Here is a 144179-nt window from a genome sequence, read left to right as displayed (position 1 = left end):
TTTAAAGATTGATTATAAAATAAAACAATCACACAAATGAAACACTAAACCACAAGAGCAGTATTAGAAATAAAGCACAATGAAGATAGAACCAAATGCACAAAGTAAAGATAAAGAGTTGTAGATTATTATTGCTTTACTGTGCAATTCTATACATAATATTTAATAGATATTCATGAAAAATATTATTCAGTATCTTCTAGAAACATATAAACATAAACAAAAAGCAACATTCTTTGTAACCAATTTAATATTGAAAAAACAAAAGATGGAAAAGAAAAAGAAATAAAACCTCCACAATCTAGCCATGGGATCAATCTTAACAATCAACCATTGCCTCTTGCACGAGGGCGTGTACGTGTAATCCAGACCGTTGATCATGTAGACCGGCATTAGTTGGCCCACATGGGTCTAGCCTAATTTAGAATGGACATCCCATCAATAAGGTCAACACAAATCAATGCTTTATCTTTCTGGCGAAACCTAAACAAAGGCTTAAGGGATCAATAGGTTATATATTATCATCCGATCAAGGTGGGATCAACGGCAATGGGCTAGAACTATGCTCGTATAGAAGATCAATGGATCCAACCACGTCCATTTCAAACATGTGGAGCCTAAAAATGATTGGTAGGAAAAAGCAACACATTTTTTTTCAGAGAGCTACGCTAGAAAGTCACATTATATTGAGGCAGTTATTGTTGGGTTTTTTGCCGAAGAAAATCCACTTAATTACGAAGCAAATAAATATGTGGATAAAAAGAAACCAAACCAACAAGAGAGCAATCACACAAAAGAACACAAAGATTTTCATGAAAAACCCTCCAATGAAGAGGGAAAAACCACGGGGCGAATCCGACAAAATATACACTAATCAAATAAGTAATAAAACGTCTCTTTCTCAAGTTTTTCACCAAAAACTTTAGACCATACAAAAAATAAGAGAGATAAAGGGTTACCTCGTTGCGAACAACAAAACCCACTTTCTCACCAAAAATTACCTACTTCGATCTTCAAGTCAAAGAAACCTAAATCCTCGTGAAGTCTACGTGCAACGAGAGGATTCAACGGCACGGTAAAAATCTCCAAGAAGAAACGCCCAAAATCATAGGTTTTGATCCCATACAAAACCTCCCAAAAAAGCAGCAAAAGAAACCCTAGTTTCTTTCTTGCTTTTCTTCTTCTTCTTCTTCTTCTTCTTCTTCTCTTTTCTCTCTATTTCTTTTTTTTTTCTTATTCTTTTTTTTTCTTTTTCTTTTTTTTTTCTTCTCCACCGTCAACACCCACCCACTCATGACCCTTTTATTTGTTTCAATAGGAAACAAGCCCTCGACTTTCCTTTTGCAAATAGGAAAACTCACTTTCCTATTCATGATGGGAATCGGTGTGTGTGGGTGTGGGGCCTACATGGGAATGGACCCCACAACACTTATCAAACAATACATTAGTAGCCATTTTTTATAACAAAAGTACTCCTAAATAAATTCCTATTTGGGGACACATGGGAATATAAGGAGTTGATAATGAATTAGTTGTAGAGGTGCAACTAGGGCCCGGCTCAACCTGAACTCGGTGGGTTCAACCTGATTTCGGCTGGAGTTGAGTTGCCATTTTTTTAGGTTGGGTTAGGGTTAGGAAAATCTGGCCTTATTAATTTTGGGTTTGGCTACGGTTGAGAATTTGGGCAACCCAACCCGACCCAAACCCTATTGGGACCTGGGTTGAACTCACCCTTAAAGCTAGCCATTAAGGGTGGGTGCCCAAGCCTTTATAAGCCCATCCTCATCCAAACACTTTTCCGATGAGGGATCTTTGCTTTTGAGTGCAACCCCAACAATCTTCCCCTCCACGCAGAAGCAACGTGGTCAATCTCGCCCCTCTACGCAGTGGCAACGTGGGAACTACGAAATCTTTTCACCGTCCTCGAAGGTACATCGGGTTTATGGGATATTTTCCGAGGAAATTTCACTTTCCTCGAGGGGTACACCAGGGTTACCACACCCCGTCTCTGATACCACTGGTTGGGACCCAGGTAGAAGTCACCCTTAAAAGCTAGCCATTAAGGGAAGGGTGCCCGAGCGCTTATAAGCCCCTCCACATCCAAACACTTTTCCGATGTGGGATCTTTGGACCCCAACAAACCCAACCCTGTCTCCCTAATTTCTTTTTTGCCTTAGACCAACGCGAACCTCGATTCGAACCCGACCCAACCCAGAATGATTTGGAAAATTGGTTTGGGTTTTGGTTGAGAGATTTAAAGGTGGGTTGGGTTTGGGTCGACCCTCGCGGACCCGAGGGTCCATAGAGGTTTGGGGTCATAGGGTTGGGCCAAACCCGATCCAACCCAGCCCTTGCACCCTTAATTAGTTGTGTACAAAATGGGATGAGAATGTTCAAGTCATCATTGTCATTGTAGAAAATTTCACAAAAAGTGGGTTGCAACTCGGGTCGGGTTCAAACCAAACCCGTCAGGGTCAACCCGAAAGAAACATGGGTCAGGTTGTGTTTGAGTCGGGTCAGGTTTGGGTTGGCGAAGTTGAACCCAACTCGTGTCGGGTTGACCCGACCCACACCAAAACCTGACATTTTAAAAAAAAAATTACCATTTTCTATTTTGCTTTTTTAGAACATAAAAGTCCAAAGTGGAAAGATATCACCATAACCGGGTGAATCCGTCTCAGCATGACCCAAATTGGGAAATCGGGTCTGGTACGGGTTGAGATATTAATTTTTCGGATCAGGACAGGACGGATAACATTCATCGGGTTGAAGGTCGGGAGTTTGGGGTTGGGTTTGGGTTTGGGTTGGCTTCAACCCGACCGGACCTACCGCTAACAAAAAGGGATGCGAATGTTCAACTCATTATTTTCATGTAGAAAATTGGTTGAAGAAGATAGTAGTCATTTCACATTGGATCGAAGTAGGCGTAGATTTTGAAATTAAATAGAAAGCTTGAGGACATTTTGGACAGTTATGACGAAGGAGAAAGAAAGAGAAATGACGTATTGTAGAAGACAAAGACAAATCGCGGTGGTGTTTGGTAACTGACAAAGGGACTTTAAAGTCTTTGACCCTCTCTCTTCTAAGTTCTAAATGCAATCCGTGTGAACAGATTTACGTTTCATTGACTTTGGGCTTTTTGGTTGGGAGGGTTTAGTAGAGTTAGGGAGGAGTTAGACAGGAATTACATCATACACGAGACGCCATCTCCTTTCTACTTTTTTGGTTTTATTAATCAAATCTAACTCTGAAGGGCAGCTATGACTTTGCTTCTTTTAGTTCATCATCCCAAATACTGGTAAAGGTGCAAATGTGCAAGAAATCTTCCGAGAAAGAGAGAGAACATACACCTAATTTCCAACGTAAGCCAGCCTCGTAAGATCTGATGTGGGTAATCATTGATCTAAGATCGACGGTCTCGATTGAAGAATGAGATAAAGAGTGAAATTATTAGAATTATCCATTGACCCTAGTGATCAGTGAAGGGTATAACGGTACTCATTGGATCTCATCCTCACAGGACATTTATGATTAATATAGCCCTAGATTTTCGTAGATCTATTAGATCTAAGGTTTAACAAGCCTTTAACAAGCCTTTGTTCTGACCATCATTACAAGTGCAACTAGGGTTGGGCTCAACCCAAACCAGATAGGTTCAAGCCGATTTTGACTCGGATTACGTAGGCATTTCCTCAGGTTGGGTTGCATTAGGGTTGGGAATAACAAAGCTATTTTGTCCTCTAATTTTATTGTGATTTTCAGAAAGTTTGAGTTTATTTTTTTTGTAACTTTTTTTTATTTTTGCCCTAGGCTAATCTAAACCCAACCTGACTCCACCAGACTCGAATTGGAAAAAACATGTTGGACAGGTAAAGTTAGGGTAGAAAGATTTAAAGGCGGGTTGGGTTAGGGTTGACCATCTTCAAACCCAGGCTCGCTTTGGGTCAGGTTAGGGTTGAGGGAATGCCATCTTAGGCTAGACTAGGGTTGGACTCAACCTGACCCAACCCAGACCAACTTGAACCCATAACCATCATAAATATGTTTAGGATTACAATAAGAATACATACTTGTTTTAGGATTGTTCCGAATGGCTGTCCTAATTTTGCCTTGTATATCCAAAAAGAGGTAATGCCAGTTATCTACTAATGTGATGTTGTACTGGTGGCACAATATGACGTGCTGTTGCCGTACTCTAAAGCACATGTGAGTCTTTGTAGCAGTTCTCAGTTGATCAAGAAGAGAGCTGCTCGGACTTCACATTAACAACTAGTTTGAGCACTGCTAGTAAAATGCGATTTGGTTTTGGGAAAAAAAAACGGGCAACAACCTTTGGAGCCATGTCCACTAAAAGACAAAGGAAGTGAGCACAAATCCCGATAAAGCAATAAATACACTTTGCAATAAATATCTCATGCATGGTTTTAAATTTTGACCCAGATCTGAAATTAAATTTTGGGTTTCGGTGGAGATCGAAACCGAAATAATAAATAATCGAAACTGCAATTTCTTTCAACAAAAATTTCGTTTATCCCGAAATTTCGGCTGAAATTTTAGGGATTTCATCAAAATATCTAGAAGTTAGTTGATTATTTAATATTTTCGTATAGAATTTCGGCCGAAATTCTATACGAGATAAAATATTATTTTATTGAATTTCGTCTGAAATTTTGAAATTTCGGCTAAAATTTCGGTGAGTACTGAAACGCATTCCGAAACCAAAATTTGAAACCATGATCGCATGTGCTCTGAAGAGTGATAAGCACATATACGGAACCATTATATATAAGCTTTCTAAAGACTCTTTCATATGTTTTAATTGGTTTTACATCATTATCAGGTCTATCGTGGAAGTTAAAATGGGAATAAATATCCTTGGTTAAACTGTTCCAGGGATTACCCTCCATGACCTGTGTGTGTATTTGTATATGTACGTGTGTCTGTTTTCATACGGTCTCCTCCTATAGGTGACCCAATTTTTAAAAAGGGATTTGCTAGGGACTATCGCAGAAGGCATTTCGTGGACTGGCTGTTGCATGAGGAAGCAACCACATAGGCTTTGATTTTGTCCATTTCACAGTGTTTAAAAACGCCAATGTGATGCGGAATGCGGCCAAGAAAAATCTTTGTCGACTCAGCGCGAACGGGGCCAAGAACGCTCTTGACGTGGTTGACACGGTCATAACTTGGGAGAGTCAAAGGAGTTTTTATTGACTTTGCAGGGCAAAACGTGGAATGCGGATACTGTGCAATGTGGAACATGGCCAAGGTAAAAGGGAGTCGACTCAGGCGAGTTCTGAGTCGAGTCAACGAGTTTTTAAACACTGCCTTTTCATTTAATTTTTCTGAGGTGGCTGCTCTCCCATGCAACAGCCGGCCTGCAAAATGCCTTCTATGGTAGTCCCTAGCAAATCCCTTTTTAGAAAAACACAATGGGCCCACTTGTTTGAAGATGTAAAGGGAAGTGATATATTCACTCTTTTCTTTTCCTTTCGGAAAGCCGTCTACTGTATTTACGACTACAAGATTACACTAGAGGGGCCTGTTCCAAGTAAAACAATGGTGAATATATCATTTCCCGGTATAAATCATTCTCTCCTAAAATTAAAACCCACCTCCATAAGATGATACTAACCATATGATCAGTAGAGGTTTCTATATGGTACTGTCTCTCTACAAATTAATGAATGATTTGGACCTTCAGGCAGGGTCGGTCCTATATATATATATATATATGAGGAAAGTGTTGGTGAGCTAAAGCTCTTAAGCTCACCTGATGAGCTTAAGCTCACCAAACTTATGGTGCGCTTAAGCGCCCAATCACATGAGTCCCACATTTTCTATGGTGATCCAAACCATTCATTTGCAAGGCCCTATCATAGATAGGGTGTGTACCAAAAATCAGCTCCATAGGATCATCCTAACCCTCTATTTGTGGAGGACAAAAATGGGCAGATTTGTGGACTAACAATGTCTGTCCATTTTGACCTGCACAAATGGATGGGTTATGATGATCCTATGGAGCTGATTTTTGGTACACACCCCATCTATGTAGGGGCCTTTTTAATGAATGCTTTGGATCATCCTAACAAAGTGGGCCCCCATGTGATTGGGTGCTTAAGCGCACCATAAGTTTGGTGACCTTAAGCTCACCAACACTTTCCTCTCTCTCTCTCTCTCTCTCTCTCTCTCTCTCTCTCTCTATATATATATATATATATATATATATATATATATATATATATATATATATATATATATATATATATGAGAGAAGGGAATCTAAGAGTTTGCATAGGCAGCTTACCTATGCAAGCTGCTTACCTCCGGCAACCGGAAAAGTTTTCAAGCGCATGTCTGATATCGTTTTGTTCCTCTCCGACCGACGAATCACCCCCTAAAGTTTCAAGTCGATCCGACGGCCGGATCGAGAGAACGAAGCTTCTAAAGTGAGTGGCAGTTTCTGTAAATTTTAAATTTGTGGTAGTTCAAAAAATTTACACAAACTGCCACTCATTTTGAAAGCTTCGTTCTCCCGATCCGGTTGTCGGATCGACTTGAAAGTTTAGGGTATTATTCTATATTCGGAGAATGGCTGTTTTATGAGAGTGCAGCCACATAGGCACAGATTTTTTTTCTTACTCATTAAATGCATCTGAGGTGGCTGCACTCTCATGCAAATGTTGTCCCACAAAACACCTTCTACGATGGTCCTTAGCAGATCCCTATATGTATGTATATACTCGAAAATTCGTTCTTACATGCTCTCTTCTTTAGACAATGATGCTTCTCACTTAATTAATCATGTTTTTTTAAACTATTAATAGCCTTTTGGAAAGGAAAATGATAAGAGGAATCATAATTAAGGTCAATGAGGGCACGACTAATCCTTTTGCAGCATGTTTGGGTAGATTGCTAACATGGACTTGGTAGGTAGGAAGGGGTCATCCTGGCTGGTGTCCCCTCAACATCCTCTAGCATTCTTCTTTTGAATTGTGGTAGAAAAGCATAAATTGAAGAGAATAGTGCCCTTAGTAAAGCAAGGGGCTGTGGACACACACGCAAACATACATATATAGGGGATGTCATATATTGGCCCCTTTTTAAGTTGGGACAGCCCCTCCAGTGTATTTATGACTACTCCTTCACACTAGAGGGAGCTGTCCCAAGAGTGTGTGTGTGTTGGGGGGAGTGGGCATTTTCCGCACACACGTACACACATAGAAAGATTTGATAGGGACCATCATATAAGGCATTTCGCGGACCGGCTGTTGCATGATTAATCTGTAAAAGATCGGTAAAGAAGTATTGACCAGTTATAAGTGCAATGCTAAAACACTGGAAATTAGCATATTCATGATTGTGCTCTAATAGGATTTGCAAATTTATCATTTCCCATTCACACGCACACAAATAGATAGATTTGATAGGGACCATCACATAAGGCATTTCGCGGACAGGCTGTTGCATGATTAATCTGCAAAAGATCGGTAAAGAAGTATTGACCAGTTATACTTGCAATGCTAAAACACTGGAAATTAGCATATTCATAATTGCACTCTAATAGGATTTGCAAATATATCATTTAGATAGATTTGATAGGGACCATCACACAAGGCATTTCGCAGACCGGCTGTTTCATGATTAATCTGCAAAAATCGGTAAAGAAGTATTGACCAGTTATAAGTGCAATGTGAAAACACTGGAAATTAGCATATTCATGATTGTGCTCTAATAGGATTTGCAAATTTATCATTTCCCACACACACAAATAGATAGATTTGATAGTGTTGAGGAAATCTGTCAGGCAATCCAATCCGATCGTGCACAAATTTAACGGAAAAGAAAAATAACAAACAAGCCACAAGATGAACACAGATATTTTACGTGGTTCGGCCAAGTCTACTCCACGGGCGAGAAACACGATCTTCCACTATGAGAAAAACAATATACAAGGATTACAATGGATTAATAGCAAACTCACAAACCCGCAACCCTTTCCTTGCTTCTCAAACCCAAGACCGTATACAAGAGATAACGCGAGAGATAAACCCGAAAAAGAACCCAAGAGAAAACCCCGAGATGAAAAAACCTCTTCTCCCTTTCTCTCTCTTTTTCTTCTCTCTCCTTTGGCAGCCGACACACCAAAGACGTCTTGCTTCGCCGCAACCCAAGAGAACAACACTTCTCTTTTTATAGTTTAGTTTTCCCCAAAAGCTAAAAATAGACATCTCTATTTTTGCCTTTGCCTTCCCACCCAAGCAACCACCGTGGGTGGGAAATAAGACAACTTTCCCAACAGATAGGGACCATCACATAAGGCATTTCGCGGACCGGCTGTTGAATGATTAATCTGTAAAACATCGGTAAAGAAGTATTGACCAGTTATAAGTGCAATGCTAAAACACCGGAATTTAGCATATTCATAATTGCGCTCTAATAGGATTTGCAAATATATCATTTAGATAGATTTGATAGGGACCATCACACAAGGCATTTCGCGGACCGGCTGTTGCAGGATTAATCTGCAAAAGATCGGTAAAGAAGTATTGACCAGTTATAATTGCAATGCTAGGATTTGTAAAGTCATCCAGAAGAATCAGTTCTTCCAAATTCATATTAATTTGTAGGTTTTAATTTCATAATACAAAGTGAAATTTACTTTTAATTTCATTTGTGTTCAATCCTACATACTAATAACACACATTTCTTAATTCCAATCTACTTTTTTCTTTCTATTCTCCAATTAGTTAATAAGCTAGAAGAGGAATATTAGCAGAGTGAAATGCGATCATAGAGATCAACAGGTATGATTCTCACTGATTAGAGGTCTGGTTTGGGATAGTAAATGTATTAAAAACAATCCTTCAATTTGATTATTAAAACTTATGATTAAGGTTCACGGCCTGTTATTTGGAGCTACTTCATAATAGATGGATGAAAACTCTGTAATCTATAGTATTGAATCCAACAATGATATGGATCTCTTTGGGGTTGATGGCACTGGCCTAAAATATGGATATTCTGAAAATGTGCCCATACTATTACCCCAGTTCAATCTATGCCTCAATATGTTTCTGTTCTTATCACATAGAGTGGCAGCCATATGGAAGCTATCTTTACTTTTGTATATTCAAGGTCTTCAATTTTGGAGTGAGGCAGTTATGGGAGTATTTTGGTGAATGCAGTGTTAATATGTCAGAAAAAATTGGTTAGTGGGTTATCATTGGAAAAGTAAATGGTTTGTGGGTGGCGACATCAACCTTATTCGTATGACGAATGAAAAGTTAGGAGGAAGAGCCCCCATCATCTGTACCTAAAAGGTAAATTGAACTTCCACAGTTCAAGTTTTATTTATAGCGCCCTTCAATTTGTAATGATATCCCTAAAAATAAGTCATAACCAAATCATTTTCCTCTAAATAGATGAAACAAGAAAAAATCCAAACAAATTTGCCCCATGAAATGGTTTTCTTGGTATCCCAATCGTGACTTAGTGATTTTTTATTTATCTTTTTCATATATGGAAGATGAGTAATTCAAGAACGAGATTTTATATGATAAGTGGGCGTGCATGCAATGTCATATTTGGTCCAACAGCAGCTCACCTTTCCACTTTTGAAGAGAATACTTAGATCAAATATCAGAGGCTGCAGCCCCTTAAAGTTTCATTGCTGCCCACTCATCATATAATCTCTCTTCAAAAACATATAGCACTCTTTCGTTTCACTTTTTGGTTTGTTTTCGATCTAAATTAACATTCAACCCATGCATCACTCGGATGGTCCCACTAGTAGATAGATGAGAGAGAGAGAGAGAGAGAGAGAGAGAGAGAGAGCTCAATTTCGTCCAAATTCATTTCGCGTCCCTCTTTTTCAAGAGAGAAGAGCCACCTCATAGCTAAATTTGTCTTATTTATTTAATTCTCAAAAGTGGCGGAGAGAAACTATGCTCCACCTAACGGGTAGCTGTTATTGTTAGAGTTAGTGCCCTAAAAGACAGCACATTTCGTATATTTTGTCATGTTAATGTTAATAAAGGAAATATTTCATAACATCTAGTGGGTATTATCAAATTGAATGTGTGTGATGTGCTCGTTATTGGACACATATTCGTCATTGGGTAGCAAAGTAGGCATATCATGCTCAAGGATTCATAGATCCAAGGGAGCAGGGAGATATGGTATCCTGGTTCTTTGAAGACCTTAAAGGTTTCTGGTTGGGTCGAGACTAAACATCTCCTCCCGTACACAGGCAGCACCGGTCTTGAAAATAGACTAGGCAACCTAAGAGGGGGATGAATTAGGTATTATAAAAATGAGTTGCTTTGAAAACCTTGTTTTAGAAGATCTTACCAATTACTTTGGAGGTTATCTAGCATGCACTTGTAAAGTAAAGAGGTTAGGATATTACCAAGGAAATCAAAAGATGAAGGAGAGTAAAAAGCACACCACAAGAACACAAAAATTTATAGTGGTTCGGTCTTCTCAAAAGACCTACTCCACTCTTCCAAGTTTGTCGTCCTTAGGCTTCTCCACTATCCGGACACCACACCAAGGCCGGGTCCAAGGCTTCTTCACAAATGCCGAGTCTTTAAACTCTTCAAGAGTCACCACCCTTCTTTTACAATGGTTGAAAGAATTAAAAGCTCACAAGCCTCTTCTTTAGGCACATACAAAAATGATAGCTCAAATAATGACTCTTGTCTCACTCAAAGAATATACCCTAATAAATCTCTCTTGAAAGAATGAATGTAATGGCACCAAGAAGAGATTAATGGAAGTTATTCTCATATTTAATGGCAAGAAAATAGTAGGTGAGAGTTAGGGCTTTGAAAATGGTGGCTAGGGTTTCTTAAAAGTACAAGAGAGTCATTTTAGGGTTCTCAAAGTGTTGCTTTTATAGCAAGAGAACAAAACCCTAATTTTTTGCTTTTAAGAGTGTCGCGAACGAAGTCCAGACGACCGACAAAAGTAGCCGTTTGAAATTCAAAGCGCGCACCAAGGTCTGTTCACAGACGTCCGCAATATCCCGGACGACCGTCATATTCTCAGTTATTTTTGTCCAAACCCTCAGGTTTCTTAAAGACGTCCGGAAATTTCCGGACGACCGCAATTTTCTCAGTTATTTCTTTTAGACTCTCGGGTTTCAGACGGACGTCCACAAATGTCCCCGACATTCATAATTTCCTCAGTTATCCAGTTTTAATTCTTCGAGTTACAGACGGATGTCCGCCAGATCCCCGGACAACCGTAATTCTTCTGGATACTTAAAATCATATTTCTTGAGAAAATTTACTACGGACTTTGGGTCTATTATAGGGAGTGTGATTCTTAGATAAGTCTAAGTTCATTTTAAACCTCCCTAAGTACCAAATACACTCAAACAACCAAGAGAGACTCTACAATCTAAACTTTATGTACAACATCTTCTCTTCTGGGTTTCCTGAGTCTTCAATCTTCTTGTTGGCTTCAATCGACCTTCAAATTGTATGCGTCAAGGTTCCATAAGTCGCTTGTAGTGTCCACGTCGTCTTGCTTGCCTTCAATGTATTGAACCTGTTCATCTCATAAGCAATCGACATCGGCATGATCAATCAATATGGGTTTGTTACAATCAAAACATTGATGATCGATAGCCTTCAGGCTTGCAATCTCCCCCTTTTTGATTGACGGCAAAACCCAGATTGATTGCGAGGTAGGAGATATTAATAATAATGAAATAAAATGCTTGCTCCCCTTCAATAGAAGCTCCCCCTTAATTGTAGCCACAGTTAGTTTGGGAGATTTCTATTACCAAATGCCAAATAGTTGATTTCAAGAGGATAGAAGTACAAGTAAGTGCAAGCAATCAACTAAAGCAATCAACAAGCCAACTAGATATCTTCTCCCCCTTTGACATAAGCAAAAAGGGAACAGTTAAAGCAATCATGACGTAGTGATAAATAAGCATTGAATTACAAGAATAGGCATTCAAATAGAGAACGATTCATAACAACCAAACGTGCCATACAAGCAAAAGAGTTCATACCAGCCATCAAGTACACAATATATAGGCATTCAAACAATCTAAATGCCATGGTCAAACCATGTACACACCATGGTCAAACTAACCAAACAATAAGCATCAAATACAAATATATCAACCATAAAACCGATGAAAATGTTCATACCATCCAATCAACATCCAAACCATACCATAACATAACAACCATGTCTAAACTATGGCATTCAACCATCCAAGCCATAGCAAGCAAAAGAAGGAGCTAGAAAGACCCTGATAGAGTATCAAATATGGTGTAGAGAAAGTAAAGAGTAGTCTGAGAAACCTGAATAATACATGCCAGCAGAATAAAAATATGAAACTAAAGCTCGGGAATGCAAAAAAAGATGTAGTAGGACCCCAGGTCCTAATTCTCTGGTGGTGGTGGTGGTGGTGGCGGAGCAGCAAAGTAGCATTCCTAGAACGCCGTGAAATCCTCATGAAGATGCGTGACATCAATCAAAAAGTCCTCGAAGGATCCTGAGAGGCAATCATACTGGGCCTTGTTCTCCAATTGAACTTGCTCCACGGAATGCTGGAGCCTATCATAATGATGCACAAAGGAGCCATGGAGGCCGCGAAAGAGGATGTCGAAGTCACGAGCAATGCCGGTGAAGGTAGGTGGAGGAGAACCTCTAGTATACGAAGACTGCTGTGGAGGTACTGGATCAATAGAAGAAGCAATAGGATCGTCCTCGCTAGCACTATCCTCAGGGACATTGGAGTCCACATGCGCAGGAGGGTTTTCAATCACTTGAAAAATACGCATGCGACGAAGAGTGGTCCAATCAATGTCAATGGAAGCAGCTGAGGATTTTTCATTCTCAAGATTGATTTCGAGAAATTAAAAGAGACGATTGAGGAGAAGACCATACGGAAGATGAGTATGGGATTTAGTTGGAACTTTTGCCATGTGACGAAAGATAACATAGGCAAGACTGACAGGAGTGTTAGTGACGAGAGCAAATGTGAGAAACACCTCAAGAGGGCGTACTTCATCTTTACACCCGGCCTTAGGGGTGATGTTACTGTAGATGATCAAATGGTAAATTCAGACAGCTTCAGAAATATAGTGAGTTTTGACAGGAATAGAGGGATCATAGGCTTTGCAAATGCCATAATAGATGGTGGAAGAGGGAATGCCCATGGAGGCAATGTCATCATTTGGCCAAAATTAGACTTCCGCCCTGTCATTTGAAAGATCAAACACATTTGTAGATTCGTCAAGGGTAAATTTAACTTTTCTATGACTAATTTTGGTGGTTAAGGTTTTGTTTTTAAGGGAAACTCTAAGATTCATATAAAATTCGTAAACAAGCGAAGGGTAAACGCACCATGGACTATCGTAGGTGAGGATCCCTTCCCATCCAAGGGTAGTGAAGTCAATGGCAAGAGGAAAACGTGAGTATGGGATCGTGTCGACTCGGCGTCCTCTTAAAATCTTCCGCATAGGGATTTATTGAATCATGAGCTCCGAATATGTCGTAGGAGGTCGTGGAGGAGGTGAAGGTGACCGATCTTGGTCACGAACGCGCTTGCCCTTGTTCCTTATGCGAGAGGAGCCTTCGCCATGAGCGGTGCGAGATTGAAGCATCATGGAATGAGAAATAGAAGAAGAGGAAACGAAAAATGAGGAGAAAGGGAAGAAAATACACAGCGGATGAAGCGATTTCGCCGGAGGATCGACTTCTCCGGAGGAATAGCTTGCCGGAGGAAGGGAGTCGCCAGATGAAGTAAAAGGAGGAGGAGAGAAGAAATTAAAATGAAAAGTGAAATGTAAAGAAGGGTTTTTAACCCATTCGTTCGCTGGAGCGCCTTTTTCCAGGACGTTCGGGATATGGCGGACGTCCGCCCTCCCAGAAATTTCAAATTTGGATATTTTTCATTCATTTGATCACTTTGGCTCTATCAATTGCACATTTGGGGTAGCTCAAGGAATCTAGTGGTGTAAGAAATGAGTATTACATAGATATAAGCACATACACACTAGTCAATCACAAGCAATAACCAAAGAGACTTTCCCACACACACTACATTTCATACATTCATGGTAAGGATGTCAACCCAATGGGTCAAAATTCTTAGTATTTTGATTTAAAGGTGATAGTGTCGTTCCCACAAGTGGGCATGAGCACCAATTGATTGAATTTTAATTAGTGATTTATGCATCTTTAGCATGAAAAATATTTTAACGATGACTAGCAAATTCCAACACCTGAGACATGCTCCAAATGTTCAAACCACTACGGATATTACAAAAACGATCTTCATTTAGGGGCTTTGTGAAAATATCCGCAAGTTGATCATTTGTGTGAATGTATTCAATTGATATGTCTCCCTTTTGAGAGTGATCTCTCAGAAAATGATGTCTAACCTCAATGTGTTTAGTTCTTAAATGTTGAATTAGATTTTTGGCGAGATTGATAACACTAGTGTTATCACAGGAATAGTTACACCTTTGATGTTCAAACCATAATCCAAGAGTGTATTTTTCATCCAAAGAACTCGGGCACAACATGCTCCAGCCGCAATATATTCTGTCTCAGTAGTAGATAGGGCAATATAATTTTGCTTCTTCCTGAACCAGGAGACTAGTGATCTCCCAAGAAACTGACATGTTCCACTTGTGCTTTTCCTATCTACTCGACAACCGGCAAAGTCGGCATCTGAGTAGCCTTCTAAGTCAAATGAATCAGATTTTTCATACCATAGACTAAATGAGGGGGTTCCTCTCAAATATTTGAAAATTCTTTTGACTTCAAACAAATGGGACTCTCATGGGTCTGATTGAAATCGTGCAAACAAGCAGACACCAAACATAATGTTAGGTCTACTAGCAGTCAAGTACAAGAGGCTACCTATCATGCCTCTAAATTTGCTTTTGATCTATCTATGAACCAATATCTTCTTTAGATAGTTTTGAAGAGGTGCTCATGGGAGTAGGTTTCACAAAAGAGGTATCCATGCCAAACTTTTCAAAAGTCCAAGTGTGTATTTTTCGTGGTTAATCAAAATTTCATTATTCAATTGATGTATTTGAAGACCAAAAAAGACTTTAAGTTCACCCATCATGTTCATTTCAAATTCATTTTTCATGCATTGGGAAAATTCATCACACATGCTTTCATTTGTAGCGCCAAAGATGGTGTCATCAACATAAATTTGCACAATCAAAATATCATCCTTTTTTATTTTAATAAAAAGAGTTTTATCAACTTTTACAGTTTCAAAACCTTTGTTTATAAAAAAGGATGTCAATCTTTCATACCAAGCTCTAGGAGCTTGCTTCAAATCATACAATGTTTTATCCAATTTGTAAACATGGTCAGGATATTTAAAGTTCTCAAACCCAGGGGGTTGTTCAACATACACTTTCTCCATTGTATAACAATTCAAAAATGCACTTTTAACATCCATTTTATAAAGTTTAAATCCTTTATGACATGCAAAGGCAATGATCATTCTTATAACTTCTAGTCTAGCAACCGGGGCAAATGTTTCATCATAATCTATGCCCTCTTCTTGGTTGTAGCCTTGAGCAACAAGCCTTGCTTTGTTCCTTTGAATGTTTCTATGTTCATCTAGTTTATTTTTATACACCCACCTAGTGCCAATAACGAATTGATTGTTAGGCCTAGGAACCAACTTTCAAACTTTGTTTCTTTCGAATTGGTTGAGTTCCTCTTGCATAGCAATCATCCAAAATTCATGTTGTTCGGCTTTATTGATAGTTTTGGGTTCAATATGTGATATAAATGACAATTCTCCACATATAGTTCTATAATGAGATCTTGTTTTAATTCCATGAGAAAAATCACCTAGTATTTGTGTTTTAGGGTGATTTGTCATGATCCTTTTTCCCTTGTTGTTTAAAGTTTATTCTTCTTCTTCGTTGATTTCTTCACCCTCAAGACTTGCTTCCTCTACTTTCATTGTTAAATCATTAGTTTCAATGTTTTCTAGAGATTTTTGAGAATTTTCTTCTTCTTCATCATTAATTGTTGATTTAGGGTCTTGAGATTCATCAAATTTTACATGAATTGCTTCTTCAACAATTAAGGTTCTCTTGTTATATACTCTATATACTTTGCTCTGGTTAGAGTAACCAAGAAGGATTCCCTCATCCGACTTTGGATCAAATTTGTGAAGATTATCTTTGATTTTTAGAATATAGCATTTACAACCAAAGACTTTAAAGTGACTTATATTAGGTTTTCTTCCTTTCCAAAGTTCATATGGAGTCTTAAAGGTTTTTGGTCTTATAAGGACTCTGTTAATGACATAGCATGCCGTATTGACAGCTTCAGCTCAAAAATGTCTAGGAGTGCTATAGTCATTCAACATAGTTCTTGGCATCTCTTGAAGCACTTTATTTTTCCTCTCCACTACACTATTTTGTTGAGGAGTTCTAGGTGTAGAGAAATTATGATCAATTCCACGTTTTGAGCAAAAGTTTTCAAAATCAATATTTTCAAATTCGGTTCCATAATCACTTCTCATAGATGTGATAGAGATTCTTTTTTCATTTTGGACTTTATTACACAATTTGAAAAATATTTGAAAAGTCTCATCTTTACTACTAAAAAACATAACCCATGTATATCTAGAAAAATCATCAACAACAACATATACATATTTCTTCCCACCAATGCTACAAGTTTTCATAGGACCAAAAAGATCCATATGAAGAAGTTGTAGAGGTCTAGTGGTAGACATAATGCTTTTGGGTTTAAAAGAGTCTTTGGTTTGTTTTCATTTTTTATAAGCTCTACAAACATGATCATTTGAGTATTTGAGCTTAGGCAAACCAGAGTATTTGAGCTTAGGCAAACCATTGACAATTTATTTATTGCAAAGTTTAGACAACAATTCCATATGTGCATATCCTAATCTTCTATGCCAAGTCCATGAGTTATTATCAACAGAAGAAAGGCATTTGACATTTAAGTTTTGAGTTCTTCTAGTGCAAGAGTGTAAATATTATCATTTCTAGTGGCAGTGAAACTAACTGTGTTACTGTGTGTGCCTTTGACAAGGCATTTATCATTCCTAAAGGTGACCTCATTACCAACATCACAAAATTGACTAATACTAAGCAAATTCATAGCCAAACCATCAACAAGCAAAACATTCGATATAATAATGTCTTTAAAGGTAATTGTACCTTCACCAATGATATTTCCTTTCTTGTCGTCGCCAAAAGTAACCTTACCTTGATTCCCCATGGTGATCGACGAGAACTTGGAGGGGTTTCCGGTCATGTGTCTCGAGCACTCGCTATACAAGTACCATTTGTCAGTGTTGATATTCCCTTTCAAACAAATCTACAAGGCAAAGTTCGTGTTCTAGACTTAGGTATCCAAGTTTTCTTGGGTTCTTCAATGTTAGTATCATACAATTCATCTTTTCTAACCCAAATGAACTTCACATTTGTTTGTTTTCTCATTTTACAAGCATAGTTGTAGTGTTATACTTTTCCACAGTAATGACAAGTAGGAACAAAAGAGTTAGATTTTGCGTATGACTTGGGTGTCTTCTTTTGTCTATGCGGTTGTATAAACTTGTTCTTGTGAGACTTTTTCTCTTGAAATTTTTGTTATCCCAAATCGGCCATTCCATTAGAAAGTTTCTCTCAAGTATTTCATCAATTTCTTGTTTTCAAGATAGAGTTTTTCAATATCTCCATATATCTTTTCATTTTTTTCTTTCAATTATTTATTTTTCAAGACAAGATTATCAATTATTTGATTCAAAGAGTTGTTTTCATAAGCGAGAAGATCTCGTTCCCTTGTTACAATTCCAAACTCTTTAGTAATTTTCTCAAGTGAACTCTTTAGGTTCTTGGTCCTTGAAACTTCACGAAGAAGACCTTCTTGAAACCTTTCGCAAGCATCAAAGAGTTCATCATATGTAAAGGGTTTGTCACTATTATTTTCACTTTCAATTAATTCACTTTCGAAATTAAGGGGTTCGAAATGTACCTCTTCTTTATGGGATTCAAATGCCATGAAGCACACATTGGGATCTTCTTCTTCGCTTGACTCACTTGCGGGTGAACAACTAAAGCCGTCCCAAGTTGCACCGAAACTCTTGTTCTTTTCCTTCTTCTTCCTTCTTGAGTTGCCCTCTTGTTTGTTTAGAGGGCAATTAGGTCGGATGTGTTCGACTTTGTTGCATCTATAGCATTTTAGATGATCATCTTCTTTTCTGTCTTTCTCTCTTCAAGATGGCTTGCCCTTCTTCAAGCCTCCTTCCTTTCTTCTTGAGAAGTGGCAGAACTTTTTTGTGGGAAGTGCAACACCTTCTCCTAAGTTTTGGAAGTTCTCTCCTTCACTTTCGCTTTCACTCTCCGCTTGGCCTTGAAGGCGACACCCTTCTTCTTTATGTCGTCCTTTTGACCTTGTTGATCTGCTCTCTTTTCCATCTTCATCTCGTGACTGATGAGAGACCCAACAAGTTCTTCTAATAGGATTGTGTCAAGGTTCTTTGCTTCTTCAATAGCGGTGATCTTCGGATCCCAAGAAGTAGGAAGTCATCAAAGTAGCTTGTTCACGATCTCTTCATTTGTATAGACTTTACCTAATCCTTCCAACTCATTGACAATGTTAGTGAAGCGGGTATACATTTCAGAAATTGATTCATCATTTTTCATTTTGAAAGCTTCAAAATCACTAACAAGAAGATTTATTTTGGTTGTTTTAACTTGAGTGGTTCCCTCGTGAGTAGTTTCGAGGGTGGTGCAAATTTCTTTGGCCGTTTTGCAAGTAGAGACTCGATTGAACTCCTCGAGAGATAACGCACCAAAAATTGTGTTTACTTCTTTGGCGTTTAAGGCGGCTCTCTTCTTTTGAGCAGCCGACCACTCACTTCTATCTGTTGTGAGATGAATATATCCATCTTCAATTAATTCCCACATCTCATAGTCATGTGATTGAAGAAAAAAGGTCATTCTAGTTTTCTAATATCCATAGTTTGAGCCATTAAAATAAGGTGGTCTAGATATAGATTGTCCTTCGACATTTCCTTAAGGGATTGCCATGATCTTTTACTCTTGTAAGATTTTAATAAATCAAAATCCTATGTTAAGAGTCCAACCTGGCTCTGATACCAAGTGAAAATAGACTATGCAACCTAAGAGGGGGGTGAATTAGGTATTATAAAAATTAGTTGCTTTGAAAACCTTGTTTTAGAAGATCTTACCAATTACTTTGGAGTTTATCTAACATGCACTTGTAAAGTAAAGATGTTAGGATATTACCAAGGAAATCAAAAGATGAAGAAGAGCAAAAAGCACACCACATGAACACGAAGATTTATAGTGGTTCGGTCTTCTCAAAATACCTACTCTACTCTTTCAAGTTTGTCGTCCTTGGGCTTCTCCACTATCAGGACACCACACCAAGGTTGGGTCAACGGCCTCTTTACAAATGCCGAGTCTTTAAACTCTCCAAGGGTCACCACCCTTCTTTTACAATGGTTGAAAGAAATTAAAAGCTCACAAGCCTCTTCTTTAGGCAAATACAAAGATGATAGCTCAAATAATGACTCTTGTCTCACTCAAAGAATATACCCTAATAAATCTCTCTTGAAAGAATGAATGCAATGGCACCAAGAAGAGATTAATGGAAGTTATTCTCACATTTAATGGCAAGAAAATAGTAGGTGAGAGTTAGGGCTTTGAAAATGGTGGCTAGGGTTTCTTAAAAGTACAAGAGAGTCATTTTAGGGTTCTCAAAGTGTTGCAAGAGAACAAAACCCTAATTTTTGGCTTTTAAGAGCGTCGCGGACGAAGTTCGGATGACCGGCAAAAATAGTCGTTTGAAATTCAAAGCGCCCGCCAAGGTCCGTTCATGGACGTCGCAATATCCCGGACGACCGCCATATTCTCAGTTATTTTTGTCCAAACCCTCAGGTTTCAGATGGACGTCCGCAAATTTATGGACAACCGCAATTTTCTCAGTTATTTCTTTTAGACTCTCAGGTTTCAGACGGACGTCCGCAAATGTCTCGGACGTCTGTAATTTCCTCAGTTATCCAGTTTTAATTCTTCGAGTTGCAGATGAACGTCTGCCAGAACCTCGGACGACCGTAATTCTTCTGGATACTTAAAATCATATTTCTTGAGAAAATTTACTACGGACTTTGGATCTTTTATGGGAGTGTGATTCCTAGATAAGTCTAAGTTCATTTTAAACCTCCCTAAGTGCCAAATACATTCAAACAACCAAGAGAGACTCTACAATCTAAACTTTATGTACAACATCTTCTCTTCTGCATTTCTTGAGTCTTCAATCTTCTTGTTGGCTTCAATTGACCTTCGAATTGTGTGCGTCAAGGTTCCATAGGTCACTTGTAGTGTCCACGTCATCTTGCTTGCCTTCAATGTATTGAACATGTTCATCTCATAAGCAATTGACATTTGTATGATCAATCAATATGGGTTTGTTACAATTAAAACATTGGTGATCGATAGCCTTCCGGCTTACAGGTCTTGCATAAATGCCTGTGTCGTGCAGTGGCTTATCTCAGTCACTTGGATAGTGGACCCTAAGCAAGAAGAGTGGGTGTGACAATGGAATCACCACCGAATAGTATCACACTACAATAGCATGTGGACATGAGTTAGTAAGGTTATTCTACCAGACAGTACTCTTTACATGTCCATAGACCTTAGGGGTCATATTGTTCTATGGGCTTAGCCTAGATTCTTGGTCTATCTAACCATGATCCTTCTATGGGTCATCAGAGAGTAGTACTGGAGTCTTGGACAAACTGATGAGGCTGATAGGGATGCCCGACATGGAATTCTCCACCCCAATAACAGGGATATCATCTATAGTTTTGGTCAGAGCAGTAGGCCTATAAAATAGCTTGGCTAAGCAGATTTGATAAATGGTTTAACAAATGTTTTATTAAAATACTTGCATGTTTTTAAAATGATTTTGCAAATGCATTTGCGGGTCCTAACTGCTTGACAGGAAGGCATACCACAAGTGGGCCCAAAGGGTAGTATCTGTCCACCCCTCGAAGGACCCAACTCAGTAGATGTGGAATGGAGAAAGGACTTGCACATATTAGATATGATTAGGGGTATGATGATTTGAAGGTCATCTTCAGGGTTACATCTCGATGGAGGCCACTGATCCAATGCGATTGTAATTGTTAACTATGGAGCAAGATCGCAGTGGGGCCCTTACAGGATCGACCGTCGGATCTCTGCAACGATCCCACTCATAACTCGAATGACCCATTTATATCTTTTGGATAAGTATCCCACATTTACTAGATTGCACGGACAGACTTGTTTCATTGCATTTGATGCGAGGAGAAATATTTACATAGTTCTTTTAGTGTATACACATCATAAGATGCATTTAGAATACCCAAATAGTTAATTGTTAACTAAGGGCTAATTTTTGAATTATGAAAAATATGAATGAAGCTTTTATCCCATTAGATGGGTGGATTTAAGTTTATTTAATTAGAAAAATTAAATAACATGTGTTTATTTAATTACAAAAGTCAAAGAGCTAACAGACACAATATACTAAAACATCTATTACTCACTAACCACTTGGCCAAATTGAGTGTGTTGATACTCGTTGGAAATAACTTTCAAAGGAATACAACTTCCTATGTTATGACTTTTTCAGATTCTTCCGTTTAATAGTCCAAAAACGGGCTTAAAAATCGGTCAATGACTTTGTAGCGGGAATGCACCTGCATCAGAGTGGGCCTCAACTCGCCTTGTACATTTGCATGCCATGTACTACCAAGGAGTTGTTACCATTCTCAAGAGCGTACCTGCAAAATTTTAAGTGGTAGAAAAGACAAGCTGAGTTTGTACCGTTATCAAAATTGGGTTTGGGCCAACATCAGTTCCTAAATGAAAGATAAAGGAGAGTGGATTTGGAAAACATGGGTGTGTAGATATCAACAACCTTTTCATTTGAAAAGACACGCTAGGTTTGTGCAATAATTAATATGGGAAATGAGTTGGTGCAACAATCAAAATATGGTTGTGCTATTATCACTTTGAAAGGAAGTGCATATCTCCCCCTATTTCTTACCCGAGCCACCCCTATGGTGTTAAAAAGAGTAGTCATAGATGCACTACGGGTGGCTGTCCAGAGTAGAAAAGGGGGCGAAATATGTCATTTCCCATTAAAGAAGAGAGACCGAATTAGGGCATTGAGGGAGGGGGCTATTTCATTTCTAAAGGAGAGGCTGCAGAGAGAGAGAGAGAGAGAGAGAGAGAGAGAGAGAGAGAGAGGGAGAGGGAGAGAGAGAGAGAGAGAGAGGGAGGGAGGGAGAGTAATTACAGAGGGGAGCTCGAGCTCCACCCCTGATCTGCGGCCTCCCCATCGCCGCCGGTTAGCACCACCACCTCAGCCATCATCGTCCAACCCCATCTTCAACCTCTACTCCACAGCCACCATCATCTCCACTATCCTATTCTTCTATCTCCATCTTCACATCAGCCATCATCGTCACCGAGCTTGGATCCATGGCCCCTTACATCTTCTTCCACTCCCCACCTCCTTGATCTCTACCACTACCTCAGCCACTATCTCTACCCCAAACTCATTTGATTTACCTTCTTAGCCACCATTAAAACCCACCTCTACCCGGACTTTGGCCCCATCTCTATCACCTCATCTCCCCATCACCACCACCATATAACACCAAACCTTGTTTTCTTCAACCTAAAGCCCATCTTCAATCTATTTCAGCAAAATCCATTTCAAGACACCATTACATCCGACCACCTTGTCTTCTCCCCATTTCCATTTTCGCCCAAATACCAATAGCCACCTCCTTCCATGAGCCCTTTTTCATCAAAAGGATTTGCAGAGAGAGTTAGCAGAAGAAGAAGAAGAAGGAGAAATAGAAGAGGGTGCGGCCTCTCTATTTGCAAAGATTTCAGCCCCCATTTCAACCCAATCTCACCAACATTTGAACTCAATTCCACCATCAACAGCCCATTGGAGTCACATCTAGCTACCCCTTTCTCCATCTCTTCCACCATTGATTCCAGCCACTTCACCGGAATTCGACCACCCAAACCCATCTTAGCCTCCATCTTCACCTACTCCATTACCTCAATTCCATTTGCTCTTCTTCTACTTTTACCCTTATCCCATTTCACCAAACCCATGTCAATTACCCCCAAACCCACTCCATCACAGACATCAAAACCCCAATTCCACCATTACTAAACCCCATCTCACCATCATCTCCAACCGAACCCATCACATTACCATCACCTTGATTCAACCTCCCCACATCTCGATCTACCAATTTCCAGCCACCACCTCCATCTCCGATAACCGTCTTCACTATCACAGCCCAAATCCATCATCTCTTAAATCCAATTAGAAACCCACATCAAATTCCCCATCAAACCCACACCCATTTCTGAAATCCAGGCACCCTCCCCTCTAATTCCAACCCTCCACCTCGATTTCAATCGCCACCACCCTTTCGCTCCAATTCCAGTAGCCAATTCTGGCAATCCCATTAATTCAGACCATTTTCCTCGGAATTAGACCTATCTACGGACATCCTCGCAAGACCCGTGTTATCATTGTCCACACAACAATCTGCGGCTGAGGCAAATCCAATTACAGAGAGAAGAGTTCAAAAGGAAGGTAATCCTTATTACTTTTCTTTATATATATATATATATATATATATATATATATATATATATATATATATATTTGTTCTTATACTCTTCTCTGTGTGGTATGAGTGGCTTTAATCTTCAGATAGAAGTGAATTTTAAAAGGGTTTTTGATGATTTAGCTCAATTCCTATTCAATTTTGGTTCTCTTCTACTTTTCATAAATGAAGTTTCAAGAGGTTGTGATGGCTCAGTTCTACTCTTGTTTGATTTTGGTCAGCAATATTTCAAAGGAATTAAATTTTTTAACTCTTTTGCGGTTCAAATTGCAAATTCCCACCATTGATTTCTCCCTATGTTTCTTTTGGAAAATAGTCTCAATATCAACATGTTCATTAACTACACAAGCTCATCTTGTATTTCACGATCATGTGAGTATTGAGAAGCGGGACGAGTTATTGTATTTGAAGGAGCATGATTGCGGTGATATCATCAGGAGACATTAATATTTGCAATTCGTAATTGGTTCTTAGAGTAACATGTCTAATTATCCCATTTTGTTAGGAATTGCAATATAAGATCCAAATGATTTTTTTTACCCTGATAAGCTGGTTAGATATGTTGACGGTGTTTTCTATATCTCTCTTGCTCTCTGTTTCTCTATTCTTATAATCTCTTTCATCCCTCGAGTGTGGCTCTAAAAGGAATTCTGATGGAAATAGTGTTGGTTTGCTCGATATATTCTACTTCGACTTATCTCGGGCTTTGATGATCTTTTTTTTATATGGGTTCCAGAATTTGCTAAGTTTGGAAGTAATGCAATAATCTTTCTCCTTAACTATGTGTGGACCCCGATCTGAGAGAGGCGGCGGTGAGGGAACGAGCCCCCACGCACTAACAGTCTCAGGATCATCCACGTGAATGGAGAGCTCTACCAAGGAACTCTCGAAAGAATGTGCCCCTCACAGCATGAGTGGCGATAAAAGGTGAGATACCTCTCGATTCAGGAACTAGCCCAGATTCGAGGCGTACCTTAAACAAAGAAGAGTCGCCATCCAAGGAAGTGGGCCAAGGATCCCATACTATGCTCTGTTGCAACGGATAACCAGAGATTATAAAAATAGGGTTCGTGCCTGGTTACGAATTTGGAAGGTCTAAAGAGCACCTCATCCGCCCAAGTGCAAACACCTGGTCTCTTATGCCATTTACTTAATAATTTTGAAGAGTTTTGGGCGAAAGTCATGTGAAATGGGAACGAATATCTCCGAGAAGACGTCTATCTAATCATGCATGTCTCGGAGATGAATAATAAGCACACATAAAAGAAATGAAAGAAGTGTCGCCTAATAATAGCTAGGTTATGAGTGTCATACTTAATTGGTGTCTGAGTTCTGGTGTGCAAACACATGCATGCTACAGCTAAAGGTATAGGATCTGTACATGAAAGTAAGAAAACACAGCAAAACACACACTTCAATTCTATATATGACTGGACAAAATGAGTCCTAACTCTAATGTGACCTGACTCAGACCAAGATGGCCGTCCATCCCAGCTGCTCTACGTATCCCTGCCTCGGGAAGAATCGGAGTCAACGTAGTTCGATGCCCTATTCTAAACTACTATGCCTAACCATCTAGAACCGCTATCCTAGACTCGATCCACTAGACTCGACTGATTTTTAAAGCTTTTTTGTACAATTGCTTAAGTTCATGTGAATTGTAATTTTTAGGACTCTCTATATGCCCTAACTACTGCAAGTTGATTAGCCTTAAGCTAATGCAGGTGAGCCCTACATCCTACGTGTATCTAGGCTGTGCAACCTAAGGAAAACCATGGGCTGACTATATGCTTCCTAGTCTAGCCATCGGTTGGACTAAGTGTCTAACCGATCAACTTGAGGCCTCCTAACTCTAGGGACACTCACACGACAGGACACACCATATCAACAAATCAAGACAGACTCCTAACTCTGAAACACCCTAAATAGCTAAGACAGACTCCTAACTCTAGGGGAAGATCTTTTTCAAAAAGGTTTTGAAGAATTTTTGTATTTTTGGAAATGTTTGAAATGTTTATTATTTTTTTTAAAGGTTTGGCTGGACTTGGGATGTGGATCCCAAGCTGCACTACGTACCTGTGGGACCCGATCCCGCGAGAGGGGTGGGGCGCGAGCCGCCGCGCTCTCTCTCTTGGTCTCTCGTACCCACGCGATTGGCGTGTGCATTTTAATGTTGATTTGAATTAATCTTTCCTGTGAACTTGGGATCACTAAGGCAATCCGAATTCCACACGAAAGAGACTGACAGAGTCGCCACCTAGATGTGGGATCTAGGACCCGTAATTAACCAGAAATCTAGACTCGCTACCTGGTTACGAGAATGGAAGGTATGGGGAGTTATCCACCACATGCACCATTCTTGCCCGATAATCGGTCTTCGATTCCAAAAGCTAACTCTTTTAAATTTATTTTAAATGGCTCATTCAACTCTATGTTAATGTGCGAACTAAGTGACATGCATCCTATGATCTAATTTCAATGTGAATCCTAAATGTGTATCTTGATTTATTAATTTGTCTGGATTCAATCTAAGTGAAAGTTCTCCTAAAATTCTAATTTCATGGAAAGTCCTAAGTGATTTGATTAAGCATTTACAAGAAAATTAATATACAAAACACCACAATTTGTTTGTGGTGCCGACTCGCGGGTGGTATGCCATCAGACATCCAAGCTGCCTACGTACCCAAGCCTCACTGGGATCAGAGTCGACGTAGTTCGGTGCATTTAAGCTAAGCTACATATGCCTAACTCAACTAAGACACCGACCTAGACGGGATTGACTGTTTCAACAGTTTTAGGAGAAGTTATTTAATTCAAGTTGAAGATTTTATTATCTTAGGATTTCATCTAAGATGCTATATGATTCTCATCTAAATGCAAATGGTCCCTTAGACTAATGCAGGTTTGCCTACATCCTAGTTTACTAGGCTTGTCCTAGGGAAAGATTGGGTGACTAGTGTAACTAGACCTATGGCACGGTTGCTATACATAGCAAGCGTCCGTGATGAGGCCGGACTCCTGACTCTAGGACTCCCTAAAACCTAAGACTCCCTAAAACTTAGGACACGACACGACACGACACCAGTGTTCCTAAATTGGGCTCTAAGGGTTCCTAAAGGAATTTTGAATCCACCGGCTCTTGGGAATCTCGAATTCTTTTGGGTTTGTGGAAACTTTTAGAGTTTTCTTGAAGCTTTTATTATCTGAAGGTATTTAGTGTGTTTGGTAGCTTTTAAAGTTGTTTATTTAGAAGGTTTTAGTTTCATTTGAAATTTTTAGTGGTCTTTTGGTTAATGGCTTTTAACGGATTTTTATCAGTGGATTTTAAATGGGTGAATTTTAGTTTTGTTAATTTTAGGTTGGATGTACTTTAGATTAATGTCTTTCGATTTTGGTTTGGAAAATGACGTTAACACAACCAAGTTTTGACAATTGCACAAATTCGACAAACCATTGACCATTAAAAGATCTGACAAATGCAGCCCACTAAAACTGTCGTAACTCTTTAACCGCTTGGCCAAATTCAACGTACAAACATGCGTTGGAAAGATCTTTTATAGGGCTACAACTTTGTAGTTCTCCATTGTTTGTAAATCTGTGATTTAGAGGTTCGAATTTGTGTTGCAAACAAAAGGACAGCAACATTAAACTGGAAATGCCTAAAGGTGTGCCGCAACCATTTTGGACTTAACTTTTTAACCGCTCGCTGTCTGATCTAGCACGAATACTCGTTGGAAACGGCACGAAAATATCTACGACTTTGTAGTTAACCATTTCCCACGATTCTGTTGTTTAGAGGTCGAAAAATCTGTTTAAAGTCTAACAGCTAGCACTATGACGGGAATGATATTGGCACCCCCATGTTTTCTTTTGATAGTTCTTATTTTTTTAGTGATTAAAAGACGGTGAATATGAAAAATGGCTTGAATGGGCCTGAGATTAGATTCAAATGGGATGTTTGAAAAAGGGGTTGTTTTTATCTACTTGGCAAGGTGGGGTATGGATATTGGGTTCTTGAGATTGAGTGGGGGCTGTTGTTATCAAATTGGAGTGGGGGCTGTTGTTATCAATTGAAAGATGGAGGTTTTGTAAGCCAAATTAAATGGGTTTTGATAATTCATGTAAAATTCAAGTTTTCTTTCTTGTAAATGTTCAAAATTTTTAATGAATTGTTTTCCCAAAAGAAATCTAAATTCCCTAACAAGCCAATGATTTCAACATCCCATTGCAAATAGGTTCTAATGACCCTAACACATTAATTATATTTAGCATAAGTGAGAACATGACCAAGGCCAAACTAGTACAAAATTAAACATGACATCAACCAAAATATACGCAAAACAACACTCAATCCTACAAATATAGAAAAGAAAATAAAATTCCAAAAGACATACCTTTTTGTAGACGATATTCCATGCAAACTTATGGAGAAGAGGGATTTGGTCTAGAGAGAGGGCTTGAATTTTCTAAGAGAGGGGTTCTCTCCTCTTTTCTTTTTTTTCCTTCTTTTCTTTGGTGAGATGAGAGGGTATTTATAGGAGAATGGGATAGGAGGTTAGGTGAGGTTAGGTGAGGTTAGGTAAGGTTAGGTGAGGTTAGGTGATGTTAGGTGAGGTTAGGTGAGGTTAGGTGAGGTTTGGATGGTTATGATGGGAGGAGAGGTTAGGTGAGGTTAGGTGAGGTTTGAATGGTTAGGATGAGAGGAGAGGTTATGTGGTTTTGGATGGTTAGACCCAGGTCATGATCTGCCATTGATCTAACGATTTACGGAAATCGGGTCTCGGAATGGAATCAGGGTCCGGGCTATGAAGTGACCCTAGCTTATTTTGTCCCGATTGATGATCCGTAAAGTCAGATCAAGATATTAATGACCTAAAACATATAAATCAATGATAGAGGGGGTTCTCACATGGATTTAACACACTAATTTATTTGTTGATTAAAACAAAACAAAATGGGGTGTCTACAGATGCCCCTCTTTGGTAGAGATGACGTGGTCATTGAATACCAAAGTTAAAAATGACAGAACCATTTTGCGTAGTTTTAATCGACAAAGGACTCTCTAGACACAACGCACCTTAACATAATGCAAAACCTTAGATGAAACCCTAGAACTTGAATAATAATAAAAACTCGATGCGGCGCCGTTCACAAACGGGCAATTAGAGAATGAGATATCATTTTCGAATGGATTCTGAAGGGAAAGGACAAAGATCGCTCTCAAACAGTTTTTAGAAGGAGATGAGACGCCGCTCACAAGCGGGTTCAACGAGGATAAGAAGCATTCCCAAATGGACTTGGATAATGAGGCACCGTTCACAAACGGCCTCAAGGAGGATAGAAAACCATTCACAAATGGACTCGAGAAAAGAGGCACCGTTCACAAACGGGCTCAAGGAGAAGACAAGACCATTCACAAATGGACTCGAGAAATGAGGCACCGTTCACAAACGGGCTCAAGGAGGACGATACCATTCACAAATGGATTCGAGAAAAGAGGCACCGTTCACAAACGGGCTCAAGGAGAAGACAAGACCATTCACAAATGGACTCGAGAAATGAGGCACCGTTCACAAACGGGCTCAAGGAGGACGATACCATTCACAAATGGATTCGAGAAAAGAGGCACCATTCACAAACGGGCTCAAGGATAAGACAAGACCATTCACAAATGGACTCGAGAAATGAGGCACCATTCACAAACAGGCTCAAGGAGAAGACGAGACCATTCACAAATGGACTCGAGAAATGAGGCACCGTTCACAAACGGGCTCAAGGAGAAGACGAGACCATTCACAAATGGATTCGAGAAATGAGGCACCGTTCACAAACGGGCTCAAGGAGAAGACAAGACCATTCACAAATGGATTCGAGAAATGAGGCACCGTTCACAAACGGGCTCAAGGAGAAGACAAGACCATTCACAAATGGACTCGAGAAATGAGGCACCGTTCACAAACGGGCTCAAAGAGGACACGAGACCATTCACAAATGGACTCAGAAAATGAGGCACCGTTCACAAACGGGCTCAAGGAGAAGATGAGACCATTCACAAATGGACTCAGAGAATGAGACACCTGTTCACAAACGGGTTCGAAGAGAAGACGAGACCATTCACAAATGGACTCGAGAAATGAGGCACCGTTCACAAACGGGCTCGAAGAATTTAGGGATTTTTTTATGAACTTGAATTTGACGTAGGAATGGATTTTTATTTTTATTTTTTAATTAAGGATTTGGATTTGATAAATTTTTTTATTTTTGGAAAATGAGGTACCGTCCGCAAACGGGCTCAAGGAGAAGATGAGACCATTCACAAATGGCCTCGAGAAAAGAGGCACCGTTCACAAACGGGCTCAAAGAGGACATGAGACCATTCACAAATGGACTCAGAGAATGAGAAACCTGTTCACAAACGGGTTCAAGGAGAAGACGAGACCATCCCCAAATGGCCTCGAGAAAAGAGGCACCGTTCACAAACGGGCTCAAAGAGGGCATGAGATTTTTCATGAACTTGAATTTGACGTAAGATTGGATTTGTTTGAATCGGGGATTGGTTTTGATGAATTTTTATTTTTGGAAAATGAGGTACCGTCTGCAAACGGGCTCAAGGAGAAGACGAGACCATTCACAAATGGGCTCGAGAAATGAGGCACCGTTCACAAACGGGCTCGACGACACAAGATAGCTTTGATTGATGAATTCAACAATGAAAAATTTAGAGATTTTTATGAATTTGAATTTGACGTAGGATTGGATTTTTTGAATTGGGGATTGGATTTGATGAATTTTTGATTTTTTGAGAAATGAGGCACCGTCCACAAACGGGCTCAAGGAGGACATGAGACCATTCATAAATGAACTCAGAAAATGAGGCACCGTTCACAAATGGGCTCAAGGAGAAGACGAAACCATTCACAAATGGACTCGAGAGATGAGGCACCGTTCACAAACGGGCTCAAGGAGAAGACGAGGCCATTTGCAAATGGGCTCGAGAAAAGAGGTACCGTTCACAAACGGGCTCGAAGAATTTAGAGATTTTCCATGAACTTGAATTTGACGTAAGATTGGATTTGATGAATTTTTTATTTTTTTGAACTCAATGAAATCGGGGATATTATGGATCGTGCCCGACAAAGATGTTGGAAACTAGGACTTTGACGAATGATGAAACGGCAAACCTTTGGAACGAAGAACCATTACTAGCAAGAATGGATTAGGAACATTTTTATGAAACTTCAACAAGATTTTTCTCAAAGAGACTGCTGGTCTTGTTTTCTGGGGATTTTGATAACTGAAACCTTGAACAAGACATTTGAGATTGGTAATTTAGAACAACGACTCTCATGGAAAAGCGGGATCTGCTTCTTGACAGGTGTTTAGATAAACATTTCTTGACCAGGATAACTAACCGGAAGGGAATTATGAATTTGAATGGTTCATCTTTCTGAGAAATTGGCTCAACCACCATTGCATCTGAGGTTCTTCCAAGCTTAAGGTGCCTTCCTGGGGTATGATCTTTTTACGGAAGCTGGGCTTTCTGATGTTTCTACTTCTGAATTTTTCTGAGCTGATCTTCTTTGAAATGAAGTTGTTTGACTAAATTCTCGAGCTCTTTCAGGTATAATTGCAGGGAGCTGCCTAGGCCTGGCCTCCTTCACCAAGACAGTTACATCATTTGGACATAGGAACGACAATTGACTCTTTCTAAAGAGAAAACTTAGATGAAAGGCACTACTCAAAGGATTGAGCAGCCCTGAAGGAGTGAACTTAGAATAATAAAGATTGACTGACTATACTGACAAACATAGTGATGCTTCTGACTTAGTTAATGTTTTGTTTGGTAAGTCTATCCTTTCAAGGAATAGTTTTTCAATTGGTAAACACCGGACTTCTTCCTCGAAACAGTAATGCCTCAAGAATTTAATTACGACCCCTAAGATTGCTTAGCTTCAATGCCCCCAGTTTTGAGGATATCACTTGAATTTGCTTGAACTTCAGTTGATCTTCAGTCTTGATACCGGCTGTTGCCTTCTTATACTGATTCTCTTACCGTGACCAAGTCACCTCTTCAGGGTTTTTAACTTGGCGGACCGCGCTAGCCTTAACTTTTGCCTGAACCACCTTTCTAGGTTTTCGATCCAGCAGGCTATCCCCTTAGCTTTTGCCTAAGCCGCCCTTTCGGGTTTTCAACTTAGCAGGGGAATGATCTTAAATTTTGCCTAGACCGCCCTTTCAGGTTTTCAGTCTAGCAGATCTTCAAACTCCGTTATTTTTCTTATTCATCATCATTTCATTTTTTTATTGTATCTCAGGACCTAGCTCATTAGTTCTGAACACCAGAAGGACTTTTATAGGTAGGATAGGGCTTTTCAAAGAATGGCTTAAGGCTCAACAAAGATTTCGACCGAACCTGTGAACAGGTCGCCTACATATCCCAAGGTAGGAATCAGGTCGTGTGTAGTTCAGGGCGAATGCCCCTAGTTTGAAGATAAATTGTTTGATTTTTTTTTTCCTTTTTTCTTTTCTTTCTGGAACAATTAACTTCTCTTCTTTTGGAACTTGTCCCTCTCTTTTTTTTTTTTGAAAGGATTGAATTTCTTTTCCTTTTTGAATCGACCGAACTCGGTTCAACCGAGTTGCCTACGTACCCCAGTATAGGGATCAGGTCTCGCGTAGTTCGGGGGAATGCCCCAAGTTTGATGGGTTTTCAAGAAAATTTGATTTAGTCTCGAAGGGTTTGCAAATCGGTATTCTTTTGACATTGGGTTTTGATTTTGGGATTTAATCGGCCAAAGGAGGCCTTTCGATGTTCAGATTGGGAATCGATCTAGGTTACTAGAGTCTGTCTGGTACTGATTATTTATTTCTTTTTTTTCTCTTTTTTTTTTTCACGGAGTTTGACGGCATTTCCAGGTAAGATAATGGATTTTCTTCTTTCAAGATTCTAATGCGTGCTTTCGGCTTTCATAGAGCGAAACTTGTTCCTTGACATCCTCCATCTATGGATTTGTAACTCTTGATATCTGATGACCACTTTTCAATACTTGTTCTTGAACTTCTTATCTTGAATTTGTTGGCTTCATGTTATGAATTTGAGAACCAAGGTCATTGATTGGAAATATGAAAGTTATTTCCACTCTATGCCCCTTGCATAGCATATGATATTCACTTCATTCTTTCTTGAACCTTCTATCTATGTCTTGCCCCTGGTATCGGTTGTAGCTTTTCTAGACAATCTTCTTATTCTTGAAATAATTTTATCAATTCTTCACACTCTTTAGAGGGTAATGTATTTTCAATCGGCATTCACTGAATCAAAGTTTCAGTGCCAGTGTTTATCATTTCAATTTCATCTTTGAAAGGTTGGGATTGGCGCTCCTCCTCTCGTTCAAGTAATTGCTGTGACTCAAGTGGAGTTTCGTCAATTTTGTCCTCATTTGAAGAGGGAGTCTTATTTTAAGATCAGAAGCACACTTAAGAACAGACACAAGTGAACTTTTTGGAACTGACCGAAATTTTATTTAAAGAAAAGCTATTACATCAGACGACCTATCCTGAACATGCTCAGGATTCACAACTCTAAATAAGAAAGGGAAACAGAAGATAACTTGCCTGGACTAGGCATTGACCTTTAACTGTAAGACCGGACTCAACAATTATACTGACCATGATGACTGACTCAACATAAAATAGTAAGTGACTAAAACTTTAACTGCTGCAACTGTTTGGCGTTGAAGGCTCGGCGAAGGCTGGTTCGTTCTGAACATCATCATGGCTGATACTTTCAATTTTGGACAATGATGACTGATTCGCATAGGGAAATGCCCCTAGCTCAAGGATTCTGAGAGTGAACTCTGAAGGACTTAGCAAAATAATCTTGAAAAAGGTAGCCCCTAGAGGAGGAACAGACCAGGGGTACAAGCAAGATTGGATTATCTGGACCAGGCATGATCAGATCATGAGAACGCATAATCGAAAGATTGTGAGATTCTGCATCTGCCAGTTAGGGGATGGCATGAAGATACGATCGAATCGTATGACAGAAGAACGAAAGGCGCACGATCAAAAGATTAGATGAGATAGCATAAGATTGCTTTCAACGGATAGATCATGAATGACTAATCCTATGAGATCTTTGGAAATGATGGGATTTATATCCTAACCCAAAGGGAATTTTTTTTTTTTCACATTTTATCAGTGTTACCTGAAGGCATCAACCTTAATCCTAATCTATCGGAGTGGAGAGAGAATCTCGACTCATGACTTTGTTCGTGTATATAAGGACCGATCGTGACCATTGGAAGATGGACCACGGCCTAATCTAGACACCAATGGGTAGGATATCCTAAACTAGGCTCACACACGTGATGCACATGTGTTCGTATACTACATGCATGTGTGGGTTAATCTAGGGGTAAGGCCAAGAGTTCCCTTAGCGCGAATCCCTGCTCGATATACTGTACCAGTGTCCGGCGTATCAGTACGTGAACAAGAGATCCGTTTACGTACCATAAAGGTACCAGGCTAAGGGTGGAATGCTTCTCTAGCACAGAGGCACCAGGTGATGAAATCCCAGTCAACCATGCTAGATAACACTCCGGGTTCCTAAAATAGGACGTGTGTGCACGTGAGATGCAAGGGTTTAGATGCAAGTGATGTAAGTGTGTGCAATAAGTTCGCGCGATCTATGATGCCTTCAGGTTTTGTTAGATTAAGTTTGAGTAAAATGTGATGAGAAAATAAAACAAGACAAACTAATCTGACAAGTATACAAGAGATAGAGTTCTTATGAGCCAGTTAAATTAAATTCAAATGAATTATCTTTTGGAATTTTAATGAAGTTAGGTGATCCCCAGCAGAGTCGCCAGACTGTGGTACCCGGATCCCGCGAGGGGTGTGGGGCGCGAGCCGCCGCGCTCTCTCTCTTGGTCTCTCGTACCCACGCGATTGGCGTGTGCATTTTAATGTTGATTTGAATTAATCTTTCCTGTGAACTTGGGATCACTAAGGCAATCCGAATTCCACACGAAAGAGACTGACAGAGTCGCCACCTAGATGTGGGATCTAGGACCCGTAATTAACCAGAAATCTAGACTCGCTACCTGGTTACGAGAATGGAAGGTATGGGGAGTTATCCACCACATGCACCATTCTTGCCCGATAATCGGTCTTCGATTCCAAAAGCTAACTCTTTTAAATTTATTTTAAATGGCTCATTCAACTCTATGTTAATGTGCGAACTAAGTGACATGCATCCTATGATCTAATTTCAATGTGAATCCTAAATGTGTATCTTGATTTATTAATTTGTCTGGATTCAATCTAAGTGAAAGTTCTCCTAAAATTCTAATTTCATGGAAAGTCCTAAGTGATTTGATTAAGCATTTACAAGAAAATTAATATACAAAACACCACAATTTGTTTGTGGTGCCGACTCGCGGGTGGTATGCCATCAGACATCCAAGCTGCCTACGTACCCAAGCCTCACTGGGATCAGAGTCGACGTAGTTCGGTGCATTTAAGCTAAGCTACATATGCCTAACTCAACTAAGACACCGACCTAGACGGGATTGACTGTTTCAACAGTTTTAGGAGAAGTTATTTAATTCAAGTTGAAGATTTTATTATCTTAGGATTTCATCTAAGATGCTATATGATTCTCATCTAAATGCAAATGGTCCCTTAGACTAATGCAGGTTTGCCTACATCCTAGTTTACTAGGCTTGTCCTAGGGAAAGATTGGGTGACTAGTGTAACTAGACCTATGGCACGGTTGCTATACATAGCAAGCGTCCGTGATGAGGCCGGACTCCTGACTCTAGGACTCCCTAAAACCTAAGACTCCCTAAAACTTAGGACACGACACGACACGACACCAGTGTTCCTAAATTGGGCTCTAAGGGTTCCTAAAGGAATTTTGAATCCACCGGCTCTTGGGAATCTCGAATTCTTTTGGGTTTGTGGAAACTTTTAGAGTTTTCTTGAAGCTTTTATTATCTGAAGGTATTTAGTGTGTTTGGTAGCTTTTAAAGTTGTTTATTTAGAAGGTTTTAGTTTCATTTGAAATTTTTAGTGGTCTTTTGGTTAATGGCTTTTAACGGATTTTTATCAGTGGATTTTAAATGGGTGAATTTTAGTTTTGTTAATTTTAGGTTGGATGTACTTTAGATTAATGTCTTTCGATTTTGGTTTGGAAAATGACGTTAACACAACCAAGTTTTGACAATTGCACAAATTCGACAAACCATTGACCATTAAAAGATCTGACAAATGCAGCCCACTAAAACTGTCGTAACTCTTTAACCGCTTGGCCAAATTCAACGTACAAACATGCGTTGGAAAGATCTTTTATAGGGCTACAACTTTGTAGTTCTCCATTGTTTGTAAATCTGTGATTTAGAGGTTCGAATTTGTGTTGCAAACAAAAGGACAGCAACATTAAACTGGAAATGCCTAAAGGTGTGCCGCAACCATTTTGGACTTAACTTTTTAACCGCTCGCTGTCTGATCTAGCACGAATACTCGTTGGAAACGGCACGAAAATATCTACGACTTTGTAGTTAACCATTTCCCACGATTCTGTTGTTTAGAGGTCGAAAAATCTGTTTAAAGTCTAACAGCTAGCACTATGACGGGAATGATATTGGCACCCCCATGTTTTCTTTTGATAGTTCTTATTTTTTTAGTGATTAAAAGACGGTGAATATGAAAAATGGCTTGAATGGGCCTGAGATTAGATTCAAATGGGATGTTTGAAAAAGGGGTTGTTTTTATCTACTTGGCAAGGTGGGGTATGGATATTGGGTTCTTGAGATTGAGTGGGGGCTGTTGTTATCAAATTGGAGTGGGGGCTGTTGTTATCAATTGAAAGATGGAGGTTTTGTAAGCCAAATTAAATGGGTTTTGATAATTCATGTAAAATTCAAGTTTTCTTTCTTGTAAATGTTCAAAATTTTTAATGAATTGTTTTCCCAAAAGAAATCTAAATTCCCTAACAAGCCAATGATTTCAACATCCCATTGCAAATAGGTTCTAATGACCCTAACACATTAATTATATTTAGCATAAGTGAGAACATGACCAAGGCCAAACTAGTACAAAATTAAACATGACATCAACCAAAATATACGCAAAACAACACTCAATCCTACAAATATAGAAAAGAAAATAAAATTCCAAAAGACATACCTTTTTGTAGACGATATTCCATGCAAACTTATGGAGAAGAGGGATTTGGTCTAGAGAGAGGGCTTGAATTTTCTAAGAGAGGGGTTCTCTCCTCTTTTCTTTTTTTTCCTTCTTTTCTTTGGTGAGATGAGAGGGTATTTATAGGAGAATGGGATAGGAGGTTAGGTGAGGTTAGGTGAGGTTAGGTAAGGTTAGGTGAGGTTAGGTGATGTTAGGTGAGGTTAGGTGAGGTTAGGTGAGGTTTGGATGGTTATGATGGGAGGAGAGGTTAGGTGAGGTTTGAATGGTTAGGATGAGAGGAGAGGTTATGTGGTTTTGGATGGTTAGACCCAGGTCATGATCTGCCATTGATCTAACGATTTACGGAAATCGGGTCTCGGAATGGAATCAGGGTCCGGGCTATGAAGTGACCCTAGCTTATTTTGTCCCGATTGATGATCCGTAAAGTCAGATCAAGATATTAATGACCTAAAACATATAAATCAATGATAGAGGGGGTTCTCACATGGATTTAACACACTAATTTATTTGTTGATTAAAACAAAACAAAATGGGGTGTCTACAGTACCCTATGAGAAGGGATCAAGCCAACGTAGTTCGGAATTGATTTTCCTAACTACTCTGAAAGACTCAAGATTTTTAAGGTTTTTGGTTTTTGGAATGTTTTTTATGTTTTTGACACAAGAGGACTGAATCCTATCATCATAAGGGGAGGACAGACTCCTGAGATCCCGCAAAGGTTAGACAGCATCCTATGCTTTGCGGGGGAATGAACAGAATAACAACTCTGCAAGGGTTGGACAACATCCTATACCTTGCAGGAGCGGATAGAAGAACATGATCTGATGAAAGGTTGGATAAAATCCTAACCCCTATGATGATAGAATTTGATTCTTGAACAAGAGGACTGACTCTCTAGACTAAGGACGGATTCCTATGCTAGTGGACTATCAAACCAAAATAAAGCTCACAAGTAATAAGGAAAAAAGAGACCCTGTGCATATTTGGCAAAGGAAAAACACCCAGCCGGGCCGGACAGCTACCTAGCCCTAGGGTGCAACAAATGTGCAACCCAATACCCATAAGGGTAGGGGTATGTTGCCAAGCCGAGTAAGGTGTTCTCCCAAAACTAAACGACGCACAAAGAGGAGGTTTAACAAGAGAATGAGACTGGGTAAGTCTCTTAGACACAGAGGTAGGATAGAGAAAAATGCTAACGAGACTAGGCAAGTCTCCTAGGATGGGCTTGGGCTATCACCTTCATCGCCCTTGCTGGGATACTAAAAGAGTTGCAAATACTATATAAAAAAAACAAATGTAATGGTTTTGCCCCTATCGTCAGTAACATGAGTTCATACATACCCTGAAAGATAACTCTAGGTCACGCTCATAACACCTACGAGAAATGGATCTACTAATCCTCCTAGTAATTTGCGCTTACACATGTCATGGAAGAGAGATATCTGATTTATACCTCCAAGCACTTGGAAGAGCAGGTCTTGATGATATTCCAAACATCCCTAAATGATTTCACCTCACATATGCCTTGAAATAAATGATCTCTCAGCCATACAAGTATTCATAGATGAATGGGACCTCAAAAGACAAGAGAAAAGATTACTCTGTACATAGAGGCTAAGGGTGATTTAAATGTGTATGGGATTAAGCTACTTAAACTATACAGAAATTGCAAACATATACGAGCTGCTAGTGAACAAGTCTTGTCGATGAACATTTAAACACAAATTTCTGAAGAGAAAACATGGTATAGGAAAACTCAAAATGACAACAGCAACATGATACATTTGAGCTGAGAATTACAATTCTAAAGAATCTGATTAAAATGAAGAGCAACTGTCCATAATTGTGAATAGCATAAAAATAATTTAAATCTCTAATGAACACCATAACCATGAGACACAAAATAAAAAGGAATGGGCAAAGTTATCAAATATTTATAACTGGAGCCTATACAAACTGCTGAATTCTAGAGTTATGCAAGGTATAACAACAGTATCAAATTTATAACATCTGACCATTACAAATAGGCTTGACTAAATTTATAAATCATTCTAAACATGAATTGAAATACAAATTTAGCTAGGCTAAATTTACAACATGGACAGAATCTGTGTTGAATCACAAATGAAACTGAACCAATTTCTTAACATGAACAGTCATACACAATTTTTGACAATTATTGAGACAATTAAAGGCAAGAATGAATTATAATTCATCACAATGACACAGGCTACAGGATTTTTATCTGAATAAAAATGAAAATAAACTACAAAATTCCTTTACTTTAGCACCATGGAAATGAGGAGCTAAAAGTTCTCTTAATTCAGTACCATATAGATGAACTACATATATTCAACATATATTTATTCATCTATATGATCAAGAAATCTATCGAATAAACAATTACACAAGCACATGTAAATTCCTCAATAGAATGGCTTCGTCTCAGTTGAGCAGCCAACAAGATCAACCTATCTCAATTACATAACATTCTTTGTCAGAGAATAATCTAAACAATGGTACAACATGCATGCTTAGGCCTTGAAAATTGGAAAATCTTCCTCTTATCTCCAATAAATACATCATCCTCAGCTTATTTCCAAAATTTCCACAATTCTATGTTATCACTTGCCCAATAATAAAAAAAAAATGATGTCTCCTACCTCTACAGGGCTCAAGCACATTATTATTTTTTATTCCTTTCTAAAAGGCCTAAAGAAACTAATGGAAGTCCAATGAATTAAACAACAAAGCTCTTGGATTAGATTTACTATAAGCAGTCCTTATATTTACTCTTCGAAATTAACATATCCAATTATACAAGCCCAAAGGAGAAACAAGATTGCATGACAACTCTATGACTTACTACATCAAAGCAGTCGGTCGTAATACACCCCATATTACAACTGAAATAACTATATCAAGGATACACATTTTTTAGGAACATAAATTCGAGGTAGAGTGCAAAACAGAGAAACAATATTTATGTTAACAGTAATGAAGTAAAATCTGAATGGAAAATAAACCTGTCAAATATACATCGCATGATTAAATGTTAAATTTCCCCTTGAAAACATGTAATGGAAAAATATAACAACCCTTCGTTTTTCTTAAAAAAACTTGACTGACATCTTAAATTCTGTAATATCTTCATGAGATTTTCATAAACTATGAAGTTCAGAACATTCATTTATTTAAAATATATATATATATATATATATATATATATATATATATATATATATATATATATATATATGTACACACTATAACCTGAAGCTAATGTTATTTCCCCATTTATAAACTAAATTATAGATTGCAGATGACAGTACCATTGATATCAAAGGCATTGAGGATTTTCCTTTCAAACTATCTTGAGATAAGCACATATATAGAAGAACAATTAAACATATAAACCTATCCCATATTAGAAACACATGTCTGAAGAATCACACTTAAAACGAATCTTCATAGGACCTTAAATTTCCATGACATCAAAATTAGGCATTATTGGGACCAAATAAAATTGTTATCAAATAAAAAATCAGCACATTCATATAAACCAACAACATAGTCAGTTCAGGCTATTGACGAAATGAAAACTTAGAGTTAAATATATTCCAAGAATTTCTGAAATCACGATACAACGAAAATCAAATCCTTCTCTAACCACTACATTGATCAGACTCCTTAATTATGCAATCAAGTCTTTCCTCTATGCACTCCAGGCATATTCATAAAAAAAAATAAAAGGGAATGAAACCCATGTGATCAGTTATGAATAAATGATGGACAGCAGCTACATGTTAATAAAAAATTAATTATGATTGTAATGTGCAAACCTCCAAGGAATCTATCAACAAGACCATGACAACTATGAAGAAGGCTGCTATGTGAAATATAAAGGATGTTATTATGAGCTGAACTTATGCAAAACAACGGTTAGATTGTGAGCCAAATCAGTGCAGAAACAGTGCAGAAATATGCAGAAAATGAATTGACCCAGTGCCAAAACAGTGCAGAAAATATGCATGAAATTATGGGGACAACAGATGTGTGCTTTCAAACCATTACACATTACAATTATAAAGTGCATACAACTGTGAGGACAACAGCTGTGTGTAAAACAATGAACAATATATTATCTAAACAAATTAAAGAGCTTACTAAAAAAAAAAAAAATAGGGAAATAATACTTCTATTATCCCAACAGGTATCAAGATACTATTCTGGAATAATTGCCATATGAATGATATCATTCATTTTTTTTTATTCAAGGGGAAGAATTTCCTATAATCAGTGCTATACTTAATTCCTATATGAAAACTTTATTTGTTAAAACTATTACTTATTAAAATAAATTCAACTCCTAACAAAATGAGTGGCACAAGACAATGGTAGTGAATAAAAGTATGAAAAAAAAATGTCAAGTGGGAACTCTATTAAAATGGCCAGCATAATTTTTTTTTTATCTTCACAGTATAAGGTCATTCACATTTTTAGTAAAAAAAAAATGTAAGATTCTATGTGAGACCAACGGGTTATTTAAATGCCAATAATGATAATTTAATCTTAATATTCACATCTATATACTACCAAAATAAAGAACTGTTTTATACAAACAAAAAAAAAGATAACCGGCCCCTGTTAATATGATAATGCCAAAGTAAACTAATGGATCACAATATCATTGAAATTTTCTTTTATTATACTTAAAACCCAAGATCTGTCCCCTATTTACTGTTCTATCTCAAAGAATTTAAACAAATAAAATCAAAACAATTAAATAAGCTTAATATTTGAATTATCAATCTCTCAACCTATACTACTTATTTATAATCACTATCCAACATTCACAACTGATAAGGTACATGTAAACAGTGAAGAAAACAGGGGAAATAATGGCTAAAATAATAGCAAGAGAGTGGACATAACAGGGCTGCAATCTTAAACTGAATTAGGACTACACTCGCAGAAAATTGGGAGCATAAACCAATGCCACAACAGGGCAGAAATGTCATTTGGAAATAGATATTGTCCAAGATGTTTTTTTTTTATGGTTGATTTTAAGGATAAAGATACCAAATGTTAAAAGCATTAGGAAGAATTTGATAAAAAAAAAAATGGCATCACACTAGAGAGTATTACCTATATTGAAGATAATAAAAATCATGTAAATGTCAAACCTTAAAACTGAAATCCAATGAAGCCATCTCAAAAACTTAAATTACTTTGATTTAAAGACAAAGGAACTCGAAGGGAAAACTACTACATAGATCATATTAGTAATTTACAAACCCTGAATTGTGATGGGATTTAATAAACATAATAATCCCTTTGTTAACGACCATTTCAACAATGGAGAGTGATTGATATTTAATCACAAAGATGATAGAACACATGTAAGAATATCTTAAAAAGAAAGAATAAAATAAAATAAAATAAAATAAAAAATAATAATAATAAGGAATGGAAGGATATAATACCATGATTTTTTTAAAGCTTTTACTATATTCTCCCATTCCATTTACGAACAGATTAAATGAAGCTATCCTAACTTGATAATATTATCATTAAAAAAAAAATGATCCATAGTGCAATAATCTTAAAACAACATACAGGAATGAATGCTCACTCCTTTTTGACATTTGAAACCACCTCTAAAACTCTTAGGATATTCTTAGAAATGAGGTACTGTATATAATGTTGTAGACCTACGATTATAACTATCTCAGAAAATATATAAGAATATTCATTTTATTAAAACAGTTTGTAAGTAAAAAGTCCAAAATGATTTTCTCTTGGCTTCACAACTTGAATGATTCTTAATGGATTAATACTACACTAGTCTAAACCATATTATTATTTAGACAAACATGTCACTTTGCAACCTAACTAGCCTAAAACCAGTTCTTTATGTAAGATAAATATTATCCAAAAATTATCATGAAACAAGTGCTGGCTATACAAAGAAAATGAGTGGGGTTTAAGCAGTCAGAGAAACACTGAAGTAGTAACCTTGTATGTACAGTACGCTCGAACTGACATCATTCTAGAGATTATATCATAACAGGAATAATAATAATTCAGTATAAAAATTAAAACACTTGATTCACTAATGACTTAAACAGTTCAATGAACCAAACTGAATAAAACTTAAGCCCAAAACACACAACAGTCCAAACAAGTATATTCTAAAATTCAGAAAAGAAAAAAAAAACAACATGGATCTAATAAACAGGACATCTCTACATCTTCAAGATTAATAAGAAAATCAAAGGCCTTAACTTCTCAAAAATAAAATTAAATTTATTTACAAGAATAAAATCAGGCTACTATTTTCCATGCTCTGAACATTATTTGAAATTATTCTTTCAATTACTCACAATCAATCTTTCAAAATATATTCTATGTAAAGGATTCTCAAATAAAAAAATAAAAAATATAAGTACCTGATAATGCTATCAATCGATTATAACAAATGATTAGTCGCCTTTGAATTTCCTTTGAGAAATTTTTTTAAAGCTCTTTGAAACAAAGATCTGAACTAGTAACTTGCTGTAAAAAAAAAAAAAAAAAAACTTGAACTACTGTCTCAAAGAAGATGATCTCTGCTCTTCGAATCACCTTCTTTCAACATCAAATGGACAGATCTATAAACAGATGAGCCAAAATAGAATGGATCTAAAGCTTCATGGCACAGGAACCATAGATCTGGGATTTCAAGAGGTGTAGAAGAAGTAAATCTTGATTTTAGGAAATTGTCTTGATCTGAAAGAAAACTTAGAACCTGATCTATTGAAATTAAGAAAAGTAAAAGAAGTATGAGGTTTGAGATGAAAGAATTCAAGGCCTTTTACAAGCAGAGGTTAAATCTAGGATTTAAAGCCTTGAATTAGAGTTTCTAAGATGAAAATCAAAGAGATCAGCTATGGCAATGGAAAATGAGAAAAAGCTATAGATCTAGCAAAGGAAAAAGAAGCTTGGAGGAAAAAGATTGTTCGAAATTTCGATCGGAGATCCGACGAGATCTAAATGAGAAGATGACTGGAAAACTAGGGTTTGAAGCTAGGATTTTTTTTAAAAAAAAAAATTTCTAAGGTTTACAACAGAGAAGAGAAGAAGTTAATGAAAAAGAAAAGACAAAATCGTAGCTGGCCGGGGTTTGGATCAGAGCTCACCGGAGATCCCGTCGGAGAAGGTAGGGTTGGGGATTCAAGATCTAAATCTAAAGTCGAAACACAGAGAAACCGAGGGAGAAAAAGAAAACCGGAGAAGATGAATAGAGTTTTGCAGACAACCGACCGGAAAAACATCACCGGAGAAGAAGAATACGAATGAAAAGGGTTTGAAATCTCAAATCTGCTTTCTCTCTCTCCTCTGCGAATTTTTTTTTTTTTTTTTTAAGCTTTGATTTTCGTTTTTATAGAAAATTTTTGGAAATGATATTGGCACTACCACTTTTGATTGGCGCGCGGTTGCGCGAAACTTTGATGAACGTGCGACATAATCATGTCCCATTCGGATAAAAATCGCACTATTCCAGAATAAATTCGCCCCCTTCACAGGATAAACACACCCCCCTTTTCTGTTTACACTACGCACACTATCTTGGCTTGTTTGCTAGGCAAACAAGCTCGGATCTCGACGAAATTTTGCAGGGACCTTGATGGGACCCTAAACTAGCTTGGGATGAAATTTCGAGTTTTAAAACATTGGTTTGGTTAGGGTTTGCTCAAACATGGGAGGTTTAGGGTACGGTCAAAATGGGGTGTCTACACTATGAAATTGTGTCTGAATTGTCATCATTGTGTAAATTCATCTACAGCTTAGCTGAATGTCCCTTATGTCTAAATCATAGTTGCTTTGCAATCCAATCTGTCCTTCTTGTTAATTGGGTGAATTTGTGACCGCCATTCATTTGTAAGGTTTTGTAGATAGACACAGTTGGCTTCTTCGATTAGGGGATCAAGGGTAAATGGAATAGTTGAGCGCACTCTCTATTCATATGGATCTGAAGATGTGTGCCTTTTTCCTTAGTTCTGTGCTATGAACTTGAGGGTACGGTTCAAATTTTAACAGAAGATCAGTGTTTGCAAAGTAATGGTAATTACTTGAAGCCCCTCCTTTCTTCTCTCCTTTTCTCCCCTTCAAGTTTTCAGTTGATATTCAGGTTTCTAGAGCTTCCCCTGCTTTTTGAACTTTCATTGGAGTTCATGGTTTTCAATAGCATTTGATATTTTCATCGATTTTGGGAACAGTTCCTTGGGTTAAGGCGAGGACAGACAATGACCTCTTGAGCCAGAACCCTTATTCAATCAAAAGGGATAAATAAAAACCATAAAAAATACAAAACAACAAAAATCCAAAAAAAAAAAAAAAAAACTTAAAAAACACTAAAAATGTTTTTCGAAAAAACTGTTTCGAACTATGATTGCTTGATCCCTTTCCACAGGGTACGTAGGCAGCTTGGGACCGTCATCCCAAGTCCAGTCAAACATTTTCAAACCTTTTTGATAAATTCTTTCAAACTTTGTAAATAAATCTTTTCAAACCTTTCAATCAAACATGTTAAATAAAATATTTTCAAACCTAAAAATATATAAAAACTAAAAATGGGCAAGGATGGTGATTGTCAGGTCACTCGGACCCTCTTTTCATTCCATTTCCGATTTTGATCATGGTTTTCAAGTTTTCATCGGTTTTCTAACGTTTTATCAGGTTTTGAGGCGATGACGTAGCGTGGCCCCTTCACAGGGATTGTCCTCGCTGAGCCCAACAATAGGCTATGACGACCACGAGACTTGTCCGATCTTTAGCGGATCAGGATCGCTAGGCTTGATTCCTTTAGAATCGCTCCCTGAGCCTATCGTATGTCCCATTTTCTTTTCCCTGACATTTTTTGTCCTCACATACCGTTGATTTTTCGATTCCTTTCTTTCCTTGCATCTTTTAGCTCATTATGTGTTTGTCTTTAGTTTCTTATGTGTTACTTTTAGCTTGCTTACTTTTCTAGCATGTGATTGATTATTATTTTCTTAGCATTATCTCTTGCATAGGCTCGCATGCTAGTGTGTTTATTCTACTGCTATGGTTGTTTACTGCTTAGCATTATCTTCTACGTAATCAGGTGCATGTTAATGTGTTTACTTCTTTATCTTGAGTGTTTACTCTTTAGATATATCTATTGATCAGTTTCACATGCTTAGCTGTAATATCTATCCTTTCATCTTATCTCGATTATCTGCTTAGATGTAGTTCTTTACTGCTTTTCCTGCTTATTTTATAATATCTGTCATTATCTGCTTAGCTGTAGCTATGCATGTGGTTGTTTACTGCTTTTTCAGATGTGTTGAATTAGGATTAGATGCGATGAGTTAGGATTTGTTTGTTTTTCTTTGCCCGTCCCCGGGTGATGCATGCTTAAGTAGACGTCTTCTCGGGGATGCCCGTTCCCAATTCACATGATTTTAACCCAAAATTCTTCGAAAAAAATAAAAAATGACATAAGAGACCGAGTGCGCTTGGGCGGGTGGGGGTGCCTAACACCTTCCCTACTCGTAACTAGGCACATACCCATTCTTCTCTGGTTATCCGTTGCAACAGAGTAATTATTGGTTCCAGGGCCGTATTATCTGGATGACGACTCTTTCTTATTTTTAGGTACGTCTTGGTTCCGAGTTTCCACTCTAGATCAAGAGGTACCTCATATATCGCCACTCATGCTGTGAGGGCACCATTTCGAGAGTTCCTTGGTAGAGCTCTCCTTCACATGTGGAGATCCAAAGGATCTAGGGGATCTGTCCCTCAATATTCTCGGATCGCGGGTCCACACCAACTACACTAATAATGTAGAGAGATCCCCATTTGTTCCCATTTATTATCATATAATTATGAAGGTCCTGCAAATACGGTAGAGGTTTATTTAGAAATTATATGGTGGCCGACCGTGAATTCCCGAGAAGGTAGTACGTCAGACGTACAAGCTTGATATTTGACCCAACAACAGCTTCTTAAAAAGGGCACTACCCTTGGATCAAATATCAAGGGTGGTACCACTTTCACGTACTCCACCATATAAAAATCGAGGTTTAGAACTACAAAAAATGTAGAGGGCTCTTTTGTTTCGCCCAATCAGGATCAGAAGTATCCTCCTTGTTAAAGGTCAATAAATCTGAAGTCCGTGATATAAACCAGGCTCTCAAAAAATCCTCAGTTAGGTTCTCTCCTATGTTTAGATTCTTTATTCCTAAACCTCTTGTCTCCATATTGGATCAAGAACGGGGCCCTTACCCAGTCGGTATTATTTTGAGATGTTCCATATATGAGCCTCTTCAAATGGGGCATATTGTTATTCATTCGATGATCCTTATAGGAGGCAGTCATCGAGAATTAATTATTGGGGATACAATCGGAATTAAAATCAAATAAAAATCAAGAGATTGGGATTGGATTGCTCGACCCCGTCAAAACATTGAACTAGTAACAAACAAATCTAAAAGAAAACTTGATGATTAATTATGAACATCAAAATGAACATATCATATGAAAATACAACGGATTCCCACATCAATATAGATAGATGCCAAAATTTATGGATTATCCATATTTTTATCAATATTTTTTTACAGAGGCCTTTGCCTCTGTTCAATACATAGAGACTGAAGCCAACTTTGGTTGGTTAATCCTATCTTCACAGACCAAGAACTACATGATCACCTCTTTCATTCTGGGATGACGAAGGGATCGTACCATTCGGGCACATGCATCTCAGGTAATTCAATCTAATGGTTCTTCATTATCTTCATATGGCCTTTTTTTCCTAGGTGCCCATTTTGTCTGGGCTTTTAGTTTCATGTTTCTATTCAACGGCAGATCCCAGCTGCCTATTAGTAAGGGCCTCAGCTAAGATAGATGTGTCGCTTCTCTTTTTTGGCAGGTTCAATATCTATCCTTATCTGACTAGGAGCCAATCTTCAAAGGACATCTTTGGCCAACCCATCTATAGGCCTAGCTTCTGAATCTGCCGGTCGTGGGCGGGATAATTAAAGTTGTTTGTCTCGATTCATGCCCCTCCTCGGCCATCTATAATTGGTTGGTTGATGTATCGATGTTCTTCTTTCTTTGTGTCCTTCTGAACCGAAGCAAAAGTTTCAATACCCAAGACTAAGTAGGGAGTGTCTCTCCTATAACCCGTTCCTTGTCTTTGTTTCTATTGCATTCTATCTCATCATATAACATTATGTTCTGCGGTATTTGAGAATCACCATCAATACCTTGGTGTAGATCTGGGATAATCCTTTTTTCCACAACCCTGGGACTTAATACACATTTTGGAATTAAAGTATAGACACTTGTCACCTTTAACAAATTTTTCATTAATATTTTTCCTCGGGACCACCCTAATCAGCACTAAAACATAACTAATAGGGGGTGTCCAAACAACATATTTGGGGGCAAAAAAATTAAGAGAACTTCTTATAAATAAGAGGTTAAGGCCTCATTTGTGATTTTTTAAGGGGCTCCTTATCAAAACCCTAGCAGAGAGAGTGCAGAGAAGGAACCCTAACTCACTTTCCCAAAACCTTAGCTCATGTCTTCTTCTCTGATCATTGTTTTCCGATCAAAGTCACCGGAGTTCTGGTCAGTTTTTTTTTTTTATGAAATCAGACATTGTTGCTAGATTCCTTCATCTTCCTCTATTTTGATCACTATTACTACTCCTAAATCCTAGTTCTTCATCATTTTAAAACCTATTTTGTAACTTGAAACCCTAGATCCTCATTGTCTTCTTCGATTTACCTCTGTCTTTGCTCCGATTCAGCTTTGTTTTGGTTAAAATCATAGATTTGAGCTAATTTGACCCTACTAAGAAAGGAAAATAGGAGATAGAGATTTGTTGAAGATTACAACTGGAAAAACAAGATCTGTACTTTCCTAGAGCATTTTGAGGAAGAATAAAGAGATTTGAGCAAAAGAGAGGCTTCGATTTTTTTCAAAAAAAAAAATTCAGTTGTCAAGAAAAAATCAAAGTTCTATTTTCAGTTACAGCAAAGAAGGCATTTTTGTTTAGTTTTCATGATAATATTAGCTGCCTGAATTTGATTGCATGTAGATCTATTGTTTCCTTGATAAATGACTAATCATTTGTAGATTTGTGACTTTTTATTCCTTATTGTGGTGACTCTTTGATGCAGAACGTGCGGCGTGCATCAAATCTTTTATTTTTTATTTCTTATTTTCATCATTTTATTTGTGTTATTTTTTTTTGGGACGTCAAATCTTGTTCTTTTAGCATGATTTTGGTGTTTTTTAGAAAGGTTTTTCGATTACCTATCTAAATAGCCAAAGATTACGCTATTTGGAGTTGATTTGGCTAAGTTATATGTAGTTTTAGGATATGGTATAGTTATATTGCGGGATTACTATTTTAGGAAAGCTTTAGTCATGTTTCTTCTTTTTATTTATGTTGCTTTAGTTAGAAGATTGAGAATAATAGTTAGGCAAGAATTTGGGGTTGCTATTCTTAGGTTTTGGATCTTTATATTATGTAATGGCATGAGGAAAGAAAGATAGATTTGAATAAAGTTTTTTTTTGGGCATCACTTGTGAAGAGAGCATTGGCTCTTTAACGTGAGTGAAGGAGCTTCGCTCCTTTCACGTGTTATATTGGAGTTTCTCTCCAGACCGTGGCATGGGTTTTCAAACCCCCATGAGATTATTTTAGTTGATGCTTGTGTTTAATCTCTATCTTATGTTGCCGCTCCACACTCCCCGCATCACTCTTTATGTAGGAGTGATGTTTAAACAGAGAAAATTACATTGATTTCAGTTTTCATTTACGGAAAATTTATACTGGCATAAAAATAATTATGTTTTGGCTATGTACTTAGAAATGAGAGGATTTAATCCTGTTATTGGAACGATTTTGGTTGTTGAATTACATATAATCTATTCCTCACAATAAAATTGATAAATAGGATCGAAGAATCTATTGTTTTAAGAGTAATTTAATTATTTGTTTGAAAATGAAATGAAACAGTTGTATTTTAGACTTGTTTCTTATGATAATTGATGAAGTATATTAGATCAGTTGTATTTATGATGTAAAAGTTCAGATTTGAAAATTCATATGTTTTAAAGAGGAAATGGAAAATATGTCTAGGATAGCATTTAATTCTGAAGTGAGAGTAATGTTTCTGGACAAGTTGAGGTTTAGGTGGACTTTTTGAAAAAAAAAATAATGTCTTTTCATATATATAGGACTTTATCAGTGATCAGGTATATGTAAATGAGATGTAAATGTCAGGTCAGGATGTATGTACTAGTTGCTTTTGTCTCTTCCCTGTTGATAGGTGTAGAATGATATTAGGTTGATTATGGTTAGGTGTACATACAGCTTACTTAGTTCATTTCTGCTGACGTATGTGAAGCAATGTTAACAATATTTTGGTCTTGATAGAGTCTGTTTGGATTATCCCTTATCAGTGTATACGAAATGGTATTTGATATATGTACCGCTCATCCTATTTTCCTCTGCTGATACGGGTGAAATAGTATTAAATTGACAGAACTTTGATGTACATAGAGTTTATCTGGATAATCTCCTATCAGTATATGAAGAATAACACCAGTTCATGCATATTGTAGAAACTGCAGGTGCAATGAGTTTGTTAGAATTGTCCATATTCATGATAATACTCCAATGTTTCTTTGGGTAGATAAAAGGGGTTATTATCATTCCCTGATCAGAATAGTAGTGAAGAGTATATCCAAATTTATGGAATATTCATTTCTTTTTGCCTTCTCTGCGTGATTCGAGTGTTTGGATTTTTAAGGGTTTTGAATTACCATTTCAGTTAGGATGCTTGGATGCCTGTATTGCTCATTCCTCTTGATATTGCTTTCTCAGTCTTGATTACCTGTTGATTGATTGTGAAGAAATTATTCATGGCCTATTTGCAGGCAATGATGATATACATGTATGATAAAAATAAGCTGTTTTATCTGTAAAATTTTAGAAATTCCAATGTAATGCATGTGGACTGATTCATTTGGTCTTTGGGAATCCTTCATTTAGTTGTCAGAAGTTATGGCATTTGAATCCAATTCACAGAATATGGTTGTAAATACAAGATGTGTGGTCTGTATTTTCAAACATGCCTAGGCTTTCATTGATATAATATCTCCTTGACTCCTGATAAAATTCTTATCTCGAATGCCTGTGTTTATATAGGTGAGAATAATAGTATAATGCATGTGAACTAGTTGTTTGGTCTAGTGGTAATTCCTTATTTAGTTAATTAGAAATCAAGAAGTATAATACTATATTGCCCTGTATGTGTAAAGACATGATTGGATTTGTAAGTGGATCAAATTAACCTAGAGCTTATAGACCTTATCTTTGGCTTTAAGTATCATCATTTAATTTCAACTATCATTTTCATTGCCCAATTAGGGACCCTGTTCAAAATTTTCATTGTGTACAACTGCAATTACATGTGGTCAAGCATTTTGTCTATGGGATAACAATTTCAGCATGTTTTAATAAGAGTAGAGAAACGTTTTGATTCATTATTATGCTGCTGATGTCATGTAACTCTTGTTACTACAGGCAATGATATTCATAAAATAAAGTTGTAGTTTGTTGGTTTATGAGCTTTTCTTCGAGGTGTCAACTCTGAGTTATTTTGGATCAAATTGCTTAGTTCATTTTAAGCATGGTGTCGAAAATGATTCTCTTAAAGTGAAGATGCTTAAATTTCAACATTCATGAGATTAACAAAGCAAGATAAGCTATAAAAAGGTTAGACTTTTTTATTTATTTATGAGAACATAGCTTTGCGAATGTCAATAGATTTTTTCTGTTGTTTTCATCAAACCTTGTGTTCCCATCTATTCTAAATAAGTGTATTCTATGGAAGCCATACTATATAAGTAAATTGCATCATGTATTTCAAAGAGGCACTTCACTTCACTAGGTAATATATTTCTAACCTCTGTAGTGTCAAATTCTAGAGAAGCCTATGGACAGCAGTTGTAAAGGGGTGGGGAAGCTTCAAAAAAAATTCTTTACTCTAAGAGAGTAAAACAAGGACACAAGGGTCATATGAAGTAGAATTCAATTAAACAACTTCCTTTTGTCCTTTAATAGAATAGCTCATTTTTTGTCTTTGCTCTGGCATATGCAGGATTAGTTACCTCTGTGTTTGATAAAATCCCAAATACTATCCCATGTATTGAGGTCCTAATGCATCTACAGAATATAGATTTTTCATTTAGTGGTCCCTTTGAAATTGAGCCCTATCCTAGCTTTGCATCTCTGGACAGCACCATTGTGTTCCAATTTCATGTTTAATTTAGCTAGCACATGAATTAAGGACTCATTCCCATTTCCAACACCTCCCAATTGTGAGCTATCTTCATCATAGTAGAAGTTACGCTACTTCAAAACTTGTATTGGTGTTCCTAAGACATGAGATGTAGATAAGGTAGTTTTTTTTTAATCAAAGAATAGCTCGCATTTCAAGTATGTTGTGAATTGTTTAGCTGGAGATAAAAATATTTTGAAAGAATTTTAATTGGATGGATAGCCAATTAAAGGCCAAGTCTCTATAATCTGTTGATATATAGTCTGTTGTGTTTGACTCATTCCTTGTATATTACAAGTGGAGAAATTATATGATGCCCGACTGTCAAAATCACAAGGGCTAGGTGGCAAACCACCTGCCCTTGGATTTTGACAGTCAGCCACCATATAAAAACTCTTACAATTGCTCTTTTACATAAAGTTGAATTTCCATCAGTTTTGTTCATTCAACTGATAATTTCATTTAAGGAAAATGCATGTATGGTGGGAGTTTTAATGATATATTCATGCATTGGGAGAATAAAATAATACTCTAGATAGTGGTGTCAACACTAAAGCATGGCAAGTAATGGTACTATTCCTAGCTTAATTGTATTTTGATACATCTGTAGATGTTGTAGCTGAGAGGGTCGATATCCGAATAGAATGTTATTATTTCTCTATTCTACACAGTTATGTATTAATAAGTATTATCCTTATTTCATCTTCTTTACTTGTTGTCCAGTTTTATTTGTAATTTTTTTTTTTAAATTAGTTAAATCACTCATTGATTTCACCCCTATTTTCTTTTAGTCATATTCTATTCCTTATTTTGTCCTCTCACATTTGATTATATTCTGGGAATCCTATATGGCCTAATAATGTGTGCAAGATTTTTTTTAAGTGTCATTCTTAGATGAATTTTGTCCTCTAGCATTCTTGTGAGGGCTATCATAGTCCCTATTCCCTTACATCTTTAAAGGCTATTTAAGTCTTTTAGATGTTTTGCCTTTACTATAGTAATGGGCAATGAAGGAGTCATCCCAGCCCATCCTTTAGGGGGACTTACTTAGTCTCGGCAGTACCCCTTTTTCCTTTTACCTTTTATTGAGACTTTCTCAGTCTTTTAGACACACTTAGATAGTATTTATCTCTATCATTACAAGGGCGATGAAGGAGTCATCCCAAGCCCATCTTTTTAGGGACTTGCTTAGTTCATATAGCATTTTCCTCTTTTATTTCTTTTAGGGGACTTATTTAGTCCTTAGACATATTCTTAGTTATCTATCATAGCAAGGGCTATGATAACACTAGCCGGAGCCTCCCCTTTTAAGAGACATACTTTGTCTCATTATGTATTTTCCCCCTTTAGAAGACATGCTTTGTCTCTATAGAAGTCACCCCTTTAGTAGACCACTTTGGTCTCATTTAGAAAGTTTACCCATAGGAGACAACCTCAAGTCTCACAAGTTGCACCCCCTTTATAGGGTTGTTAGACAAGCTTTGACTTATTTGTACCCCCTTTATAGAGTGTTAGTCATTCTTTGACTTAGTTGCACCCCCTTTAAAGGAGTTGTTAGACATGTTTTGATTTATCTGCACCCCTTTTCAGAGTTGTGAGACATGTAATGTCTTATTTGCACCTCTATTTAAGGTCATAGTTTAGGAGTCTTTGCTTTAGCTAGGAGTTAGCCCCATAGTTTTAGAGTATACCTATTAGATAGGAGTTCATCCTTTAGTTTTGTTGACATTTGTCCTTTTCCTTAGAGATTATATTAGTCTTATTATGTCTTTCGTACTTGAGATCCTATCCATTTTCATTTACCATAGACACTAGTTTACTTGTTTAGGATTTTTCCTTTAGCCCTAGGGATTTTGCCCTATTGTGTTGTTTCGTTCCCTTTGGCCAAAAGAATAAAATCATTTTAAAAATAAAAAATCAAAAATTTGAAACTCAAAAACATTGAAACATTTCAAAAACAAAACATCTGAAAAGTCAAGAGTTATTAAGAGCGTATTAGGAAAGTCTGTTTCCGAACTACGTTGGCTTGATCCCCTCCCACGAGGTACGTAAGCAGCTTGGGATCTTTATCCCAAGTCTAGTCAAACTTTGTAAATAAAACTTTTGAAGGCTTTTCAAGCTATTTCAATAAATTATTTTAAAAAAAATCTTCCTCTAGAGTTAGGAGTTTTTCTTAGATGTTTAGAGTATTTTAGAGTTAGGAGTTTGTCCTACAGTTAGGAGTATGTCCTAGAGTTGGGAGCCTCTGTGCGATCAGTTTGATTATGCAGTTTGTCGCATAGCCAACTGATGGCTATAATATGATTCATTTAGTTAGGCCATTATTTTTTTAGGATACAGCCTAGTTGCACATAGGATGTAGGGCCCACCTGCATTAATTTAGGTTAATTAATTTACATTTAGTTAGGGCATATAGGATGTCTAAAATGTACAATCCACATTAACCTAAATAATTGCATTCAATAAGCTTTAAACATAATTCAAGTCTTTTAGGTCGATTCTAGTTTTGTGGTCTAGGCACAAATAGGCATCGTAGCTTAGAATAGGCCACAGAACTACGTTGAACTTTATTCCAACAAAGAGGCTTGGATACATAGGCAGTTTGGATGGCTTGGGCGGCCATCCAGGTCCAGATCTTACAGCTGCACATTTTTTTATTGTCTTAGAGTTTTTGGAGTTTGTGGTTTCATACTAGTCATGATTCTTTGTATAGGGGCATGCTAGTGTGTTTTCTTACTTTGCTTTGGGTGTTTATTCTCTTTTGGCACCTCTCTTGTGCAGTTTTATTTGCTCTATCACATGCTTAGTTGTAGCTCTTATTTGCTTACTTATTGTCACATATTGCTTTATTTCGTTATAGTTCTTTACTGCTTATTCACATGCGTAGCTATAGCATTTATTTACTTGCTTACTTCATTTATCTGCTTAACAGTAGCTCTTTACTGCTTTATCTGCTTATTTTATCTCATTATATCTGCTCATTTATCTGCTACCACCTGCTTAGCTGTAGCTGTGCATGTGATTGTTTATCGCTTTTTGGGGACCCCGATTCGAGAGGACGGGTGCTGAGGGACGCGAGATCCCCCTGCAATCCTCAAAGATCTCCACATGTGAAGGAGAGCTCTACTAAGGAACTCTCGAAATGATGCCACCCTCATAGCATATCACGAGTCACGATACAAAATTAAAGAGATACATCTTGATCCGGAAGCAAGGCTCGAAACCAAGACATACCTAAAAAAACTCAGAGTCGCCATCCATGGATAGGCCATGGAACCCCAGAAACAAATCCTCTGTGCAATGGATAACCAGAAATATATATGGGGTCGTGCCTGGTTACGAATGGAGAAGGTCTGAAGAGCACCCCCAATTCGTCCGAGTGCAAGCACTTGGCTCTTATGCTATTTTTATTAAGTCCAAAGAATTTTGGGCAAAGTCATGTAAAATAAGAACAAATATCCCCGAGTGGACATCTACCTAAACATGCATGACCCGGGGATAAAATAATAAGAATACACAGAATAAATGGAAGAAGTGTTGCCTAATCACAGCTAAATTATGAGTGACATGCCTAACTGGTGTCTAAGTTCCGGTGGACAAACACATGCATACTACAGCTAAAGGTATAAGGTCCGTACAAAAAATAACAGATATGATAATCAGTAAAGCAACAAAGCGCTATAGCTAACTGAAAATCAAAGCAAGCAATTACTATAGTTAAACGCAAGTAAAACAAGCAAGCAGGATAATGTTATAGCTGAGCATATAAGTAAGCAAAGAAATGAATGCACACTATCATGATCCTATGCAAAAATCATCATCAATATACAGACACAAGCCCCAAAGTTCTAATAACAGACCCTAAGACTCTAATGCTTAAGCCCGAGTCTTTAGATGATCTGATGTTCATCCAAAGAAGCCTATGTATCCCCGCCTCCATGAGAATCAAGGCAACGTAGTTCTTCGCACCTATTCTAAGCTATGATGCCTAAGACATCTAGACCTCTATCCTAGACTTGACCTAAAAGACCGAACTAGTTATTAAAACTTCCTGTCCGATTATTTAAATTCCAGTGGATTGTGGATTTTATGACACCCTATATGTCCTAACTAAATGCAGGTTAGCCCTAACCTAATGCAGGTGGTTCCTACAACCTATGAGTAATTAGGCTGTGTGTCCTAAGGAAAACAATGGGATCATTAACGCATCTTAGACCTAGTCATCAGTCGGCGATGTGAATCGCCAACTGACCGGACGGAGGCGTAACAGACTCCTAACTCTAACACAAACACACAACAACCACAACAATCAAACAACACATCAAGGAGAAACTCCTAACTCCAAAACTCTCTATCTAAGACAAACTTCTAACTCTAGAGGAAGATCTTTTTGAAAACAAGGTTTTAAAGTTGTTTGAATGATTTTTGAAAGATTTACAAATGATTTATTTACAAAGTTTGGCTGGACTTGGGATAAAGATCACAAGCTGCACTACGTACCTCGTGGAAGATGATCAAGCCAACGTAGTTCGAAACGAACTCTCCTAATACGCTCCTAAAACTCAACACTTCAGATTTTTTAAGGTGTTTGATGCTTTCAAATATTTTTGATGTTTTAAATTTCTAATATTTTTGTATTTTAAAGCATTTCAATTATTTTTTTGGATTTTAAAACGATTACAATGCTTTTGGATCTTAAAAAAAAAGTTTTCACTATTAAAGGGAACATGCAAGCACAACCACAAACTAGGGCAAAGCCCTAAATCTAAAGGGAAAACTCTGAAAAGGCCACTAGCGTCTCAAAAAGACAATCCACAACAAGAAAACAAGTGTCCCAAGAACAGAGAAAACGATCTAAAAATCCCAAGTAAGCAAAGCTCTAATAAGACTGTGCTGGTCTCTAATAAAGAAGAATAACAACAACTCTAACGGAGAAATTCCTAGCTAACCACACTAAAGAATGGGTGCAATTGAGTTAATGACTCTCTAATAACGCTACCAAAATGTTAGGGTAAAAATGAGTCAAGGACTCACTAGAAGAAGGGGTTGCTCTGATATCAGGCTAGGTAAGCCTCCTAAAGGAAAAACTCTCTAAATGAGACAAAGTTTGTCTCCACATAGGGGTTCTACAAATGAGGCAAGGCATGCCTCCTAGAGTAAACTCTCTATCAAACTAAAACACCTAGTCATCAGTCGGCGATGTGAATCGCCAACTGACCGGACGGAGGCATAAGAGACTCCTAACTCTAACACAAACACACAACAATCAAAACAACCCATCAAGGAGAAACTCCTAACTCCAAAACTCTTTATCTAAGACAAACTTCTAACTCTAGAGGAAGATCTTTTTGAAAACAAGGTTTTAAAGTTGTTTAAATGATTTTTGAAAGATTTACAAATGATTTATTTACAAAGTTTGGCTGGACTTGGGATAAAGATCACAAGCTGCACTACGTACCTCGTGGAAGATGATCAAGCCAACGTAGTTCGAAACGAACTCTCCTAATACGCTCCTAAAACTCAACACTTTAGATTTTTTAAGGTTTTTGATGCTTTCAACTATTTTTTATCTTTTAAATTTCTAATATTTTTGTATTTTAAAGCATTTCCAATATTTTTTGGATTTTAAAACGATTACAATGCTTTTGGATCTTAAAAAAAAGTTTTCACTATTAAAGGGAACATGCAAGCACATCCACAAACTAAGGCAAAGTCCTAAATCTATAGAAAAAACCCCGAAAAAGGCACTAGCGTCTCAAAGAGACGATCCACAACAAGAAAATAAGTGTCCCAAGAACAGAGAAAACGATCTAAAAATTCCAAGTAAGCAAAGCTCTAATAAGACTGTACTGGTCTCTAATAAAGAAGAATGACAACAACTCTAACGGAGAAATTCCTAGCGCTACGAAAATGTGAGGGCAAAAATGAGTCAATGTGGACCCCGATCCGAGGATGGTGAGGGAACGGGTCCCTAACACCCTCTCTGGATCATCCACGTGAAGGAGAGCTCTGCCAAGGAACTCTCGAAACGGATGCCACCCTCATAGCATAGCACGAGTGGCGATATAAAAAGAAAGAGATACGTCTTGATCCGGAGCCAAGGCTCGAAACCAAGACATACCTAAAATAAACTCAGAGTCGTCATCCATGGATAAGCCATGGAACCCCAAAATCAAATCCTCTGTACAATGGATAACCAGAAATATATATGGGTTCGTGCCTGATTACGAATAGAGAAGGTCTGAAGAGCACCCCCAATTCGTCTGAGTGCAAGCACTTGGTCTCTTATGCCATTTTCATTAACTCCAAAGAAGTTTGGGTAAAAATCGTGTGAAATGGGAACAAATATCCCCGAGTGAACGTCTACCTAATCATGCATGACTCGGGGATGAAATAATAAGCACACATAAAGTAAGATAAAAGATGTGTGTCACCTAATGACAACTAGGTTGTGAGTGACATGCCTAACTGGTGTCTAAGTTCTAGTGGACATACACATACAAGCTACAGCTAAAGGTATAGGATCGGTACAAGAAAGTAAGAAAATATATCAAAGCACACAACATAACAAATCCTAAGACTCTAAACGATTTAGCCCGAGTCCTCGGATGGTCTGGTATTCATCCAAAGAAGCCTACGTATCCCCACCTCTACGAGAGTCAAGGCAACGTAGTTCTTCGCACATATTCTAAACTATGATGCCTAAGACACCTAGACCTTTATCTTAGACTCGATCTAAAAGACCGGACTAGCTCTTAAAGCTTCTTGTGCGATTATTTAAATTCCCGTGAATTGTAGATTTTAGGACACCCTATATGCCCTAACTAAATGCAAGTTAGCCTTAAGCTAATGCAAGTGGTTCCTACAACCTATGTGTAACTAGGCTGTGCATCCTAAGAAAAACAATGGGACCACTAACGCATCCTATTCTAGTCATCAGTCGGCGATGTGAATCGCCCACTGACCGGACGGAGGCGCTCCTATAACTCTAGGACAAACCCCTAACTCTAAAACAAACATAAACAAGCATATAACAAATCAAAAAACTAAACCATAACTCTAAAACTGTCTATTTAGGACAAAGTCCTAACTCTAGAGGAAGATCTTTTGAAAATAGGTTTATGAAACACTTTCGCTTTTTAAAATGTTTGAAAAGATTTTTATTTACAAAGTTTGGCTGGACTTGGGATACAGATCCCAAGCTGCACTACGTACCTCGTGGAAGAGGATCAAGCCAACATAGTTCAAAACGAACTCTCCTAATATGCTCCTAAAACTTTAACACTTTAGATTTTTTAAGGTTTTCAAATGTTTTTTTATTTTAAGATATTTCAATATTTTTGATATTTTTAAAGTTTTTAACATGTTTTTTTTTAATTTTAAATTTCAATTGTTTTTGTGTTTTAATGTTTCAAGTGTCTTTGGATTTTAAAATGTTCCAATGCTTTTGGATCGTTAGATGTTTTCACTCTTAAAGGAAACACGCAAGTATAACCACAAACTAGGGCAAAGCCCTAAAGCCAAAGGGGAAACCCCGAACAAGCAACTAGCGTCTCAAAGAGACAATCCACAACAAGAAAGTTAGTGTCCCAAGAACAGAAAAAACAATCTAAGATCCCAAGCACGGAAGGCTCTATATGACTGAGTTAGTCTCTAATGAAAAAACTCCTAACTAATAACACTAGGGAGAGAGTACAAATGAGTCAGAGACTCTCTAATAACACTACCAAATCAAAGACTCGCCCCAAAAGAGGAGGCCACTCTAACATGAGGCTAGGTAAGCCTCCTAAAGGGGAAACTCTCTATATGAGACAATGCTTGTCTCTGAGACACAAATGATGTAAACAAGGGTTCTGATGAGACTGGGCAAGTCTCCTATATACAAAGGAGGGCTCAAAGTATCCCTATCATCACCCCTTACAATGAGGGGACCTAATGTCTAAAGGTCTCTAAAAGACAAGACAAATCTACTATACAAAGGAGGGGAGAGCTACCTGGACTGAGCAAGTCGCCCCTAAAGATGATGGGCTTGGGCTAGCGCCTTCATCGCCCTGGCTCCTTAACCAATACTCTAATCACTATTATTATATAACAATATAGCACAGGGAAAGAAATTTTTGGAATTAACTTTAACGCGGGAATTATCATAATCTAAAAAGAATTTAAAGCAATCATTACAATAGAGACCATGTCAACAGATGAAAACAATTGAGATTTGGATCATCAACATATGGAACCAAGAATTCATCTCAAAATTTAGATGAGAGCAAATACGATAGTGCCGTCTAAAACCATCAAGTTAGACCCAACTCAAAATCCTAGGTCCACCTGATTGTGTGCAATTTCAAAAGGGTCTTAAATCTAACAGGTTATATGCTTTTATTGTGTTTTGAAACAAAAGGGAAGTAAAGAAATATCATTGAAACCTAAATGATAGTAACCCAAACAAATTTCTATCAACTATCTAAGACCCTTCTCAGTCATACCCTTTAATCATTTGATATTAGATGTGGAATTGGCATTAAAAACTCAAACACGAGAAAATAGCAAGTCAGCACTATTATTAATTATCCACAGATGGACCCACACATGGACATACAAGCACTTACTCTCCAAAAAGATTTCACTGATAATTTCTAAAGCTATGCTAACTCACCTTACCTGTGGTTACTTTGGCATACATATCCAAGATAAATTCTACAAACACTCAAACTGATAATAGCCCAGATTATAATTTTAAGGCACAAGCCATGAAAATATTTAAAACCAATGAAAAGACTAAAATGATAACAATCAGATGTTGTGCATGTACCATTAACATTCAATGCATGCCTCTTGTATGAATGAGCTTTTGAAGACTTCGACAGATACTATCTATACATACAAACACATGCTCCAGACAATTTAAGCGAAAACCTTTCCTCTGATGACTCAAGCAAAGTCATTGCTACTCCCCAAACCAAGTAGAACCTGATGTAACTTGTAATGCTAATGATAAAGAGGAAAACTAAAATATACAAGTGGTGGTATACAAACCTGAAATTTATTTTACCTCTGTGAAGATCCAAGCCTTTTTCTTTCTTCTGCAGAGGTATTATGCCAAGATCTGCTTCTATCAAAAATGGATCGGAGATTTAAGATACAGCCGGAATCCTGTGAAAATACGACCGGAGAAGAAACCTTGAAACGGAATTCTGAGGTAGAGGAGGTCGGATCCGAGGTTTCAAGATGTATAACAAGAGGTGAATCTAACGAAAAACAAGCATTAGAAGATGAACAAGGTTCTAAGAACGAAAATCCAGCAAAGATTCCTGCCGGAGCTCCGGCAATTCCATCGGAGAAGATGAACAGAACACAGCCTATGAAACAGATGAAGCTGATAAAGAAAAATAACCAAAACATTCACCCAAAAGCTTTGATCCGAGCTCGAAATGATTTAATCGGAGCTAATATACCCTAGATCTAAGGTTTGAAAATTTTAAAGAAGAAAGATAACAGACCGATGGATTAGAAATTTGGATCTGTAATTAGGGTTTGTAAAATCCAAGGATAAAACTAAGAAGAAGTTAGGGTGAAGAAGATGAAGAAATTATGGAACGAAATGGACGATCGGAGCTCCGGCAAGCTTGACCGGGGAAGAAGATCCAAAAAGAAAACCCTCTCTCTCTCTCTCTCCCTCTCTCTCTCTCAGATCTGATTCTTTTTCTCAGATCTATTTCACCTGCAGATTGAGCTTGCTGGAGATGGCAATCTGGCCGGAGTTCCGTCGGAATCTCGTCGGGGAAGCAGATATTAGAGTAGATCTGGATTCGGGCGGAAAAATGAAGCAGAGAAATAGTGAAGCAAAAGAGGGGACTACCAGAATGATTTTGAACAGAGAATCTGGCGGTCGGAGCTCAGATTCCGACCGGTAGATCTGTCGGAGGAGATTGGAAGTCACCGGCAACTTTCTCTCTCTCAGATCTTTCTCTTTTTTCTTTTTTTTTTCTTTTTTTTTTGAGAATGAGATTTTTTCATATATATATAATCAAAAGGCTGATGATATTGGCACTCCTAAGTGATAAGGCGGGTGAAAAAATGATGAAGCGCGCCCGCCAGATTTGTCCTATTAGGTTCGGGCGCGCCCATCGCAGGATAATTCACCCCCTTCTCAATTGGATACTCCCTGCTGCAGATAAATCACCCCCCTTCATTGCTTGTACTGTGCTTCTTGCACCGCTCGTCTTTTTGACAAATTTGCTCGGAATTTGATGAAATTTGGCGGGGGCCCCGGTGAGACCCTAATCTAGCTTATGATGTAATTTGGGAGCCCCACTTGGTGATTGGATGGGGTTTCGCACAAACACAGCGAATTTGGGTCCGGTCAAAATGGGGTGTCTACAGTCAAGGACTCACTAGAAGAAGGGGTTGTTCTAATATCAGGCTAGGTAAGCCTCCTAAAGGGAAAACTCTCTAAATGAGACAAATTTTGTCTCCACATAGAGGTTCTACAAATGAGGCAAGGCGTGCCTCCTAGAGTAAACTCTCTATCAAACTAAAACAGACTCCTTAAGGGGTAAGCTCTAAACGACAAGGCTTGTCTTTAAGGGTGAATTGCCTTAATGAGACAAATCATGTCTCCTAATGTAACTCACTAATCCTAAAATGAAGACGGAAACCTAAGGTTTAAGGGTCTTCAAAAGACTAAGTAAGTCTACTATACAAAGGAGGGGAGCACTACTTGGACTGAGCAAGTCCCCTAAAGATGGGCTTGGGCTAACGCCTTCATCGCCCTTGCAATGAAGAAAAACTTATATCTAAAAGCACTTAAAAGACTAGGCAAGTCCCACAAATCTATTCATGCGACAGGTTAAATCATTTGAGAAGAGTAGCAAGGCTAAAATTTCAAAAAACATGAGATTTTCACAAAATATGCCCAAAAGTATAAAGTAAATTATGAAAATTGCCTAATATATGATTTATGACATGTTAATAGGTTCACAACATAAAAAAAAAAGTCATTTGTATAGCCTAAAGCTCAAATTATCCGTGACTTGCATGAAAAGACATAATAATGACATTTGATGTGAAAATTATGATTTTTAATGAAATATTTGACCACTCAAACATCGAATTCATCAAAACCCATAAACATAAAAGTTGTAGATCTAGACTTTCATGACATTTTCCTAGTTTACATCTCCGGCTGGTTCTGGGCGGAAGTGGCCTGAAAATGATCATCTCGGGGCTGATTGCCATTAAAAGCACAATACAACAGAAATTGAGATTTTGAATTGATTTTTTCACACACCAAACCTCAATTTCATCAAAAACTGAAACCAAAAACGTTTTAGAGAACTCATTAAATAACATGTCTCTAGTTCATCTCCCCGGCCAAATCTTGCCAGAGAAGATCGAAAAATGGACACCTCTGTGCTGATTTTCGAATCTCAATTTTTTCAAGACAGCTGAAAGTTTGAATCGCGATTTTATCTATTCAAATGCCACATTCAAGAAAATTACTCAACATAAAAGTTTTACAAAATAGATGAAAGCACATTTTTATAGTTCATCACTCCGGTCAAATCTGGCCAAAGATGGCCGAAAAAGTGACATTTCCGATCTGATTTCAGAATCTCAGTTTTTCAAGAAAGCTGAAAGTTTGAATTACAATTTTAACTATTAAACTATCAGATTCAAGAAAAGTACTCAATATAAAAGTTTTAGAGAATATATGAAATAACACTTTCTTAGTTCATCACTCCGGCTAAATCCGGCCAAAGAGGGCCGGAACATTGACATTTCCGATCTGATTTCAAGAAAATAGAATTTCAAGAAACGGAAACTTGTTTGACTTTAACTCTTCACACACTTCAAATCAGAAAATATCATAAACATAAAACTAGTTCTAAACATCATGCTTAACAACTTTAATGTTCAAAGATTTTACTAATTCCTATTGGATAAGAGCAGAAATCATGAAAATCCTCATTTTAACCTCTTTTTAAGCTGAAAATTTAAAATCATTGTAACTTGCTTAATTCTTCCCTAATTTTAACGAATGTTATACCAAAATTTATCTACTCAAGATAATCTACAACTCTTATGTTGAAAGGTTTTGCTGATTCACAACAAAAAAAGCTCAAAAAAGTTAATTTCTTCGATCAACAGCATATATGAGCAGTTTTACATGATCAACAATATATAGAAATCTAAAATAATGTAGCAACCAACCTATTTTAGCAACTTGTGTTGAAGGATGAAGAAATCTAGGGTGAAGATCTAAAGCTTTGAAGACCATATGGGTGAAAAGGATATGAAGGTGGTTGGACGGCCGAAGTTTGGCAGGATTCCGACGAGATCTTGCCGGAGAAGATGAAGAGGGTTAGGGTTTCTAGATCTATTTTCTCTCACAAGATTTCTCACTCTTTCTCTCTCTAGTATTTGCAAAGAAAACCCTAATTTTTTTTCTAAAATGAGGCTTATCACTTCTATTTATAGGAATTTGGATTAATTTTTTGACCCCCATTAGTTATCATGGACAACCCACTTTATGCATTTTCAAAACTTTTTATACTGGCAGGGGGGTGCCCAAGTAGAAAACAGGGGGGAAAAATCTTTGCCAAAATATCTTCTTACCCTTTTGATCCCAACCCTTTAAATTGCCTTTATCAATAAATGGCTGAGATCAAAAGCCTTTAAACCTCCTAGGAAGCTTCCTTGGAAGCTGCCTAATATTCTTTTCCCCAACTAACCCTAGCCTTAAACATCATTAGCTCATGATTAGGCCTAATTGTGACTTGAAAAGGAAGAAAAGAATCCCCCTATTTACCAAACGGTCCTGCTTCCCGATAATGCACCCCTCAATTATGCTGCACATTAATCTGCACATCCATATATCTTCGTGGACAGCCCACCGCAGTAAATTTGAACTGGCTTTCCAGGTTCAAGCGCACCCCCTTTTCTGGCTAAATCACCACCCTTAATCCTACACTACACTACAAACTTCGCTCGTTTACTAGGCAAATCACGACGAATTCGGATGAAATTTTTATAGGGACCTAAATGAGACCGTAACCTATTCTAGGAACCAATTGGGGACTCTAAAACACTAGTTTGATAGGGTTTCTATCCTAACGACGCTATTAGGGTTCGGTCAAAATGGGGTGTCTACACTTTTCTAGATGTGATGAGTTAGGATTAGATGTGATGAGTTAGGACTTGGATGTTTTCTTTTTCTTTACCCATCCCCGGGTAATGCATGCTTAGGTAGACGTCTTCTCGGGGATGCCCGTTCCCATTTCACATGATTTTGCCCAAAATTCTTCAAAAATAATAAAACTGGCATAAGAGACTGAGTGTGCTTCGACGAGTGGGGTGCCTAACACCTTCCCTACTCATAACTAGACACGGACCCTATTATCTCTGGATTTATCCATTACAAAGAGTGTATTTTTGTGGGTTCCATGGCCTTAATCCATGGATGGCGACTCTTTACGATTTTTATGTACATCTTGGTTCCAGGCTCTATTTTCAAATCAAGAGGTATCTCATATATCGCCACTCATGCTGTGAGGGCACCATTTCGAGAGTTCCTTAGTAGAGGTATCCTTCTCATGTGGAGATCCAAAGGATGAGGGGGACCCGTCCCTCGCCATTCTTAGGATCAGGGTCCACAATCGTCCTCAGGTGGTAAGGTACAAATATGGTGCAAATGTTTCTAGGTATCACGTTGGTGATCATTCATTTCATAGAAAAGTGGTAAAAGTTTACATCCGGCTGCCAACCTGACGCCAATCCTCCTCCTGTATCTTGGCTTTGGACAGGAAGTGAAAACACAGGCGGAGTTAATCACTTGATTGCTATGAAAGACTTGATGGCTAGGAACAAAATAGAGAACATGACATTGGATACTGTTAGAGTAGGTGCCCTAAAACCCAGTATATTTCGCATGTTAATCAATAAAAGTTTTTTTATGACATTTATGGGTACTAAAAGTTAAATATGTGTGATATGCTACTTGTTATTAGGGGTGGTTATTCGGTTATAACCGAAATAACCGAAATTTGATAACCGAAATAATTTCGGTTATCAAATTTCGGTAACCGAAACCGAACCGAAAATTTTCAAAACCGAACCGATTAAAAAATTCGGTTATTCGGTTATAACCGAATAAACCGAATAGTGGGGAAAAAAGAGGGAAAATGCAAAATCTTGGTTTCGATCGGAGGGCTAGGATCATCCAATCGAAATGATTTTTGGAGCACAACCTAATTAAGTTGTGATCAATCAAATGGACGGTTTTGATCATCCTTTGGAGTGCCCGTATCACACTTTTTTTTGAAAAACTAATGATTTTTATCATTATTTCGGTTAACCGAATTTTTTTTGAGATAACCGAAACCGAATTGCCAAATAAAAAAAATCGAAACTGAACCGAAACGGAAAAAAACCGAACTGAACCGACCGAACCGATTCGGTTCGGTTCAGTTATTCGGTTTTAACCGAATAATGAACACCCATACTTGTTATTGACACGTATTTGTCCTTAGATAGCAAAGTAGGAAACCCATGGTCATGGATTCACAGATCCTAGGGAGCAAGGAGATACGGGATTATGGTTCTTTGCAGATCTTAGTAGTTCCTAGTTGGAGTTGAGGTTGGACACCTCCTCATGTACACAAGCACGAGATGTGAAGTGACTTATTTCAATCACTTGGGTAGTGGACCCTAAGCAAGATAGAATGGGTACGATAATGAGATTGAATACTGAACAAGATCACATTAGAATAGCTTGTGGATAGGAGACAGTTGAGCTATTCTACCAGACAGGACCCTTTACATGTCCTTTGACCTGAGGGGTCATATTGGTCTGTTGGCGAGTCTCTCATTTCTTGTCTATCTAACCGTGGTTCTTATTGGAGTCACCAGAGGGTAGTACTAGAGTGTTGGACAAACCTTCGAGGTCAATAGTGATACTTGACATGGAATCCTCCGCCTATTTAATAGGATAACATCTACGGTTTTGGTTAAAGCAGTAGGCCTAGAAAAATACCTCGCCAGGTGGATTTGATAAAATATTTATTAAAAGGATTTTAGCAAATAAGTTTTCTTTTGAAATGATTTTAGCAAATGCATTTGTGGGCCGACACTGCTTGAGTGAAAGGTATACCATGAGTGAGCCTGGGGGTAGTTAATGTCCACCCCTGTAGGACTCAATTCCGTAGATGTGAACTTGGAAAAAGGACTTGCACATTTGATGTGATTAGGGGTATGATGATTTGACGGTTATCTTTAGGGTTACGTCTCGATGGAGGCCACTGACTCAATACGATTGTAGCATTAGCTATGAAGTAATAATCGTAGTGTGGCCCACTTGTGGGTTCTGCAGGATCTACCATTAAATCTCTACTACGATCCCACTCACTACTCGATTGACCTATTATAATCTATTGGATGGAGGTCTCGCATTTATTTAGTTGCTCACACGAACTAGTTTCGTGGCATTGGATGCAATGAAAGGATATACACAATGTATATAGTGTATATGCACTACGCGATACATTGGGAATACCAAAATGGTTAAGTATTAACCATAAGGGTATTTTGAGAATAACATAAATTATATTGGAGCTTTAATCCTATTGGATGGGATTGGATTGCATTAATTTAATTAGGAATTAAATAAAAATGCAAGAGGATTTAAATTGGATAAGTGGAACCCACATGGGACGAATTTGGGTGGGACCCATGTCTACACGCCCCATGTGGTATGCCATTATCAATTTAAAATTCAAATAATATTTGAAATATTATTGCTTGATTTGTTTTAACAAATTAAAGCAACATGTGATGAAAATGGAATAAGAGAAAGAAGGAAACAATTGACCAAACAAAATTGGAAATAAGGAAACCACATGAGGCAGCCCAAGGTTGCTTGGGCAACAAGGCACGCCTCCCTCCCTGGGCGCCCCATGTGGGTTTCCTAAGTGGGTTGGCTAGTTTCCCAATTGGAGCTTCCAATTTTGACTAATTTCCTTAGTTTTAGGACTTCTCTAGAAACTTTGGATTGTGAAAAAGGCAATTGAAAACTCTATATATACAAGATAAAGTGCTGGAGTTTTTTTGAAGCTCTCCCATAATTCTATGTGCTAGAAATTGGTAAAAACACCCCAAAGTTTTTCTCTTGTTCTTCTCTCTCAATTCCATCAACTATTTTTGTCTTTTCAAGGTCAAAGACGATCATCCAATCAAGCTCCATTAATCTAAACATATATTCCCATATTATAATCTGATTTAGATCAGATTATAAAGTGAACAAAGAGTTGTACGCAAGTTCCTTTGTGCAACAAAAGGAATCCATCGATTCACGTGTGGTTTCGCGTCGATTAGATCGCCGACGGATTTTTGAGGAGTAGATCAAGCAGACGTTTTCTTTTCTACAGAAACTAAAGGTATTTGATTTATATTTGTGTTTATTAAATCACCATAAAATCAATTAGTCTCTAGGAATCCTGGGTTAGAGCAAAAAATTTGTTCTACACAGTTTATTCTTCCGCTACATGTAGCAATTTTGCTCAGGATTTTACAACCTTTCTAACAAGGAGAGAATGGAAGAAAATGATCAATGTAGACGTACCCATCTAGTGTCAGGATTAGACTTAGTCAATTTGAGCCGGGTAAATCCTTTCACCTTCTTCATGAAAATTTTCTAAAGGATTCATTAGCCGACCCCAACTAGTTTGGGGCAAAGTCTTAGTTGAGTTGGGATCATTCATAAATTATGAGTTAATTTTGTACATATTTGTTTGCAGTGAACAAAACATGCCATGTGTTTACCAAAAACCCATGATGCCATGAGATGAGGCACGGACTAGTTTGCTCTCTTTAAAGTAAATTTGAGCACCGATGAAAAAGGAAAAAAAAAACTACGAAATAATAAATCTCAGCCCAATCACCCTCATGTTTCAATAGCCTAAAGCATTGTTGATCTCTGCACGATCTGACATACTTGAACCATGCAACTAAAACACTCTGAGTGCTCAGACAAAACGGAGAGAGGAGAAGTATGGAAACAATAAAGAGTATTGCAATTTTCATTGATAATATTCTACATGAATATCCGGTTGATTGGTTAAAGGAAAGTGTAACTAGTTTTCGGACTGCGATTGGATTCGGCTTACATGACGGCACATCTGTCTAGAGTCTATACCCTTTTTTTCCCCTTCCAAGGGGAACAAGAATGCTAAATAAGCATGAGATCTCGTTTCTAACTTTTCATTGTGAGACTAAACTTTTAAATGAAAATGATGAAAACCTAAACTTTTTGAACTAAGTGGTAAAGTCATAATTAAGTAAAAAAATGGATAGTTTTAATATTGAAATACTGACATTCACTCACTTATTTAAAAAAAAAAAGATCATCAAAAAATTAGTACTAAGGAATCAACAAACCATTGTATATAATAAAGGTGTCTATCACTTGAACTTTTACTTGGTATTAGTGTATTCTTACGGTAAGAAATTTATAGTGACTATATCTTGAACTCAAACCTTTTTAGTAGAAAAAAAACATACACTACGCTTATGGTACAAAATATTCAATATAATTCATAACGCTAACACTTTGTCTTTGTACTAGATCATTGTATTCATATTTGCATAAGAAAATATGCTCTTGTTATCATTGGAAGCAACCCTAACTATATGCATACATATAGATGAGTCTATCAAGGGAGCACATATAGCTATGCATTTTACTCATAAGAGATACAAAACTCACTCACTGAGAGTAATTAATTCAACTTTAAAACACTATTGAATTTCAATCTTTTTAGAACTCGCTTCTTCTATCGTTGTCGTGCCATCACAATTAATCAAAGATTCCATGAATAGGCCCTTTCCAAATTAGTATGTTAATTAAAAAGCCTTTTCATTAGCTCGCATCTTCTAGGCAAAGATTAGTGGAATGGTCTCGGATTTCATAATGGACTGAGCAATAGATCTCCAAGAAATCACACCCCCGCCTTTTAAATACATAACAACTGGTTACCTTAGCAAAAAATTTCCTAAGGTCACATTTGGATTACCAGAATTGAGAATCAAAATTGTATAATGTTCTGTTTTTGCCGATTCCGGCATTTGATTTGGACATTTTAGGGCAAAGGGAAATATTCGATAGAATCCTTGGTGGAATTTTCTCTGGAACTTGTAACCCACGGAAGAGGTAATATTATGATTTCCACCTCTCTCTCATTTTTTTACCCTCAGGATTAGACTTGGTCAATTTGAGCCAGATAGATCCTTTCACCTTCTTCATGAAAATTTTCTAAATGATTCATTAGCCGACCCCAACTAGTTTGGGACAAAGGCTTAGTTGAGTTGAGATGAAGATCTACTCTCTTCTTCCTCTGTATATCTACTCTCCCTCCTCTCTTGTCTTCTTCTTTGTAAAATTTGCCCTCTTCTTCTTCCTCCTCAGATTTACTCACTCTTTACAACCAAGGTTAGTGCAAATATGAGCATACCATTCACATAAATGTTGACAATCATGATGATATCTCCATTAAATTATCACCGCCGCCTTTTTTCCCCCGGGACACCCTCTTCTAGTGTAAAAAGAGAAGCCGTAAATACACTAGAATGGGGTGGCCCGGGGAAGAAAATGGATCAAATATATCACTTCTCTAAATTTATTGCATACACAAATGTCACCATCATTAGGTTATCAACAATTTGAAATTCTAACTTTTGATCTTCTAAAGCCATCTCTACTTTTTTTAGTTTGTAGAGAGACTATCACTTGCTCAAATTTTCTCGTACCATGCATCTTAAGTTAATCCATAAAGACCTCTTCCTGTGGGGGCCGTCTGGGTATCAACATTTAAAAGTCTCGAATTTCATCAAAATTTTGGATCCAAGAAAGATCGGTTAGGGCCCGTTTGGATACCTCATGCATTTGTATTTTGATTTGGGTTTGAGTTTTGGACATAAAATACATCAATCATCTTCATGATCATGTTTTAAGAGAGAGAGAGAGAGAAAGAGAGAGAGAGGGAAGGAAGGAGGGATGTCTCGCTGTTGCTGGAGCAACATCGAGGAGCAGCGATGGTGACAGAAGTTGCCACAAATATTGATTTCCAAATAATGTCTCGCAGAAAAGATTTGAAAATTGAATTTTTTTGCGCTGTTGTAGCTGATTTGGAAATCTAAGGATATAATCCAGTTAAAAATATCAACTAAATCCAAATTTAAATCTTGCTGGTATCCAAATGTGGCCTTATTAAATTCTGGTTTTTAAAATTTATTGTCTGGATAGCATCTTATATTTTCCAAGAATTTGGCTTTGTACTGTTTGGATACGACCTTGGATTTCAAAAACATTGAAAATATCTAAACTAGAAATGCAAGGAGCAGCTACTGTTTTTCTTCCAAAACCCTAAGCCTTGGATTATGTAATATGTACGAACTCGCCCCCCTTTTCTTCCAAAACCCTAACCCTTGCTCTAGCTTCAAATAAGGCCAAGAATCCAGTCTTTCTGCACTAAACTACCTTCAAATTGGGCAAGAATCCAGTCCAAATGACTAATCCCTTGATCCATCCAAGATCCCAAGCACATTCGCCTTTAAACCTTCGATCCAAAAGCTCCAAAGCTACAGAGATGTATCCCCCTCAAAATCTTGCCAATCATTGATTAGTTTCTCAGATAGAGAGAGAGGAGTGACTGAGAGAAGGAGACAGTCACGTTCTTTTCTGTTTTTCTCTCTTCTTGGTGCGAGAGAGAAAGATATCATCCCATGCGTTTTTTTTTAAATCCAGGTTTTAGGAATCTCATGTGGGAGAGAGATTTCTAAAACATGGATTTCCTACTTAAAATCCAAGATAGTGGATTATAAAATCTACCAAACACTACTTTAAAGCTAATACCGGATTTTATAATCCTGGATTGTAAAATCCACGTAGCCAAAAAGCCCCTTAAGGTACAATTCAGAAATGTTATTTTCACTCCCACCTTGAATCAAAAAGGTTATGAATTAGTTATTAGGATGATGAACATGTGAAACAACCAATTACTTCAAAAGCTTAAGCTGTTGGATTTGGTGTTATTCAATCATTTATACTTCAACACTCCCCTTCACATGTCGCCCCTCTTTTTTTTGGGTTGGCCATACATGTGGCACATGATTTAAATTTTTTCTCATTCTCTAAAGTGAGAATCTGAATAGGAACCGGAATATGATGACAATTCCAATTCTTGATTCCTACAATTCAAATGTATCTTTGAAGTCAAAGACCTAGCTTTAGGAGCCACCGCCCAATTTGTGGAGGGGCGTCAGGAACTCTCATCTACTATTCTTACTCTCAAAAGTCGTTTGTTCCTTCGAAGTAGAAGACATCTTGCAGTTATGAGTCCTTCCAGTTCCATTGATTTGCGAGTTTAATATCGTAGCATTTTACAATAGCTGCTACATTCTTTGTAAGATCAACCAGTCTGATTTAAACAACATTTTGATCATGTTAATTTGTCTAGAGAAAATTTGAAAAGTAGACTTATGACTTCAGAAATAATGAGCAAGTGTTTCATGGTCACAATTTTGTTTGAGGTGAATTTGAGTACTTTGTCACCTTTGCTGCCAGCAACTAACTTTGGAAGATGGAGAGCTTCCATGAATATTATTGAAGAGACTCTAAGAATTAAAGACATCCCAATTAACTGGAAACACCAGTTTCAATCCATCATTTCTTTTTATCAATCTCAGATTTAATGACAAGATTATTTCACATACTTTTGCTTCCATCTCTCTCTCTCTCTCTCTCACGAAATATATGGAAAGTGAATTTTTTTATGGATCAAGCCATTTGACAATCAAAAAGCTTTCCACGCTCTTTCTTAAGAAAGTGATGCAACCAGACAACAGATGCTTAATTATTAAAACCAAATGTAACTCCACAAAAAAAAATCTGACTATTTGGACAATCACCGTTAAATCAATCCTAACAATCAACATTGCTTCTCACACAAGACGTTTGCGAAATTAGATCCGTCCATCTGGTGAAACATCATGAGGTGACCCACACAGTCCTGGTCCCATGTTGAACACATAGCCTACACGACAATGGCGGAGCTAGAAATTTGCTCGGGGGGTGGGTGGAAACAGTTATTTTTATACAGTAATCAATAATTTTTTTATAAAGTAAGAGACTAAAAGAACAATTCGAAGAGTAGCTAGGAGTAGGAGATGGTCGACCAATTGTTGAGATTTCTTGACTGGCCCATCTACAATTAAGTTGTATCTTATGGATGATTCTGATCACCATTTATGTTTACGGTTGAAAATGGGTAGGATGATCATCCTATGAATATGACTTTTGGGGTGTGGAATGTCTACGTTGAGGTCCAACAAATGAATGGTGTGGATCATTGGAAGGAGTGGAGCACCACTAGTCCTACCATGAATGGACAGTCCTAATCCCTTGACTATGCCTCGATCAAAGTCGGATGATAAATGTGTGTTCCACTAAAAGTCTTCTTTATTGATTGTTTGTCGGCTTTCTTCGTTAAGTGAATCAAATCTCCAAATGAACAATCCTAATCACAAAATATGTGTGCCATGTGTACAATAACCCAACATTTTTTCTTTTGAAGAATCCATGACGGAAGCACTAATATTCAAACGCAATGAAAAAAAACAGACAAAATAGTGAAAATTCACATGCAAACAAATATCCCAAGATCCTTTGTGAGCTTCACGAGCTTCATAAGGCCTGGGTATACAGCCAAGGGACAAACACGCTATACATGTTTGAAGTGGCATGTTGCCACTAAGAGGAAGATCAGCCTGAGATTTTTCCCATATTCTGCACTTTGATAGAAACCTCGAAAAATTAGGAAAATCAAACCTGAGATATTTCATGTAATCACTATGAGATAGGGAGACACATTAGAAGATTTCTGATAAATGTCAGAGAGAGGGGAGAGGATGAAAATTACGTCGGCCCTCTTTGTTTTGGATTTTGAGAACTGATTGTGAGTCCAAAAGTGTTTATTGGACTCGAGTTCATGCCAAACTTTTAGCCCAATAATCAGTTTTGGACTCACAATCCTATCAATCACAACTGTTTAGTTAGCATTTTTCTTCCCATTAAGCTATAAGTGTATAGTAAAGTGAAGATAGCTATTATCAAAACAAGGAAATCATCAAACCTTTTAACAAAGTGAGTGTTATTATAGAAACAAGGGGGTGCAAAAAATTTTATCCCTTAGGCTGGACGTAAAATAAGTATAAAACAAATTTAATGCCCATTTTTTAAAAGGCTTTGGCACTACAAAATTTTAATAATTGCACAAACTTAGCTTATCTTTTTCTGCTTTAGGTAGCTTCCACGAGTTTTTTGGGAACTGAATAGCCTTTGCCAGCTGTCTAAATAATAAAAGTCAAGATGATTTAGTGCAATTATTAAAACATGGCAGTGCCAACATTAGTAGCGTTTCTTTTTAAAATGGGCATTGAATTTGTTTTAGGCCCATTTTGCTCAAAGAGCCTTAATAAAGAGAAGTGATATTAGCACAACCATAATTTAATAAGAGGAAAGTTTTTCTAGTCGGCCGAGTAGAGAGCCTTCTCTAGTCCGCCGACCAAAAACACAGTGGGCCCATGTTGTTTGGATGATCCAAAGCATCCATTTGATGGGCCCTGGCATAGATAGGGTGTGTCCTAAAAATAAGCTCCATAGGATCATCATAGCCCTTCAATTTGTGGAGGTTAAAAATGAACAGTTGAGGTTAAAAACACAGTGAGCCGACGTTGTTTTGATGATCCAAAGCATTCATTTGATGGGCCCTGACATAGATAGGATGTGCCTAAAAAATCATCTTCATAGGATCATCCTAACCCTTTGATTTATGGAGGTTAAAATGGCCGCTTATAAACTCCACAAATCTGTCCATTTTTAACATCCACAAATCAAAGGGTTAGGATGATCCTATGCAGCTGATTTTTTGGGCACACCCTATTTATGCTAGGGCCTATCAAATGAATGTTTTGGATTATCCAAATAATGTGGGACCACTGTGTTTTTTGGTCGGCGAACTAGAGAAGGTTCTCTAGTCGGCCGACTAGAAAATCTTTCCTCATTTAATAATTACACAAATTCAGCTCTTAAGAGTTATTACAGTTCCCAAAAAACTTTGACAAGCCATTTAAAAAAGAAAAGACAACATGAGTGAGTGCGATTATTAAAACATGGTTGTGCTGATATCATTTCTCTAAATGTATTCAATTTAATTTAGGGAAATGTTATATGCACAATCATATATTTTGAAATTTGCACAGAATCTGCTCTATTTACATCTTTTAATTGGCTCTTGAGAGCTTTTTCAGAAATGCAATGACCTTTTGACAGCTCTTTAAATACTCAAAGACCAAATGGGTTGGTAAAAATATCAAAAGAAGGTTGCCAGGAAAACGGGATCCCGTGCTAAATAAAGCATGGAACTGACACGTGCGCATAAAACAAGCAAGTGAATTGCGAATCCCAAAAATATACAAAAAATCGTTCGGCCACATTCCTTATTTTAAACCGGAGATCCCATATTCCCATATTTTAGAAGTGTTTACCATGTCAAAATATGGTTGTGCTGATATCATTTCGCCATAATTTATCTACGATAACGAGTCAAACCATCAAAACCTGTATAATAATTTTAACGCCTTGAACGTTACATCAACCCAACCCCCCAACTCGGCAAGTCTACAACTCTAACCAAACTACGAGGTTAAAAGACTGTAATACCCTCAACTTGTTTTCATGATCCTCTCCAAATTGAAGGGCATTTTTGTCATTAAAAAGATCTTTCACAAATCTAACCCATTGCCAGGACAATTTCAAAACGGGAAATAATATTAGCACAACTACGTTTTGATATTTGCATAACCCAACTTGTCTTTTATTATTCAGAGAGCTGTCAAAGGTTATTACAGTTCCAAAAAGGCTTTCACAAGCCAATTAAAAAAAAGAAGAGGACAAGCTATGTTTGTGTAAATATTAAAACATGATTGAGCTAATATCATTTTCCTTTCCAAACTACCAAAACCTCTTTCATTTCAAAAAACTTCGAACCAAGCCTCCCTCACTTCACTTACTTTCGTTCTCTCAGCTCAAAACAAGTCTACAACTCTAACCTTACCACCAGGTAAAAAGATCATAATACCCCCAACCTGTTTTCCAGACCCTCACCAAATAAAAGGGTGTTTTAGTCATTAGTAAGATCTTTCGCAAATCTAACAAACAAATAGGGATATGATATTAGAACGAATATATTTCCATTTTTCGCTAACACACCTTGTCTTTTAGGAGATTTTATATGGTGTAAGGGCTTACGACAATACGGTAGGGGTACCGCCCTTGATATTTGATCCAACATCAACTCACTTTTTGAGGAGCTGCTGTTGGATTAGACATCAAGGATGGTACTTTCACCGTATAAAATGCCTTGTTGTTGTAAGCCCTTCCACCATATAATTTCTCGTCTTTTAATATTTAAAGAGCTGTGAAAAAGTTATTATATTTCCCAAAAAGCATTCACCAGCCAATTAAAGAAGAAAAGAAAGCTGGGTTTGTGCAAATATCAAAATTTAGTTGTGCCGGTAACACTTCCCTTTCCAAACTATCATCATCTCTCTAATTTCAACGCTTTGAACAAACCAACCCTCACTTTCATCTCATCCCCCCAAAACAAATCTCCAACTCTAACCTTCCCACTAGCTAAAAAGACCATAATTACCACAATCTACTTCCAAAACCCTCGCCAAATTGAAGGGCATTTTAGTCATAAACAAGATCTTTTACAAATCTAACAAATTATTAAGACAATTTCACAATCCTCGCTTCAAACACGGAGCTCAAAGCAAAATCCCTTCACTTTTCTGAACACACTCTCCCTTTGTTTTCTCTTCCCTCTGTCCAAAGAAATCGCCCAAATCTCCTCTTACAATCACACGAATCAAAAGTGGTTTTAATGGAAAGAAAACTGCTCTAAAAGTAGGTTTTAGGATACTTCAAACACACCTCATTCCTTTCCTTACAAAGATCTCATGCCTTCATACCCTTATGCTTTCTTTACCCTACAAATGCCACCATTTGATCTCACTTTTGAAGGAAAATGAGATTGATTTTGAAAAACAATGGAGCCCTCTTTGTCTCTGGTGTTCTTTGTTTCAATCCTCGCTTGCTACTTCGTATCTGGGTCTTCTTTGATAGAGAATTTCCGACAAGCGTAAGTAATCTTTCTTGATTAAGAACTTAAACAATGTGTTTTAGTTTGGGTTTTTTTTTTCTTGGTGGGAATCTTATTAAAAATGTGAGAATGGAGATGGGTCTTATTGGGTCTTTTGAAATTGAGACTAGGGCAACTCTAATCGTATTGAGCTTAAACAGTGTGTTTTACTTTTAGGGTTTTGTTTGGAATCTTATGGAAAATGTGAAAATAGAGATGGGTCTTATTGGGTCTTTTGAAATAAGTAATCCTTCTCGATTAAGAGCTCAGACAATGTGTTATAGTTTGGGGTTTTGTTTGGTACAGTCAATATTTTGTTTGTGGAAAAAAATAGAGATGGGTCTTATTGGGTCTTTTGAAATAAGTAATCTTTCTCGATTAAGAGCTCAGACAATGTGTTTTAGTTTAGGGTTTTCTTTGGTACAGTAAATATATTGTGTGTGTGGAATCTTATGGAAAATGTTAAAATAGAGATGGGTCTTATTGGGTCTTTTGAAATTGAGACCAGGGCAATTTCATGGTATTGGGCTCATTATTCTTTTCTGTTTCGTTTACCCTTTTAGTTAAATTTATTGTTAGGCCTAAAATCGGTAACAGATGCGGCAGTGACGTCAGAGCTGAGCTGGAGGACTCGAAGAGCCGAAGTGAAGGAGCTGAGTCCTGCGGAACCGGAGTGAAGGAACTAAGTCCTGCACAAGGGCAAACGAGGTCAGAAGACCAACCCGGAGTCGTTACTCCGGACAGGCCTTTCGACACTCAAGTCAGTATGAGCAGGAGTGCAGAGCGAGTTTAAGAGTGGTGGGTGAGAAGTTATTACCATTTGGTTTGAGCTCTGAAAGCCCTTTTATAGAGGGAAACTTGGGGTGGTTGGATTACCTACCTCAGGACAGGTGTCGGCCTGCTATAGGTTTGAGTTTACCTACTCTGAGGTAATTACCATAATACCCCTGGGCTGACGCTGGATTTGTGGTGGGCCATCCTGGGGCCACGTGTCGACAGCTAATAGGCTGCTATTTTTCATACCCCATCAGTTGCCCCCCAGTTCTCCAAGTCATTGTAGTGATTTGGGGAAGTGTGGTGAGTTATATTCCTGAACGGGGGGAGTCTGTCCAGCGAAGCCGTTTGTCCGGCTCGCGGAATCAGTCCGGAAATTCTGTCTGTCCGGCCAGGAAATCAGTCCGAAAAATTCGTCTGTCTGGCCTGGGAATCAGTCCGGAAAATTCGTCTGTCCGGCCTGGGAATCAGTCCGGAAAATTCGTCTGTCCGGCTTAGAAATGAGTCCGGAAATTTTGTCTGTCCGGCTTGGAAATCAGTTCGGAAATTTTATCTGTCCGGCTTGGAAATCAGTTCGGAAATTTTGTCAGTCCGGCCTGGAAATCAGTCCGGAAAATTCGTCTGTCCGGCTTGGGCCGGACAAAATTTTGTCGCGTAGCGGATGTGCCATATTCTGTCCGGCCTGGGCCGGACAGATTTTTATCGTTTAGCGATAGCGCCATATTCTGTCCGGCTTGAGCAGGATAAATTTTTGTCGTTTAGCGATTTGCGTCATATCCTGTCCGACGTGGGCAAGACTGATTTTTGTCGCGTAGCGAATGCGCCATATCCTGTTCGGCTTGAGCCAGACTGATTTTTATCGCGTAGCGGATGCGCCATATTCTGTCCGGCTTGGGCCGGACAGATTTTTGTCCTGCGCTACATTCTGCCCGACTTGGGCCGGACAGATCTTCTTGACGGGCACAAGCGCTTTATGAGTTAATCTGTACACGAGCACCTTACGGATGCCCCTTAGCCCCTTGGAGATACGGGCGTATTTGCTTACGCCCTTGCCTCGAAGTGTGTGTCCATCATTAATGAAAGACACATGGCACCATACAAGGGCCCTCGAAGTGCGTGCCCTTTAATAAATGCAAACCGCCTTAGCCAAGGTTTATAAAAGGAGGGGTTTTTACCTTTCACATTTCAATTTTACTTTCATTGTCTCCCTTTTTCTTTCTTTCTTGCTCTGCCTGCTCGGCTTGGTTAGCTCGAGGTTGTGATCGCCCGCGGATTTAGGAGCTCTTCTTTGTTCGGTCCGGTAATTTTCTTGAGCGCGTCTTTTATTCGTTTCTTTTCCTGCGTTTATGTCATGTAGTAACTTTAGCTCTGAGTCCGGTTTGGAGTCCGGTTCAGGGGAGTCCTCTTCCAGTAGCTCAGGGTCTAGTTTGTCAGGGAGGACCCAAAATAATCCGACCAGGACTCTCGGGCCAAATATGGCAAGTTCCGATGTTAGTGTAGAGATCGTAGATAGTGAGGACGAGGTGATTGGGGACGAGGTGATTTTGGATCTGAACACCACCCCGCCCCCAACGGATAGTTATCTTCGAGCAGAGGCAAGTGTTGGTAGTGACGCCGCCGAGGCGTCCACAACATTCCTCTCGGGCCGGGCCGGGCTGGGCAGTTGAGGTCGTAGCTAGGCCCCGGATGGATGCCAATCCCCAGTACAACATACGGGCTCTTTACGAGAAGAATATTCTTGACGAGTCCAGGATGGGGGACATTAGGGATAGGTACATTATTCCCCTAAGGTTCGGGCTGAGGGCCGCGATAGAGGGAGATAGGGCTTGCAACGAGAGCTCCGATGTCTGTATATACGACGAGTCGTTAAGGGCTGGGCTCAGGTTCCCTCTGCACCCCTTCTTCACCGCGGTCCTTCGATATTATGGGCTGGCTCCGGCTCCGGCGGCGCCGAACTCGTGGAGGACTCTGACCGGTTTCATATACCTGGTCCAGGGTCGGCTTCAGAGAAATTTGTCTGTGCCGTTGTTCCGCGCGTGTGCGCACTTGAAGAGGCGTAAGGACGGGGGTTGGATTTACATTAGCCAGCGCCCGGGGGTGAAAATGATCACTGGCATTCCCTCTTCCATACACTTATGGAAGAACATGTTCTTCTACGTTGAGGACAGGGAGTCCACCGAGCCCTGGCCGGTTCCTCTAAAATGGGACACCCCAGATACAGTGGCGATGAGCCGCAAGCCGTTCCTTGAGGGCGAGGATTCGAGAACGTTCGCCCTAGTTCGTGAGGAGCTGGACCGTGAGGGCCTCATTCATTGTTCGGAATTCTCTGGGGAAGAGGTTCTGGTCGGGCTTGGCCTTAGTACTGCGACCCCGTCACGTATGTGGCTAGTCTTGCTTTTAAACTCCTTTTCCTCTTTTTTTGCTCCTGACTGGTTTTGTTCGTCTATGTTGTCTTTCAGAGATGCAGAAACAATCAAAGATAGAGAAAGTGAGGCAAGGAGCCTTTGGAAGGGCCCGGCAGGGCTAGAAAAGGATAGCCGCGGAGATTTTGAGTCTTGCTCCGCCCCGGGACACGCCGCCCCCCAAAGGCAAGACTACAGTGAAGCTAGTCGGCGCCTACGGCCGGGGAGCAAGGGCCTCAAAGTCGGGTGGAACATCTGCTAGAGCCCGTCCTCCCCCGGCAAGGTCCGGAGATAATGTTTTTCGGCCCAACTGGGCCGTTCAGAAAAGTGACTCCACCCTTGGTGAGAGTCGGGTAGCAGTGAAGATCGTCACTAAGGGTCTCCTCAACAAGGACAAGCTCCAGGTTCTGAACGAACCTCCAGCTGCGGCCGACGAGGCCATATTTTCTTCCCTTATGGCCTGTGTGTTTGCTTGTTTTGTCTTTTGTTTTGCTTTCTCGTGTTAACACTCCTTCGCCTGCAGGTTGGATTGTACTACAACGATCTTCGGGAGAAGAGCAAGAAGTTCTTCGAGGCAATAACTAAGTCCGAGGAGGAGAGCGGTCAGCTGATGAAGGAAGCAGAGGAGCTCCAAAGGTCCATCGGAGAGAGGGATGCGGAGAACCAGCGGCTCAAGGATGAGTTGGCCGCCTAGAAACAGAAGGCCGCCGAGGCCCTCAACGCCCAGAGGGAAAGAGGTCGGGAGAGGCAGATTGCGGCCGTCGAGGAGGCCGTGCAGAAGAAAGAGGATGAACTTATCAGTTTGTCCAGCGAATCCTACAAGGTGGGATTCTTTGATTGCCTTGATCAGGTCAAGGAATCCAACCCTTCTGTGACCTTAACGGGCATGGTTCTCCCTGATCCATTGGCGCCTGATGAAGACGAGCAGGGTACTGCCGCCGCCGCAGAGGTCCCGGAGTCACATCCACCGCGGGATGGTAGCCATGGGGTGTCTTGAGCTCCCGTCCCTTCTTTTTGTAATGGTCCTTGAAGACCCTAATTTTTTGTAATGGCCCTTAGAGACCAAACTTTTTGTAATGGTCTTTTGAGGCCCCACTTTTCCATGAATAGAAATTGCATTTTGTTGTTCATTCTCTACTTGTCTGCCCCTGGCTAATACTGTTTGATTCTAACACTGTGGGCCAAGAATACTCCGGGCAGACGTTCGAGGTGAACCAACCAGCAAGTACCCAAGTTTTAGTGAATTGGGTTTCTAAGACGGTTTGGTTTTTCTGTCCGGGCTTGTTCCGGACTAGGAGTGCGCTCCCGGTCTTTGCGGAGACGAGCCGTGGCGAGCCAAGCAGCGAGTACCCTAGTTTTAGTGAACTAGGTTTTTGAGAAATTTTGGTTTTTGTTGTCCGGGCTTGTTCCGAACCAGGAGTGCGCTCCTGGTCTTTGCGGAGACGAGCTGTGGCGAACCAAGCAGCGAGTACCTTAGTTTTAGTGAACTGGGTTTCCGAGAAGCTTTGGTTTTTGCTGTCCGGGCTTGTTCCGGACCAGGAGTGCGCTCCCGGTTTTTGCGGTGACGAGCCGTGGCGAACCAAGCAACGAGTACCCTAGTTTTAGTAAACTGAGTTTCCAAGTAGTGCGAGGAGTTTCTATCATTCTCATAATATATATATATATATATATATATATATATATATATATATATATTTACAAAGTCACTTTCACGCCGGGTGCCCTACTACTGATAATATTTTCGGAGGTTCTTTGAGTTCCAGGCATGGGGTAATAGGTGTTCCTCCAGCGTCTCCAGCTTATAACTCCCCGGGCGAATCACCTTTCACTCGGTACGGCCCCTCCCAGGTCGGGGAGAGTTTTCCGACCTTCTTTGGTTGAGAGATAACAGCTTTCCTTAGGACTAGATCCCTTGCTCGGAATTCTCTGGGGCGTATCTTCAAATCATGATAGTTGGACATTTTCTGCTTGTAGGCGGCGACCCTGATTCGGGACTCTTCCCGGGCTTCTTCCAGTAAGTCGAGATTGGCATGGAGCCCATCTCCATTGAGCTGCTCATTGAAGTTGGTGACTCTGGGAGACGGGGCGCCCACATCGATGGGTATTACGGTCTCCGTCCCAAAGGACAAGTTGAATGGTGACTCCCCCGTTGATGTGCGCGGGGTGGTACGATACGCCCACAGGACATGATAAAGTTCATCTGCCCATCGGCCAGCCTTCTCGTTTAGCCTCTTTTTAATTCCCTGAAGCAGGATTTTGTTCGTTACTTCTGTTTGCCCATTCGTCTGAGGGTGCGCCACTGAAGTAAATCTCTGCTCGATCTTTAAGTCAGAGCAGAATTTTCGGAAGTTCCGGCAGTCGAATTGTCTACCGTTGTCTGTTATCAAGACGCGGCGGATCCCGAACCTACAAACAACCGACTTCCAAAAGAAGTTCTGCACGTTTTGTACTGTGATCTGGGCCAGAGGTTCGGCCTCCACCCACTTGGTGAAATAGTCAATGGCCACTGCCACGAACGCGCGTTCGGCCTCCACCCACTTGGTGAAATAGTCAATGGCCACTACCACGAACGCGCGTCTTCTGGAGGCCGGTAGAAAGGGGCCCAAGATGTCCATCCCCCATACTGCGAAGGGGAGTGGGCTGATGATCGGGGCCATGGACACAGCAGGCTGGTGGATGGTGGGAGAGAATTTTTGGCATCTCTCACACCTTCTGACCAGATTCAATGCGTCTTGCCTTAAGGTTGGCTAGTACATCCCTCTCAGCAGCACCTTGATTGCCAGGGCCTTGCCCCCCAGGTGTTCCCCACAAATCCCTTCGTGCGTCTCTTGCAGAGGGTATGCGGCGTTGCTGGGCCGGAGGCACTTTAAGTATGGGAGGGTGTACGACCTTTTGTACAGGCTCTCACCACGAGGGAAAACCGAGCTGCTCTCTGTGTCACTTTTCGGCATTCCTTCTTGGCTTCGGGAAGTTTCCCACTACGCAGGTATTCAATAATTTCGTCCATCCAGCAGGACTCGTAAACACCTGCATTACTTCAGCGGCCTCATTCTCGATACTGGATTTTTGTAGAAACTCCATACATATACTCCCGAGAGTGGTGTATCCGGATGCGGCCAGTTTAGACAGCACATCTGCTTTTGTGTTTTCTGTTCTGGGGATTCTGATGACCTCAAAACTTTTCAACTTGCTGGATAACTGGCGGACCTTGGAGAGGTATTTGATCATACGCTCGTCGCGGGCCTCATAGACCCCTTGAATCTGATTTGCAACTAGTTGGGAGTCACAGTATGCTTTAAGCTTTTGAGCGCTGGTCTGGACTGCGAGATTCATTCCGGCGAGGAGGGCTTCATACTCAGCCTCATTGTTGGATGCGCGGAATCCGAACCTCAGGGCGTAATCTAAAGTGAAGTTGTCAGGCCCGGTGAGAATCAAGCCGGTTCCACAGCCACCCTTGCTCGAAGATCCGTCCACGTACACTTCCCAGAGCGGTTCGGTGGTCGATGGATCCTGTTCTGCTGGTACAGGGACGATTTCTGCTTCAGTCCCATCTTCTATTCGCTCCTCGGTTGTGGTTTCCTTCTCCACAGTCAGGGTTTGGACAATTTCAGGTTCAGTGCTCTACTGGGGAACGGTGCATTCAGCCACGAAATCTGCCAGCACTTGAGCCTTTATCGCTGGTCTAGGCATGTACTCGATATCGAATTCGCTCAGCTCCACGGCTCATTTCACGAGTCGTCCTGAGGTGTCCGGCTTATGGAGAACTTGCCTGAGCGGCTGATCGGTCAGGACCTTTATTGTGTGGGATTGAAAATACGGCCTCAATTTCCTGGTTGCCATGATTAGGGCGTAGGCCAATTTCTCCACCCGCTGGTACTTGATTTCGGCATCATGCAGGACCTTGCTGACATAGTAGACCGGTTTTTGCTGGTTGTGCTCTTCACGAACTAGAACGGCTGCTAGAGCCATGGGGCTCACGGACAGGTACAGGAGCAGTTCTTCCCCCGGTTCCGGCTTTGTCAACAGCGGTGGAGAGGACAAGTACTGCTTCAACTCTTCGAATGCGGTGTGGCATTCAGCTGTCCAGGGTGCAGTCTTGATTCCTTTAACGGCGTTGAAGAAAGGCAGGAATCTCTCTGCGGACTTTGAGATGAAGCGCCCCAGCGCGGCCACCATCCCGGTTAGCCGTTGTACTTTTTTGATTGTTTTCGGTGGAGTGAGCTCCACCACGGCCTTGATCTTCTCTGGATTGGCCTCTATCCCTCTTCGGCTTACCATAAACCCTAAGAACTTTCACGAGCTGACGCCGAAAGTGCACTTGGTGGGATTGAGCTTCATGCTGTGCTCTCTAAGGACTTGGAATGTTTCTCTCAAATCGGACACATGATCCTGTGCACTTCGGCTCTTGACCAGCATATCGTCGACATAGACTTCCATGTTACGGCCGATCTGATTCTGGAAGAGTTTGTTTACGAGCCTCTGGTACGTGGCCCCGGCATTTTTCAAGCCGAAGGGCATGACACGGTAACAGTACGTTCCCTGATCCGTTATAAAGGAAGTCTTTGGTATGTCCGACTCATACATTCTGATCTGGTTGTATCAGGAGAAGGCGTCCATGAAGCTCAATAGTTCGTGACCTGCGGTGGCATCAATGAGCTGATCGATTTTTGGGAGCGGATAGCTGTCCTTGGGACATGCTTTGTTCAAATCAGTGAAATCAATGCAGGTCCTCCACTTTCCATTTGTCTTTTTCACCAGGACTACGTTTGCCAACCAGTCCGGGTATTGGATTTTTCGAATGAAGTCAGCCCTTAAGAGCCTCTCCACTTCTTCTTTTATTGCCTGTCGCCTTTCGAGGGCGAAGTGTCTTCTTTTCTGTTTCACCGGCCTGTAGGTTGGGTCAACACCAAGTCTGTGCGTGCTGACCTCCTGGTCTATGCCGGGCATGTCAACGGGAGCCCACGCAAAGACGTCTGCATTGTCGTGAAGAAACTGGGTGAGGCTGTGCCGGGTGCTGCTGCTTAGAGAGGAGCCGATCTGAACGGCTTTCTCATTATCATCTTTGCACAAAGGGATGGAGATGAGGTCTTCTGCGGGCTGAGTCCCCTGGGCTTCATTCCTCAGATCGAGTAGCTCAATCGGCAGGGATTCCACCGCATTTTTGCCTTTGAGTGCCATTGCATAGCACTCCCTGGACTGTGGTTGGTCTCCCTGGACTTCTCCCACGCCGTTTGGCGTTATGAACTTCATCTTCTGGTGATATGCTGAAGCGACGGCGAGGATCAAGTTCTGGCCGGGTCGTCCCAAGATAGCGTTATAGACCGAAGTGGCCCTCACTACCAGGAAATTGACCATTGCGAAGGCTTGACAGGGCGGCTCTTCGACGAGGACTGGGAGTTCAATCTGTCCTGCCACTTTCACGACCTCCCCTGAGAAACCGAACAGATCGGAGTTTGCCGGCCTCAAACGGTCGTCTCCGATCATCATTCTCTCGAAAGCATGATAGTAAAGGATATCGACCGAACTCCCGTTGTCGACAAGGATTTTCTTCAGCTCCCAGTTCGCGATGAGCATTGTCAGGACTAGGGCGTCGTCGTGTGGTAGTATCAAGTTGTCGAGATCCGCATCTGAAAAGGAGATCTCATTCTCTGTCTTCATCTTTTTGCTGCATGAGTGCACGGCGTTGACTCGGCGTGCGTATGCTTTTCGAGCAGCAGATGATGTGCCCCCAGTGGCCGGTCCGCCCATAATTGTGCTGATGACCCCCCTTGGTTGGGATTGGTGTGCCTCTGGTTGTGAACTGGATGGCACGGGAGATTGACCCCGGGCGGGGGCGGCTGTGACCGTCGAGGGCTCCGGCCCTGGGGACTCTTCTCTCTGTGCTCTCTTGTGTGGCCGTCACTTATGACATACTTTTTCAAGTATCCCCGGCCAATAAGCAGCTCGATTTCTTTCTTGAGCTGCCAGCACTCATCTGTGTCGTGACCGTGGTCCCTGTGGAACCGATAGTACTTCGATTTGTCTCTCTTATTTCCCTTGGAGATCATTCTGGTCGGCCACCTTACGAACTCTTCTTCTCTGATAACGGCCAGTATGTGTCTCCGGGAGGTGTTGAGAGGGGTACAGTTTTCTTCCCTCCTCTGGGGGGACATTCCTCTTCTGGGGGCCTTATCGTCCCTACGTTGCTTGGTAGGGTTCTTGTCCTCAGAGGTTCTCATCCAATTTGAGTCCAGGGATGCCAGAGTCTCTTCTACTGCTATATATTCCTCAGCTCCGGCCGTCAGATCTATCAGTGAGTGCAGGTTTTGGCGAGCCACTGACCGGTGGAAATCGTTACATAGCGGCTGAGGGATCGAAATTCGGCACTTGGAGTGCCTCCCTGTTGAAACTACTGACGAACACCTTAAGAGGTTCGTTGTCCTTCTGCCGCAAGGCCATCAAGGAAGCTGTTGTTTTCCTTGGCCTGCGGCTGCTCATGAAATGGCGGACCAGATCGTCCCCAAAGTCTTCAAAGTTGCTGATGGAGTTAGGTTTGATCCTTGAGTACCAGTCCCGGGCCACACCAGTCAGTGTGGTCGGGAATGCTCTGCAGAGGAAGTCATCGGACGCGCCGTGGAGGAGCATCATCGTTCTGAACGTTTCCAGATGGTCCACAGGGTCAGAGGTCCTTTCATATTGCGAGACGGTTGGCATTTTAAACCCCCTGGGCGCTGGGGCGTTCATAACATCGTCGGTGAACGGCGTTCTGCTTGAGAACGCCCGCGGAGCAGGTCGGCCCTGATCTTTTGCCAGCTCTTCTATGCGGTGGTCCATTTCCTCTATCCTTCGTAGCATCGGATCAACTCTTCGATCTGGTCGGTCCTGTGACCTGTTTCTCTCCACCGATTGGCTCGCCGCAGAGCCGGACTGACTTTCTGGACTCCTTCGACGAGGCCTGGATTTTTCTTGCTGTGCGTGGTCTTCACGGGCTCGGTGCTTTTGTGCAGAGCGAGACCGTGACCTCCGGCGGCGGTGGGGCTCTGTATGGGCGTGCCTGGTTCTGGAGTGATGGATTTGCCATGAGGAGTGGTGAGTCCGGTCTTCAACGTGGTGCGCTGACTCTCCCCTGTGGATATTCGACCTTTCCTGTACATGTCGTGGAGCTTCTGGAGGATGTTGGGGAGGCGCTTGGAGTAGCTGTTGGTATTGACCGACAAGAGCCGTCATCTGTTGAAAAAGAGCTTGAACTTGATTCGGAGTGGGTGTGGGATTGAGGTAGTCTGAACGAGCTCGGCGCTGATCTGCTGTAGCAGAAGTAGCCACCCCCTATGAGGCGATTCGCTCACTCCGGGTGCTGCGAGGTAGCACGGCTCTAGTAGTCCGTGCAGTTGATACCCGAGCATTCCTCCGTCCTGCCATTTTGTAAGGGGATTTGAACAGCTTTTAGTTCGTGGTCCCACAGATGACGCCAATCTGTTAGGCCTAAAATTGGTAACAGATGCGGCAGTGACGTCAGAGCTGAGCTGGAGGACCCGAAGAGCCGAAGTGAAGGAGCTGAGTCCTACGGAACTGGAGTAAAGGAACTAAGTCCTGCACAGGGCAAACGAGGTCAGAAGACCAACCCAGAGTCGTTACTCCGGACAGGCCCTTCGACACTCAAGTCAGTATGAGCAGGAGTGCAGAGCGAGTTTAAGAGTCGTGGGTGAGAAGTTATTACCCTTTGGTTTGAGCTCTGAAAGCCCTTTTATAGAGGGAAACCTGGGGTGGTTGGATTACCTACCCCAGGACAGGTGTCGGCCTGCTATAGGTTTGAGTTGACCTACTCTGAGGTAATTACCATAATACCCCTGGGCTGACGCTGGATTTGTGGTGGGCCATCCTGGGGCCACGTGTCGACAGCTAATAGGCTGTTGTTTTTCATACCCCACCATTTATGTTTTATTCCATCGATGGCATTAATTCTGTGCATTGAGATGAAAAGTAGCAGATTTTCTGTAAGTTGGTTCTATCATGTACCATGGCAATTCGAGAAGTGGAAGCAATGAATTTTAATCTTTCTCTATGACGCCTTAAAATGCTAGTGGTTAATTTAAGCTAACGATGAGAATTATCATCAACGACACTTTAGTGTCGGATTGGATTGGAGTTTTTTTTAACTTTCTTCTCCCTTGATTTATCACTGCTGTATTTTCTCTCTTTTTTACTTTTTTTGGATTGGTTTGTGTTTTACCATCTTGATCCCAGGTTTTGTTCCCTTCTTTTTAATAAAATCTTGTTGCCTTTCTTGAGCAAGACTTAGCTCTGACTTTACAAGGTACTTTACTCTGAGGTAACACTTTCACCATATGATTATCAATCCTAGCTGTCGGATTATCTACCGGATGCTAGAGAACCAAACTAGGCTGGTTGGTTGTTCTTTTTTTTTCCCATGAATGCTAATGAATTAAATTAATAAAATGGAAGAAGGGAACAAGACACGGGGTTGCCCCTGATGACCGAGATGATAATAAACAATACATCAGTAATACAAAAAGAGTGAAACCCCTAGATGAACGCTTCAGTATGGGAAAAAATTCAAAGACTTCTAGCTCTGCCCTTGCACAACCATTCCTAGCAAGCCTATCGGCCCCCGAATTCGCCGATCGCCTCATGTGATGGTACAAGGATGTTCCCTCAACCCGATCATGGTTTACGTCGATCCATTAAGCAAACCGCCAAGGAGGAGCTGCCTTTCGTTCTAACCACTTGATCACATTCAAGGAATCTCCCTCCACCATAACCTTTTCTATGATATCTTTCTCCATCAACTTTATTCCTTGGTGCACCACCCTAATCTCTGCCTCGTTGGAATCTGTGATCACTAGCATGGTTCGAAAGTTCGGTTTCGGCTAAAATTTCGGACTTATTCGAAACCGAAATTTCAGCCGATATCCCGAAATTTTGAGCGAAATTTTGTACACACACGAAATCCCAGAATTGTTGGACGAAATTTTGGTCAAAATTCTTCAACGCATTAAAATATTATTATTTAAATTTAAATTTCGATGAAATTCCCGAAATTTCCGAAATTTCGAACGAAATTTGGTAAATTTCGGGAATTTTGGTTTCGGTACGTTTCGGTTTCGCTCCTCACCGAAATCTGAAATTGGGGGGATTCATCTCTAAGAATCCCCCCAATTCCAGCCAGTCCCGGGTTGCCTAAGCTTGATCCATCGAACTTCATCTTTAACACACCACTGCTAGGAGGTCCCCATGCCTAAGTGATTGTAGGTTGAGCCTCTCTTCCAAAGCAGACCTCTAACCATCCCCTCCAAAGATCATCTGCTGACACAAATCGGAGACTTGGCAAGGTTCTAATCCATTCTATTATTAATGTAATTGTCTTTATGTAGAGGAAATGAGGAGACTTAACTAATCATCTGAACACTCTCACATTCCTCTCTTTCCATTAGACCTAAATCACCGCCACTAATGATGGATTCCACGAGATCTTTCCTTTCCTCCGCCATGGAGCTGATGACCATCCATCCAAGAGTTCTATATATGTAGATGGAAACACTTAAAAGCTATTCCAAACTTGCTTAGAATCTTGCTCCATACATCCCTAGCAGTCCTGCAATGAAGGAGCAAGTGGTCGACCATTCTCGTGATTCCACACACAATACACAGTGATCTATGATCCACATGTGTCTGTGGCGAAGGTGGTCAATTGTAAGGATCTTGTCCAACATAGCCGTCCACGCAAAGGCACATACCCTTGATGGAGCTTGTATCTTCCATATTTTTGCCATAGGCGAGGCTGCATGATTGGAAGCAATTGCGTTGTAGAATGATTTGACATTAAGTATTGAACATTCCCGACGAGCACCTGATCCAAACCCTTTTTATCTTTTCTTGTCTTTTTCATATAACAGGACAGGACGACATTGCATGTAGTAGCCTAGCCACTGTTAAATTCTTCACATATGTGCTGGCAAGAGTATAAATTTTCTATGCGGTACGGATGCTATTAAAATAACACTTCTAGAGTTCTTCCTCAGATCCTTTCTGTCGTGGAACTATTTGTTGTGGTTTCTTATCATCCGCAGCTACTAGATATTTGTGCATGGGTCCTGTAATTTATTTTTGTCTACTTGGATTTTGCACACTACTACGAGAATAGGAAGGACCTCATAGTTCCAGGGATCTGGTACCAATCCATGTGTCTATGATATGGTCACAGATCTAACTGAAAAATTGCTGAGGACATATTCAACTAAAAACATATATACAAAGCAAAATCCCTAAAAATGAGGTGTTTACAGATAGTCTCATTTGTCGATTCACTCTAGAAATGAAGTAGATTTGAGCAGGAATGAGTGGGAGAGGAACTTTCTTCTCTCAAGCTCAACATGCATATTTTTCTTACGTATGGGTTGAGTCCCACATGACCTGTAAATGTTTCAGCTGAAACAACAGAACCCTTCCAATTGAAATGGGACAAAACTTATGCACAATAATCCATGCGCCCAGATATTTTAAATTGAGGTTTACCAAAACCGAGATTTTAAACCATGGTTGTCATGAAAGAGCGGGAAGGGTGTTGCAGTACACATTAGGGTTGTGGGGAATTTAATTTGAAGGATAATAATAAAAGAGGAGTTGAGTTGCATAGGTCATTAGAGGAGATCTATGCATCATCTTTCAAGGGTTGAAACCTCTCTATAAAGTTTTGATGTTTCAATATTGCCTAAATTTATGTCAGATTTCTTATATTTTTTATAGCTATATTAAATTAGTCAGTAGGGCGAATCATATGGATCCTTTTCTTGGTTTCATGACAGAAGCCCTTGCTTGCAATGTTACAATGTTGTGCTTTTTTTTTCAAGATTTTCTATTTTTACTGCCATTTATAGTGTCATCTTAATGAGCATTTACCAAAAAAATTCTCTATATGCCCTTGGGTCTTATTTTTAAGTAACCTTCAATTCTAGACCTGATTTCAATGATCTCTCTGATATCATGAGAATTCTGGCTTGCTTTGTACTTTCCATTAATTTCTTATGGCATCCAGTAACATTTGAACTTTCATATGATTACAGTTTTCCTATTGTGGAGCCTGATTCTGGTCATACAAAGCTTCGTCTTGCAAGAGAGGGCTTGGAGGCAATTGAAAAAATAACAACCCCAATTGCAGCTGTTGCTGTAAGTCAGATATCCATTTGTCGAGTCTTAATTTTGTTTAATTGTAATCATTCAAAAAAAAATTTGTTTAATTTTCCCTTTCAGGTTATTGGTCCATATCGCTCAGGAAAATCTTTTCTCCTTAATCAACTTCTTTCACTCTCATGTTATGAAGGTGGACCCTTGTGCTACTCTTTACGTGTTACTCCAGTAGATACTAATATACTCTTTTACCTTGCTCCTTTTTAACTTTGGAAATTTCGTCTACTTGCAGGGTTTGGTGTTGGTCATATGCGTGATACACAAACTAAAGGTTGATGGATTCCTACAAATTGGTTATTGATGGGATACGGGTTTGGGGCACTCCACTAGAATGTGCTTATATTTCATACACATTTTTTTTCTGTATTGCAGGGATATGGGTTTGGGGCACTCCACTAGAATTGGTTATTGATGGAGTAAAAACATCTGTGCTTTACCTTGACACTGAAGGATTTGAAAGTGTTGGGAAATCAAACGTGTATGATGACAGGTAACATTCTGCATTCAGATCATCGTTTATCTGGCCTGAATGCCTCCAAATTTAAGTATGTGTTTAACCTTTTTTTTTTTTTTTGGAGTGTTTCTGTTTAACTTAGTTGGTTTCCTGATTTACAGGATCTTTGCTCTGGCAACAGTTATGAGTTCTGCGCTTATATACAATCTGCCTGAGACGGTTTGTTCTTTAACGTATCACCTTGTTCATTTATCAAAGACGGACCGGCTTTTATGTGCTCATAAATAGTTCCCATGAAGTTATACTTTCTTGATTGTTTTTGTGGAAGACTCATCCTTAAATAATAAATTCGTATTTTCTGTTTTGTTTTAGATCCGTGAAGCTGATATATCTCGGTTATCATTTGCTGTTGAGCTTGCAGAAGAATTCTATGGAAGGTTTGCAACTTTTCTACATTTCTCAAGACAGTTTTCCTTTTTGGGAAATTATTTTTGGATATTTTGCACAGAACTTGTTACTTTTATTAGTATGGGCACCGCATCTTTCTCGGCACTAACTTGTTCTATGGTCTGTCCTTCCATAATCTGTGGAAAATAGAGTCAAGGTAATTTACTGAACTTTCTATCATAATTTGTTATTTTTGTTCTTATTTTCATAAGAAATAAACCACATGTATTTGAACGGCTGGATGTTTTGGCAGGGCCAAGATGTTGCATTTGAACCTGCAAAGCTCTTGTGGCTTATCCAACGTGATTTTCTGCGTAAGTTTTGATATGCCTTCTAAGAATACGATCTTGTTCCAGAGGATCACTTATAATTTGATCTAAGGAAAAATAAGTTCTGTTGAGGTTTCTATAATGGAAACCTTCCTCTTTCCAACTCATTGGCATATTATCATATTGCATGTATCTTGGATTCTGGTGGATGCAAAACTCGCTTTTATTTGGTTAAATTTGCATTTCCCTGTATTGTAATACACAGTTTTGGTTTCATATATCAGAAATTGACTAGACTGTGATGTTAATCTATGTCACAGATATGTCCGATATTTTCAAGTCATGGCATTTTTATTGCGGCATTTTGATAAAACGACAAAATCTCGAAATAATCTTGAGATTTGAAAAATATAGCGATATTTTCATCTTTATCATAAAATATCCTGATAATATCATGATATTATCCCGCTATTTTTACTAAATTTTTATTTTATATTTTTTTCCTAAATTTTATATATTTATATATTTTTTAAGTAATTTTATTTTTAACGATTTTCCCCTTATATAAACCCGGAAATATACATATATATATATATATATATATATATATATATATATATATATATATATATATAGAGAGAGAGAGAGAGAGAGAGAGAGAGAGAGAGAGAGAGAGAGAGAGAACGGTTCCTACACATATGTGTAGAGAGTTCTCTACACACTAGCTTAAAATACAATGGGGGCCCACATTGTTTGGGTGATCCAAGCCATCCATTTTAAAGGCCCTCACATAGATAGGGTGTCTACAAAAAATCAGATCCATAGGATCATCCCAACCCTACGATTTGTGGAGGTAAAATGGATGTCTTTAAACCTTCACAAATTAGTCCATTTTTTGCCTCCACAGTTCAAATGGTTAGGATGATCCTATGGATCTGATTTTTTGTGGACACCCTATCTATGTGAGGGCCAATCAAATGAATGGTTTGGATCAACCAAACAATATGCCCTCCACTGTATTTTAAGATAGTGTGTAGATAACTTGTCTACACGTGTGTAGAAACCGTTTTCTCATATATATATATATATATATATATATATATATATATATATGTATATATCCCTCACATAGATAGGGTGTCCATAAAAAATCAGCTCCATAGGATCATCCCAACCCTACGATTTGTGGAGGTAAAATGGACGTGTATAAACCTTAATAAATTTGTCCATTTTTTGCCTCCACGGTTCGAAGGGTTAGGATGATCCTATGGAGCTGATTTTTTGTGGACACCCTATCTATGTGAGGGCCAATCAAATGAATGGTTTGGATCACCCAAACAATTTGGGCCTCCACTGTATTTTAAGCTAGTGTGTAGATAACTTATCTACACATGTGTGTAGAAACCGTTCTCTCTCTCTCTCTCTCTCTATATATATATATATATATATATATATATATATATATATATATAAAATATTTAAATATATCTTGAGATTTTCCATTAACGATATTTGTGGCATAGATGTTAATGCCATCAGGAACCTCTCGCTATTGCAATGAAGTGTGCATTTCCCTGTATTGGATTACACAGTCAGTTTATATCCTCACATTACATCGATAAAAATCTATTATTTCTTGCAAATATCAATCAAGAGTGCATTGACAATTGGCCCCGAAGGCATGTTGTCGAATTTATAATCTGATTATTATTTTCAGGTAGTTGTGTTATGTAATTCTACTCTATAAAAAAATTTCTATTGGCCCACCTAAGAGAAGAATACTTTGGAGGAGGCTGCTTCTTTAAATCGCTGATAAAAAACACCTCTAACCAATTAATAAGCATCAGTCACAGACAAGACTACTAAATCCAATGTTGTTGAGAAAGGATGGAGAAAAAACTAGAGGTGCTGCCTACGAGATCCGAGTAGGCAAATCAAATGAATTTGCAAATTCATATTTGATCACAACAGGAAATTTATTAAAGGAGAGTGTTGATATCTATGGTTTCAAAGCTAGATATTTTTCAAAGTTTCGATTACTAAAGCGATAAGTTTAGAGAAATTTGCAATGATGATACATGTCCTTTGAAGTTCTGATTAACTTAAACATATTCCTTTTATTTTTTGTGCTAAGACCCAATTGTTAGTCCCATCACCTGAGGGGATCCTCCTAGCCCAGGTAAGATAAGATGAAACTCAACTTTGATGGGTCTAGCATGTGTGTGTGAGAGGTTTAGTAAGAGACAGACACGGTACAACGAGGTGGGCCTTCTTAGATTTGATTGGGATAACAGATTCAAGCGAGGTGGAGGTAAGAGCATTTCTTCAAGGAATTAGATTCATGGAGAGCAATATCTTTAATCATCTTGTAGTTGAGGGCAACTCCCTTAACATGATTAGGTGGCTGAAGGGGAGCCATTCCTACACATGGGGATTTTCTCATTGGTTCGATGAGATTGAGAATAGAGTGGAGGGATCATCTATTTCCTATCATTATGTGAGAAGATCAGCGAATAGCGAGGCGGATAGGCTCGCTAGAGATGGGGTAGCCAGGAATGGGGTTGTGTTTTTTGATTTCCTTCCTCCTTGAGGGCTTTTGGTTCCATTGTTTCTTTTTCTTCCATTGGGCTCTTTCTATTCTCTGTTGCGACCATCTCGGTCTCGGGGTTCTCCCCTTCCGCTTTTAAATAAAATTTTCCATCATTCAAAAAAAAAAACCCAACTTCTTATTTTACATCTACTCATTCAATTCTAAATTTACTGAAAAATGACTTAAAGTGAAAAGTTGTACTCTAGTAATTTATCAACAGTATATGTTTCCTGCCTCTAGATTGACGCCCCTTTCAACATTGTTGCATCATGAGAACTAGAACCATAGATGCCCCAAGTGTTAGTTCTTTCATGTCTAGCAATAACTCATGCTAAAACTGATGCATCTGTCACCTCTGTCTCTGGTGTACCCTTATCATCCATCCTCTCTTTAGCTCACTAACCACTATCCTCTTTCCCATGTTGATAGATATACAGCTGATCTAGCATATGTTCAACACCTCCACTCTTCACTCACTGTTATGACACTCTTCAACTGATGACCTCTCTTTAGTCACCCTACATTTTCCTGAGAGAAATAATTGCTATTTTCATGGGAAAGCTATTATTTGGCCGACACTTTGATTTTATTGTTGACACCTGTGTCCTGCCGTGTCCGACACGACACCCATGTCCGCATGAGTCGACACTCCGTTGGACACTTTTAAATGTATTGCTTGGAGTGTTAGAGTTAATGTAGGCATGTGGACACGTGTCCGTGTAATAATCAATAATTTTATGTGTATGTACGTATCACCATTTCTAGTTTTTTAGATGATGTTCTGTCAGATAACTCATTAATGTGTCGAAACTTGACACACAAATCTATTTCGACAAATTATGATTATATGTACGTTCTATTTTAGCCGTTCTAAATTTTGGGGGTTTGCCGTGTCCGACACTCCGTGTCCGTGTCGGCACATGACACTCGTGTCCGTGTCCACAAATCATAGTGGGAAAGTAGTCTCTAGAATTTTTATGGTCTAGCATTGCTCATGACGGGGAGACTCTGAGCTTATAGCATCTTGGTTTTGTATCCCATTACCATTTTGGAGGTACTTATGAAAAAGAGTCATGCACGTCCATCCAGATTGGTCATGTTGTAATTTTCTGAATTCAAATATTTCTGTGACCCATCATATATTTTACTTTTTCAGCAGTGGATTAGTGGATTCCGTCTCTCTGTAGGGTGTTTTCCCATTTAATCAATTCATTAGAAGTTGACATTGTTGATGATGATTTACAGAAGGGAAATCTGTGCAACAGATGGTGAATGAAGCTCTTCAACGGGTCCCTAATTATGATGGTTAGTTTTAGCAATCTCTTCCACCCAAGCTATAATTTTTATCACATCCTTATTAAGGCCCTGTTCGTTTAAGAGTATGGCAACCGATTGTGAGTGCCAAACCCATTATTGGATGCAAATTTAAACATAAGTTTAAGTCCATTTGGCACTCACAATCTGTTATTATCTTAAATGAACATAGCCTAAATTACATCAAGTGTTGATTATGGATGCCGATTGTGACTGCAGGCAACAAAAATATTGATCAGGTATCACATTCCCTTAGAAATTTCTTTTGTTTCAAATTTTCAATAGAACATTATTCTGGGGTTTCCTATTTTCAAAAAAAAAAAACATTATTATGAGGTTACGATTTCCTTTTGTATTGAACTAGGTAAATCAGATTCGAGAATCCCTGGCAATTATGGGTGATAACAGCACAGCCTTTAGCTTACCACAGGTACGTTCATAATTCTTTTCCTTGACCTTGCTAGATGTAATTAATTCTATTATTGTCTTATGTCAAGACTCCGTTTATCTCAATGCCGTTGAACAGATAGAGCTTGGTTAAGCTCCCTCAGGCATTTATGGCCAAATTAATGCGTTGGATGAAAGCAATTTTGGACGCTTCTGTAGTTTAAATGTTATCTCTGCTTATATTTGTTTGACTGGTATTTTGCCCAAGGAAAGAGAATATTAAGATTTTGCGAAACTAGTGAATGCATATATTTTTTATGTTTTTTTGAAGATGGACCTTGGCTTGTGTACCGACAGTTTATCTGTAAATATTTTTCCTTTGGTTTTTATTATCTATTATTTTCTACATTATATGGATATTGTTGTGTAGAAAACATTTTTTATCTACTCTGACATATTATAGTGCTTCTATATTGTGCCTGCAAATGACATACCAAGTTTGCAGAGGTTTCCGTGCCTGAAAAACTTGTGTATGACAAAATTACATGACTTTCTAGTCAAGTGTTAGCATTAGTTATTATAAACTTGAGTTTTTGTGCTTCTTATGAATAGCTATCTATTGTGTCCAACCAATAGTTACCAGAAATGCTGGGGGAGAATAGGAAACACATATCTGCGAATATACTCTTCTGAAGAGGGAACACAACGTTTGAAAAAAAAAAGAAAATCTGTGGAACATTTCGGAAACATACCATTCAAAAAAAGAATAATCATTTCAGAAACACGTGGGAAACTTCCCTGAAATTTGTATACAATGTTTTGGAAAAATTGAGAAACAGTTGTGGAGCATATCTGAAACATCTGAGGAACACTAGCGTAATGAAATCCTTTGAAAAAAATTCCTGCCAAGAATGCGTCTAATTTAAAGTAAAAATAAATTAAGAAAATATAAATACATGTATTTATTCGTAAAAACTGGTAGAAAAATAAATTAACAGATTCGAAATCGACACACACAAAACTTATGGAATTACAAATTGAAAAAAAAAGAAAAGATAAGGTAGTAAGATAAGACATTAATAAAATAAAATAAAAATATATTTTCAAAAATAAAATAAAATAAAAATATACCAGAAAACTAAAAAAAAAAAAACTAAAAAGACCTACATATACTTGGTTATGCTTGCGGTGCTAAAGAAGTAAACAAAAACCCACATGAATATAATTTGTACTCTTTTTAAAAAAATCATATAGATAAATGTCTTTGCTAGATTTTGTGGTTTCTTAGCCTGCATATGTTGTGATGGAGTGGTTGATTTGCATAAGATATATTTCATATTTGGAATGATATGGAATGCACATTTAATCATAATTTTGGGTTGTTTTCGATTTGAAGTTATGGAATATTATCATTTCAGCTGAATCTTATACATTTACAATTACAATCATCTTACACGTTCTAAGAGGCATTCTGTACATGATCTAGACATTTTTAACAGCATTTCATACGTGCTTTAGATGCATTTCACTGCGTTTCCTGCATTCTTTAGAAGCAATTTATACAGACAATATTCATTTTCCTTAAAATTTGCACGTGTTTCGTATATTCATTGGAAGTGTTTTCAACACACTTCAGTTGCATTTCCCTCAACACTTCTCTATCGTATCCCAAATGTTCCCAACATATTTGGCAAAACATTTCTCAATTCTTTCTTATACAATTTTGTATCACTATCTCATTTCTTGTTTACCTTGCTTTTTCTTCCTTGCATTTTCCACTTCAGTTTCTTGTTTTCTTTCCGAATTCATTTCATAATATGGAAACTATGGTCCAAACGTCCTGTATAGTTTTGGTATCAGGTACTTACCTAGGGGCTAGGAAATATTTTTATTTCTCTACAATATTTATATATAAAGTGCATATTGTATATATCTGTCACATTTATTATTTGATTGATTTTATAATAATTATAGTGATACGTCTCAGTTACTTACATTTGTTTCTGTTTATCAGAATTGTATCTTTTACATTTATTATTTAATTGACTTTTTAATAATTATAGTAATATGTATCAGAGAAATTATATGATGAAGGGCCTTGATATTTGATCGAACTGCAGCTCACTTTTTGGGGAGCTTCCGTTGGATCAAATATCAAGGGTGGTACATCTGACATACCACCTTTTAGTGTTTATACGGCCTTTGATCATATAAATTCTCATATGTATCATCTACAAATATTTATTTCAGATTATCAGACGTATGTTTAGCATCCTGTTTATGTCGTTAGCACTAATGATCATGTCAATGTCCATTTCCATACTCAAAAATATCTAATGCTATTTACTCAGAATGCTCTTAATGAAGTGATTTGAACTGTGTAACAGCCTCATCTTGAACGAACAAAGCTTTGCGACATGATGGATGGAGATCTTGATCCTAATTATGTAAAAAAGAGGGAGCAACTGAAAGAACTTGTTGTGTCTATTATTCGTCCAAAAGTTGTCCAGGGTAAAACCTTAAACGGAAAGGAGTTTGTATCCTTTTTGGAGCAGGTACAATTTCTCCTTTTCTGTTCTATGTAAACTTGTTTATGATTTGCCACTGGACTCTACTCTAGTTGTCATTGCATTTTTAATATCTTAGAACAACAATTATTCTGTCAAATCCAAGTGCTATGTTCCTATGTCAGAAATATCTCCGATATTTTTAAAATATTGCGTTTTTATCACAACATTTTGATAAAATGACAAAATCCCGAAATAAACCTGAGATTTTAAGAACATAGCAATATTTTCAATTTTATCAGAAAATTTCACTATAATATCATGATATTATCCCATCATTTTTACGATATTTTTATTTTATATTTTTTCTTAAATTTTATATATTTATATATTTTTAAATAATTTTATTTTTATCATTTTTTCCCGATATAAACCCAAAAAAAATAAAAAAAATAATATATCCCGAGATTTTACCTTGCCGAGAAATTCCCGAGAACTATTTTTGTGACATAGCTATGTTCAGCCTAGCAGAGAACTATCATACCTTCTAGTGTTGTTTGCGTTCTGGCCGAGTCCTATTTCTTGTATTTTCCTCTCATGACCTTATTAATGGCCTTTCAGATTATTGAAGCCTTGAATAAAGGAGAGATTCCATCTACGGGCTCTCTTGTTGAGGTTTTCAATAAAGCGATTTTGGAGCGCTGCTTGAAGTTATATGGTCAAAGGATGGCCGAATTGGGATTACCACTGCCAGAGAGCATGCTACAACAAGAACATGATGAATCAAGAAAAGAAGCAACGAAAGCCTTTGATGAGCAGCACTTTGGCCGCCATCATGCTAAGCGGTCTGCCATTAAATTGGATGAAGAAATGCAGAAGGTACAATTTCGAACTCCATATCATTGCTGAAGATTGCCAATGTTTCATTTTTTTCCATTTTTTGGGAAAAGGGAACCTAAGAATTTGCATAGGTAGCTTACCTATGCAAGCTGCTTACCACTGGTGCCCGGAATTGTCTTTGCGAGTGGCTGGTACGGTTTTGTTTCTCTCCTAATATAGAATGATACCCTAAATTTTCAAGTCGACCCGACGGCCGGATTGGGAGAACGAAGCTTCCAAAGTGAGTGGCAGTTTCTATAAATTTTATGACCTATCACAACTTTGAAATTTACAGAAACTGCCACTCACTCTGAAAGCTTTGTTCTCCCGATCCGGCCGTCGGATCAGCTTGAAACTTTAGGGGGTGATTCTTCGGCCGGAGAGGAACAAAACAATACCAGTCTCTTGCCAGAAAACTTTTCCGGTCGTCGGCGGTAAGTAGCTTGCATAGGTACCTTTGTTTTGCTAAATGTTGATCACAGTATGTTAGTGAGTTTAGTTTAAAATGTGTTATTTACCAGATTTCCGTGGCACAATTTAATTTCCTATACTTTAATTTAAAATTACTTATGTAGGTGTACAAGAATTTTGTTTTGGCAAATGAGTATCAATCATCAAAGCTGTGTGAGGCACTGTACACTAGTTGTGAGGATAAAATGGACCAGCTTCAAGTCTTGAGACTTCCTTCCATGGCAAAATTTAATGCTGGTTTTCGTCAGTGCAATCAAAGCTTTGAATACGAGTGTGTTGGGCCTTCAAAGAAAAGCTATGAACAACGGTTGGGGAAGGTTAGGCTTATTTCAAGTTTTCTTTTCCTCAGGTTCATTTTTATAAGGTTTTGTTTTAACTAATTGTTCCTTTGAGAAGGTTAAAAGCTAAAATTTGAACATATTATTTGTGCAAAATATTAAACATTAGAAAGAAGAAACTAAATTTTTTATTACAGCATCAAAAGCCTAAAATAGCGATTTGGCTCGATAAACACCTCATGAATATTTTGTGCATTCGTTGTCAGACGTAAAAAATAACTAAACTTCCTATTAACATTTACACATCTATAATGTGGCACCTTTTTTTAACTTGAGTCCTAAAACCAACCCTGAGTACTAATGACTAAGAAAGCTGTGAGCCTCTATACATTCCATCAAATAACGTTTCAGGACAAGGATTACATCCATCCAAGTGCACTATATTGAATGATCCTTTAGAGATGCCACTGCTAATACTAAAGGCAAATTTTGCCCTGCCAACAATTAAAAAGTTACTCTTTAATTTGATACAAAGATACAAGAAGATCGATAAAAACAATAGCATTCATATGCATATAAAAGTATGAGAGACCCCTCATATAAGCTTATATGAGGTGACGGGCTAGAAACATTGTGGGCCCACTTTTTGGGGGTGATCCAAACCATTCATTTGATAGGCCCTGACATAGATAGGGTGTGCCCAAAAAATCAGCTCCATAGGATCATCTTAACCATTCAAACAGTGGAGGTGAAAAATGGGCAAATTTGTCAAGGTTTATACCTGTCCATTTGTCAAGGTTCAGAGAGAGAGAGAGAGAGAGAGAGGTGTATCTACTCGATCGAGTAGATAACTTATCTACTCCGTCAGCTTAAAATATAGTGGGGGCCCACATTGTTTGAGTGATGCAAACTGTTCATTTGATGGGCCCTCACATAGATAGGGTGTGCCCAAAAAATCAGCTCCATAGGACCATCCCAACCCTTCTCAAATGCGTCCATTTTTTACCTTCACAGTTCGGGTTAGGATTATCCTAAGGAGCTGATTTTTTGGGCACACCCTATCTATGTGAGGGCCCATCAAATGAATGCTTTGGATCACCCCAAACAATGTGGGCCCACTGTGTTTCTGGCCGACGAAGTTGATAAGTTACCTACTCGATCGAGTAGATACACTAAGCTATATATATATATATATATATATATATATATATATATATATATATAGAGAGAGAGAGAGAGAGAGAGAGAGAGAGAGAGAGAGAGAGAGAGAGAGAGAGGTGAGTATGAGTGACCCCTCATAGAGAGGGATAAGTGAGTATGAGCGACCCCCTTATATAAGCTCATACGAGATGATGGGCTAGAAACAAGCCAATTGTCTTGATCATGGGATACCCCATTGAGAAATAGGAATCAGTATTATCAAAGGATTTCCTGCGATTATTTCTAGTATGGAATGAGTCAATCATCTCCTTACGAGCATTGTTTCTAATCTAAAAATAATCAAGTTATTAAGGACTGGGCGAAAGCAAGAAATAACCCCTCACGTGCGAAATTATAGAAGATCTCTAGGCCCACATTTTTGGGGTGATCCAAACCATTCATTTGATAGGCCTTGACATAGATAGGGTGTGCCCAAAAAATTAGCTCCATTTTTTTTTTTTTGGGGGGGGGGGGGGGGGGGGCGCATATGATCTTATGTGCAAATGGAAACAGATGACCAAATTTCCTCGGAGAAGCTTTGAAACTTGTATGCCTCCACTAAACATTGTAGCCAAAGCATCCAAGTAACTTGTAGACTCTCACTGTTATCCCTTTTGGAAAATCTCCTATCGTATGCAATCACGATGCTCATTTATGTGCGTATAATCTTGTGCTAATGGTTTTGAAGTTAAATGCGATTCTTTTCAAGTAGTGGTTGCAGTAGTTTTGGAATGGTATATAGTTAATGGCTCCCAAACCGGCCTTAATTTAATAAATTAGAATTAAATTATAATGATCTTATTTGCAAGTGAGAACCAATTTTGGTGGCATTCAAAGAGGCCCTTAGTCTCGGAATAATTATCCCAACACATCCTAAATGTAGGGAAGTTTTTGGACATTCTCATACCTTGTGCATGATATAGCCCATGTATATTTAATACAACTCTTGAGTCCTCTAATGTGCATAATAGCCACACTTACCATGCACTTTCTCTAGTTTACCACACTTGACTTAGAAATTCTTTGGTAACCATCAAACCTGAATGAGAATGTACCTCAATTTTCAAGGTGGTCCATCGTTGAGGGGCCACGGTGTAAAAGTCACATCTTTTGAACAATAACTGTTTTCAATTGGTGGCCTGCAAATTGATTACTAAAATAAGAAATGCCTGTTTTGCTTTTACCATATATTTGCAAGCCTTAAGGCCTTGTATGGATTGCAGGAAAACAATTTCTTGTGGAAAAATTTGACAGGAAAATATTTTTGTTTCTGTGATGTTGTGAGAAATTATATAATTTTGGCTTATTTAGAGAAATATCATTTTAAATTAAAAATCCTTCCAAATAAAAATTGAACTTCCCTGGTTCAAGTTTCTCTTTGCATTTATAATCAAACAATGGAAAAACAAAAAAATTGTAAAAAATTTTCTTTTCCAAAATTTTCCAGAAAAATCCTGCAATCCAAACAGGGCCTATTTCCTGAATTATTTTCTGAACAGGAATGTGCCTTTGCAGATGTTGGTAAAGTCTCGATCTCTATTTATCAAGGAATACAATCACAGGCTCTTCAATTGGTTGGTGGCATTCTCCCTTGTCATGGTTGTGGTAGGCAGGTTTATTGTTAAGTTTATTTTGCTGGAGATAGGCGCATGGATACTATTTATCTTCTTGGAAACATACACAAGGATGTTCTGGTCAGCTGAATCACTCTACTACAATCCTGCCTGGCATTTCATTGTGGCAAGTTGGGAGACTATAGTTTATAGCCCTCTCCTTGATTTGGACAGGTAACAACCATTTTCTCTCCACCTCATTTCTATCCAAAATACTCATTCTTTTGTGAAGGCAGTAACAATACCCATCTCAATATTGGGGCTGTTCACCACGGGATATAAAACAGGGGTTTATTTTATCCTTGGATAGACTTGCTTTCATCGGTCCACTTCCTCCTTTGTTCTTGGATAAAATACTATCAGAACAAAATTGGTGAATAACAGAAGATATTTCAAAATAAATTTATCCATGCAGGATAGCCAATCCCAGGAAAAGGTTATCCAAAGTATTCTATCCCCAATTGATGCTTTCCTCTATCCAAGATATTTCAAAATAAACTTATTGATGAACAGCTCCATTAGAAAAATTTGGTATGAACATGGATTCAATTTTATTCAGATGAAACAAGTAACATGGAAGTATTCACTGACACTGGTATGTAAACCATCTTTTTTATCGAACTGGTACACCTTCCTATTTATCTGTACCATTAACCAGTTGGAATCAGCCATAGCCAAAATGTCCCACTGACTGAGTAATCTTGCCTTCCAATCTATGTACATTGCTCTTGTTCATTGCCCTTTAAGTTTCGCTGACCACTTGAAAGTTACTGGATCGATGATTAGTAACACACCATTGGTGTGCTTTTTTTGCCTCTGAGTCTGCCATTAGTATCTTAGAATGGCTGAATTTGTGGTCATTATAATTTAAAACAAGTATCGAAGATCTTATTAACTGATGATTCTGCTGCTTTTATTCATCTTTTGTTTTGGGTTTATGAAACAGATGGGCCATTCCCGTTGCTTCGATTATACTGATATCTCTTCTTTACTGGCGCTGTTATGGGAGAAGGAAACATGGGTCACATTCACTGTTACCATTGTACAACACCCACAGAAATGGCTCGACTCATCGGAGATCAGATTAAATGCAATCTCCATTGATACTTCACAAGATATTCTGTTCAGCCGTCAAATCTGTTTCGGCTTCCCATTTTTTTACATGGGTGAGCCTCATTTTCACGGCAACCCCTGGTGGATATTCAATCCTTTTTTCCCAACAAACGAATGGTGATATGGCGAAAAAGAGGTAAAGGGATCGAAACATTAGGCGGTGATTCCTTCAGATTGTAATTCCAAGCATTTACTAGTTGTTTTGGTTGTTATACCATTATTTGGGGATGTGGGTCTTCTTGTTAGTACATTATTTTCACAATTTACATACGGCGAGGCCTACATTGCCTTGTGGATGAACACAGCAGAACTTTCTGTCTTTGGTTTTGGGGCAGGTACCATACTAGTCATATTGTTTCAATTCGAAGATGATAAAATTACATTCAAGTTAATAAAATTACATTGGTAGTTTTTCATTATGAGTAATTTTTGCTACCTCTCAGAAGTGGATCTGCAGAACTTGAGGTTCATCTCCAGACCCTTGCTTATGGCCCTGTTTGTTTTGGATTTTGAGAATACATTTTGGGTCCAAAACTGATTCTTGGCAAAATGTGGCATTTGGTTTGCAGTGTAGAATCGATTTTGGACTCAAAAGTGATTCTACAACCTAGTAATGTGTAGTTTTACTTTTGCTGGGATGTAGAATTGATTTGAGTCCATCATCAACGCCCAATTTTTGTCCCTTACACATCTGAATCCCTATTTTGTCCCTTTTCTTCAATCTTGTTTCAACCCCCTTTAAAAGAATAAAAATAAATAAATAATCGACTCATTTTCTTCTTTTTTCTCAAAAAATCCTCAAAATTGTAGAGTTAACTCCCTTGCGTATTAGGATTTCTCGTGTTCTCTTTGGAATCCCTCAGAATCTCTCCTTTTTGGTTGTTAAATACTTAAATTAAGCATCACTTACGTTTGGCTGCACAAAACATTAGGTTTGGATGGGAAAATCAAAGTGAATGGACATTTTTTCCTTTGGGTAGTGATAAAGTGGCACCACCTGTAGGATGATTCACACCCCTCTAATGCGAATTGATGTCAAAAAGCATTATGTTTTTTGACGCTTTTTGACGTCAATTCACCTTAAAGCGGTGCGAATCATCCTACATAGGGTACGAATTTATCATCTCCCTTTCCTTCTCCTAGCTTTCTTTGGCTGTAATTTACTATTCATGAAAGTCAATGAGGGTAACAAATTCTCCAAATGCTAGCCCATTTGCACTGGGTGACTTTATCAAAACAAGTGCTTGCAAATAATAATATTTCATTTTGGAAACTGCAACAAACAATAAAGAATCTCCGCTATTAATATCGTTAGGCTTTGTTCGAGAGACCAAATCCCGGGAAAACACTCCCTTTTTTCCTGAGAAAGCTAAAATTCACATGTTCACTTGTCTTCATGTGATTTTGAAGGAGCCTAGGTGAAAAATGTCACATCTGACATGGAAATTAGAAAAAATGATGTGGAAATGAGTCTGTTCTCACAAGTGTGAGATTCCTTTTCCTTTATTTTGGTGGGATTTGCTTTCCAAGGAAAACTAGTGAAAAAAGTGGGCAAGCAGTTTCTCAGAAAACCTTTTCCTGCACAGTTTCCCTGAATTTCTTTTCCTAGAGAATGAGACCTCCATTTCAAACGGTCTGACTACCCATAATAAATGCCACGTCATTAAGACGAAATGTTCAGACAGAGTGCAATTGTGAAACAATGATGATCAAACCGTCCAAAAATCATTTGGATCCCTACCCTCCAATCTATAGAAGTTTCTATAATTTGATGTTCCTCTTTAGATCGGAGGGCCAAGATGATGCTATGAGGATGAGGATTGGAGCACAACCTATTTAAGTTGTGGCCCATCAAATGGACGGTTTGGATCATCCTATGTTGTTGTAAAAGGTTATCTTATTACCCAATTAAAGAAGAAAAGACAGCTGGGTTTGTGCAAATATCATAATATAAGATGGTTGTGCTGATATCAGTCGCTCCATTTATAGCGGGAAAGGAAAGGGCACAAAAACAGAGAGAATTTGATCGAAAAAACCATTGCCCATTAAAACCCTAACCCTAGCTTTGTCTCTCTTCCAGAGAAATCAATGGCTCGAAAATCGGTTCTAATGATTTGTGGAGATTATATGGAGGATTACGAAGCGATGGTCCCATTTCAGACGCTGAGGGGATTGGGTCTCCATGTGAATTACGTGTCTCCGGGCAAGATATCTGGAGACAAATGCTTCACCGCAGTTCATAATTTCATTTTTTTTTTGTATTGAGAATATGAGATCCTGGTGCTGTTCTTGTCCTTGGAATTATAATAATAATTATTTTTTTTACAAAAATTCAAGAGAAATTAAAATAAAGTCATGTTAGGGTCCTGAGTGGGGCCCGCCTAGGTATGGACCTAGCCGAGTATGTGACAGGTTCAAAGGGCATCAGCTTTGGAGCTTTTGGCGTACTGGTAAGGTACCTAACAAGTCGCCCGGTTAAGAGAATGAGTCGTGCATCATCAATTTAGGTGTCCTTTTGGGCTTAATCTATATTTAGTGTAGATAAATTGAGTTTATGACATGATTAGTAAACTAAAATCTTGAAGTAGTAACTTTGAATAATAAACTGAGACAACATCAACATATTCAGGTACAGATGTGTTATCGGTGTAGCACCTTTTCGCCATATCTTTTATTTCTAGCAATTTTTATAAGCTGTGGTCGCATTTCTACACTCATGTACGAGAGTCTATCGGTGTAGCTACCTATAGAGTTTGGGATCTTCTCCTTACCATTTCCATGCACACAGTATAGGGATAGATATCAAGAATTTGATTTTTCTCAATTATGGTGCAAAACAAATCGCTCGGATAATGTGTTGTTCACATTGAACCAAGTTATTGGGATCTTCAGTCATTTAGGTTATATTTCTGTTATTAGAGATGTAATCAATTCGGCTTCAAACTCATCCCCTTGATGTATTCTCTACCAAATTCTTAAGTAGTTATTTAATAAGAGAATCAGCAACATTGTCTATTGGTCACACAAAATAAATTATGATCACTCTATTCTTTAGTGATATTTTTTATGAAAAGCCTTTGATCAATCTTTTGAGATTTTCTATTATTGATATCTTTCATTTCTGATGCAAGCCTCTCCTAGGCTTCTTGAACTAAGGATCGGGAGAGTGACAGACACACACTCAAATGTACAACAACTCGGATACAAGAAAAACAGATTTATGCAAGCTCAGTAAAATGAGCGTATCTCCGTCGATATAGATCGGGATGACTTGATTCAAAAGCCAAAACTTCAAGAACTCAAAGATCTACAACTTTACTGACAAATGTTTTCTCAGATTATCATCATAGGGTGCTTGAAAAATTACTTGAAGTGGACAAAAGCGAATGGACAGAATTCTGGAAAACAGAGTGGGATATGATAGGAAAGATAACAAGTTCAATGGCTACTCTTCAAGGTTACCAAAGAAGGTGGGTAACATCAATTCTTCTAGATTGATGGTTGCAACTCTTCAATGATGCAAATGATAGGGAAAGCTCATACTCTTTAAGGAAGGAGTGAAACTCTTCTAGGTTTCAAGGATGAACTCTTCAAGGTTCAAGGGAAAATGCACTAAGCAAATTTTCATTCAATATTCAACTAAAACTCTATTACATATATTTGTACTCTTCAAATAGAGAAATACATGAGAAAATTCGTTCAAACTAGTCCACTAACTAGCTTAGGGACTCACATACATCATTAATAGCTTAGGAACTCTAAACACATTAACTAGTCAAAGCTGCAAACACAATCTACCAAAATAGCCATAACTCTTCAACAACCGGGCCAAATTAAGACCATGAACATCCGTTGAGAAGATAATTCAAAGACCTACAACTTCTTAGTTAAGCATTTTCTCTGATTCATCCATCTAGAGGTCAAAAAATGTGCATTAAAATTGACCAGGTTCATTATGACGAAAATGCAACTGGATCAGGCCTGAATTGGCGTGCCCATGATCTTGGGCTGGAGCTGGCCTTTATGCTTTGTGGATTCAAGTTGGGCTTGGGCCTTGTTAACTTACCAACTTCTCCAATAGCTTAAGCTTTTGGAGAAGTTGGTTAGTTAACATGGTATCAGAGCCAATGGTCTCGAGTTCAAACCTCCCGGATAGCAAAAATCCACATGCAATGGTCAGCCCAAAGTGGGGCCACATGTGCCACGTGTTTGCCAAGTGGGCCACACGTGCGGAGGAGTGTTAAAGTATAAAAGATATATAACGCCTTTCTCCAATAGCTTAAGCTTTTGGAGAAGTTGGTTAGTTAACATGGTATCAGCCAAAGGTCTCGAATTCAAACCTCCCGGATAGCAAAAATCCACATGCGATGGTCGGCCCAAAGTGGGACCACATGTGCCACGTGTTTGCCAAGTGGGCCACACGTGCGGGGAGTGTTAAAGTATAAAAGATAAACAACGCCTTTCTCCAACAGCTTAAGCTTTTGGAGAAGTTGGTAAGTTAACATGCCTTATGTTGTGCTCGAATGAGGGATGATCTTCTTAAAGCCGTTGGATGGTCTAGCTTGTCTCTCACATGAATCGAGGCTGCATCATTCCCCCCTTGTTTGAAAGAATTCGTCTCTGAATTCGAGTCTTCATCATTGGTTGAATTTCTCACATAAGGTGTTAAGTTATTGACCATCCACATGATCTTGAAGTTTTCCAAAATTTCCTTGTTCAAGAATACTCGTCCTCGAGTTTTGAAGTGCCGAAGAATGTTAATCATCTTAAACTCTTGAGGTTATTGAATCATACCAAAGAGAAAAATAGAATCCTTCTCCTTCTTGAATATGCTTGAATTTATGAATATACGCTATAAGCTTCAATGTCGGATCGAATAAAAATGGATCAGTGTAAATGGATGAAGAAATAGATGTAATATGTTTCCACGCACCTAACTCTTCAATCTCCATTAGTTTACCCGTTGTGTTGTCCAATCCAATTTTTATGAGTTCTCCGTTCAATATTCCGTATGGAACCTCAATCATTTCTTTAAGTGAATCGTTGATCTTTTGCCACCATCAAAAGTCAATGACTCACCATTGGAAATTTTAGGAAAGATTAGATATCCATCTTCTGAATATTCATCATAGATTGGTGGAAATTTTCCAGCTTCTTATTTTGGAGTAAGAATTTTTTTTCGCATCATAAGGAACTCACCGGTATCAGCATTAAGCGCTTGCTCATCAAATGAGTTACTTTCATCATACTTTGGGCCAATATCAGCATCTTCCTCATCCGGATCATCATATTCATTTTTCACAAGTAATGCTTTACTTGCTTGTCGCTTCCGACAATTGCTAGCACGATGTCCTATCTCACCACATGAATAGCAATGAATACCGGTTGTAGTGCTTTGACTGGTAGGAGGGGGCTGATTAGAAACCTTAGGCTGAGTAGGGGCTTTGTCGATGCTAGTGGGGTGTGCACTTGGGTTTCCGGCTTTGGTGGTGCCAACCGAGCCTTGAACTGTTCGGTTTGTGAAAGATGTGGGCTGTTGCTTCCGAGAGCTCGAACGCTCCACCTTGAGAGCTCTTTGGTGTGCATCTCCAAATCCCAGATGTCAAGAACATCAAGGGTGTCTTGGATATGAAGTTGAAGGCCTCCCAAATACTTGTTCACGAGCATCTTCTCCGGGTCTTGAATATTGTTGCGAATTACCAACTCATTGAATTCATTGGTGTATTGGTCTACCGTTCGCGTACCTTGCCTCAAATTTTGGTACCGTTGGTACATATCCCTCTTATAACCTTTGGAAAGGAAGTACTTGTTGATCTTGTCCTCCATCTTTCTCCATCGAGTGATAGGATCTTTGCCAGCGGAGTGGCGGGGTTGCTTCTCACGTCTCCACCAAGCTATGGCCTTGCCTCAGAATCGCATGGCAATGATGCCAACACGATGCTCTTCCAGGACATTTCTTTGCCCAAAAACTTCATTCACAAGTGTTAACCAATCAATGATTTCATCAGGGGAATCAGTTCCTAGAAATTCTGGAATGTCTCTCTTGACTTCATTCTCCCAATCCGGTTATCGAACACATTTGGTGTGGGGTTGAGGGTGTCTTCTTTGTTGCAAAGATTGAACATTTTCTGAAGAAGAAGAATCACCATTGGTTCTTCCGGATCTAGAATGGGGTGGAGGATTGTTTGCTTCAGCACGAAGACGTTCAACTTCTCGAGTCAAATCATTGATTTGTTGTTGCATATGTTGCTGCAAGTTTTCAGCAAGTGTGTGTACTTCATCCAAGGGAATTGTTCTACCACCTCGTTGTCCGACTTGTCTTGGTGGCACTGTCCTCTCTTCCAAACTTTGATACCAAATGATGCAAGCCTCTCCTAGGCTTCTTGGACTAAGGATCGGGAGAGTGACAAAGAAAGACACTCAATTGCACAATGACTTGGATACAAGAAAACAGATTCATTCGAGTTCGGTAAAATGGGCGTATCTCCTTCAATATAGGTCGGAATGACCTGATTCCAAAACCCAAATTTCAAGGACTCAATGATCTAGAACGTTGATGAAGAACGTTTTCTCAGAAAAATATTGTAAGGCACTCGAAAACAAGATGGAAGTGGGTGGTCCAGCAAAGACTAAAATCTGGGTAAAGGTAACAACTCCGATGACTACTCTTCAAGGTTGCCAAGGAAGGTGTGTAACATCATTTATTCTAGATTTATGGTTGCAACACTTCAATGATGCAAATGATAGGGAAAGCTCATACTCTTCAAAGAAGGAGTGAAACTCTTCTAGGTTTCAAGGATGAACTCTTCCAGGTTCAAGGGAAAATGCACTAAGCAAATTTTCATTCAATATTCAACTAAAACTCTATTACATATGTTGATACTCTTCAAATAGAGAAATACATGAGATAATTCGTTCAAACTAGTCCACTAACTAGTTTAGGGACTCACATACATCATTAATAGCTTATGAACTCTAAATACATTAACTAGTCAAAGCTAGCAAACATAGTCTATCAAAATAGCCATAACTCTTCAACAACTAGGCCAAATAAGACCATAAATATCTGTTGGAAAGATAATACAAAGACCTACAACTTCTTAGTTAGGCATTTTCTCTGATTAGTCCATCTAGAGGTCCAAAAACGTGCATCAAAATTGACTAGGTTCATTATGACAAAAATGCAACTGGATTAGGCCTTAATTGGCGTGCCCATGATCTTGGGCTGGAGCTGGCCTTTATGCTTTGTGGATTCAAGTTGGGCTTGGGCCTTATGTTGTGCTCGAATGAGGGATGATCTTCTTAAAGCCGTTGGATGGTCTAGCTTGTCTCTCACATGAATCAGGGCTGCATCAATTTCTTACTCTTGTTATTACAGGTTGACAATAATTGTGGGTTGTTATTAAAGGTCTGGTTTATTTCATCGTGAATATCCAGCAAAAAGTTTCTTATCCATTCTGCTTCTCCAGTTGCTTTCTCCAAAGTAACGAACTCTGACTCCATAGCAAGGGTTTACATTCCTGTTTCGGTTTCAATTCAGTTGGCATAGAAACAGAAACATTTCAGTTTTAGTAAAATTTCTGTGAAAATCTTGTAAAATCACAGAACTGTAAGGAAAAGTTTGCAAATGATAAAATTTTAAGATGAAACTTTAGGAAATTCTAGAATAAGCACAAATACATACTTAGAAACCATCACATAAGAAAGAAGGTCATTCATAATGGCTTAATCACATCGAACACCTAGTGACATGCATTGTTGCACATGTCTGGTTAAAGAAGTACCATTAAAAAAAAGTTAATAAAGAAATACAATGTAATGAAGTATAAGAAAGAAAAATGACCAATCTTCCCTCCAAGGACCCCAACTCTTTGTCTATATATATATATATATATATATATATCGGAAAAGTGACCGTACTCGGTCGAGTAGATAAGCTTATCTACTCGGTCGAGCTAAAAACAGTGGGGGCCCACATTGTTTGGGTGATCCAAGCCATCCATTTTAAAGGCCCTCACATAGATAGGGTGTCTACAAAAAATCAGATCCATAGGATCATCCCAACCCTACGATTTGTGGAGGTAAAATGGATGTCTTTAAACCTTCACAAATTAGTCCATTTTTTGCCTCAACAATTCAAATGGTTAGGATGATCCTATGGATCTGATTTTTTGTGGACACCCTATCTAGGTAAGGACCTTTCAAATGAATGGTTTGGATCACCCAAAAAATGTGGGCCCAACTGTTTTTAGCCGACCGAGTAGATAAGCTTATTTACTCGACCGAGACGCTCATATGAGGAATAAGATTGTACGCTCGACCGTACCTAAAGTTAGGTACGGTAGAGTGCCAAATCACATGGGTCCCCCATTTTTGGTGGGCATCTAAACCATTCATTTGCAAGGTCCCATCATAGATAGGGTGCATACCAAAAATCAGCACCATTGAATCATCCTAACCCCTCCAAAACTGGAGCCCAAAATGGGCAGATTTGTGGACAAACACTGTCTGTCCATTTTGGCCTCCACAAATGGATGGGTTAGGATCATCCTATAGAGCTGATTTTTGGTATGCACCCTATCTATGATGGGGCCTTGCAAATGAATAGTTTAGATGCTCACCAAAAATGTGGGACCCATGTGATTTGGCACTCTACCGTACCTAACTTTAGGTACGGTCGAGCGTACAATCCTTTTCCTCATATATATATATATATATATTTATATATATAGAAAAGAGAAGGTACTCCCTGGAGTAGATAACTTATCTACTCCCTACCTTAAAATAACAGTTGGGGCCACATTGTTTGGGTGATCCAAAGCATTCATTTGATGGGCCCTCACATAGATAGGGTGTGCCCAAAAAATCAGCTCGATAGGATCATCCTAACCCTATGAACTGTGGAGGCAAAAATGGACGTGTATAAGCCTGTACAAATCTGTCCATTTTTTGCCTCCACAGTTCATAGGGTTAGGATGATCCTATCGAGCTGATTTTTTGGGCACACCCTATCTATGTGAGGGCCCATCAAATGAATGCTTTAGATCACCCAAACAATGTGGCCCCAACTGTTATTTTAAGGTAGGGAGTAGATAAGTTATCTACTCCAGGGAGTACCTTCTCTTTTCTCATATATATATATATATATATATATATATATATGAGAAAACGGTTCCTACACATATGTGTAAATAAGTTATCTACACACTAGCTTAAAATACAGTGGGGGCCACATTATTTGGATGATCCAAACCATTCATTTTTAAGGCCCTCACATAGATAGGGTGTCCACAAAAAATCAGATTCATAGGATCATCCTAACCATTCGAACTGTGGAGGCAAAAAAAGGACTAATTTGTGAAGGTTTAAAGACATCCATTTTGCCTCCACAAATCGTAGGGTTGGGATGATCCTATGGATCTGATTTTTTGTAGACACCCTATCTATGTGAGGGCCTTTAAAATGGATGGCTTGGATCACCCAAACAATGTGGGCCCCCATTGTATTTTAAGCTATTGTGTAGAGAACTCTCTACACATATGTGTAGGAACCGTTTTCTCTCTCTCTCTCTCTCTCTCTCTATATATATATATATATATATATATATATATATATATATATATATATGAGGAAAGTGATTGTGCGCTCGAGGGCACAAAACTCATGTTGTTAAGATGATCCAAAGCATTCAATTGAAAGGCCCTTACTTAGATAGGGTGTGTACAAAAAAATAGCTCAATAGGATCATCCTAACCTATCCAAAAGTGGAGGGCAAAATGGACAAACACTGTTTGTCCACAAATCTGCCCATTTTACCCTCCACTTTTAGAGGGGTTAGGATGATCCAGTGGACCTGATTTTTGGTAGACACCCTATCTATGATGGGGCCTTGTAAATGAATGGTTTGGATCACCACAAAAAAAGTGGGACCCATGTGTTTGGGCCCTCAAGCGCATATAATCTCTCTCTCTCTCTCTCTTATATATATATATATATATATATATACACACACTATAATAAGCTGGATGGAAAAGCCCAAGCTTTTTTTTTTTTGAAAAATCTATGGAATTTACACCTCACTTTTTTTGACTTTTTCTAACAAAGGCACCCATTCAATCCACATATTTTCAATCCTACCCCTCCTTTATGCTTTTTAATAAAGGCACCAATTCAACCCGCATATTTTCAATCCTGCACCCTCCTTTATGCTTTTTAACAATAGCACCCATTCAACCCACATATTTTCAATCATATCTCCTCTTTTATGCTTTTTAACAAAGGCACCCATTAAACCGACATAATTTCAATCCTACCCCCTCCTTTGTTAAAAAGCATTAGAAAATATTTTTAGAAAAATATAAAAAGCATATATTTTTAGAAAAAGTATATAATACTTTTATTTATTTATTTTAGCTACTTTTTACTTATTTTCTCTACATATTTTTTAAATAACATTTTTTTTTTGTATCATATACTTTTTTTGGCCGTGTCGTGCATATTTTTATTTATTTTTACACAAAAATTAATTACGAAATTTTGTATCATATACTTTTTTTTGGCCGTGTCGTGCATATTTTTATTTTTTTACACAAAAATTAATTACGAAATTTTGTATCATATACTTTTTTCCGCCGTATCGTGCATATTTTTTTTCCAGAAAAAAGTAATTAGAAAACTCTTTCTTTTGCATTTTTTTTCATGACTTGGTATGTGGTTATGCATACTTTTTTGCTTATTGTTTTTACATATATTTAACTAATTTTTTTTTGTTATTATAGCCTTTTTTTTGGCCGTGTCGTGCAACGCACGTCGTGGTTAAAAATATTGTTTCTACATATTTTTAACTAATTTTGTTCTTGGTATCATAGTCCTTTTTCTGGCAGTGTCCTGCATCGCACGTCGGGAATTACTAGTAGTACTATATAGCAGAAGAGAAAATGATAGAATTTTGTCCATTTAACACGTCAATGTGGATGATTTTTACCGGTTTTGCCCTCCCCACATATCTGTACATGCTATCTATGTGTGGGTAGAATTGGTATGAATGTTCGCTAGCTACCTTCTCCAAACGCTATGTCTCGCCCATCCTTTGCAATTGTATGTATTCAGAGATTTGTCTTATTAGATGTGATGAAAAACTGCTCGGAAATACTATTTCTTGAAAGGTTGCTAGCAATAATACGTAAAGAAAGAAGCTAACAATAATCATTTCGTAGTAAAGTTTGGGAGGGAAATTACGGACAACAGGTACCTGGATATGACAATTATAGAAAAAACTACAAAGAAGAGGTATCAAAATATGACAGTTACGAAAAAACTACCTTATTAATTTTTTGAGGATATTATGAATTCCGCACACCTGTAAAAATATTTACAAATTTCGGGCACCTTTAGACGAACAACAGATTATGGAAACCTCTATAGATTGGAAGGCTAGGATTAGCCTATGGAAATGATTTTACGGGCACAACCTATTGATGTTGTGTTCCATCACATGGATGGTTTGGATCAACCTATGATGTGGTCCGTACAGTTCTTTGTCGGCCCGTGCATCACACGGGGTTTTTTACCAGTATATTATATATATATATATATATATATATATATATATATATATATATATATATATAGAGGAATGGAAACTAAGGGAATTATTTCAATTTCTCCAAAGTATCTGTGAGAATTACACATAACTTTTTTTGACTTTTTTTAACAAAGGCACCCATTCAACCGACATATTTATAATCCTACCCACTCCTTTATGCTTTCTAACAAAGGCACATGTTAAAGCCACTTAATTTCAATCCTACCCCCTCCTTTATGCTTTTAACAAAGGCACCCATGAAAGCCACATAATTTCAATCTTACCCCCCTCCCTTATGCTTTTGTAATAAAAAATCTATAGGGTGATCTTAACCATCCGATGTAAGAGGAACAACATATTATGGAAACCTCTATAGATTGGACGGCTAGGATCAGCGTATGGAAATGATTTCTGGGGCACAACTTGTTGATGTTCTGTTCCATCACATGGACGGTTTGTATCAACTTGTGATGTGGTCCATACAGTTCTTGGGCCGGGTACGGGTCCAAGATTCGTGACCCGTAAATTTTCCCCGGTCATTTTGATCTAGCCGTGTCACCCGGACCCTTATGGGTCGGTCAAACCCTCTCATATTTTTCAAAATCTTTTTGATGGGCCCAAAAATTAATCTCTTCAAATCTTTGAAATGGTCTATCCCCCACAGTTGGTGGGCCCAAATATTAATTTCTTCAAATCTTTGAACGAGGTAGGCCCCACGTGTATTTTTCAAAATGAATTGTACGCACCACCCCATGATCCAAACCCTCCATTTGATAATCATACCCCTTCGATCTAAAGAAAAACTGCATATTACGGAAACCTCTATAGATTGGAGAGTTGCGATCATCCAATGGAAATGATTTTTGGGGCACGACCTATTTACATTGTGGCCCATCAAATGAATGGTTTCGATCATCCTACGGTGTGGGTCGTGCATTAACATTAAGGTCAAATTGTAGGCCCCATCCAGATTTTTCAAATTAAGTATGTGGTCAACGCCATAGGATGATCCAAGCGGTCCATTTGATGGGCCGCGACGCAAATAGGTTGTGCCCCCAAAATCATTTCGATGGGATGATCGCAACCCTTCGATCTATAAGGTTTCCGTAGTATATGCAGTTTCTCTATTGTCTATCATGAGAAGCTAAATATAATGTTTTCCCACTCCCCGTGCATCGCACGGGGTGTCCCACTAGTATATATATATAGTAGAAGAGAAAATGAGAGAATTATTTGAATTTCTCCCAAAATTCTATGAGAATTACACATCACTTTTTTTTGACTTTTTTTTAACAAAGGCACCCATTCAACCCACATATTTTCAATCCTACCCCCTCCTTTATGATTTTTAACAAAGGCACCCATTAAAACCACATAATTTCAATCCTACCCCTTCCTTTATGTTTTTTTAATTATGTAAACCTCTATAGATTGGAGAGCTAGGATCAGCCATAGAAATGATTTTACGGGCACAACCTATTGATGTTGTGTTCCATCACATGGACGGTTTCGATCAACCTATGATGTGGTCCGTACAGTTCTTTGTCGGCCAGTGCATCGCACGGGGTTTTTTACTAGTATATATATATATACTAGTATGCGGGACCCATGCTATGCATGGGTGTAAACTAATGGCCCCCCATCACATGGGTACATGAGCTGTAAAATGGTGGGCCCGTGCTATGCATGGGTTTAAAGCGGTGATACCCAAACAATAAAAAATGATGTGCAAAAGGTGGGCCCCATCCAATGGGGAAGCCCATGTAAAATGGCAGGCCCATGCCATGCATCGGTGGGCCTGGGGGTGACCCGTGCTATGCATGGGTCTAAAGTGGTGAGATCCAAACTATTAAAAATGATGTGCAATAGGTGGGCCCCATCCAACAAATAAGCCTATGTCAAATGGTAGGCGGGTCCACCCGTGCTATGCATGGGCTTAAAGTGGCGAGGCCCATTAGGATGACATGCACATCCCACATGTTAGAAAAAGTACCATGTTTTCGTCAATTGTTTGCAAGGTGCCCCAATCCGTAATTAAAATAACCGGATATATAATCAATATTTTGCAAAGTGCCCCCATCCGTTTATGTCATTAGTACTCGCGTTTCGTAATTTCGCATTCAAAAAGCAGCCGCAATTGTTGGCTTCTGCGGGGGAAATCATTTCCGGGAAAAACATTTTCCGTTTGCCCGGAAAACACGAAGGCCATTTTGGACGGAAAATACTCTACGGGAAAAACTTTTCCTGAAAAATTCAGAACTTTTCCTAGAAAAGATGAATGACAAAATGGAAAGTTAGTTGCATAGTATATATAGATATATGAGGAAAGTGTTCGTGAGCTCGAGCTCAAATAAGCCTATCTGATCTTGAGCTCAAAAACACATGTGGCTCCCACATTTTTTGGGTGATCCAAAGCATTCATTTGGATGCCCCTATCATGGATACGGTGTGTACCAAAAATCAGTTCCATTGGATCATCCTAACCCTTCCATTTGTTGAGGGAAAAATGGGCAGATTTGTGGAGAAACAGTATCTTTCCATTTTTCCCTCCACAAATGGAAGGGTTAGGATGATCATATGGACCCAATTTTTGGTACACACCCTATCCAAGATAGGGTCTTTTAAATGAATGCTTTGGATCCGCCAAAAGACATGGGCCCACATGAGTTTTTGATGCTCGAGCTCAGATAAGCTCAGAAACACTATTCTCATATATATATATATATGGGAAAACTGTTTCTGAGCTCAAGCTGAGATAGTTTATCTGAGCTTGAGCTCTAAAAATCATGTGGGCCCATATTTTTTTGATGATCCAAAGCATTCATTTGGATGGTGCAAAGATAGATAAGGTGTGGACCAAAAAGTCAGTTCTATAGGATTATCTTAACCCTTCCATTTGTCGAGGTTAAAATGGACAGATATAAACTTCCACAAATCTGCCCATTTTTATCCTCCACTAATGGAAGGGTTAGGATGACACTATGGAGCTGATTTTTTGTGTTGTGCACACCCTATCTATGTAAGGGCCTTCCAAATGAATGCTTTGGATCATCCAAATCATGTGGGCCCATTTGATTTTTAAAATTCAAGCTCAAATAAGCTATCTGAGCTTGAGCTCAGAAACCGTTTTCCCTAACATTAGCAGCTAGCTTAGCTGCTAACGTTAGCATAAAACAATGTCGGGCCCACATTGTTGGGGGGGATCCAAAGCATTCATTTGGATGGCCCTTTCATGGATAGGGTGTCCACAAAAAATCAGCTCCATTGGATCATCTTAGGGTGCCCATTTATGGGGTGAAAAAATGGGCAGATTAGTGGACAACCAATATCTGTCCATTTTCACCCCCACATATGGACATCCTATGATGATCCAATGAAGCTGATTTTTGGTACACACCACATCCATGATGGGGCCTTTCAAATGAATGCTTAGGATCACCCCAACAATGTGGCCCCACCCTTGTTTTATGCTAATGTTAGCAGCAACCCTTTCTTCATATATATATATATATATATATATGAGAAAAGTGTCTCTAGTCTGCCAACTAGAGATCATTCTCTAGTCCGCCTACCAAAAACACATGGGTCCCACAGTTTTTGTGGTGATCTAAAGCATTCATTTGATAGGCCCCATCATAGATAGGGTGTCTACAAAAAATCAACTTCATAGGATCATCTTAACCCTTCATTTGTGGAGCTAAAAAACGGACAGATTTGTGGCGGTTTATAGCCGTCCATTTTAAGCTCCACAAATCATAGGGCTAGGATGATCCTGTGGAGCTGATTTTTCGTTGACACCCTCTCTATGTTAGGGCCCATCAAATGAATGTTTTGCATCACCCAAATAAGGTGGGACCCATGTATTTTTGGTCTGCGGACTAGAGAATGATCTCTAGTCGGCAAACTAGAGACACTTTCCTCTCTCTCTCTCTCTCTCTCTCTCTCTCTCTCTCTCTCTCTCACACACACACACACACACACACACACACACGCACGCACACGACGTATTGTTAACCTCATGCCAAACTGACCTCATGCATAAGATACAGTTACTTTGATGTGCAGCTCGGTGATATTTCCTACCAAATATCATTATCTACATAAATATTTATATGAATTAGATGAAAATGCAGTATATATACTGAATTATTAGACATCCACAATAGTGCATGTCACTATTTGTTTGATGTTGGTAAACAATTATGAGTGAAGTTTTGCTTATGTAATGATATTTGAGTGTGTATTTGTGCTTATCCTAGCACTTCCTGAAGTTTCATCTTAAAGGCTCATCATTTGTATATGTTATCATATGTCTTTTTTTTAAAGACATATGTCATCATATGTTTCCGTAATTTTACAGAATTCTACCAAAATTTTATTTGAAATTGATATATTTTTATTTTCATTATGACTGAAACACAACAAAATCGAAACCTACAACCTTGCATATTGACACATAATATTTGTGGTGACCGATGACGGAGCGACAGCTGAAGATGGAGCAAGAAAGGGCGAACAAAGTTTAGCTTTTAGGGGCTTTTGCTAGAGAGAGCAACTTGTTTGATATTTCCACTTTTTTTATCGTATAGTATAAGTGTATAACTATTAAATACCTGAAATACCACTCAACTCAACTCAACTCAACAAAGCCTTTGTCCCAAACTAGTTGGGGTCGGCTACATGAATCCTTTAGAAAAATTTCATAAAGAAGGTGAAAGGAATCTACCCAGCTCTAATCCTGGCTCTAGTTGGGTTCTTCTATGCGGATCACTTTCTTCCATTCTATCCTATCCAAGGTCATGTTCTCTGTTATGTTCCTAGCTATCAAGTCTTTCCTCATTGTTTCTACCCAAGTTGTTTTCGGTCTACCCTTACCTCTTTTTACTCCATCAATTGGCATGAGTCTCCTCTTTTCACTAGAGCATCCAAAGGCCTACGTTGGATATGTCCAAACCATCTTAAGCAGTGCTCTCTCATCTTCTCCTCAATTGGTGCCACCCCACCCTTTTACGAATGTCTTCATTTTTAATTCTATCTAACCTTGTGTGGCCGCACATCCATCTAGGCATCCGCATCTCCGCTACACTCATCTTATGCACATGTTGCTTCTTGGTGACCCAACAATTTGAGCCGTACAGCATGGCTGGCCTCACAACTATCTTATAAAACTTTCCTTTCAATTTGGTAGGGATTTTACGGTCACATAGAACGCCTGAGGCAAGCTTCCACTTCAACCAACCTGCTCTTATTCTATGTTTAACATCCTCTTCAATCTCTCATTCCTTATGTAGAATTGAACCAAGATAGCGAAAGATATCCCTCACCTGAAATACCACTCACGCTAATCTATTTAAGTTTAAAACATGTTATTTTTTTTCAAATAAGAAAGATAAACTATGAAAAACCGTCAGATATTTTCAATATTGTCTGGGCCCCTTCCATTTAAAAGAATATTTTGGCTATGTCCCACATAAGACACTCCAACGGGCCCTTATCATTTGTCTCTGTCACACTTTAGCGGACCTAGATCATTTGGATCTACCAGACTGTCTAGGTTCGTTGAAAGCCATGCATGCCATGTGACCATGTCCACGGCCCGGCTCAACTCAGTGCATTCGTGTGAAAAGTTTCTTCCGCAAGTGTCTCTAGTCTTCTTTAGATCCCAACCCATAGAGAAACCATTTCTCTATTTAAATTCACTAGTAAAAATGCACGTGCATCCATTTAAATTATCCATTTAAAATTCTACATACCACATCATAAGTTGATCTAAACCGTCCATGTGATGGAACACAACATCAATAGGTTGTGCCCGTAAAATCATTTCCATAGGCTGATCCTACATCTCCAATCTATAGAGGTTTTCATGATTGTTGTTCCTCTTAATGTGCCCAGAATTCGTCAATATTTTTACAGGTGTCATGCGTTCGTAATATCAACATTTTTGTAATTTGACCCGCACAAAGTGAATAAGGAAAAGTAGTTTTTTCGTCATCATTAGGGGTGCAACTTGGGTGTCAACCCGACCCAATTCGGGTTGGGTTGGGTCGGGCTGACCCGATTTGATATAGTACCAATTGTTGACCACCTCAACTCAAGCCGGGTTGTTTTGGATTTTGAGAACCAATAGTGAGTCACCAATAATCAGTTTTTAACTCACAATCGGTTCTCAAAATCCAAACCAAACAGGGACTAATAATTAACAAAGGGAAATATTATCCGCACTACTATATTTTGATGATCACACTCCTCACTTTATTCAAGTACGGTATGGCCCGTATCATAGGATTATCCAAACCATCCATTGTGAACTGTGGAGACTATTTCAATGTTGAAAAAGAAAAATACAAATATACAGAACTTCTTCAAATGGAATCCAAATTCGGATTTCGGGTCGAGTCGGGTTGCCCGACAGCCCAACCAGACCCAACCCGATTTCCAATTGGGGTTGATTTTTCGCAACCCAGCCCAACCCGATTTGCGAAAAAGCTTAACCCGACCCAACCCAAATTCGAGTTGAAATTCGGGTTGAACCCAACTTGCATGGGAACATCCAAGTAACAACGACAGTTTGAAATTGTATATACTGCTAATGTCCTCACTACCATATTTTATAATGGCACTACTCACCGTATTTTGATGATCGCACTCCTCACTCTATTAAAATGTACGGTATGGCCCGTACCCTGTGTCGGTACTTTTCGTATGTAGATTACGATTTTACACTGAAATAATTTCTCATAGAGATAGATGTTAGATATCAGCAAAGGGGTTAATGGTAAAAGAGTAATGCTAATGTGTAAATCCTAGATAAAAAAGAAAAGAAATTTCTTTTGGATGGGCCACTTCCTACATAGGTTGTGCCCCGAAAATAATTTTCATAGGTTGATCCGGACCCTCCGATCTATACAGGGTTATAGGTTGATCTAAACTGTCCATGTGATGGAACACAACATCAATCGATTGTGCCTGTAAAACAATTTCCATAGGTTGATCCTAGCCTTCCAATCGATATAGGCTGATCGTAGCCCTCAAATCGATAGGGGTTTCCATAATTGTTGTTCCTCTTCAGGTGCCCAGAATCTATCAATAGTTTCCATCCATTGTGGACTGTGGAGACTATTTCAATGTTGAAAAAGGAAAACATAAATATAGAGAACTTCTTCAGATGGAACCCAAATTCGGATTTCGGGTCCTGTCGGGTTGCCCGACAGCCCAACCAGACCCAACCCAATTCCTAATTGGGGTTGATTTCTCGCAACCCAACCCAACCCGATTTGCGAAAAAGCTTAACCCGACCCAACCCAAATTCGGGTTGAACCCGACTTGCGTGGGAACATCCAAGTAACAACGACAGTTTGAAATTATATATACTCCTAATGTCCTCACTACCATATTTTATAATGGCACTACTCACCGTATTTTGATGATCGCACTCCTCACTCTATTAAAATGTACGGTATGGCCTGTACCATGTGTCGGTACTTTTCATATGTAGATTACGATTTTACCCTGAAATAACTTCTCATAGAGATAGATGTTAGATATTAGCAAAGGGGTTAATGGTAAAAGAGTAATATATGCTGACGTGTAAATCCCAGATAAAAAGAAAAGAAATTTCTTTTGGATAGGCCACTTCCTACATAGGTTGTGCCCCAAAAATAATTTTCATAGGTTGATCCGAACCCTCTGATCTATAGAGGGTTATAGGTTGATCTAAATTGTCCATGTGATGGAACACAAAATCAATCGGTTGTGCCCGTAAAACCATTTCCATAAGTTGATCCTAGCCCTCCAATCGATATAGGCTGATCGCAGCCCTCCAATCGATAGGGGTTTCCATAATTGTTGTTCCTCTTCAGGTGCCCGGAATCCATCAAGTGCCATGCATGAGTAATATAAATTAGTTCTTTCGTCATTGTCATATGTCTTTGCCTCTTCTTGGTAGTTTTTTGCCGTAATTGTCATAGACAGGTACCCTGTGTCGGTACTTTTCGTATGTAGATTACGATTTTACCCTCAATTAATTTCTCATAGAGGCAGATGTTACATATCAGCAAAGGGCTTAATGGTAAAAGAGTAATGCTGCTGACGTGTGTATCAAAATGTGGGACACAAGCGGAAATAACGGCAAATGACACAAATGCTCTTACATGTGGGATACAATTGGAATTATGGCAGTGGGACACAAGCCGAAATAGCGGCAAAGGGTGGAACACAATTAGCCCATCATTTTGCCCTTATATATTAGATTAGTTGTCTTGTGCATAACCAATGTGAGATTAAAGTTTTTTCACAAGAAATGAAACACGGAAAAACTAAAGAGAAACTACTTTTGACACAAATGATTAAATACACCAAAGACAAAATTCAAGTTGAAATTTCAAAGAGAACTTTTAAAATCATTAAAAAACATGGACAGAAATGAACTCGAAATTTTTTAAAAAAAATGCATGATCTTTTGCAGTCTTGCAAATTTCAGTTCGATTTTTTTTTGTGGGACTTCTGTGGGAATGAGATTTTTGTAATCTGTGTGGCCTGAGGGTCTTTGATTCGGTGTCCACCACTAGGTCTTACTGGATTGCCTAAGCTAACCTGCTCGATCAAAGCCTGCCAGTGCCAACAGTCAGAAGCTTTTGCAGTTTTTCTTTGCAGAGAAACTACTTTTGTTTCCTGTAGCTTCAGTGACTGTCAGTAAAATAAAAAAATTTGAGTTGAAACTACTAAAGAAAATTCAATTTAGGGGACTACCCCTCGCCGCGGCGGCTCCCCAACAGCGCGTTGGGGGGGTTGTTTATCATTTCCCTAAACAAGGTGAGCTAAATTATGACTGCATTTTCGAGGGTCTCCCTGCTCGCACTCCGTTTGGTTGGTGACTCAGAACACTCAAACTAACCTGAATTTAGTTCAATTCAGGATTTTACCGAATTTTTAACATCTGAAATAGTTTGCATTTACTTGTATAGATTTTTGGAGCTTTTCAGTGCTCAATTAAGTTTGGGGAAATGATATTTACGCCCCTTTTATCACCAGGGACACCCATTTGCCAGTGTACTTTGCAATCCAAACCACTGGATTTTTCTGACATAAAGTACATTAGGTCCCTTTTTGCCATTGATACACTGACGCTGGGTGTCCCTGGTGAAGAAAAGGGGCGTAAATATCACTTCCCTTAAGTTTGTGCTGATTTTACCATTTAACTAAATCTTAGGGCCTGTTTGTTTTAGATTATGATAACCGATTGTGGAGTCCCCAACCGATTATTATCAGCCCTAAAACTATTATTGGACTCTAATTTAAATGTAATTCTGAGTCCAACAATAGGTTTTGGACTTACAATCGGTTGTCATAATCTGAAACGAACAGGGCATTAGTGAAAGTTTAGGTCCAATAATCGGTTGGGGGCTCCACTATCGGTTGTCATAATCTAAAACAAACAGGGCCTTAGTGTTTGGGCAAATTGAATCAACTCAGCCTTTGCAAATTCTGAAAGAGACCCTCGTGATGAGTCATTTTTATCTTATCTCAACAGCTATACACAGAACTTCAAGGCCATTTTTTCACATTGAATTCAAACTTTGGCGACGTCAAAGCAGAGTCATGATGTGCTCATTATCCCCGGAGGCCGTTTCACAGAGCTTCTCAGCGTCAATGATAAGGTTCTCAGTATTGTATCAAAGTTTGCTAGAGAGGGCAACCTATCATGACAACTTCTCATAGCCTACTAATTCTTATCGCAGCCAAAATCATGAGAGGGAAGAGATGCACAGCATTTCCAAGCATGGAGCCTGTGATTAAACTTGCCGGTGGTGTTTGGATTGATCCCAAGCGTGACACTAGATGCATTGTTGACGGTAACATCATAAGTGCAATTGGTTGGCCTGCACATGGTGAACTTCTCAGTCATCTTCTCCAATTGATGGGAGCGAAAATCCCTCCATATCAGAACAAATCAATTCTTTTCTTGTGTGGGGTATACTTCTCCTCTTGCTCTCTTTCTGTTTAAGCTTCATTGGTATATTGACCAGATAAATGATAAAAAAAAGGAGATGGATTTATGATTTTCTTTTTAAATGAATTAGGAGACAGATCCACCACTCATCTGTTTCTTTAAATTATTCAGGAATAATCGCCGGTAAATGTTCAGAAACTTCGGGGAATGTTTGCTAGGAACCATCACAGAAGGAATTTTGCAGATGGGCTGTTGCATGAGAAAGCAGCCACAGAGGCTCAGATTTTGTCTCATTCATTTAATTCATCTGAGGCGGCTGCTCTCTCATGCAATGGCCCATCTGCAAAATGCCCGTCTGCAATGGTCCCTAGCAAATTTCCAACTAATTTTTCTAATTAAGACACAACAAAAGGCATGGAAGGATGGATAAGTGCATGTGTTTGCTTGATTAGAATGAGTTAAAGTTTTCACTAAAATGTCCAATGATATTAAATTTCTTAGGAGATTTACAAATAATATATGAGAAATTAGAAACTCCGCCTGTGTTTTTCACAGCCTGTCCCTTGCCAGGATAAAGGAGGAGGGTTGGCGTAAGGTTGGCAGCTTGCCGTAAAATTTGCCACTCTTCTACGTTCGCTATCTTGGTTCAATTCTACATAAGGAGAGATTGAAGAGGATGTTAACCATAGAATAAGAGCAGGTTGGTTGAATTGGAAGCTTACCATAGGAGTTCTGTGCGACCGTAAATTCCTACCAAGTTGAAGGGAAAGTTTTATAAGAAAGCTGTGAGGCCAGCCATGCTGTACGGTTCAGAATGTTGGGCCACCAAGAAGCAGCATGTGCATAAGATGAGTGTAGCGGAGATGCAAATGCTTAGATGGATGTGTGGCCACACAAGGTTAGGTAGAATTAAAAATGAAGACATTTGTAAAAAGGTTGGGGTGGCACCAATTGAGGAGAAGATGAGAGAGCACCGCTTAAGATGGTTTGGACATATCCAACGTATGCCTTTGGATGCTCCTGTGAGAAGAGGCGACTCGTGCCAAATTGATGGAGTAAAAAGAGGTAGGGCAGACCGAAAACAACTTGGGTAGAAACAGTGAGGAAAGACTTGATAGCTAGGAACATAACAGAGAACATGACCTTGGATAGGATAGGATGGAAGAAAATGATCCACGTGGAAGAACCCAACTAGAGCCGGGATTAGTGCTGGATAGATTCCTTTCACCTTCTTCATGAAATTTTTCTAAAGGATTCATTTTAGCCGACCCCAACTAGTTTGGGACAAAGGCTTTGTTGAGTTGAGTATATGAGAAATTAACAAATTATCTGTTTATCTTCACATTAATTTGAACAATTTGCATTTAATTTCAAGATTAGAGAATTCTGATTTAAAAAATAAAATGGGGCATGTAAAAATCGAGTGTGTTTCAAGAGAATACAGAGAAATTTAGTTGCATCAACGACTCAATTAGTTTAATCTCCAAACGCTCGGTAGATTGGCCACAAAAATGCCAAATTTATGATTGAAATATAGAAGTTCTTTCTTTCTGTTTATTCAGGATTATGTAGAAGACTACGAGATAAACGTTCCATTCAGAGCGTTCAGAGGCTTGGAATGCAGGGTTTTCGCCGCTAGCCCAAACAAAAAGAGAGGAGAAACATGCGTAACTGCCATCCACGACCCTGAAGGAGCTCAGGTCTGCAGTGAGAAGCCTGGTCATTACTTCATTATCACTACAGATTGGAACGATATCGTGATACCTGGAGGGAGGTTGCCGGAGTTTCTGTTCATGAATGACAATGCGGTTTCACTTGTCTAGAAATTTGAAAAAAAGAACAAGGTGGTTTTGGCAATTGGAAAAGGGAAACTGGTCGCTGCTGGGCTTTTAGAGGTGAGGTTTTTCTTGGACATTATTATCAAGGTTTGAAATTTTGGTTTCGGTTTCAGTTTCTTCCTCGCCAAAACCAAAATTTCGGTGGAATTGGTAATTTCAGTGTAAATCTTAAAATTTCGGCCAAAATTTTAAATTTATTTCGGTATAAATTTAGGTCCGAAATTGCAGATTTCGGCTGAAATTAAAAACCATGGGTATTATGAGAAAAACCGCTATGCAGAAACAAGTGCAGATTGTGGATTTTATGTGTCGATGAATATGGGGTCTCTTTTACATTGTAGGGAAAGAGATGTGCAAGTGGAGATGCAATGAAAGTTATTGTTAAGTTGGCTGAAGGTGAAGTAAGGGAGTCTGCGGAGTCTTTGGCTCATGGAAAGCTTCTAACTGCAACTGGATGGCCTGCACTTCCTCATTTCATTTTTAATCTTATTGAACTCTTGGGATTAAGTGTTCTGTTTTGAAGATTGCTATACTTTTAACAGTTCTTACTAAGGTTTTCTCCATAGGTTTTATTAGAAAATCATGTTTGACTTTCTGTGTTTTGATGATCACTGAACCAGTCCACATTATGTACATATATCTGAGATAGAATAGTGGGATTAATAAAGAGAAAGACCTCATTCGCAACACCAGAATATCTGCTTCTAAAATAGTGAAACCGAGATTTTCACTAGCCCAAAATCCACTACCGTAATAGAAGATGAATGACCTGTAAGTGTTCGATACAATATAAACACCGGCAACGGATCTTAGCGATTCAACATTGAGAAAATCACATGTAACAATATGGAATAAATTGAAATGAGAAAAAGACATACCGGAAGCCATGAATCTTATTTTTCTTTCTCTTAAGGTTTCTCTTTGCTACACAATAGTCGGTGATGGGGACCGGTTTCCTTTCTCTTCAAGCGTGGATTCTCAAAGTTTGGAAACAAATTCGTTGTGTGCAAATAGGACCCAAGAGTACTTTTTATAAGCGTTTGTGGGAAGAGATGTGACTCCTCATCGCGCCGATCCCTCTCCCCAAACGTCTCTTTACGTTTATACCTTTTCACATAAAGTCTTTTCATTAATGACTTTTCACAAAAGTAATTAACTAACCAAATGATCTTTACTGTCGATCTTGCAAAAGCCACATCCACCGTTAGGATTATTTCCTAACATTCTCCCACTTGGCTAGCAAGATCTTTGAGCCAAACATAAGGATCATAACTTTAAATTAGTTAGATAATAAACCCAACATTCCGTTTAGCAAAAACTACCAACAATAAACCATGTAACCATTGGGTCACCAACTCTACCCAATAGCCTACCCCATGATTATATTATTAGTAATTCTTACTAACATGAATGTAAAAGCATACATGCATAAGATGTAAACATGGTCCAAAATAGTCTACAGACATTCTACCTCTTACTCACAATCCATTTACGTAATGTGCACAAAATGGAGCGGTAGAAAATAATATATATCAGAATCATAAAATAAAATGTGATCACAACAGTGTATCTCAATACCTAATGCAGACTCCCACTGTCATAGGCTATCAAAAGTGTCAACCAACCTTATGCGTGCTACATGCTCTCTGAAGAGCTTTGGTGACAAGCCCTCAGTCAAAGGATCTACCAACATAAGTGTGGTGCTTATGTAATCTTCAGATACACACTGATTCTGAACTTCCTCACGACAATATGTCAATACATTGACTACATTACTTGATTTGTCGTTCTTGGAATTGTAAAACCGCAGTGGAATTATCACAATACATTCCCAGTAACTTGTCGACTATCAACAAGATAAAACCCTGAGATAAAATTCCGCGACTTCAAGGCATAGTACAAGGCCTTGAAGTACACAATAAACTCCGTACCCAAGGTGGAAGCAACTGAGTGTCAATTTGACATTCTTCCACGATTTAGGACTTTCTGCAAAATATATTAGAGCAGAACTCTAGGTGTTCCGACAACAGTCGGAATTAGATTAACCAATCACACTAGGGTTATCTCATTTACTTTATGTGAGCATTAAACCTTTAGTCCCTTACAGACAATATATAACCTTTTGGCAAATTTCCAATGATCCATACATAAATAACATTGGTACTTTCTAAATTTGCCCACCATATAGGTTATACACAGATAGGTGCAGATTTAAATATTCAATAGACCCCAATTGCGAAACTATTAGGGAATCTCTTTATCTACTCCTATAATGAATCGATCCTGGGACCTTGGAACTGACTGAATATATCACCCTTAACTATAGGAACACTACAAATTGAGTAATTTATCCATGTTCAATACTTAGGACTTTACCAAGATAGACTTTCTGCAATCTCAGCAATCCTCGAGTCCCAACTAGGTGAATCTAAACTCCTATTATGTAGGATGCTTCACCTGAATTCTTTTGTATGAATATCATTGAACATGGCTAAGTACTACTAACAAGTAGTATACCATCAACACATAACACGAGGAAAATAATATTACTCCTCCGACCTTAAGATATATCCATTATCCTGTGACAATTCCTTAAAACTTAACATAGAGAATACTTGATGAAACTTTATGTACAATTGTCGAGAAGTCTGCTCTAAACCTTAAGCAGAATCTCTAAGTCTACAGACTATGTGCCTCTTTCCTTAGCCTCAAGGATTGTTCGGTAGTTGTCACCACCAAAACATCTATAATGTGGGTTGTTAACTTATATGTGTCTTTTAATGTTCCAATGAGCATTGGTACCACCTTATCTTGGATCACCAGTACCGGTACTACAATCTGGTTCTCCTTAAAGGTGATTTTACTAAAGACACTACACTCCCACTAAGGTCACCATCCTTTAGAAGTCTTGGCACATTTAATCCCGACAATATACGTACTATGGGTCAATCAACATAACCTAAAACTCTTAAATACTTTAAGATAATCTATGAAATTGCAACTATGGTCATAGAGCTTAATCACTATATTCGTGGGTTATAAACTTTTGCCTCATGTAAACAACCCAAAGTTGCATGTTTCCCAATTTCAGCTTCCTTATGACCTATAAATCTTAAAGGGTCTTAGGCACAGCCTTACTTGGATCACAAAATACATGGGTGTTTTAAGAGTTTTAACCCACAATCTTAGGCAACAGAGAGTTGCATAAATGACCCTTATTGTTTTGATCGTTTATGTCAAGTTAATTCTCGACTCTTACCTTATAGATCACAAACAAAGATAGGGCCTCTACTTCTGATTAGAGAGACACATTTAAATATGGCTAGAAAATTTAACCAAAAGGGTAACACCTTCCGCCACCAACTGTCAGAGTCCAAAGATCCAAGATGTCATTGTGAATGACTTTTAGTAGATCAATACTCTTGGTAACACCCTAAACCGATTAATCTTTGTATATTTCTCCTTCAATGTACCCCGTATCATTGTTTAAATCGGTAAAATCAAGTGAATCTAGAATTCTTCTTACCCAACTATCCTCAGATATGTGGTTAAAAAACTTAACCTACTGATTGGATAAATTCTTGTTCACGCGATTTCATTTATTTCTAACAATACTGATTATCTTATTCTAATGCAAGGTAGGCCAAGTCTGACCTTGAGAGAAGTGCAATCCAAGTCAATAAGGATTGCCCTGAAGAGAACCAAAATCACTAAATGGGAAATGGAAAACTAGAGAGAATCCATTATACTTCCAAACCTTGATTTATAGCCAAAGGAATCAAGTTTTTCTAGAATAAGATTTCTAGTTCATATGAAACCAAAATTTCAGAAAAGAGTGGTGAGTAATAATGGATTCAACAGCCACCTTTATTCTATTTCCCGATATAATGGTATACTCTCCTCTACTAAGCACCTAACTCGCACCAAGACCTCACATAGAATTCTAAATGTACAAATCTTTTTCCGGAGTACTTACGAAATAGAAATCATAATATACAAAGATATGGTATTAATTCCAGGCCATATTGAACTTAAGGGATCCATACTTTAAGTATGTGTCATTTATTATTCAAGATAATGGCACTTGATACAAAGTTCACTCTCTTTAATTGATAATGCTAAGACTATTCTATATATCTTCATGACTCTAATGCTGCCATTTAAAATAACCAAGAGGTGTGTCGAAAGTGAGCACAACCAAGGTTCTGAATCTAAAGCCTTTCAAAGTGTGCTCAAAACTACAACTTTGGTGAATATACTTTAAGGTTATCAAAGTGTGCTCAAAACTACAACTTTGGTGAATATACTTTAAGGTTATCAAAACACATCATAAGGGTATTTACAAGTGCTTCCAATGATCCTCTAAAATATTCACTAACTACATTCAAGAACTCCTTTGCATTTTCGAGTCTTAAAAATATCTCGAATTGCATAAAAAATGGAGGTCTACCATTACTACTAGAGTGATACTAACATTGAACTCCCACTATTCATAAGCATCTTTTAGATGTGGGTTTAGTGAGCCTGTCATTCAATGATACATAGTCTAGCCTCTTGTAGTCTTGAATTATGCAGATCTATTCCATCACTTGCTAAGGTTTCTGACCCACTAAAGTACTCAACATAATCGGTATCTAGAAAAGACACTAAGATACCAACAACTTCAATGTCACAGACACAAACTTGCAGTTCCAAACATGCTCACTTCTTATAACACCTATTCAGTCCAGAAATGGAGTTTAATTAACTCAATCCACGATTTTAATCAATCCAACTGAAAAGAATGACTAAAATGTATAAAATCATGATGATACATAAGTGTGCTTCTAATTAGATACCATATGTGCCATCGTGGGTCGTCCATTGGACCGTGCCATGATGCAGAATTGGTTTCTAGTTTAGAAAACACAATACCATGATTATGAAGAGACACCGGTGTATCACCGTGGTCGTCCGTTGGGCCGTGCCACGGCACACAATTGGTTCTCACATACAATACTCAATCAATCTATCTTAAGGGAAAATTAGTTAGATTGCCCAGAATCACAAAAAAAAACACAAAAATGTGACCCCGACGAAACATCAGACGTGTCATTGTGGGTTGTCCGTTGGGCCGTGCCACAACACACAAACGATTTTCAATTCAGGAAATCACAATACTGTGATTCTGGCGAGACACCAGGCGTGTCATAGTGGGCCGTCCGTTGGGCCGTGCCACAGCACACAATTGGCTCTCCCATGAGACCAACCAGGGCCTGATAACCCTATACTTGAGGCGCACATCACCGTTGGGCAGAAGTATAACCCCAAACCAGGTTACCCAGGCCTAGTCCTCTCACACCGCCTATTTGTGCAAAACAACAGTCATTCGTTGGGCTAAGTGTTGCTCTTGGACAAATAGTCCCAATTGAAAGTGGTTCATAGTCCATAAATGTGTCATTGTATGCGACACTGTTCTCAAAATTAACCACGTAACCTTAAGCGATTTCGTTTCCCAGTTGGAATCGCAGTTCTTTGTTCATTCATTTAGTGACCAATCATAACAAGATATAGTTCAATTTCAACTAAAAATAATGAACAACGTAATAAACTTGTGTATACAAAACCAACTTTCAAGTTCCATGATCAAACATAATTCAATGTTTTAGGATTTGAAAATACACACTATCAGTTTATTATAACCATAAGCTTGGGTTTTAAGCATATCTGGCATGAACTAATGTGCATTCAAGTTAAAAGTTTAGTCCCATATATGATTTCAACTAATCATTTTAACCCTTAAGTTATATGCAAAACATAAAGCATATAAACAACATATAGGGGTGCTTAAGTTAAGAATTAGAAACCGAAGGTGTTCATTGACTGCGTTTTAATCATTAAACAACATCAAAACTTTACATAACTGGGTCTCCATGGCATTTAGTTAATTCTTCAAGAGTTTGAAATCAAAATTAAACTCAAGGCCCACTTTAAAAAACCCAAAAGTTATAAAATTACACTGGAATTTTAAAATTCAGACTCCGAACACCAAAACAGACCTTGGAAACGGGTTCATAATGGTCTAAAACCATAGGAATGGTCTAACCCAAGTCCAAAACCCCAAAATATTTGACTTAAAATCAAACTTACAAAACCAAAAGTCTTGATTTTATACTGTAACTATATCATACAGCGCTTAAATACCAAAAATGACCTCAAAAATAGGTCCAGAACGGTCTGTAACCTTAGGAACCAATCTAATCCGAGCCCAAAACTCCAAAACTTTTGACTCAAAACCAAATTTATAAAGTCAAAAGTGTTAAAAATACACTATAAGTGTATTATACAGTGCTCAAATGGCAAAATGGATAGCAAAAATGGTTTCAAAGGGTTGCAAAACGTTCGGAACCAGTTTTACTTGGGCTAAAACCCTAAAATATTTGACTCAAAAACCAACTTGAAAAATCAAAAGTTTTTGAATTTACACTATACCTATATGATACAGATGCCAAATGCCAAAACTGACCCAAAAAATGGATTCAAAATGGTGCAAAACCTCCAGAACCACTATAATCTGGCCAAAAATCTCACAAAAAATGGGCCAAACCGAGTCAAACACAGATTTGGGCCGTTTAGGCCTATGGGCCGGTTCAGGTCAGGTTGGGCCATGCGGTCTGGTGGGCTTAGAGGGTCTACTGGGCCCTTTTTAATTGAAAAGCCCGTCGCGGATCCTTGATGGGCCCGCGCGGCCCGGTTCGGCCCGCCAAGCCCGACACTATTCATCGTCTTCTTCATTAAAATAGTGAAAATTCCAGCAAAATCCGAAAAAACACTCAAAGTTCGATTTATTATTGCGGCTTCGTTTGAAGTCCGATTGAGGCTCACAATACGCCGTTGGACTCGTCTCTCGACGAACTTCGCAACCACGCCGGAAAATCTCTGGTCGGACAAGGCGGTCGCCGGCGGCACACTGTTTTCCGGCAAGGTCCAAAACTTCCCCAAAAGTTAAATTTTCATCTTTAAATCGCCGCCAAACGCAATCCAGACATCGGATCGACGAACCGTTTGTTGCGTTGGATTCATGGGAACACAAGCAATGTTTCAGTGCCATTTAATTATCGATCCGACTCCAAAATTGATGGCGGCACTCAAAATATAAGTTTTCACAAACCCTATTTCAATTACTTTTAATGCGATTTTCTCCCCATTTTCTCGCCGGAACCGTGGCTCTGATACCACATGTAAGTGTTCGATACAATATGAACACCGGCAACGGATCTTAGCGATTCAACATTGAGAAAATCACATGTAACAATATGGAATAAATTGAAATGAGAAAAATACATACCGGAAGCCATGAATCTTATTTTTCTTTCTCTTAAGGTTTCTCTTTGCTACACAATAGTCGGTGATGGGGACCGGTTTCCTTTCTCTTCAAGCGTGGATTCTCAAAGTTTGGAAACAAATTCGTTGTGTGCAAATAGGACCCAAGAGTACTTTTTATAAGCGTTTGTGGGAAGAGATGCGACTCCTCATCGCGCCGATCCCTCTCCCCAAACGTCTCTTTACGTTTATACCTTTTCACATAAAGTCTTTTCATTAATGACTTTTCACAAAAGTAATTAACTAACCAAATGATCTTGACCGTCAATCTTGCAAAAGCCACATCCACCGTTAGGATTATTTCCTAACATGACCAACCAGATGTACTCCGGTATATGATGGAAGAGTAACAATGCAAGGTAAGAACAATAGAAAGAAGAAAGCTTAAAAATTTAGACAAAAATGGGGTAAGTTGGCTCTTTGCTTCACATCACAAGCGTGCACACAAGAGAGCTTCAATGCAGCTCTTCCTAGTGGAGAATCTCTACAAAAAAAATCTCAGCAAGAAGTAAATGAGTTTAGGCTTAGTCAATGGAAAGTGGAGAAATAATGGCTTAGGTGCGTGGTAGTGCTAAATTTAATGGCATAGGGAGAAATAATGGCTTAAACTCTCAAAATTTAAAACAAAATAAACTAGACAAATTTTTTTGTCCAAAACACACTTTAAATTTAGCAATTAATGGCATTGGCTGATCATAATCCACAAAAATGTGCCTCATATTTTCTGAAAGAAGATGGAAATATTTGAAACCCCGAAGTCTGAAAATGATGGTACAAAAAGAAATCAAGAAACGCCTAATTAAAATGGCAATTTTTTTATATACATAAGAATTTTTTTTTTCGTAAAATGAATAAGGGTTGGGCGCTGATATCCACCCCCCCCCCCCCACGCGCGCTGACGTGGCGCTAACGCTTAACTTTAGGCTTAAACGACTGACTCTAAATGGATAAGTTCCTCTTCTTTTTTCTTTTTTCTTTTTGGGGAGGGGGGAAGGGTTTATTCATTGTGACGTGTCGGAGAGTTGAATTATTGACATAAAAATGTCACTTGTTGAGAAAAAACGAATAAATGCTGATTTATAAAAAAATCAAAATTTTAGGACCAAAATGCCCCTCAGTACATTTATTCTTCTTCCCTTCTTCTTTTTACAGTTTTACTTTTACTCATTTTGTTCGAACCCTATTTTTAACCTAGTTGAAGTACTTCTTCTTCTCCGGCGAAACCTACTCTTTTCTCCGGTAATACGTAAGAAGATAAGCATGAAATCTCATTCTCCCTCTCTCTCTATATTTCTATTTTTTTTCAAAACTCCATCTAACATCATCTCCTTATCTCTCTCTCTCTCTCTCATTTTTTAGGGTATTCAAAGGTTTTTTTTTCTTGAAATGCACAAAATTGGACACATTGGCCTTCTGCCTCGTCAAATCTTTCTCAAAAAGGGTTTCGAGATCTCCCTCTCTCATTCTCGATGCAAAAACAGGTACTCGAAGCAAAAAATTACTTGGTCGAAGTGAAAAATATGTTTCCAGTAATATTCATCGTTGTGTTTTTCGCTTCGACTAAATTTTTTAGGCTTCGAATAACTTGTTTTTTTTGCTTTGACTAATATGTTTTTGGCTGCGACTAAAACTTTTGAATTCCAGTAACATTCAGAACTTTTTTTCGTCTTTGACTAATATATTTTAGCTTTGAGAAATATTTGTTGGCTTCGACTATCACGTTTTGGGCTTCGACTAACTTCTTTTTTAGTTTTGACTAACACGTTTTGGCTTCGACTAAAATTTTTAGCGTCAATAAATACTTTTTGGCTTCGACTAACGTTTTTTTGGCTTCAAGCAACTTTTTCTGGCTTTGAGTAATTTATTTTTTGGCATCGACTAGTTTTTTGGCTTAAGTAAATTTTTTTGGCTTCAAGTAAATTTTTGTTTGTCTCCGACTAACATTTTTTGGCTTCGACTATCATTTTTTGGCTTCGAATAACTTTTTTTTGGCTTCAACTAGCATTATTTTTTGCTTCGACTATCATTTTTGCCTTCAAATAACTTACATGTTGCTTTGAGTACCTTGCTTTGCCTCATCTACCAATTTTCACTTCTTATTTTGGCTTCGAGTGACTCATTTTGGATTCGGATAACATGTTTTTGGCTTTGAGTTCGTCTTTTAGCTTCGACTAATCACATTTGGGGTTTGAGTAACGATTTTGGATTCGAGTTTACATGTTTTTGGCTTCGAGTTCGTCTTTTGGTTTCGACTAATCACTTTGTGGGTTTGAGTTATCGATTTTGGATTCGAGTTACATTTTTTTTAGCTTCAAGTAACCTATTTTTTGGCTTTGAATAACCCGTGCGAGTACCATTTTGGCTTCCACTACCCTTTTGCCTAGTGAGAGCTCTTTGGGGAACTGATTTTGGCTACAACCACCTATTTTTGGCTTCGACTAACTTTTTTTTGATTCGACAAAATTAAAGCAAGGAATGAAGGTGCACACAAATATATAATTGAATATTGGCCAAAAAAATATTGGGCAAGTTGCTATTTCCAGGGCAATATGTATGATGTGTTGACAACGAATAGATCATAATGCTTCAATGCAATTTTAAAAGATGCGAGGACATTGCCGATTGCATCGTTGGTAGAACATATTCGATGGAAAACATCTGACTTCTTCCAGCATCGTCGGAAGATGGGTCATCAGTGGAAGACAAAGTTGACTCCAAACGCAGAGACCCATTTAGATTTTTCACGTCGTAAAGGTCGTCACCATATAGCATGCCCGATTGGGCAGTATTTATTTGAAGTACTGTCGTCAACAAATGTTGATATCGTGGACTTAGAGAAGAAAATCTGTACATGTGGTGTATTCCATACAATTGGACTACCATGCTCACATGCAATGGCAGCCATAACCAAGAGGAATTATGATGAATATGATTTCTGCCAACCATGGTATCTCACCGAGAAGTATCGGGATACTTATGAAGAGGTGGTGCTACCTACATTAGATCGATCGCAGTGGCAGGTTCCTCCCCACTCTTTGGTGTACATCATAATTGCAGTACATGTGGCCAATTAGGCCACAATAAAAGGTCATGTAAAAATCCTCCCAACCGAACTCAACAAGTCAACCAGAGTCCCTTTGGGCCATCTGCTCCTATGTACAACAGGTATGTGACATATACGGTTTGAATTACTATATAGAGAGCCTTTTGATCAGAAATTCAAATATTAATTGGTCGTTGTCATATTTTCGGCAGGTCCGGTGTCTCCCGTCAAGCTCCATTTTTCTTGTAGGTGCATTCGAGCAGTTACAGAAATTCTGGAAAAGCTTCCTCATGGATTCGACTACCCCCATTCTAGAAAGCTTCCTTTTGAACTAGCAACACTATGAGGTGTTGTGGCTGCAAGAAGTGCACTGGCTAGGCCCATCAATTGCCATAAACATTTGCCATTTTTTTGTTTTAAATGTTTATGTAAAACCTCTTAAGTTTTTGTGTGGCTTTTGCTCCAGACTTTACCATTGAAGATAATATCTAATAGCTTCCAAATTGCTTAGTCGAAGCAAAAAAAAAATACTTGGTCGAAGCAAAAATTGATTCCAGTAACATTCACAGTTGTGTTTTTCGCTTCGACTAAATTTTTTTGGCTTCGAATAACTGTTATTCTCCTTCTCGACGCAAAAACAGGTACTCGAAGCGAAAACAGGTTATTCGAAGCCAAAAAAAATACTAGGTCGAAGCCAAAAAACATGTTGGTCGAAGCCAAAAATGTGTCCAGTAACATTCGCATTTGTGTTTTTCGCTTCAATTAATTTTTTTTGGCTTCGAATAACTTTTTTTCTCATTCTCGACGCAAAAACAAGTACTCGAATCAAAAAAGGTTATTCAAAGCCAAAAATGTGTTTCCAGTAGCATTCGCCGTTGTGTTTTTCGCTTCAACTAAATTTTTTTAGGCTTCGAATAGTTGTTTTTTTGCTTCAGACGGCAATAAACATCACCTACCTTGGACCTATGACTCTTGCAATCGAAACAGGGTAGTTCTACAAATTCTAGCATAAAGATTTTGTGCTCTGAAAATAACTAATCATTTGATGTCCATTGGATAGCACAAAAATGATAAACATATGACTTTGCCATAGCATCTCTTTTAGAAGTTTAGAAGTTAAGAGAGCTAGTGGAGTTTTCCATTAGCCACAGGAACACAACAAAAAATTATCCAATGGGGTTTTTCAACATGTCCATAATCCAATTTCTCCTTCTCATCTTCCCATCCTATTTTCTTCCTCTACTCACATGACGATATAAACACCGATAGATCGGTGCTCTTGGCTTTCAAGAAAGGCATAGTTGTTGATCCTCAGAATCCCTCATAAGACTTCTCTATACGTGAGCAAAAACCAGCTAGGAGGCCAAATTCCATCCTCTATTTTACAACTGCAATAATTCAAATAAGTACCCAACATAAAAATTAAGTCATGAAAGATACTTATATATGCAGTGTTCAAAATGAAAGAAAAAAGGCAAATTTCAAGGTTTTTTTTTTACCTATGAATGCTTATAAAATCAACTACGCTGGTAATTGTCAAAAAAAACCTTTGAATACCCTAAAAAATGAGAGAGAGAGAGAGATAAGGAGATGATGTTAGATGGAGTTTTGAAAAACAAAATAGAAACATAGAGAGAGAGGGAGAATGAGATTTCAGGCTTACCTTCTTACGTATTACCGGAGAAAAGAGTAGGTTTTGCCGGAGAAGAAGAAGCACTTCAACTAGGTTAAAAACAGGGTTCGGACAAAATGGGTAAAAGTAAAACTGTAAAAAGAAGAAGGGAAGAAGAATAAATGTACTGAGGGGCATTTTGGTCATATAATTTTGATTTTTTTATAAATCAGCATTTATTCGTTTTTTCTCAACAAGTGACATTTTTATGTCAATAATGCAACTCTCCGACACGTAACAGTAAATAACCTTTTTTTTTTTTTTTGATGACTGTGGACCCCGATCCGAGAGAGATGCGGCAGGGGACGTGCCCCCACACGCTAACAGTCTCAGGATCATCCACGTGAATGGAGAGCTCTACCAAAGAACTCTCGAAAGAAGTGCCCCTCACAGCATGAGTGGCGATACAAAGGTGAGATACCTCTCGATTCGGGGACTAGCCCAGATTCGAGGCGTACCTTAAACAAAGAAGAGTCGCCATCCAAGGAAGTGGGCCAAGGATCCCATACTATGCTCTGTTGCAACGGATAACCAGAGATTATAAAAAGAGGGTTCGTGCCTGGTTACGAATTTGGAAGGTCTAAAGAGCACCTCATCCGCCCAAGTGTAAACACCTGGTCTCTTATGCCATTTATTTAATGATTTTGAAGAGTTTTGGGCAAAAGTCATATGAAATGAGAATCAATATGTCCGAGAAGACGTCTATCTAATCATGCATGTCTCGGAGATGAATAATAATCACACATAAAAGAAATAAAATAAGTGCCACCTAAGAATAGCTAGATTCTGAGTGACAAGCCTAAAGAGCTAGGTTACGAGTGTCATACCTAATTGGTGTCTGAGTTCTGATGTGCAAACGCATGCATGCTGCAGCTAAAGGTATAGGATCTGTACATGAAAGTAAGAAAACACAGCAAAACACACAACACAATTCAATTCTATACATGACTGGACAAAATGAGTCATAACTCTAATGCGACCTGACTCGGACCAAGATGACCGTTCATCCCAGCTGCTCTACGTATCCCGGCCTCGGGAAGAATCGGAGTCAACGTAGTTCGATGACCTATTCTAAACTACTATGCCTAACCATTTAGAACCGCTATCCTAGACTCGATCCACTAGACTCGACTGATTTTTAAAAGCTTTTTTTTGTACAATTGCTTAAGTTCAAGTGAATTGTAATTTTTAGGACTCTCTATATGCCCTAACTAATGCAAGTTGGTTAGTCTTAAGCTAATGCAGGTGGGCCCTACATCCTTTGTGTATCTAGGATGTGCAACCTAATGAAAACCAATGGGCTGGCTATATGCTTCCTAGTCTAGCCATCGGTTCGACTAAATGTCTAACCGATCAACTTGAGGCCTCCTAACTCTAGGGACACTCACACGACTGGACACACCATATCAATACAAATCAAAACAGACTCCTAATTCTAAAATACCCTAAACAGCTAGGACATACTCCTAACTCTAGAGGAAGATCTTTTTGAAAATGAGTTTGAATATTTTTGTAATTTTGAAAGATTTGAAATGTTTATTTTTAAAGGTTTGGCTGGACTTGGGATGTGAATCCCAAGCTGCACTACGTATCCTGTTGAAAGGGATCAAGCCAACGTAGTTCGAAACAGATTTCCTAGTACGCTTCTAACGACTTAAGATTTTTGAGATTTTTGGTTTTTCAGATGTTTTTGAAATGTTTTTGGTGTTTGACACAAGAGGACAAAATCCTATCATCATAAGGGTATGACAAACTTTTGAATATCCCGCAAAGGTTGGACAGCATCCTATGCTTTGCGGGGGGAAATGACAAAATCACGACTCTGCAAGGGTTGGACAGCATCCTATACCTTGCAAGAGTGGATAAAAAACACAATACTTGATAAGAGGTTGGATGAAAATCTAACCCCTATGATGATAGAACTGACTCCTGAAAGAAGGATTGACTCCTGAAAGAAGGATTGACTCCCTAGCTAAGGACAGACTCCTATGCTAATAGAAAAAAGACTTACTCCTAGCGCATAAACCTAAGAGGGGAGTGCTAATGAGACTGGGCGAATCTATATGAGAATGACCACCTAATGAGACAAAGCATGTCTCCCTAAAAGATATGACGAGAAAAACAAAAGAGACAAAGCCTGTCTCCTCAAAAAGATGAAAATCACTAGGATAAATGAGACAAGGTCTATCTCCTAAGAAGGGCTCTAGATAACTCTTTCATTGCCCTTGCAATGAGAGAGGGAAACCTAATGTCTAGGGGATACACACATAAAAGACTAGTCCAGTCTTTTGAATAGAAGAGGGGAGTGCTACTTGGACTGAGCAAGTCCCCTAAGGATGGGCTTGGGCTAGCGCCTTCATCGCCCTTGCAATGAATAAGGGAGCTAAAATATTATCTTAAAGGACCTTGCCACTCTCTAATAGGGTTAAGAAAATCTTCTACTAGAGGTTTAGAATATTTATTTACAAAGACAACAAAAATGTAAATGACACAAATAAGATACAGATATTCCAACAGACATGGACAAATTAAATGCTCTTCTAAACACAAGGCTATTTCAAGAACAACTCATACTCCAAGTGGGGGAAAATTTTATAAAACCACCTAATACCATATCAGAAAACCATTATGAATTCTTACTAAATCATGAGGATGTCAACCTATTTTCCTATGTATAATTAAATCAGCTTAATACAACTACTGAACAAAACTACATGACTCTCAAAAGTCTTTTCCACAGACTATACCTTATTATCCCAACCTAACTCCACTTTCTGCAATAAATTGGCATTGATTCCCAAAGCAGTTTATACCAATCAAGTTATCTTAAAGGAGAGATGCCAAAGTGACCTCCTAAATTAGGACTTTGAAATTTCAAGAAGGGCCTGACCAAACCTTTTTTTTTTTACAACTGGAGAACTCTTTTATTTCGACATTATAAAATCATAAAACAATGCATTTTACCTGCGAGAATAATATGCTAGCAATTCAGTTATCATATCTATCCTCTTATCTTGTATATGTTTATTCTAATAATTTATCACATTGCTTAAATAATCTGCTAGGAATTCACTACACTTGACCATTAATATTATTAGCATACAAATAAAATCCAAACCGTATATAAAATAATACAAGTTCAGAATAAACCCTCAAACAGCAGCATCATCCTAAAAAAAATATATTTATAAATAACTTAATGAGCATAAGAATTCAACCCATTTACCGCATACAATCATTCATAACATTAAAAATGACCTAATATAACCATTGACCTATTAA

The 144179-nt window shown here is 38.7% G+C and overlaps 2 protein-coding genes, 1 long non-coding RNA gene and 1 pseudogene across 4 annotated transcripts; 3 read left to right on the top strand and 1 right to left on the bottom strand.

Moving 5' to 3' along the window:
• Positions 1–33224: 33224 nt before the first annotated feature.
• Positions 33225–37404, bottom strand: LOC143885242 (uncharacterized). 2 transcript variants are annotated; one of them, XR_013253176.1, is made up of 2 exons: positions 36917–37404; positions 33225–33724 (listed from the first exon to the last, which is right to left on the bottom strand). It is a non-coding gene; the product is annotated as an uncharacterized LOC143885242 (long non-coding RNA). The 2 variants fall into 2 exon arrangements; XR_013253177.1 differs by having other exon boundaries at positions 33225–33664.
• A 39741-nt stretch (positions 37405–77145) lies between these two features.
• Positions 77146–105865, top strand: LOC143885241 (Guanylate-binding family protein). Its single transcript, XM_077389317.1, has 17 exons — positions 77146–77564; positions 91801–91903; positions 91988–92057; positions 92157–92195; positions 92297–92414; positions 92540–92597; positions 92751–92871; positions 92966–92982; positions 93079–93139; positions 96930–96989; positions 97218–97237; positions 97363–97428; positions 99773–99940; positions 100514–100771; positions 101347–101559; positions 104236–104507; positions 105280–105865. Exons 1-17 carry the CDS (start codon positions 77473–77475, stop codon positions 105419–105421), a joined length of 1878 nt encoding a protein of 625 aa, XP_077245432.1. The 5' UTR covers positions 77146–77472; the 3' UTR covers positions 105422–105865.
• A 1669-nt stretch (positions 105866–107534) lies between these two features.
• On the top strand, positions 107535–129341 carry LOC143882888 (DJ-1 protein homolog E-like; annotated as a pseudogene).
• Positions 129342–138866: 9525 nt separating this feature from the next.
• Positions 138867–139256, top strand: LOC143882887 (uncharacterized). The gene has a single exon (XM_077386274.1). The coding sequence runs from the start codon at positions 138867–138869 to the stop codon at positions 139254–139256; it is 390 nt and encodes a 129-aa protein (XP_077242389.1).
• Positions 139257–144179: the final 4923 nt, after the last annotated feature.

The sequence above is a fragment of the Tasmannia lanceolata genome, unplaced genomic scaffold (genome assembly GCF_043159265.1).
Source record: "Tasmannia lanceolata isolate RefF3 unplaced genomic scaffold, GAP_Taslan_0.1 ptg000008l, whole genome shotgun sequence".
In the NCBI taxonomy this organism is placed as follows: Eukaryota; Viridiplantae; Streptophyta; class Magnoliopsida; order Canellales; family Winteraceae; genus Tasmannia; species Tasmannia lanceolata.
This window is presented reverse-complemented; position numbering and strand designations above follow the sequence as displayed.

What these genes read in the sequence shown, in the direction of transcription:
- LOC143885241 (XM_077389317.1), top strand. Translation starts at nt 77,473, where the DNA reads ATGGAGCCCTCTTTGTCTCTGGTGTTCTTTGTTTCAATCCTCGCTTGC. An exon ending in TATACAATCTGCCTGAGACG is followed by an intron (nt 92,598 to 92,750) that starts GTTTGTTCTTTA and finishes GTTTTGTTTTAG; the next exon opens with ATCCGTGAAGCTGATATATC. An exon ending in ATGAACAACGGTTGGGGAAG is followed by an intron (nt 101,560 to 104,235) that starts GTTAGGCTTATT and finishes GTGCCTTTGCAG; the next exon opens with ATGTTGGTAAAGTCTCGATC.
- LOC143882887 (XM_077386274.1), top strand. Translation starts at nt 138,867, where the DNA reads ATGGGTCATCAGTGGAAGACAAAGTTGACTCCAAACGCAGAGACCCAT.